A 125,096-nucleotide genomic window follows, 5' to 3' on the forward strand; every position below is an offset into this window, starting at 1 on the left:
TCAGGCCGTTGAACCGGCCAGGTGACGGCGTTCAGTTTTGTCCGCTCATTTACCGCCGTGGGCGCATGTCCCGCGTTTTACGTCACACTAATGCAACTCAGTGAGCCCAGCAAAATTAACTGAATGCTTCAATGCTTCGAAGTGGTCTAACTGCGCGCCAGGGAGAATTCAGAAGACACCATTAACCTCAATAAGAGACCAGTTTGGCCGGTGAAGCGTACCGCATGCTGAATCCTAATGGTGTCCCAGTGGTGCCGTTGAACTTGAGAGAGCTGGGGCTCTCCTGCAGGTCATGGTAGCTACGAGTGACCTCCGGATGTGCTAGCGTTGGACAGCGACCTTCTGGCTGGTTCACAGTGATCCACTGTTGGCTGTCAGTGAGCTCAAGGTGGCTCTCTTAGCAAAGAGCTTGAAATGTCTCCAAAACCAATCCGAACAGTGTCTAAAAAGTGTAACAAAATTAGTGTGTTCATGAACAAGTGTTCACTGTTGTCAGTTACTTTTTATCCGCCTCATTCATACCCATCGTTGCATTTTAAACCGTTATTAGTTGACATTAGTGATAAGTTTTCTTGCTTTCAATTGCTCATTTATTCACTCTTCGATTCCGTGATTTTTTCAGGCAATCCAGTTTTGCACAATACCGAACTGAATTTCGCAACCACCGTTTGCTTCATTTATCCACAGAGGTCTTTCTGTCCTGTTTATCCCGGCTACTGAAGAAGTCGGCGCTGTGCCAGTGACGGTCACACTCGGCGGGTTGTTCCGCTCAGTGACAAGGGCCCGCTCCGCCCCCGGGGCGTCACGGCAGGGAGGGGAGGGTGCCGCGGGCCGCCCACCGAGCCGGGCAGGGAGGGCCGAGGGGCGCCGCAGGAGAAAGAGAGAGCGAGAGAGAGAGAGAGAGAGAGAGAGAGGGAGGGAGGAGAGAGATAGAGAGAGAGAGAGAGAGAGGGAGAGAGGGAGAGAGAAAGAGATAAAGAGAAAGAGAGAGAGAGAGGGAGAGAGGGAGAGAGAAAGAGATAAAGAGAGAGAGAGAGTGAGAGAGAGAGAGGAGAGGAGAGAGAGAGAGAGAGAGAGAGAGAGAGAGAGAGAGAGAGAGAGAGAGAGAGAGAGAGAGAGAGAGAGAGAGAGAGAGAGAGAGAGAGAGAGAGAGAGAGAGAGAGAGAGAGAGAGAGAGAGAGAGAGAGAGAGAGAGAGAGAGAGAGAGAGAGAAGGCGAACGGCTGCAATAAACAGGCATTTAACAGCGTCTTTTAGGCCTTCCCGTTGTTCATAATTAGATTTGAAGTGCGTGTAATAGATACTTCTCCAAATGTGCCTAAGATTTTTTTTTATTGATTTAGCAAATAAATGGAATAAATTCAGCCATCTCGGCTCGCTTTTGCGTGTTGGCTAGATGGCTTATAATGAGACTTATTGCCAATTAATAATGTACTCGTCGTAGGTAATGACGATGTGCAAAATATCGATGCCATTTATAACATCTTTTTACGATCACCATGTATCGCGTTATATAAGTCGTTAATGGTGATTATAATTTTAAACAATATTTACGTTATATCAATATTTTACTCCTAAGTAAAGCTTGTCGTTGTGTAACTTTTTATCTTCGCGTCTGTGGTCTATTTATAATTGATATTGTTAACCTTGCAGTTGCTGCGGGACATTTCACCACCTTGATGTTGGGGTGGGGACATGAAACGAGACGCACGTGAGTGCATGGCCATGGTTAGGTAAAACAAATGCAATTAGAGCCTAGAGGTCCATCAGTCTGGGTTTTTAACTCGTCCCCCTCTGCACTTACTATTCAGCAAAAGGGCAATAACTGGAAGAGGTTAATTCCGCACACTGAAAAAGAAAAGAAAATAACAATCGAAAGCTCTAAAAAAAAAAATAATTCTATTGATTAAGCCATATATGTTTTACTTAGGAAGTTCACAAGTGAGGTTGTAGTCAAGTTAAAGGTAGAATTAATCTACGGGTTAACGCATCTGTTCAGTCTGTCTCTGCCTGCTACAGCAACTCCGGTTTATAATAAAATCCCTAAATCTTTCCGTTCAAAGCGCATAGACTTCTTCAGTGGAGAGATTCGGCTTTTACTTCGACACCACCTTGCTTTCTCTCCCCGGGAGTTGGTTTCTCAGCGCCGACTGGAGGTGGTGTTTGTCGCCTATACTCGCTGGTGACCCGGGTCGGGTCGGATTCCACTGTATTTAATGGTGCCGGCACGTCCGCGGGTCTCAGCTCGCCGTGCCGGGCTGGCTGCGGTTTCCCGCACTCCTGAGCCTGCATACGCTCGGTCGTGTGACCAGCGCCACTGAGCGGCTGAGTGAATTTCAAAAACAATTCTCACGTCTGAAGGACGTTTAAATTGATAGTAAACAAGCGCAATTCTAACGTTTGAAATGGAAATAGGAGTGTGACTGTAGCAGCATCAGGACTTCAAAAATTAGTCTCGCTATAGATATGAATGTAGGGTCCTGTGTAAGCAGAAGTTAGAGGATGCAACATGAAAAATATTTTTTTCGCTTAGCGCTTGCATAATAAAACGCCTTTTTTGACAATGCATTTCAGAAGTCGTATTTTTTTTTTTTGCTTTGGCTTAATTAAGAATACTCAATTTAATGAAACGATTTATTATCATTGCTGAAAGGTATAGTTAGACACTTGCAGTGTGCACGGATCCGAGAAAATGGATCTGGGATCTTATTGCACGGATCTTGATATTGGATCTAATGGAATCGTAGATCCAGCTCTCTGATTTGTCGAAAGGCCCATTGGGATCATCTGTAGATGTGGACTTATTTTCACAGGTTGCATATGATGGGATTAACGCGGATAATAGGCCCCTGTTTTTGGTTTGTCGTCAGATCCTATTAGATCAGATATAACCAGGTTCCAGAATATATTTTCTGCGTGGGATCCAATGGAATCATAGATCCTAGTTTGTCGCTTGCTTTGGGATCCACTGATATTATAAATCCCTCACTCGGATCCATGCAATGTCAGCTGAGAGGATAGGGATGGGCCTTCAATGTGGACTGTTTATCAGCACATTTAGTTATTGTAAGTCCTCACATGGTAACCAGATGGGCATGCGGATATGATACTAAACAGGACATTAGACATTCATGAGCTTGCCTGTCCGGTTGGGCACGTGTATCGAAGCTAAAGGAAGCACCATGGAGATGAAATATTTCTGTGCATGGGATAAACTTTCCGCACTACTTGCTCCACGCCCTTTACTCATTTGAATGTTCTTTAAATGGCGAAGCATTCGGCTAAAATCATAGTAAGGAATAAATAACACTTCACTTCTTTTGAAAACATTGCTGGATAAGGCTCAGGGATTGAATTTGACTATAATCTGAGTTTCCTCCGTTCTGCGTTAGGTGAGGGAACTGCCACCCCGTCGATGAAGTGCTCTCCTGCGAAGGGCTGCGGCCGTTGCCGAGCGAGCGACGACGACGGCCGGCGCGGACCGACGCGACGGTGGCGGCCGGCGGGGACCGACGGTGACGGCGACGGCGTCCTCCAGGCCGGCGCGGCGCGTGCCGGGCTGAAATCCGAGCACGCCGCGGCCAGGTGGCCAGATAAGAAATGGTCGGGCCGTGTGGTGCGCCGCGCCGGGACGACCCTCCGCGTGCCTGGCGCCCGCAGCGCCGTGCCCGGGGCGGGGGACGGGTGCGCGCAGGGGAGAGAGAGGAGGAAACGGGGAGGAGGCGAGAGAGCAGCCGGCGCGCATCCTGCGGAAACGCACCGCTGCCATCCTCCGGTGTGCCTACCGCCAGTCAGTCCCCCATCCACCGCCCTGCAGGGCGTGTCTCGCTTCTTCATGGAACCGCTCCCCTCACGTGTACCGCAGAGCGCTTCCGACTGAGAGCACCTGGAACCGGCACGCGCTGTTGCTGACGAGCCCAGGCGAACTATCTGAGTATGCGAGGCTGAGCCCTACGATATCCTAACAGGAATCTCGAGATATGATTCTTCACCGGCTGGGTTGCAGTCACAGATGAGTGGCTTTCCTTGATGGTCTTCGTCAATCGTCTATGACGGTAAAAAGCTGTTTGTCTTAGGACCATGTGCCTCGCGAGTTAAAGACCGGTTGTCAAACGTCATGCACACGCACGCTAACTGCAGCTTCCGTCCAATTTGCCTCTTTCACATTCAGTGATGTGCTGAACATTTATGCTTCGTGATGCCTGCCCCTTCATGTACGTTTTATTTAACGGTCACACATCCCAATGCACGAAGTCAACATGCTTTTCTCAGCTATAAGATGCTTGACAGGCTTTTGAGGCCCAAACATCAAAACTGTCATATCATGTCGATATGATTATCGATCGACTGGCAAATTTAACTTCTTTTCCTGTAAAGCAGCGGTCGGCAGGCCCTCCGGGGTTGTGCCCCCTTTTCGGGCGCGAGGCAGGGCCATTACCCCCACCCTACCAGACACCATTGCATACACAACCGAGCTCACTGAAATGTCATACCTTTCCGTGACTCTTTGGGTATTTCCGGTATTATTATGGAAAAACGTCGCATCACGACACAATTTTACCCTCGAGCCGATCATTTTTTTTTAACCGCCATAAAGCATGTCATACATTGACAGAAATAACTGTTGACTTGTTAGGCAGTTGTTTCTTGAGATCATGGAAGGTCATAAAATTTCAATTCTAGAAGGTACAGCGGGTGCTGATCAGATCTACTACACAATTGTCATTGACCCTTTGAAAGTCTTAAGTCACCCAATGGCCAAGGAAGTTAACCGTCACCCGTATTGGTGTTTTGCCAGCCGCTAATTTATGGGGGGAGAAATTCGTTGGACCCCTGGGGGTCCAACGAATGTTGGAGGCTAGGGTCCGACCGGCCCCTCCCCGTTTACGTTAGCTGTTATGAAAACGCCAATAGAGGGGCGACGGTTAGCGTTCGATCTTTGAACCCTGAGACCAAACAGGCGTGATGTCTGTCCCATCAAGGGAGACATTAATTCTAAGATAAGGCTTTCTCAGAGGCCCCCATTACCCCCCGCCGAGGGGCTCCATTACCCCCAAAGGGGGCATGCCCCACCATTTGCCGACCCCTGCTGTAAAGCGTTCTCCCAAGTTTTTGCTAAAAAAATTGGAACCCCTAACTTAAAATGTCTGTAAGTCCGAAAGTTTTCACTTTATTGACAAATTGCAATCATCATTAGAAAGAGCGTTCAATTCTCTATAAAACCAAGTTAATTGAACTTAACTATTACTATAAATATTACCCTAGTTATATGCCTATAAAATTTGTGTCACGAAACTCAGTGAAACGGTTTTCAACATTATCCGCAAATCAGTGATTTGCGGTTTGCTGTTCTGACTATGTCGCATGTCGGACGTTAATGAATAAAAATAGCTCATTCACGTGCTATTGTAATGAATTTAAATTTCAGCAGGAGCAAAAAAAAAATGTCATTCGGTGCTCCGTGCCACACGGCCCACTCAGTGGTCGAGTTTCAGGAACAGGCCTGCCCGGCCTTCATCGAGCCAGATGCCTGGCCACCGAAGAGTCCTGTCCTCAGCCCTTGTAACTTATTCGTGTGGAGCGAACTCGAGCGAATGGTGTACAGAGGTCAAGAGGATCAGCACCATCGAGGAGCTGAAGGAAAGGCTGACGGCCTGCTGGGACCAGTTGTCCCAGAGACTGCTGGCCCGCGCAGTTAAAGCCGTCCGTAAGCGACTGCAGGCCTGCGTGACGGCCCACGGAGCTCGGTTTGAGCACATACTGAGATGAACAGCGGGAGCTAGGATGCGTGTATCTGTTTTATTGTGTGCTTCTGCGTAAACTTTTATGTAATAAAATTGAATGTGGATGTGGTATTATTCCTAAAAAACAACAGATGGAGTGTTAACGGATTTCAGTGCATTGTTAACAATTGGCGATTTCGTTTCACTCAGTTTTCTGACGCTCATTCCGAAACCTTACAGTGTCAGTGGCGGATCCAGGGGGGGGGGGCTGCGGGGGCTGGCAGCCCCCACCCAAGGAAAACTGGCGCCACTGCGCCGATGGCGCCAATTTTCAATTCGCAACTCATCGGAGTGCCGCATACTAGGACTAGGATGCAAAAATCAGTCGAATAACGTCGTTTCAGTACGCTCCGCACCGATATTTCCAATCGTGTGGTGTCACTGTACATACTGATCCTGGGCGCCTCTTGTCAGGGCCACTGGGCGCCAATATTTCAGCGCCAATACGATGCGACTATGGCGCCCATCCGGGGCGTGGCGCCCAATTATGACCTGCAGCCCCTCCCCAGTGAAAATCCTGGATCCGCCACTGTACAGTGTGTCAATACTTTACAGGATACATGCACCAACTTGACATTATTTTATAGAGAATTTAATGCTCTTTCTAATGGTGTTTGCAATTTGTCAATAAAATGACTAGGGGAAAGTGGGGTAAGACGGGCACCTTAACTTTGGAGCCATTTTTCGGCCGGTTAGAAACATCATAGAAACGGGAAACTGGGTGAAAACCTTTTTCAGACATTTTACTTTCATTTGCCAGAAGATGAGACTTAGACCTGATTCAACAAATAAACTGCAGCTATTTTTGCAAAACCTTGCAAAAACCCGTCTTACCCCACCCCATGGGGTAAGACGGTCACATGGGTAGGGCAAGACGGCCAGCTTCTTTCACCGATCAGCGCAGCTCGCAACAAATGCCCGAGATTAGCCGCATTTATACAGTCGCTCGTTGGTCTCAAGTGCTTCGGAAATGGCAGTATACGAGATTCGTGCAGAAGGCGTATGCTCCTATATAGGCCCTAGTTCAGAAGCCATGTAGAACCGTTTTTCACATTCATTATTCGAGAATAAACTGTGCCGAAGGAATATTGCTAACATGTCTGTGAGTATCGGAATCGAACATATTCTTATTAGAAATGCTTCTTTTTTCCTACAGCAACAAAAATATTTTCACCATTACAGACCCATTGGGTTCATAGTTGCCCGTCTTACCCCAAACTCAATGTCAGAAGTTCAGCACGATTTTTCGCTGTGGACAATTTGATGCAGACAAAGCAAATCCGCCGTAAATGAACACTGTTGGCATATGAGTGTACCACAAGTGATTGCGAGTTTTTAACTCTATAGTGCTGTACACAAAAGCTTGCACAATACATTATGGATGTTTTCAATGAAATGAGTGTTTTAAAGAAATCAAAATAAAAGATTATCGACTGAACACAAATTCACCAGACTTGAATGGTGGTGTGTAGTGGGAAAGGCAATTCTGGTCCTAACTTTTCTTGCTCGTAGCGCTATTGGTTTGGTCTGCAGAAGGGGTGCCCGTCTTACCTACCCTGACCGTCTTACCCCACTTTCCCCTACTTTTGGACTTATAGACATTTTAACTTAGGGGTTCCAAATTTTTTGGATCACCCTGTATAAATAATTGAAATAATCATTTTTAATTGTGCGCAGTTTGCATGTTATAGGGGATGAAACTTTCAGATCCATACTCATGTCTTATTAGATTGTTGCTCTTTGCGCTTGGATGGGCCAATAGGCTGGCTCCGTTAGTTCACATGCACTTGAAAAATCGGCACCAGGAATTACATTGGATTTCAATGAACAGAGGTCGAACAAATGTCCAAGTTTCCCGTCTTGCTACCAGCTTTTCACTTCATAGCACAATTCAGCTTCTATTTTCGTACGTATAGGGAAATACGCACTCGAAACTCTACTCACCGCCCTCCGAGCAGCTGGAAGGTAAGTTATGCTCCTCTATTCTGGTAGAGGTTGCATGGGGTAAGATGCCGGTCAATGCATATTGCATACTCAGACCGTCTGAGTCAGACGGTGTCACGATCTCGGTCCACAAAAAAATGTAAAATGACTGGAAATGTCTAATTGAAGATGCAGGATACACTAATGGCAGCATGGTAGCTAGCTAGATTTCATGGAAGTCTTAGCTTATACCTGGCTAAGGATGACCATGTGCTCCTAATTATGTCAAGAGTTTCCAATATTTTGATGCGTTAAACATCGACAATGGCTCCTCAGATTCGATAGCTTGGCCTCCAGAGGGCATTTTCTTTTTTAAATAAATGTTTTGTGGTAAACGTTTTCTTTTTAGCTTTTGGCGCGAAGTTTGCGATGAATCAAGCTGTCAAGCATTTTATATAATCGTGTTTCTCTTGTGGATGCGCATGTCAAAGAACCGTATGGCCATCATTTGACTTCATAAGGTCAGCTTGAAATTTCTACCTTTGGTCAAGGTCATCACCTAGGCGAAGAGGGCCATGTTGACTAGCGATTAATCTGGATTCGTGCGTTCAGTACTCGACCTGAGTTAATATCAACATCAACCTATAAACGATATTGACAGAATCGACAGAGTTACGTAGGATGTCAGTCGGAGTCCGAATGCAACGTACTTTCGCATTAATCTGCTAATTTTTAACCAATTTCTAACGAAGAGATCACCAAATTGATCTGTGCTTAAGTCACCCGCATAGCAATATCGGCTCCGAGAAAACGTACGTCTCATACTTCTTGCCCACCCATATGCATCTTTGACGGGCGTACTGACCTTTTCTCTCTAAAAAATCCCAGTTAACAAAATTTCAAATTGCACACCGGAAAATCCCTTTAACAAGCGATCCAGTCTTTAAAACCCCAGTCGACCGATCAGGAAATGACAGGGGTACCCGCAGCGCACCCGGCGCCGCGCGGGCGTCGCTGTGGCGCCGCCGTCAGCCACCCCGTGGCGCCCCCCGCGCGGCGCCCACCGAGTCACCTCCCCGACGGCCGCCGCCGCCGCCGCCGTCGGAGCGGCGCGTCGAGACCGACGATCTGCGGGATGTGCGAACCCCCGTCTGCCGTCCCCGGCCTGGCGACGCTCCAGGTCGAGCGCCAGCTGCCCCCGGCGGTAGCGGCCGCTGGTTTTTGCCAGATGGGTGGAAGGGGGAGGGGGCGCTGTACCTGTGCAGGGGTCGGAGCCTCCCACGGCGAGACCACGCAGAAGGCGGCCGCCATCTTGGCTGTGGCCGGGGGAGGGGAGGGAAGGGGAGGGGAGGCTCCCCGCTGGCGGCACGCGCTGGAGGAGTCAGCGACAGACAGGTGCTGCGGGCTCGCGCCGGAGGGGATGGCAGATCCGCCCCTCAGACGACGAGCAGCTGCTGTCTGAGCCTCCTCTCCGGAGCCATTTAATGTTTAAATGCCCGCCTTAGGGAAGAGAGAGAGACAACCGGACGTGCCGACACACACACAAAGAGTGAACGCATGGACAAAAAAGGAAATTGGAACAAAGATGGATGCGTTAACTTACAGCGAATTTAATATGAAGTCAAACAAGTCAGGGAATGTTGTGTTTAACACTGCATTGAAACAACATTTCCCTGCTTTTTATTGCATAAAAAGGGATATTTTTATGGGGTTTCTACCGATTTCCAGGTGTGCTGCGTCAATTTGGTTTCATGATAAATTTAATAAGTGGCCATGCAAGGGCATGGCCACACCGCGTTTGAAACGTAATTTTGTCAAATTAATGCAAAAAGTAGACAGTGCAATTAATGATGGACATACCGACAACAGTGTGTGTGTGTGTGTTTTTTTTTTTTTGCCATCCCCAAAAACTAGTATGCAGCATAAACTTGTCTACAGTTTGAATAAAGATCCTTAATTTTATTCGTCCGACTTATTTCCTCTCGATCTGCTGAAACTTCTGCCTACGACAGCTACTGGCCGCCCCAAACTCCTATCTGCTGTAAATCCTGCCCGTTCAAACTCCTGCAACTCCTGGCTGCTGTAAATCCTACTCGTTGAAACTCCTGTAACTCCTGGCCCGGCGCTGGCGGACCGCTCGATACTGAACAGCAGCTCATGACGTCAGCCGCGCCGGCCCGGTGCCGCGGAGAGGTGGCCCCACGGCCCGCCCTGATTATCGTCTTCAATCGCACAGAAAATTACCATCCGGTCGTCTGATTACGCCGCCGGAGCATCCATTTTAATGTGGCTCCTCCGGCAGGTCTCTTTCACTCCTCCGCCCCTGACCACCAGCCGACGAGCTAATGGAACTTTCGATGGCCTCTTGCATGGGCTCATCCTACATAGGATCCTCAGCACATTAGGATCCTTTGTTCTCAATCAATGCAGGGTGAGGATATGTCATATCACATTGATATGACTGAAAACAAAAATAATTATTTAGAAAACAATGCATCGGGCGATGACATGTCGATAAGAAAACACTCCTAGCTATTTGTTTTCCCTCATTTCACCGTTTAATTTTGGAATTCGAAGCTGCCGCAAGTTAACCCACGAACACTCTCTAGGGGTGGGGTGGGGGTTCTGCCCTCGTGTCAAACTTGCGAATGAATGGTCGTTGAGAGACGGGGGAAAACGGCAATCGGAAGTTCTCAATAAGACGGACCTTTGAAACTTTTTTTTGCGTAACTACTAGGTCGCAGGTCTGATCAAGTCAGGTCAGATCAATTCAGGTAAAACGGGTTGACAGGTTGACCGGTCCCGTAGCTCAGTTGGTAGAGCATCGGACTCCCGGTAGTGAGAGCCCGGGTTCGAGACTCTCCGGCGCTCGATATTTGAGACTCCTGACGGGGATGGTCTGCGGTTGGTGGGAGCGGCCGCAGCCAGTTGAAGTCAGTTGAGTGGGACAGGCCGTGTCCGGCTTTGAAGGGCGCGTTAAACTTTGGCATCTAAATTCTCCCGTAACCCGGAATTGCGCGATCGGACGGTGGGGGCCGGGGTCTACGCAACAAGCTCTGCTTAGCGTGGGCTCCGGCTCTGTCAATCCGTCCATTCAAACATTCGAGCTAAATTAAAAAAAAAAAAAACGGAACGTCTCATCCTCACTGGCTTTGGAGCCCAGTAGGCGAAGGATGGACTATGAGATTGATCACTTAAAACGCATCCTTGGTACACCAAACATGATGCATTACATACAATTTCATACAAAGGTCAATGTCAAGGACAGGTCAGGTCGCCAAAGACGAACGGTAGAAAATGATGTGCACGACACATGTTACCTATATATAAGCTATTTTACGCAATATAGCTGAATGGGCTTACTCAATTGGTGACATTAGCCACAGTTGGATGAAGTTGGGGTCGAGTTCAGTTCAAGGCCAGGTATGGCCAGGTCAAGTGAGGTCATATTTTGAAGTCGGTTGTTGAGACCAAAGAAGGTACTATCTACCAATCTGATGCAGTTTTTATGGCGAAGCGAATGGCGCTATTTTTGTTCCTGTACAAGGCATATACATAACGCTCCCAATTAAAAATGTGCATTGTGACATCAGTAAAATATGAATGAATTTATATTTTTAACCGATTCTTCTAAAACATTGGAATGCAGGTGCATAGATCGTACTTATCTAACATACATTCCGTTTTTATGAACTCCAAATTTTGGATTTTATAACGGCTCCCCCAAAAAATATTATTTCAGAAACAAATAACGTGAGTGAAATACAATTTTACAAAACGGGAGATAGCCATTTTTAACCCTCGCCGGCACAGGGTTGATGCACCCCCCTAAGGGTTTTCGCGAATAACTCGCGAATAACTCGCGAATCACTCGCGTAAAAAGCGGCCGATCGCGACGAAACTTTCAGTACCCTCGCATTGATCAATTTTACACCTACCCTGAAAATTTCATGACCCTGACCCAAATGACCTCTGACCTGTTCTCTTTTCCGGGACCATGTTTGGCCGGAATCGCGATTCGGCGTATGTCGGCTCGCATTAGCCGCGCATTTGCAAGCTTTTCGTGGTTTCAAACGTCCAAACATGTGATTTGATGTTGTTCCCATGCATTAGGGTGGGTGTCAAGGTCACTTGAAGGTCAGGCTCAGGTCAGGTCATTGACCTTTGGTGACCTCGGTTCACTTTTTCGAGTTTTACATGTTTCTAGGCTAGTTTTTGGAGCTGAATTCGAGTTTAGCAGCCATTTGAACATTTACGAAGTAGATTTGGTGCCTTCGTAACATATTATGAAGCTGTCAGAGGTGGATTACAGGTACTACGAATACCCGTGACGACCCCTACCGGTTGACCTGACCTGACCTGACCCGACCTGGTCTAAACGCTTAACATCATCTGTGATCAAAACTAACACGATATTCGTGATCAGCACCCCTTTTCGCGAAGCTCTAGCTACATCAGGGGCCAAAAGCGAGGGGATTCGTACCAACCCCCCCCCCTTGTGCCATCGAAGGACTCAAAATGACCTGTGCCGGCGAGAGTTATGACAAAGTAATACCACGCACACTTTTTGTTACCTACGTCTTGGTTTAGGAAAAAAGCAATGTTAGAGGCATGTAAAGTTCTACAGTTTTTAAAGCGGGTATTGTGTTACATGGCGTCATTAAAACGTCAGTTTCTCAAAAATTTCCGACGGATTTCGTGGAGCATGTTAAATTGATGTATGCGGGTAAGATACTGAAAGTTTAACCTCGCTGGCTTAACACGTTTGTACTTAAGAGGCTTTTGGCGAAAAACGGGAGGAGGAAGATTTTGCCCCGGGGGGGGGGGGGGGGGGGGCGTGGATTAATTATTCTGCATGTCTGCACAGTGGGCAGACATTATAAGAGTGTCAGACATGTTAAAATGCATGCCTTCTATAATCATCAAGTGTCAAAAATTTTCAATGTCCGCGATGGGGCGCACATAACGTACGTAAAGGGGGGTTATAACATTGACCTCGATCACACACTAGCGGCCCCAGCCGGGGCTGAAACGGCAGTCCAAAGCCAATATTGATGATCGAGTGTGTATTGCTTTCCATGCGCTGTTCTGAGCGTAATGGATATTAGATAGACATTCCAGTCATTTATTTCCTACAGTAGATAGTATCGACTTGATTATAAGTTTTAGCCTTTCATATGCAATCAAAGGGACATCATATAAGATATTAAACATGCCTTCCACATGAGTGACTGATCAATCATCATTCGGAAAGATTTATCCCAACTGGGCTGTTTTTGTTTGTCGATGGCGGGCATCCATGATATGACACAACTGAGATTCACAGTTGAGTAATGGCTCCGTGATGTGGGTTTAGTAAATTGTAATCAAAGTGCAAAAGTGTCAACGAAATCAGTGTCCACAGACGGATCTGAGCTTGTCAGGAACGAATAGTCAAAATGGCTATATGTATATCATATAGGCATTGCGCTGCCGTTTATAATTCCTTCAGGCCTTCATTCATCACCTTTTAGAATGTCTCAAAATGGCAGACTTCATTGCTCTACCTCTACTTGACAACTATACGCCACATAGCCTATACAGAAAACAATTACCTCAGCTGAAGGTAGCAGTACCTAGCTGGAGAGACGGCTAGCACCTGTAAGTTGCGACGATTTGTAGCATTATCTCGAATGATCGAAAATACGGCACTCCAAGAGCCCGAAGAGGTCAATCAACTTCTTAGCTCATCTGTGGCTCGTTTTTTCTTTTCTTTGGCACCAAATTTTCATCATCACACCATGCAAATGCAACTCATTCATCCCTGGAGTACATGAGCAATACGCTAAGCTTTCGGAGAGTGAGAACAGGAATGTTGTTTGGTGAAGTAAGGGCAAATTTCGAGCATTTAGGTACGTTCTCACATTTATGTGTTTTCACCCAATCTTGACCCTCGGACAGCACAAGAGTCCCTGTTACAACATTTTGTGGCAAGCATCTTGGCTTGGAGGGGTCAAACTCACCACTGTCTTTCGCATTCCGGGGAACTCACGAGTGAACCATACCGGGTAATTAGGTATAGTTTTCTTGACATTTATCGCAGACCTGTGGCTGTTTCTGTGCTGGTATCAATGATTTTTTGCTAGCTCCTATGGTCTAGAAAGTGCCCATTTGGGCGCTCTCTTTGGGCTCTCGTGTCCAGCAGGGCCGTCTAAGAGTTGGGCAGCCTGTTATAGGACTGGTCGCCGAGTGCGCCCTCGGCTCTGCCCTGGACTGGCCTGACGTCAGCGCCGGTATATCGACCCAGCGGGCCGGGAGGCCGCTGCCCCGCCGCTGCAGCAGCCACCAAGGTCACCGGCCGACCCGACCCGACGCGGCGGGCTGAGCCGTCGGCGCCGACACCGGCCAGCCGCGCACACCTGAGGTCCGGAACCACGCGAATCGGTGCAGCCCTCCGACGAAGGGTTTAGACGGTCGGGGTTTAAATCGGTCGCAGTTTCCAGCCGATCAGGTGGCTTGGGATCAATCAGGATCATTGTACGAAACGTCTGGGAAACTTTACAGCTATTCTGAGACTCTGAACATCGAGCTGATGCCGGCTTCATATAATCGGTAAAGGCGTGAAAGAAAGGTTTTACGCGTCACCATATCAGTGCTTATTGCGTAGTTTTCAGAAGCACATCAATAATGGGAGTGGCAAGAGAAAACAGTTCAGCGTATTGAGATGAATAAACAAAAAACGCATCCTCCACGCGGTGACGCATCAATTTTTTTTTTCTTGACTTATCGCATTTGAGTTGCGAGGCTACGAGTTTTCCAAATGCTGGATTTTTTTTCTTTTAGGTTCCATATAAGTACATCTTTTTAAACTTGCTTGTCCTTTTTGCCATTCTTAGTTAACAACGTTTTATAACATAAATGTTTCGTATTTTGTTATACATATATGATTTCTAATTTTAAAGTCACACCGCGGCGTGACTTTAAAATTCGATTCGACCGCGGCGTGCGCTCGAACATCCCACCACCGTTCGCTGGCCGTCCCTCGGTCGGTAGTCGCGCAGCCGCGCCGCCGTACTCCACGCGCCGCCGTGCTGCCGGCCGTGCTCCACCGCCGTGCCCTGTCCCGCACAACGCTGAACCGATGCCCTCCGCCGCCGATCCGCGCAGTAATTATAGCGGCTTGTCGACGGCTCTAAATAAAACGGGCTCCCAGGGCGGCCACTACCGCACAGCCGCTGCCAAACATCCAGGCTATATTTCGACTTCCAGAGTATTTCGAGAGCAATGTTTGAATTTAACCCAAGAACTAAGAAAAGATGTGCGCTGGGGGCCTATTTTCGCGAGGCGGCCGAGGCTGAGGTGATGTTAGTCTGAGCGCGGCCGGTCCGCGGGCGGCAGGTGCGGTCCTTCGGGACTGTGAGCGGAGAACACCGGACCCGCGGACCGCCCTGATCGCGGCGGTCACTGTCATAATGACAGACGCTGTCCGACGAGCGTGACGTGACAGGTGACAGTGATTGGGGAAAGGGATTTATATGGGAAAATTTAACAGTGACAGTGACAGTGGCAAGGATTTATACGGATAAATGTGAACTGTGACAGCGACAGTGGCAAGGATTTGTATCCAAATAGTGAGCGGCAGTAGTGACAGTGGTAAGGGATTTATGTGGAAAGTATGAAAGGTGACCGTGGTAGTGCATGATGTTAAGTTGAGTGCGAGGATGATGGTGTTGGTAGTAGCCCCAGGGCTAGCAGGTTGTGACAGTAAATATCCCGGTGAGTGTGACAGTGAGTGTAATTAATGGTGTGACAGGAGTTATGACAGTGAATATCACGGAAAGTGCGCTGGTAAATGTAGTGTGATTGCAAATAACCCGGTGAATGTCCTGCTAAATATCCTGGTGAATATCTTGATGTGCCTGCTATCTCTCGGTGAGACGGTAGTGCTGGTAAGTGTGACAACAGATCGGACGGAGAGTGCCAGCGAATATCCCGGTGAGTTATTTACAGCTATCAGCAAATATCCCAGTGGGTTGACGCTAAGTGTGTTAGCGAGCCACACAATGATGAATGCGTCTTTGAACGTGACGGCGAATGTGACTGTGAGTGCATCAGGAGTTCGACGGTCATGGCTGTGACAGGGTGTGACGATGGGCTGTGGCTGTGAGCTGTGACGGTGGCTATGGGCCGGTGGTGACACTGAATGTGACGGTAAGTGCCCAATCAGTTGAAAGGTGGCTGTGACGTTGGGCTGTGACGGTGAACGCGTCAGAGAATATGACGGTGGCTGCCCGCACCTGCACTGAAAACAAAATGACACAAAAAACGACTAAAAACGCACAGGCAGAGCGTGTTAACTAGGCTTTCTTGTGTACCCTGCATCATGCATTTTTTGACCCGTCGCAGACGTGTCAATTTACAAATGTGTTAACCCAGTCGTGTTGTGTCCTTAAACACAATATCATTGTGTCTTCAACACATAAGGCTTGTGTGAATACATTTGCAGAATAAAAGGTAAATGTGTTACTAAATTTAACACAAATCGCAAGTGAAAGAAGGAAACACGTGGTGATTATGTAGTTTGTTGCCGGGGCGCAGTTGAAGGGACTTTGGCTTGGGCTGAACAGGCTGACTGCCAAAGCCGGGCCCCGAGTGGAATCCGTGGAATCGGACGCTCGGGTGCGGTCAGGGCTGAGCACGCGGCCGGCCGACCCATACACGAGCTGAAGTTGCGTCCGGTCGGCCACTTCAGAGCCGAAGGGTGAACGCGTCACGTGGACGGCTCAATCAGAGCGCCAAGTGACGATGCCCCAAATTGGAGGACTACTGTACAATAATGTTGTCCAGTCATCCGGGATAAAATTACGGCCACCGATTTTTCAAATATATCCTATATAGACTGAGGAGTTTCTTCCTCCAAGCAGACGTTAATTAGCTATGCTTCAGCTTGCCCTTGATGTAATCAGCGCATATTGCTCTAAACAATTTATCATGTATCGACTCCCTCGGCTGTATTGTGCATTTTGACCTTTTTCAAAACACTTTGGGAAATTTTTACAAAAACCCAGCATAAAAGTCGGTGCTCGAAAAACGCCCTCTATTATCCCCATCTGAAGTTAAGGTTCAGAGGTCGCTCACTGGTGGATGACACGGTGTATTTGTGCAAGGGTACACGTCTACCATCCCCGACAACACATGATTTCGATACACTGATGCATTACATTCGTCCAGCGTGCTTGGCACGAGAAAACTGTGTCATTTTTCTGTTTTATGTGTTATCAAACGTGTCGAAGGTCCCGCCAAGCGTGAAAATACTCAGCATTATTGTGTTTTGGGTGCGATTAACACATGACTGATGTGTTACCAGTACAGAACATGCCCTCACTGTGTCGATTTGTTTTCAGTGTGATAGCCATGCAGTCTGGTGGTAGTGTTCGCCATCCCTGACTGCCGTCGCTCATCACCCACCTGTAAATGTCAGTAGTCGTCTGAACTCCCCAGCTCACCGACCGGTCCCCATTGGCTTGGGGACGCCCGAGCAGCGCAGCAGACGCCAACAGAAGGCCACCAACAGGAGAGCAGCAACCTGTAGCGCGTGCCGCGTGGTGCGGGCGTCGGTTGGCCACCGCCACGCTGACCCGATCCGTACATACAGATAGTCCTGGGCACAGCTCTCAGACGTGACACAGGGTCTTTGTATAACTTTGCTTCTTTTTCATTTTATTAGGTATATGCATTTTTAACCAGTGATGGAATTGTTCGTGAGGAAGATGGGCTAAAATGCCGCGAGAAGAACTGAGACTGTGCTGCCTCTATTGTAGCTCTTGCATTGCGTAGATAGAAGTCTAGTCACATGACCTGATTTGAGCCAGCCTCGCTTGCCGAAAAGCTGGCCTCTCGTCACCTCACCTCAGACGTCACATGACCCCATTCACCATATTTGTGCTCCACCTTTGTGCTAATTCACATTGATGTCTAATAAAGGCCTTGCAACAACACGTTTCTCTCCAAGTAGTTTAGTGCCTATTCCTCGTAAGACGGGAAATTGCAATGTCTTCCATTGAACTTTATGGGAATTAGAAACGTTCACGTAAAATAGTCTGACCAGTGACCGACACCATGCATAACATACAAATAACATATCTATTATCTATTTTTTCGTTCGCCTAAAAAATAGCTCGACTGGCATAGACCTTTGTATGCCCGGTCTATGTCGGTCTGTCTCTATACTGACTATACGGTCTATACCGAGGTCTATGCTCGAGGATACTAACACACAGTAAATTGTAATGTCGCATAAATGTACAATAAAATACATTGTCTCTTAAATCCCAAATGAGTGCAAGTGACGTATCGTTGGAGATTATTATATTTTCGGTCTTCAGGCCATCTAGAGTGATATCGTCGGTCGGCCGATAGCTGTACTCCACCGATGTCTATGTAGCTATGTGCCCTCGGGAGGCAATGGCCAGCATTAAAGGGACCCTCCCACCTTAACATTAGTTTTGAGTTGAGATAGCCAAATTGGTGGCCATGACCTGCAAATACCGGTTTGGACACTCACAACATCGAAAAATGCTTTAATTCGAAGATATGGAATTTCAAACTTGCAGTTTTCGGATTCTAAGGGGCTAATCCATTGGAATGCCCCCTTAGAATTTGTGACGTCAGCGGAGATCTAACGATTTTTAAATCTTAGACTAAAACCATCGTTAACACGTGGTGGTATACGCTGCTTTGCGCGCAACGTCTGCCGTACTTTAGGGCTGCCAAATTATTGCTTCCTATTAGTCGCTAGTAACAGGGGAGATCCCAAAAAGTAAACAAAAGTAAAAGCCTAATATCTTGAAAACCAGTGAATATTTTTCGGTGAAATTTGGTAGATATTCGTTTTCGCTCTTTCTGAACCAAGGGACATCACTTTCATGCCAATTCATTAACTTTTTTGAAGGTGGGAGGGTCCCTTTAACGTCACTTCTACATATATCACCAAGGTGCGGTCAGCGGTGCACTAAGCGGTTGCTGTAATCAAGCCCTTGGGTCATCCGGACCAGCTATGCTTGTGTGATGTGCACCACTTTTGATAAGAAAATTATGGTTAGCTATGCATCACGGAACTACACATTTCACGGGACCGCAACATCTCCCTTGAGTTGGCCCCCGGGCGGCAGCTTTCCACAGCTCCCGGCCCCGAGCTCCGCCGCGGGTCCGACTGCGCCCTGGTGACGTCACCGGCCGAGGCCCGCCCCCTGGCGGCTGGCCCCGCCCGTCGCCAGCTCAGGTGGTGCCCGGCCGCACCATACAAGGCCGGCCCCGTCGGCGGCGCCAGGTAACACGATCCGTCCAACATGGCCGGCAGGAGGCGGCACGGCGGAGGCTGGAGTGGACAGACGATGTCGCACGGGTACCAGCCGCTCCTGGCAGGCGCCGCGGCACACCCCGCCCGACCTCCCCCAGCGACCAGGGGAGGGGGCAGGTGCCAGCGACAAACATCGTCCGCCTGATGTTCCTCAGATGTTCGTCTAATAGCTCCTTCATGTCCGTCCAATGAACACCAATTGGTAATGCAATGTCCACTCAAAGCCCGTCAAATGGCCGTCCAATGTGTCTCCTTGTCCTTGTAATGCTCATTTAGAGCCTGTCCAATGACCGTCCAAAGTGTCTCCAATGCCCGTCCAAAATCCGTCTAATACTCTGCCCAATGCCCATTCAATGCCCGTTCAATAGAAATGTTCAACGACTCCAAGTCTTCCGTCCAAGCTCTTTCCTATGGGCTGGCCACCTGATAAATCTTGAATGTTCGCTCAAAGGCTGCCCGATAGGTATCGTTATTCGTTTGATGATATGTAGGTACAACGTGTAATTTTAATGTTAGTTCAATAAACGCACAAACCCGTCCAATTTCCATTGTCAAGGCCTGCCCCATGTGGGAGCAATTGTGTCCACTGTCCAGTGTGGGTAAAATTTAATGAATCATTCATTTCCAATGTCTATAGATATCCATTGGAAACGTACTGGATATACCTATCCAATATTTATCCAATGAATATGCAATATTGCAAGTAAAAACTCCTTTCAAATATCCGTCCAGGGTCCCTAAAATGTCCACCCAATGTTCGTCCGTATAATTCATCTGCTTAAAAATGACCTCGAAAATATTTAACATGTCACGGTGGATCAAAAAGTTAAATCTGTCGTCACAGTGCATCGTGGATTTTAAAGCAAACTGCACTCTGCAGGCTGAGATGCATGCGCTCTCATTGGATCTCATATCAAAAATAGGTATCATGCAGCCAACATAGTCGATCCTTGAACAAATACTTGACAACTGATCTTAGGTTAAATGGCTGACCTTTGACTCTGGATTTAATGGTTGACCCAGAACGGTTGACCGTTGACCTTAAGGTCAGATCTTGAGACACCTAACGCAACAGCTAAAAAAAGCTAACATCTCCTAACTCTTAAAGAACTGATAGCGAGGGCTAGATCAAAACAACAATCACATAAGCTTCACGACAAAAACTAATGGCTGGTTACCTGATCTAGGTGGAGTCCACAATAAAATATGCGGCAGGCTTAGAAACACTGCAAAACAATTCTCATATGTTTCAAATCGATCGCATTTCAATAGAAGTGCTTCACATCTAAAGCTGTGCCCGCCCATCATAAGCCCAAGTTTAGGCCCAGTGTAACAGCAATAAGCATGAGGATTGTATGCTGTATAAAGTCAAGCATTTGCTTTTTGTTGCCATAGGTACTGCAGGCGGAAGTTCAATCAATACCGTTAAGATAATTTATAACAGTTGACACATATGAGTAACCGATTAAGATTACTATCTACCACACAAAGTTGCCAATGCTCCTAATAGTGATATGTAATAGTTTCGTTATCGACTGACTATTTGCTGGAACGGATGATGAAGCAACGGCAGAAAAAGAAAGCAATTTCAGAGGAAAGACCCTCTATAATTAATTATGATTAATAAATAAATTATAGGATTTTACCTACCTACTACGATCATTACTCTTCGGCTCTGATTTCCCATTGAATATGATACCGTCTTTCATTTTTGTCCGAAACGATCCTGATTCGTACCTAAGCCTGGCACGGTGTTCCCCGATTCTGCGTTGCGTCTTGCGCGGCTCTATGCCGTCATTATCTCGACCTGCCTGCTACATCGCTGATTCTGGGCAGCAAACGAATGGCGGGCGGCGGCTCCCTCAGACAAAGCGACACGCAATGAGACTATATCTGGTATCCTGTTGTCGCCGATTGCCTGCAGTCTAATCAGTCGGCAGATGAGGTATAGAAAGGTGCGCGTGTTTCTGGACGCTCCGCCGGCCGTCTGGACAGATGAACGGCTGCTCCCCGGAGAGGAGGCGGGCCGGTGTAACACTACCCCAACGGCAGGCTGATGAGGGGGTGTGTGATTATGTCGCGGGGCTGCCCACTGCGGCGGCCACAGTGGACCGTGGCTGGCTCAGGTCGATCGGCCGCCGGCCTCCGATGATCGCGGCGCACGCCATGCGGTTCAGACCGGGCGCTGTGACCGCGCAGTAGTAAAGCCGTTCAGTGCGTAAAGGGTTCGGTGCCACGAGTCAGCCGCATTACGCCGCCGCATTACGCATTGTTACCGGCTACCGCCAACAACTATTTAAGCTATTTATCTGCACAACTTTGGTTACTAGCATCTTTATTCTATTCCTTATCTATATTTCCCTATAATGCTCTTTAGCTCCGTCTGTTCTGATCTGACGGATAGAGTCGCTCGGGTGTCCGTCACCCGGGTAACGGGTGACGCTCGGGTTGCTTTTGTGAGATTTATATTTGCAGCTGTAGGCATTGACATTAAACATCTTAGGAGGATTTTGTTCACAATCTAAAAAAAAAAAATGATTAGGTATCTATTTGAAAGTACATCAATGGGACTGCCAGAATACCCAGCCTGTGAGGCGCCGTACACAAATATTATGAAATAACTGCTTGGTAGTTGGTATTTAGTATGCCTTTACACATGCCGCTTTAGTTTCTTTTTTTGTTGGACCTATAGTTATAGTTATTTTCATGATTTGCCCTCGCCTGACCTAAACTGCGCTTAGAGCTTTGCAGAAGAGTGGGCGTATGCATATTTACGAAATGCAGCATCTTGCTTCCGATTTTACATAAGGCATCGGGCCATTTGGTGACCTTTGAGGTGAGATCAAAGACCTGAGGGAAGGAGCTCTCAGCTCACTTTTTAAAACAATATCGTCAAAATTGTTGCAGAATCACATAGCATATTTGGCACCATCGTATTCTTAATCCTCGCCCGCACATGTCATTTTCCCATCCTAGAACGCACATGGGGGGGGGGGGGGGTGCCACCCCCACGCCATTTCGTGCCTGTTGGAGGTAGAGCTTTTCAGTAAAGACCAACTTTTTTTTGGAAGAGACGAATCCAATGGTACCCAATTTTACCTCATTAGATCAACCATTAACCTTCCAGGTCAGGTCAATCTAAAAAGCTGCTTTTTGCGGCTGCAGCGTTGGAATATCGTGCGGTGCCCATCATTTACCGATGGCGCTGCCGTTTGTGGTGCCAAGCTTACTAGAACAGCTCTTTGTCACACTATCCGACTAGGTTTTTACCGGCTGAGGTCATTTCAGGTCAAGCTAGGTCAAGGTCAATGATATGTGTTTGTATGCCTGTGTGTGTCCGTGTGTATACTGATGTGTGCACTGATTGGTTTGTGTGTCCCTATTACATGAGATCATGATATGAGAATTTATCAAAAATGCAGTCAAAAAAACTTCACGAAAAGTAAATTCAGCAAGCCTAAAATGCAATGTTTTTAGATGACTTAAGACAGGTTGACTTTGACCCTGACCCTGACATCTGCACATCGTCGAATAACATGTTCCATGATAGGTGGGATGTAAGCCTAGCAAAAACATACCGAAATCAAGGTGTCAAAAGCTCACAAGACCCATAGGCCATAGCCAACGCAAGATATTGAGTTTTGGTCATTTGGGTCATGACATGACCTGAAAAACAAGGTCCTATAAACCAAAACCAAAAACCACAGAAACTTGGAATTTGCAGTGGACGCTAAAAAGGATAGAGAAGCAGCTATACGAAAAATCAGGCTTCTAGCTTTGAAAATGTTTAGTGCAGAGCAGAAAAAAACTACCTGGGGGTTGCCCCTCCCCCCATGTGCGAGCGAGTGCTGTGCCGCGTTGAATGATAGGTATAGGTACTTTTTGACGGGAAATGTTATTTGGGCGTTAATACTTGTTTATCATTTGCACATACATAATGCAGCCATTATGCATGTACATATGCTAACAAACAAGTATGCAAATAAATAATAATCTTAACCCTCGCCCTGGCAGGGCATTTTTCATAACACGGCCTGGCAGGGGGGGGGGGTCGATGCGACCCCCCCCCTCGCGATTGGCTCCTATGGCACCTAGAAACACCAAATTTGGTAGGTAGGTGGGCCCCCCGGAGTTCTCGCCCCTGTGCAAATTTGGTTGCTCTAGGTCAATATTTAGGGGGGTTTTGGGGGGTATAAATGTAAAAATTTCGCTAAAAACAGGTCAAAAGTTTTTCGCTTATAACTTTTGATCTAATTAAGATAGAGCAAAAAGAAAAGCACCAGTGAACTCAGCACGTCAAGGCGCGTCGAATGATATACTTTTTAGCTTGCTTAAGTGTACTTAAAGTTTTTCTTAATTTTTAAGTAAACTTTAATTAATCAATTAAGTTCAAGTTAACCAAATTGCATCATATCGCATATCATTCGATTCGGCTGATCACCAGGAACACAATGACACCATTTTTTAAGCTCTAGCGTCATTATGTGCCAAGTTATTGGCAAAAACGTCATTTGACCTCAGTTGACCTCATTTGACCTGACCCATGGATAAGTACACCAAACAAAGAAGCACCAAGTGACCTGCTGTTAAGTACTGTGGTTTCAAAGCACAAAAGTGATAGAACGAAGCGGATATCTCCAGTATTTTCCGAATTTAGTATTTTCCCATAGGCTTAACATTACGACGTAATGACCTCTAACTGACCTCAGGTCAGTGACCTCAAAAAACCCGAACTATATGTTATACAACTCAGTGAACTTAGCACACCCTGAAAGTTTGAAGGAAATCAGTCCAAAACTGTGAGCTGGACAGGTGCAAAAAGAAAATTGAAAATTGACCATGACCTTGTACCGGTTTTTCTGACCTGGTTACCTGACCCAAGGTCACCCGGACCTGAAATTTTCAGGTCATATGTAAAAAGGTTGCCCCATAGGCTGTGCCAAATTTGGCGGCGCTGCGCGCCGCCGTTTTTACGCTATCTTCGAAAAACCTTAGGGGGGGGTCGCATCGACCCCCCCCCCTGCCAGGGCGAGGGTTAATTGCGCTGACGACTTGACTGGCCGGGCTGTCGACACCCGGCCCTATACCTACTGCTGCACGGCCCTGGCAGCTATGCTGTGCCGCAGGGCCACCGCTTCACTGACGTGTGAGCGGAGAAATAAAGCGAAGCACTACCATGATGTGCAGTCATAAGGGCGGCCGGCAGCTCCGGCTCCATGGGTTATTTCATGCCTCGGAGGAACATAAATATAACCGAGTGAACGTGAAAATGACCATTTATGACGTCAGTGAGACAAAGACCTAAAATCAGTAACAAAGCGAAGTCAATTTGAGAGATGGTAAAAAGGACTTCTTGCAGCTTGTTAGGATGAACCTGGTCACCTCTTAAACAGCTTTGGGAAATATTTTTATGTAATATCTGATTTCTTGTTGTGCTGTATGCTCCTATCTAAAGCAGTTAATGAGCTCACAGTCCAAGAATGCCAAGCTGTGGCTCACGTCCTTAGCTAGAAAACGTCAAAGCTCTAAAAATATGTCCTTTGTGGCTCCAGTGACTTTGATGCATTTTTCTTTTTTGTTTATATATCACCTCTTTGAAGAAACGGACCAAATGCCTGATTGCATTCTATTCCTTTTTATTGCGATGCACATTGAACGGGGCCAGGACCCATAACTTTCTCGCGGCGCGGTCCGGGAGGAGGCGAATCCCGGGCTCAGTCCCGGCCCTGGACCTATAATACTGCTGGCGGCACCGGCCGCAGCCAAGGAGGCGCGCACTCATGGAAGCTATTGATTTTAGCCGAGCAGCTGGGTGCGCAGGCCGGCCGGCCGGCGGGCGCCCGGGTCAGCTCGAGCCCCTGACATCGGTGCGCCGCCGGGTCCCAGCCAGCATAGCTTGGAACAGCACAGAGGGGAGTCACGGCTAGCGTTTAACCCTCGCCCGCACATGGGGGGGGGGGGGGGTGGTTGCCACCCCCCCCCCCCCAGGCAGTCTTTCTGCTCTGCACTCAACATTTTTAGAGCTAGAAGGCTGATTTTTCGTATAGCTGCTCGTCTATCCTTTCTTGATGTCCACTAAAAATTTCAAGTTTCTGTGATTTTTGGTTTCGGAGATATGACCTTGTTTTTCAGGTCATGTCATGACCCAAATGGCCAATTCTCAACATCTTGCGTTTGCCATGGGCCTTGTGAGCTTTTGACACCCTGATTTCGGCCTTTTTTGCCAGTCTTACCTCCCACCTATCATGGAACATGTTGTTCGACGATGTACAGGGGTCAAGGTCAGGGTCAAGGTCAACCTAGGTCATCTAAGATAATTGCGTTTTAGGCAAGCTGAATTTACTTTTTGTGAAGTTTTTTGACTGCATTTTTGGTAAAAGCTTCTCAGATCATGATTTCATGTGATATGGACCCAAAAACAATCGGTGCACACATCAGTATACACACAGACACACACAGACATACAAACACATATAATTGACCTTGACCTAACTTGACCTGAAATGACCTCAGCAGCAAAATTCTGGTCGGATAGTGTGACAAAGAGGTTCTAGCTGGCTTGGCACCAGAAAACAGCATCGTCATCGGTATTTGATAAGCAGCGCACTTGATATCCAACGGTGACCCAAAACAGCAACATTTTTTAGTTTGACCTGACCTGGAAGGTCAATGACTGACCTGAGAAGGTAAAACTGGGTATCATTGGATTCGTCTCTTCCCAAAGAATCTTTTTGGTCTTTACTGCTAAGCTCTATCTCCAACAGGAACGAAATGGCGCGGGGGGGGGGTGGCAACCAAGGGCTCCGCCACCGGGGGGGACGGGTGGGACATGTCCCCCCCAACCAAAATGTTGGGTGGGATATACTATCTTTTGTCCCCCCCAATAATCGGCTCTCCCGCTGGTAGATAAATCGACTCTTGTTCCTGGCACCGAATACAGAACATAGGTGCAAAAAATCTCCGAAGAAAAAACTGTCGTCGATAACTATATTGTCGCTGTGCTTTTAGTCTTTTTCTGTTATGGGGGCCACGGATTTCAGTTTTTTAGCAGACCATATCGACAGGCGTTTTCGCGTTAGGTATATCAACGTGAGTCTACTGACGAATGTTCGCAATCACACGTTCCATTCCGATGATGAATCCAGTAGGTATATCCAGCAGGTAATCCAGTAGGTATATCAGATAAGGATCTCTCAATCAATTAAACGCTCAATACGGAGATTATTCTTTCGGGTAAAAGCGTTCGTTCTTGAAACTTCCATCGGTCAAATAAGAATATCGCAGAACTGTAGGATGAGAGAAGCTGTTTGTTTCCAGTGTTTGACAGGTTAACCCTCGTTCTTGTGGTGGGTCGGATTGACCCACCCCTCAGTTCTTCGCAAGTAACTCGCGTAAAAAGTGGTTTATCGTCACGAAACTATTATATTTCCCGGGATTTTTACACATCCTCTGAAAATTTCGTGATCCTAACCCCCATGGACCATGACTTTTGGGCCTCTGGCCTATTTTTCCAGACCATGTCAGGCGGAAACACCGATTCGGTGTATGTTAGCGCACATTATCTATACGTTTCCAGACTTGTTATGTCATAAAACCGAGCCAACATGCGAAATGACGGTAGATACATGCATGATGGTACGTGTCAAGGTCACGTGAATATCAGGTCAAGGTCATTACCGTTAGATGACTTTGGTTCACTTTTTCGAGTTATGCATGTTATTCATTTATATTTATTTTGCACCAAACATTGGCAAATTACCGACAGCTGATAACAAACAATCATCAGAAATGACAAAACCGTCATGTGTCAGCAAGGAGCTTAGGTCACAGGGGTTACGGCCCCCGGTGGGACGTAGCAGGTCAGCAGTCGTAGTAGGCGACGCGAAGCTCGGCTGTTGTCCCTCATCAAGAAGCGGATGCTATCTGCCAGTCCGTCTGGGGCGCGCGATGGCGTCACCCTGTGACTGCACGACCGTCCGGCAGCTGCCTCGAGCACGGCAGAGAGGTCGTTTCCGCACATGCGGGACAGTTGGAGAAGAAGAGAGTTGCCAAGCAAATCGGGGCACATGGCCAACTTCGTCAGGCCCGAGAGGAATGCCTGCTGGAGACGGTGTTCGGACCGCAGAGCACCACTTGCCGCTCGGAAACATGCCGACCGAATTAGTTCATGTGCAGGGGCGATACCGGCAGCAGCGAGGAGCGCTGAGTGGTGGCCGCGGCGAGGCAGCCCCAGCGCCTCGCCGCGCCCACCGCCGAAACGCGCCCGCCGCGTTTCCTTTTATGGGTGCGTATTATTTAGGCCAGGGTTCATAATGTCCAGGGCATGATGTGTCCAGTGCTCGAAATGGCCAGTGCCTTGAATTGGCCAGTGCTCATATTGTCCAGGGATTACATGGTCCAAATGTGGCCAACTGGCTGCAGATAGGGTAAATTCAAAGAGACCAGGGTTCATAATGTCCAGGGCACGATGTGTCCAGTGCTCGAAATGGCCAGGGTTCATAATGTCCAGGGCACGATGTGTCCAGTGTTCGAAATGGCCAGGGTTCATAATGTCCAGGGCACGATATGTCCAGTGTTCAAAATGGCCAGTGCCTTGAATGGGCCAGAGTTCATAGTGTCCAGGGATTACATAGTCCACCCAACCCAACCAAACCTAACCTAACCTAACCTAATCTAACCTAACCTAACCTAACCTAACCTAACCTAACCTAAGGTAATGATGTTTGCCTACCGGGGATAAGGAAATAGTTTCTCGCATGAATAGATTGCAAGCAATAGTAAATCAAATATTTTTAGGTTAAGTGGTTATGCATCAGGCTTCAGGCCTTCGGCCTGAAGCCAGATACATAACCACTTAACCTAAAAATATTTGATTTACTATTGCCTGTAATCTCTCCTAAGGCATTGCCTTCGGCACTGCACTGCTTCGCATTGAGCTGGTTCCGTGTTTTTTACATAATGACGTCCCTTTCAGTGACTATGTAATCCCTGGACACTATGAACTCTGGCCTATTCAAGGCACTGGCCATTTTGAACACTGGACACATCGTGCCCTGGACATTATGAACTCTGGCCATTTTGAACACTGGACACATCGTGCCCTGGACATTATGAACCCTGGCCATTTCGAACACTGGACACATCGTGCCCTGGACATTATGAACCCTGGCCTCTTTGAATATACCCTATCTGCAGCCAGTTGGCCGCATTTGGACCATGCAATCCCTGGACATTATGAACTCTGGCCCATTTAAGGCACTGGCCATTTCGACACTGGGCATAACGTACCCTGGACATTATGAACCCTGGCCAGAATGAATGCTCCCCCCTTTTATAGGAAACTTTTTGGAAATGATGTCGAATTAAGCATACATTTGAACATTGAGAAGTAGTTTTGGTACCAATGCAACATGTTACGAAGCTGTCTGTGGTGGTTGACACCTTCTTTGAATAGCCGGCGGGACACGCACTTGTTGATCTCACCTAAACTGACCCGACCTTCGCCAAATGCTAAAAATGGATTCAGATTCAGCGCAAAACTATGAGCCAGATACCATTAAAAAATTGAAGTTTGTTTTTCAATTTTTTTTTCTGTCTGATGTGTCAATATCATAAAGGTGCAATCTAATATTGGGTAATATTGCATAGGTCAGATGGCCTATCATTTCTCTATTATTATTTTTTTTTTTTTAGTTAAAAATCATCGTATCAGGGCTATGACGAAAAACATGTGGCCTAAATCCGATGAGAAAACTGGATTTGGGGGTACCCTAGGTTTAGAGGAGACACTAGGGCGATGGGCGAAGAGCAGACCGTCCCCCCCAACCAAAAGTCCGTGGCGGAGCCCTTGGTGGCAACCACCCCCCCCCCCCCATGTGCGTTCTAGGATGGGAAAATGGCATGTGCGGGCGAGGGTTAATGAAACCCCTACGGCCTACATATATTCAGTTTGTGGCATAGGAGAGTTAACATTGCATGACAAAAACGGTTCACATCAGTGCCAGCCCATAATTGACACAATTTTCCAAGAATTGCTCCAACTTAAAGAAAATTAATGGGATAAATCATTTAATGAGATTCCCATCCAATATAGGTAAATAGTAATCTATAATATTTTGAAAAGTGTGCGACAAACCTCTGGAATAGTGCTATGGAAGGGAATGAAATTAAAGAGGGGGAGGGGGCCTAGAAACACAGCCTTTAGCTCGGCTCGTGGTTTACACATAGGACATGGGGCAAGCGACATCCGAAAGCTGTCAAGCACAAGGTACTTCGGCCACTTTTAGGTCAGGCCATGCCGGGTCAGATCATCAGAGATTATTGCATGTCAATTTTTCCCCATCTGAACGTTTATCGACAACGTGGCTCTTAAGTCATAACACATGACCTTACGGAGCATCGCAAAAAAGCTAATACCGGCTCTCACGTCAACTTCCAAGTCACCTAGCCTCAGAAGGTGTTATAATCCTCTCCATAGCCACACCGACTGCACGATCGCTCTGAAACATCCATGATCCAGCCATTGATAAGAGCAGCAATTTGCTTTAAAAAGCATGCCTCGATATTTCGATCTATGTGACGGAAGGTCAGGCTGCACCGTTTACCTTTCCGTTATAATAAGTCCATGGAAAAAATTGAACTGCGCTTTTTTTGGACGAAGTCATAATAGCCGTTTTCACGACGGGCGAATGCACCTAATTTGACCAAATCTGCACCTAATCTCTTTTACAGCAAACTTCGTCATTTTATGAATTTATTTCAGTGTTTAAATCGATGGTACTCTCTGATAATATGACAAAGCAGGCATATAAGCAATTAGTGCAACCCTAGCTGATAGCTGCTAAGAGACACACTGAACCTAATTTGACCAAATCTGCACATAATATGTACCAAATGTGCACCAGATGTGTACCAGATGGCCGTCGTGAAAATGGCTATTAAGCACTATCAAACATGCGCTTAACAGGTCACCATGACGCAATAAATGGGAGAAATTGCACCCGTGACTGGGCCCCTTTTACTCCCCTGAGGTCATCTCAGGACTCAGGCCATAAAAGATTTCCAACAGTTTTGTTGAACTTCAAATAGATGCACATTGCACACTAGAGATATGATAACACGTTAGCTCTGCTCAGCTAAACGACACAGGCCTAATGATAAGCTAGATGACTTTTTCCGGACAGAGCATGCAAAGAGCATGAACTTGACCTTAGGTAAGTTTTTTTCTAAATGATATTTTAAGATCAACTTATTGTTCATTTGACGCGTCTCGATGAGAGGAATACAATGCCATTAACATTAAAGGGACCCTCCCACCTTAACATTAGATTTGAGTTGAGATTGCCAAAATGGGGTCCCTGGCTCACAATTACCGGTTTCGGCACTCACAACATCGAGAAATGCCTTAAATCGGAAATATTGAATTTCAAAATTGCAGCATTTTGATTCAGAGGGCTAATGCATAGGAATACCCCTGTGAATGTGTGACGTCGGCGCAGATATCTGACGATTTTTAAATGTTTGACTAAAACGTTTTGTAGCACGCGGTGGTAGGTATATGCTGCTTTGCGCGCAACAAGTGCCACACTTTCAGCTGCCAAACTATTGCTTCCAAATAAAGTCGCTAGGAACAGCGGAGATCCCAAAAAGTAAACAAAAGTAAAAGTCTAATATCTTGAAAACCGGTGAAATTTGGTAGATATTCGTTTTCGCTCTTTCTGAACCGAGCGACATCACTTTTATGCCAATTCATAAACTTTTTTGAAGGTGGGAGGGTCCCTTTAATCAAAACGCGAGTCTAACGTTAACCCGCGCCCCGTAGGGGGCGGGGGCCGAAACGCCCCCCCCCCCCTGTCCTTTTCCGTCGATATCTCCTGAACGGCTGGAGATATCGCCACCAAACTTTCAGGACCCTCTCCGGACATCAATTTTACACATTGTCACCAATATTTCTTCCAGAGGCTATGATAGGTTGGCCACAAATGACGTCAGAATGACGTCATGTTCTGTCATTTTCGACCGAAAAAAGACCATCGCGAGAAGACCTGTCAGGCCTACAGCTTTGAAGATACAGAAAAATGATCAAGACATAAAAGATGTAGAATTGACAGGGCTACAAAACTGCTATCTCGGATTTTTGAAATTTTCGAGTTTTGACCCCCAAAATCCAAAAAAGCATTTTTGGATATATTAGCCAAAATATCAAAAAAGTTTTTTGAGTTTCGAAAAAACCGGAATATAAGTGATAGTACCCATAGAGATCTTATATACATGTATATAAGATCTCTATGATAGTACCTACCGTCTTCTATCTACATACCAAATTTCAGATCGATACCTCGTTTTTTGGCCAAGTTATAGCCAAAAAACTGCTCAAAAATGATGACGACAAATTTTCAAACTCAATTTTTGGCAATTATAGACCTCGTAGAGCAAAACAAAGACCACCATTAGACTCCCCGTGACAAGCTGCATCGAATCGATACCCATTTTATGCAAAACTATCAACTTTGAAATTTGACCTTGTTTGACCTGACCATGACCTGACCTTTACCAAAACGTGACCTAGGCTGTCCCCAAAGGCTGCCTAACCCACATAATCGCATTTTTCATGTAAAATGGACCATAAAACATGTATCTGCACGACACTTTCATATTGTGACCCCCGGTGATCTGACCTCGCTGTGACCTGACCTGGTATCAGTGACCTCAGATGGCGAAGTATGTGTGTGACGAACAATGTACCATCGATGGTTTTCAATAAGTTACCAATTTACTCGATTTCACAACACATTTCTTGAAATGCCTGTGAACGGTGAAAATCCGACCTTTGACCTGACCTGTGACGTCATCGGTTTGACCTAGGCCAATGAAATTTGGTCGCAAGGTATTTCCCGGATGGGGCTATCGAACGCCGTTTGAATTTTGAAAATCGGCCGGTAAATTCCCGAGATCTTAGGGGGGGGGGCCGAAACGGCCCCCCCCCTACGGGTGGTAGGGTCCGCCGGTAGCCCTACGGGGCGCGGGTTAAGGGGTGCGCCTTGCCCCGGTCTATACCCTATTTTATGCGCAGTATGAATTGGAGAAACACTGCAGAAAGTCCAAGAACTAAAAACGCTGATGACTATGTATGCTCTCCCAGAACAGAGACATAACTAGGTACATCACAGTATTATTTAACATCTTTTTATTATGTGTATAATTATCTTTCGTAAAATCCCGCTATATGCGTTAGGTATCTAATTATAAGATACAGAGGAAATACAATTCAATCTCCATCTCCTTTCATTCTTTCCTTTCTCTATGAATGGCTGACGGCTGTGTTTCATCTATCTAATTACCGAGAATATATCAGTTGTGTAATTCATAGAATATCTATAGTTCCTTCGAGGTACGGTGAACGATAATATTGCATGACCTTTAGCTCGGCTCGGTGCATTTCGGCGCGCTCCGGGCGGCGCGGCGCGGCAGCCCCCTCGGCGCGCCGCTCCAGGGGACGGCCCCCTCGACGGCGGCCTGCGTCGGAGCCGACGTATACGCGCCAGGTGTCGCCGTCTCAGGTGGCGCCGCCGCGCCGCGCCGCAGAGGGGCCTGGGGCCGAGAGCACGTGCCGCCGCCTGACCAGATGACGTACATCCGGCGCGTCGTCATGACGACGCCGGCAGACGAAGCAATCAATACGGCGGCGGCCGGCGCGCGGCCCGGCCGTCCATTGATAGCGCCGCTGGAGGGCCGGCAACAGGTCATGAGCGGACGGCCGCTCTCCAGAGTCCCCGCGCCGCTACCGACGCGGCCCCATCGGCCGGCGGGTCGCCAAACCCGGGCCGTGCGGGCGCTGAGATTGATGTTCAGATTCAGTGCTTGTAGGACCGGTATCTCTTCGTCCGTCAAAAAAGACAAACGACTAGCTATTTTTGGTGAAACTTTGATTTTATTCGTTGTGAATTATGGATTTTCATTGTGCTACCTGTGGCTTTGCTTACCTAACTAAATTCTCACCCCGTACATGTAGGTGAGAATGTAGATGTAGACTATAGGAAGACTTTTATAATCAATAATTGCCTGGTCATGCTTTAGAATGTTTAATGTGCACACGACGTCATGTTTGACTCCTATCTAGATGGAAATGGAAATATACCGCGCATTAGTGAGATGTTTTTAGTCTTCAGCGTTTTTATACCTATACGGCATAGCTGGCGATTCTACATGACAGCAACCATACTACCAATGTTGCATCAATGCAATGTCAATGTCACGTTCGGCAATGCGAAAGAGTCGGCTTCATAAGGATGATTTAATATCTCATCGTATTTTTATGATGTGTTCCGTAGGGGGGGGGGGGGGGGAAACGGCCCACCTGTCCCTTTCCGTCGATATCTCCTAAACGGCTGGAGATATCGCCACCAAACATTCAGGACCCCTCCGGGCATCAATTTTACACATTGTGACGATTTTTTTCCAGAGGCTATGATAGGTTGGCCACAAATGACGTCAGAATGACGTCATGTTCTGCCATTTTCGACCGAAAAAAAAGACCTTCGCGAGAAGAGCTGTCAAACCTACAGCTTTGAAGATACAGAAAAATGATCAGACATCAAAGGTGTAGATTTAACAGGGCTACAAAACTGTTATCTCGGATTTTTGAAATTTTTGAGTTTTGACCCCCAAAAATCAAAGAAGCATTTTTTATATATTAGCCAAAAAATCCAAAAAGTTTTTTGAGCTTCGAAAAAAAACGGAATATATATAATAGTACCAACCGTCTTAGATATCTACATACCAAATTTCAGATCGATATCTCGTTTTTTGGCCAAGTTATAGCGAAAAAAACTGTTCAAAAATGGTGACGTCAAAATTTCAAACTCAATTTTCGGCAATTCTAGACCACGTAGGGCAAAACAAAGACCACCATTAGACTCTCCGTGACGAGCTGCATCGAATCGATGCCCAATTTCCGCAAAATATCAACTTTGAAATTTGACCTAATTTGAACTGACCTTGACCTGACCTTCACCAAAACGTGACCTAAGCTGGCCCCAAAGGCTGCCTGACCCACATAATCGCAAATTTGTCATGTAAAATGGACCATAAACATGTATCACACGACACTTTCATATTGTGACCCCCCAGTGACCTGACCTCTGTGACCTGACCTGGTAGCAGTGACCTCAGATAGCAAAGTATGTGTTTGGCGAACAATGTACTATCGATGGTTTTCAATAACTTACCAATTTACTCGATTTCACAACACATTCCTTGAAATGCCTGTGAACGGTGAAAATCCGACCTTTGACCTGACCTTAGACGTCATCGGTTTGACCTAGGTCAATGAAATTTGGTCACAAGGTAGTTCCCCGGTGAGGCTATCGAACGCCGTTTGAATTTTGAAAATCAGCCGGTAAATTTCCGAGATCTTAGGGGGGGGACCGAAACGGCCCCCTTACGGGTGGTAGGGTCCGCCGATAGCCCTACGGGGCGCGGGTTAAGTGAAGGGTTTCTACATACTACTGTTAACGCCAGACCCCTTGAGACCCTAATTTTTCGCGATTACTTTTAAATGCGTGAAGGAATTTCAACCAAGCTCAGGACATGGCCGTTTCAAGACAGGCCGAAACTTTTACAATTTAGATATTTTATCGCCATTTCAATATTTCAGGCACTTGTCATTGACTCGTAATGTTAAATTTCGAGCAAGATTTTCATCCGGTGTGTAGAGGCTATCACCAGTCAGTCTGTGATACGTTATGACGTCACAGCTAAGCCCCGCCTCTGTGGTCTTGGCCTGCGGCGGTTTCGGGCCGGCGCGCGGTCACTCTCGCTGTGGCGGGGAGCGGGGACGGGCGACGGTCGAGCGGTGCCGAAAGCCGGCGGAGTTGTGCGTAGCGTCTTGGCTGACAGTGCCCAGAGAGCGACATGATGACTAAGGAGTCATAAATGCTCAATGCGCATTGCTTCTACAATGCTGATATGTTCGCTGATAATATATATTTTTTTTTATAAGCTGCTAATGACGGGCAGATGGCATATAACTGACATATGTAAGGTTAGGAAATATTCACCTGTATTTAAAGCCTATGGCGTTGCAGATAATGCGATAATGGGATGTCGGATGTCACCAAGTAGCTGCCGATTTGTACATCGCTATGCAACCATCGAACAACGCAATAATAAGTTAATTGCCTGAGCTTCACATCATACGGCTCGCTCGTATTTCAAACAGATACCCTACATCGAAAATCGTATTTGTTAGGAATCGTTAAAGTTTGTTCGAAGCACGACTGAGTAGTAGGTTGAGGAGTGATGGTCCTCTTGGTCCTATATACAAGAGTCAACAAGAGCCTAACATTTACTTGACCGTCTGCTGCAATTGACTCATAGCACGTGAAGCGTCAGCGAAATTCATAGTCCTTCACAGATGGCAGGGGTGTCGTTTGTACAGAGGTCGCTGATGGGCACGGGTCAATGCCGCAGTCGTGGGCGGAGCCTAATGTCATATGACGTAGAAAGCCTCTATCCAGGATGGAAAAACAGTTAACATTACGAGTCAATGACAAGTGCCTGAAATATTGAAATGGCGATAAAATATCTAAATTGTAAAAGTTTCGGTCTGTCTTGAAACGGCCATGTCCTGAGCTTGGTTGAAATTCCTCCACGCATTTAAAAATAATCGCGAAAAATTAGGGTCTTAAGGGGTCTGGCGTTAACAGTAGTAGATGTGAATGCAACGAATTCAAAGTTCCGCAAAGTAACTAAGTAACAAACATTTTACTTTGGCAGATAGCATATCCATTATCCACCCGACAGGCATGTAGGGGAGAGTGGGGTAATTTGGCCGGTGGTATAAATTGGCCGCCCCCACCTGTACGATGTCTAATAAAAGTGAGTGAAATAACGCTAGTCTCCATTCATTTGTCATGGGTAGAAATAACTGGAGGACAAATGTCAAAACTTTGCCCCTCGTACTTTTATTCAAAATTAATAAAACGTTAATTTCATTAGAAAATGGTAACTTTTACTTCTGTTTACAAAGTTGTATAACATGTAGTATTTGGGCTAAAAACGAATTCAGACATTATAGCGCCATTCTTGGAGGTGTTCAGCGGTTCCAAGAGCAATTTCATCTTGTTCCGTATAGCCGTGATGACTTTATACACAAAAATTTTCAGAATGGCAATATGGGGTAATTTGGCCGGGACTAGCGGGGCAACTTGGCCGGTGCGCTCATGGTCACTATGCTGGGACGGCCGAGTTTTCATGGTCAATTGTACCATAAATGACATGATTCATGACCAACTTTGACTACTTTGATGCCTTGCTTCCGATTGGTCAACTGTAAGAGCATGTGACGTCATCAAAGGTTACCAAACGTTTTTTGCTAATAAATCCTTACATAAAAAATGGTACAGCCGCACAAATGGTCTCATTCTGTTCAGCTCGCCAAAGCGCATCGAATGATATGCATGATGACCTTGAACTCACGTAACCTTGAGGTCAAGCGACCTGAGGTAACGTGACCTGAAGCCAAACTTGACTTTGACCTTGACCTTGACCTCTCGAGGTCAACACATACATGTTTCGATGCGGAATGACGAGAGAATTACGATGGTGTTTTTAGTTTTGACCTAGCTTGATTACTTCAAAAGTTATTCGTTAAAAACTGTCTTCGCATCTAGAGCCGCTAATTTGGCTATTTTGACCCCTGTGACCCCATTAGTCAACCTCCAAAATGTGGTAAATGCGTCATAGGACACACGTCATTGCTGAATCTGAAGCTGACTCGCAATATAACAGAAAATCCCGACCGCAAACTAACACCGGCCAAATTACCCCACACCCCCGGCCAAATAACCCTGCTAGTGGGGCAATTTGGCCGCCTTGCAGATCTTTGTAATACGTCACAATTTCAATATAAGTAATTACTCTATCATTTCAAGTTCACTGTCCAGTAAAGTAAAATGAATGCGACACCTGCCAGCGTTGAGAAAATGCAGAAATGTGTCGTCAATTTTAAGTTACATCGTTTTCTAAAAAAAGCGGCCAAATTACCCCACTCTCCCCTAGACGTTATTCCAAGTCCCAAAATAAATAAAAAACAAAACAAAACGCAACGCAATATTTAACAATTTGTTTCGATGCATGGAATCAACCCGCGCCCCAGTGGCGGTCTCAGCCAACTTCGCCTTGTAGTGGGGGGGGGGGGGGGCATATGTTACCACCCACCTCTAACTAAAAAACTATGAGGGCTAGAAAGACGTAGTAAAAAGCAGTCGATAGCTCTCAATGCGTACGCTTGAAAGTATACTGGTCATTTTTCATCATAGAGCAATATTGGGGTCACTGGAGGTCATCAAAGGTCAAAATTGGCCAAATGTCATTATATTTTTCAGAAAACATGCAGTTATCTCGGGAACTATGATAGCTAGAAAAACGCATGAAAAAGAGCCGATAGCTTTTGAACTCTTCTTTTGATAAGGCCATTATCAAAATTGACCTCAGGTCAACGGTTAAGCCTTCATAGGTCAGATATTGTCAAAATAGCTGTTATTGGATACCTACAACTTTTTCACGAATAACTTTTGAACCAGCAACGATGAAGAACTGGCAATGGCACTATCGCGTTTCCCTCCTTCAGCCGCTTCGAAATATATATTTTTTACCTGGAGAGGTCAAGGTCAAATTTGGACCTCAGGTCAAGGTCACGTGGTGACCCAAATAGGTCATGTTGCATGTCATTCGATGGGTCTCGACAAGACAAACACAATGAAGCCATCCCCAGCGTTCTATCTCTTTCCAACCGGGAGTTATTGGCAAAGATATGTTTGTAACCTCAAATGACCTCGGATGACCTTACTAGAGGCTATTAGCAAAAAAAAGACACCTTGGTCGTCACGGATGGTCCAAATCGTTGTCATTCTGAAATATTTGGACTGTTCCTATGCGTACACAGTACACACGGATCTAGAGGCATTTTTATTTTTCTCCATTGACTTAGGTATAGGTAATGGATAGGTTACGCCACTGTCCTGACCTTAGGTCACGGATATAAAAAATCCGAGATAAACAAATTATGGGTGCCCATAACATCATGCAATCCACCAAGTTTAAAACCTCTCTGACAAACACTGCAGGCTGGACATGATTGCAAACTTGTTTAGGCTTGGTCAGTTCACTTGACCTGGTGACCTGACCTGACATGACCTGGGGTAAAAATTTTCACACATTGTCCAAAATTTATGTACAGAAAGACACCCCAAGCGGCGCGGCGCTACGTGCCGCGGTGTTTTATTCACACGCAAAAAAAAAAACGCGACAGGGTGGTAACATATACCCCCTACCCCACTGCACAGTGGGGATTTTTCCGATCTAGCGCCTATTAATTCAAAAAATATTTTTTGGATTTTTGTTTATTTTTTGTGTCAGTAGGGCTAAGAAATGTCTGATTTTTTCATATATGGCATTGTTTTATCTGTATGTCCACAGCAAAACTAGGAAAAATGCGCCCAAAGTTCACACCCATGCGTGATTACTCAATGGGCTCAGCAAGGCCCGAAAGTATAGCTCAATTTCATTGTCCTGTCCTGTTGGTTTTAATCTTGCGAGGTCTTAAAGTTGCATATCGTCTGAAAGGCACCTTTATTAGGAATGGAATGGCAAACAGAAAGTATGCCACAACCTTACTAAGGTCACAAAAATGCCCTTTACAAAAAACCCTTACAGACACCATATTGAAGGAATGGTATTCTAAATAAATGTAGGAAATCAACAATGTTCTCCACACTTTTCCACTCCGAAATATATCCTATCGAATTCGCCACTTTCTTCTGGACAAGACAACGCCTAGTTTGGCTGCCGAAACTTGCCTGAACACGGAATATTCACATTAGAGTATCTTAACACCCCACTCGAGGAGCGCTAGGGCAAACAGCACGATATACATAGGTATGTTCCGGACATGGGCGAATAATTTTACTTCGTGATTTATATGATGCATATTTTCTGAGACACATTCATTAGGAATAGGATGACAAGCGTAAATTATACATACCGTAACCTTATTAACCATCGCACTTGTGGGGAGGGGGAGGGGGAAGGGGTCGGATAAAACCCCATGGTTTTCCACAAAGTACTCGCGCAAAAAGCGGCCGATCGCGCCGAAACTTTCGGTACCCTCGAGATCATCAATTTTACATCTAACCTAAAAATTTCATGACTTTGACCCAACTGACCTTTGACCTGTGGCATATTTTTCGAGACCATGTTTGACCGGAATCGCGATTCGGCGTATGCCAGCTCACATAATCCGCGGTTTCCAGTCTTTTTGTGGTTTTAAACGTTCAAATATGTGAAATGATGTTGGTGCCATGCATAATGGTGGGTGTCAAGGTCACGTGAAGGTCAAGTCAAGGTCATTGACCTTTTGATGACCTTGGTTCACTTTTTCGAGTTTTACTTGTTTCTAGGGTAGTTTTTGGTGCTGATTTCGATTTTAGCAGCCATTTGAATATTTGCGAAGTAGTTCTAGTGCCTTCGTTCCATGTTACGAAGCTATCAGTAGTAGGTGACACTTCTATGGATGGCCGGCAGGACGCCTACTAATTGATCTAACCTGACCTGACCCGACCTGGCCTAAATGCATAAAGATATCGTCTGTGATCAAAACTAACATGAAATTCGTGATCAGCACCCCAAAATACCCCGTAACACCCTAACTTTGCGAAGTTTCAAGAGGTCTCGATTTCCCAACTTTAGTTGGGTCATTAAACTGACTTGGAAAGTCAGCTTATGACCTTGGACTTTGAAATTGGATATATTCGGCCTAATTTCGTCATAGGCAGCACGCTTGACTTTTCCGCGAAGCTCTAGCTTGATCAGGGGCCAAACGGCTGAGCGGGGGGTCCAACTGAACCCCCTATACTATGTTGATTATGCACATTTACAGGTAAAATTCTCACCAGGACACACCAGCCAACATCTGTGCACAATCTGGCTACAATTCTACCTATGGTTTGCCCTCTACGAATAAATACGTGCTAGATCGGAAAAATCCCCACTGTGCACTGGGACGAAGGTTAACCCGCGCCCCGTTGGGGTCTGCCGAGCAACGCGCCCTGCTGGGGGGGGGGGGCAATTTGGCCCCCCTAAGATATCAAGAACCACGCAACATAGCGACAAGCGGCAAACGGAGATGGATAGCTCCATCAGGGAACTACCTTGTGACCCAATTTCATTGATCTAGGTCAAACCGATGACGTCACAGGTCAGGTCAAAGGTCGAATATTCACCGTTTACAGGCATTTCAAGAAATGCGTTGTAAAATCGAGTAAAATGCATTTCATTGAAAATCATCGATGGCGGGAAATGTTCGTCAAACACATATTTTGCTATTTAAGGTCACTGATACTAGGTCAGGTCACAGAGGTCAGGTCACTGAGGGTCACAATATGAAAATATCATGTGATGCATGTTTTATGGTCCATTTTATGTGCCAAATACGATTATGTGGGTCAGGCAGCCTTTTGGGCAGTTAAGATTATGTTCTGGTGAAGGTCAGGTCAAGGTCAGGTCAAGGTCAGGTCAAATAAGGTCAAATTTCAAAGTTGTTATTTTTGCATAAAATGGGTAGGTATCGATTCGATGCAGCTCGTCACGGGGAGTTCAATGGTGGTCTTTGTTTTGCGCTACGTGGTCTAGAATGGCTAAAAATTGAGTTCAAAAATTTGACGTCATCAATTTTGAACAGTTTTTTCGCTATAACTTGGCCAAAAGAAGAGGCATCGATGTGAAATTTGGTATGTGTATAGGAGAGCATACACTGAAAACAAATTGGCCGGGCTGTTGCGGGTTATCCTTTTATTAAGTGTAAGGTACGTCCGGGTTAATCGCTCAAGTGCGGGTAGAACCATGCGAGTAGATAGGGTACCTGCTTGCGATATCTGGAAACAACAGATAAATCCGCGCTGACAGGGGCTTGATACACTTTTTACGTGTAGTTGCTAGCCGACGGTGGCGGATAGCGGGGAAAATCCGGGACTGATAGGTATCGGTTACTCTCGCCAGGCGGATTCATTATATATGTATAGCGCTTATAAGTGTCACGCACTCCCTCACACCGGGTTCTCAAGTTTGCCTGGTGGATTCCTTTACCCGCCACCTGCGGATACACTTCCCTCGCATGCGCGTGCGCATGCGCGTTGCCGGCGGTGCACCTTCGGCAACGAATCTCGTGCGACGGGCCATCTTCCTGACTGTGTTGACGCCTGACGGTGCTGTGGTTTGGCTGCTGCTGTGGACTTCTGGCTGCTGAATTTCGCGGATAGAGGTAAGGAGTCAAGGACGCTCTTCAAAACTAACTTTTGAACCCGGAGAGATATACAGAGTGAGTGTACCCTTTCACTTAAGGGCAAAATGATTCTTGCAATGCATCTCGTGCAGATATACCCATTGGGTAACCACGTGGACTCGTAATAGTTTTTCTCTGTGGCCACAGGCCATATCGTGCGGTGAATCCAGTAAGGCGAAAGCTCAGATGAAATAGGTACACAATTCGGTTTTGTGTATGTGGGAAGGGTTTATGATACGGGCTATTTTTTCAGGCGTACAAATCGAAATGGGAGGTTTCGACCACTGAAAGCCAAGTGGAGAGACGGTGACAGACACAAAACGACCGGTGGAGGAGTGGTGTGGCGCAAGGCACCGGGGCCTTATGACCTTAACTCATATTTAACTCGTATAATTCATGTGTGTGGATATTGTTGTACGTCTAACTAAATAAATAGATAAGACCATATTTAAGTGCTTACGAATGTGACAGCAGCCGAATGCATGGGAAGGGGGAATTGGATGCTCAAAGTTAACGAAAATTATAGATTGCACCAATTAACCTGCAGTAAACGGGTAATAAGTAACAGTCAGTGGCGTATATTTGATACCCGGTGTAGGGTGGTCAAAAATGGTGGTGGATAGGGGTACCCTTCAGATGCGGATTTTACTCCGTATCAACGGATCGAGGTACCCGGCAGTGGCGGATATTTAGATTCGAGTAACCCTCCTTGATCGGGTAATCTATACGGATTAACCCGCTGTCAACGGATAAACAGTATCCGCGAGGCACGTATATTTCGTATCCGCTCCAGAGTGGTCAAAAATGGTGGTGGATAGGGGTATCCTTCAAATGCGGGTTTTACTCGCTGTCGCCGGATCAATTTGTTTTCAGTGTAGGGACTATCATATATATTCCGGTTTTTTCGCAATTCGGAAAAAGTTTGGGATTTTTTTGCGTTTTTCTACAAAATCAATTTTTTGAATTTTTGGTGGTCAAAAACCTAAAATTTTGAAAATCCGAGATAGCAGTTTTGTAGCGCCGCCTTTTGTCTACATGACCATATAAAGAACTTTGAAATTGCTCTGTAACTGTAGATTTTGTGAGCGTTTCAAGATTTCATGTTTTTGCTCATTTTTGCTCGAACATGACCTAAGTTTGACCTCAATAACTCCTGACCTAAGTTGACCTAAGGCTTGAAATTTTGTGTGATGGTGTCAAATTTATGCCCGGGAAGGTATTGAAAATTTGGCGCGCCGCCGTTTTATTGATTGCCATTCAGGAAAAACCGCAGAGGGGGCAAATTAGCCCCCCCAGCGGGGCAAGGGCTAAAGTCTGATGGCCAAGAGTTGCGAACGAAAATTATAATTAAAATCTAAATCTTTTTGTATTTCAGACGTTTCGACAACACTGTGTCATCGTCAGTAATCGACAACACTGTGATGACACAGTGTTGTCGAAACGTCTGAAATACAAAAAGATTTAGATTTTAATTATAATTTTCGTTCGCAACTCTTGGCCATCAGACTTTATAAACATGTCTTACAATACTGAACAAGGGCTAAAGGATTTTTTTTTTTAGAAAAATGCAGACACTTCGGCAGTAGCGGCGGAACACCTTCAATTAAGGGGGGCACTGCCGACTTTTGGTCCCATTTCCATGCAACGCCCATAGGGATAATGTTAAAATGCCAAAATCAAAGGGGGCACGGTGCCCCGTTGCCCTCCCCGTTCCGCCGCCTATACACTTGGTAACACCGCCCTCCTTTTCGCCTTTCTTGGGTAACACCGTCAGCGATACACGCTAGCCGCTTCTCCGCCGTCGCGTCGGTCACAGGTATGGAAGTATAACGCACTTACCTACCGGGAGGATAAGCGCCCCAGTTGGCCCTCCCTCCGGTCCCCATCGGGCCCAAGGTCAGTACCCTTTCCAGCAGGCCGGCGGGCCAGCGCTCGAGACGACCCTTCTTGCCCGCACTGGCCATCAGAGTCCCCGGGCATAATAACCAGCGTCCAGCACGCAACAAGGGCATACAGCTGCGACTGAAGATAACTAACCTGTTTACGTCTGTGAGGTATTTTTCAGGCAGTAGATTTTTGAAACTGTGTGAAAAGGGTACCGAGTAAACAGGCAGAGCCGCGCCGGTCAATGTCCTCTGGTGGGCACAGGCTGAGCTGGGGAAGGGTGCGTGCGTGCGTGGAAGGGTGCAAGTTCGAGGAGTGGGACGAATGATGCGGAAAGCGATGATCTCGTAGATCCACTCTTGAACAACCGCCAATCGGTGCCTGCAGTGCACCGAGTGAAGGTGGATGAATGGGAGGAAGGAGGGAGGGACGAAAGGGGAGAGAGAGGGAGAGGGAGGGAGAGAGAGAGAGAGAGAGAGAGAGAGAGAGAGAGAGAGAGAGAGAGAGAGAGAGAGAGAGAGAGAGAGAGAGAGAGAGAGAGAGAGAGAGAGAGAGAGAGAGAGGGGGGGGGAAAGAAAGGCACTGAGGGCTTGTTTTTTTTTTAAAGAAAATGGGTGGTAAAGCCCGTTAGAACTAATTACGAGCGAGCGCAGCGAGCGAGGCGAGTCTTTTCAATATAACGGAAAAATCTCAGTATGAGCGGCCCGGCCCGGCCCGGCCTGTAACGCTTTTGAGAGGCTTATATCTCAGCAACCGCTGAACCGATTGGCCTGCGGTCTTTTTTGCTGGGTAGCCCCATCCCTCTACCCCGTAATTGACTACTTTTGATACATCTCAGTGACCGTCGTGGCACGTGCCACGTGAAAAGTCAAGGGTGTTCAAGCTGTTTTGCAAAAGTAGTGATTTTGAGAGGCTCATATCTCAGCAGCCGCTTGGGCGATTGGCTTGCGGTAATTTTTATAGGGTAGCTGCATCCTTTCTACCAAAAATAGGATACTCTCGAGTCTCGATGCATGTGGGTCACCCCAGGCCCCAGTGCACGTGCAAAATACAACAATAAGAGGTGTCGAACTTGTTCCTATTTTAATAACTCGGTTATTACTGGGGCGATTTCGCTGAAACTTGGCATACAGGTAGGCACCCACCAGGCAATGCATTCTCATGTGTTGCGGTTAGGGTGCTACTGCACGTGCGCACGTGCAGGGGGCGTTTCCAGATCTCGAGAATGGCTGGGCCGATTGCGCTCAAATTTGGTACACGGTTGGAGACCGGTTAGTAGGGTGCCGTGCAAAAGTCAGTTTGGACCCCGTTTGCACGTGCGCACGTGCAGAATGCCGCTTCCAGATCTCAGGAACGGCTGGGCCGATTGCGTTCAAATTTGGTACACCGCTAGCGACCGGTTAGAAGGGTGCTTTGCGCAAGCCCGTTGGAAGTACCCTCTCGCCCTTCCGCACGTGCAGGGCTCACTATCTCGCTCGCTCGTTCTTCGCCCAAAAGGCGTTTTACTGGTTTGTATCCACTCTCTCTTACGAACGAGACCGTATTTCCGTATTACGAACGAATTGAAAGATACAGATTGCGTAACAACCGCCCTAGCTTACAAAGCAATCGCCCTCTAAACAGGTATATCGTCATTGAAGGTCACCTCAGTGAACCAGGGAGGCTCAAGTAGTGACACAGTTTGCTAAGCCGCAAACCCGTATTTGAGTTACAAACATTCGAGTAAGTATGCCGTGAAGACGGATGGTAAACGGTTAAGAGTGGTAAAGCGTCAAATGTCAAGTGTCAAATGTCAAATCAGTCAAAAATGTCATCCAGCTGTGGATTGTATCGTCAGATGCATGATGCCTGGCGTTACGCTTCTAACGTGTTTTGCCTGGCGTTTCATCGGCAGATGTCTGGAGCTGGGCGCTTTAACGGTAGACTATGATCCCGGGCGTCATAGTGTCCGGAGCCTGGTGTGAAGGGCTATAATGCTAGACTCGTAGTGTCAGGTTTTGCAGAGTGCGACGGCGACCAAGGCAGATTAATATAAAAACCGCGTTATACAAACCAATACCAAATTTATATTGCAATTCGTATGCAAACACTTTCATATATTTCACGCTCCGCCAGTACACATATTGTTAGGCATTGTATGGCATCTCATCTCAAAGCACAAGTGAAACAATCATTTGCAGTTGCATTGCAAATGGCAATAAATTAGTAACGTCATTCCCCCCACTGTGACCAGCATTTGGCATTCTTCCGATATGACCGCTTGAGCGATGCCATCACGCACACACTCATGCATTCGCGGTCCCTCGCTCACACGCACGCACATTATGCATGAAACTAATAGAGGCGCCACTTATGTACGACCAATCATTTGACTTCAAATAAGACACAGTAAGGCATGACAATTAGCAGCGACTCATGTGACACCGAGCCAGCAGCCAAAACGTAACCCCTCTCTCATCGGCGACAAGCGCCGGGCCAAACTGTTAGGTGGGTCGTCATGGGGTAGATGGCAGCACCAACAAGCAGTGTCCCAAAATTTGCCAGTTTGGGTGGGAAGTAACATCCAAATCAAAATAATTTTCCACTCGCCTCCAATTTTCCACAGCAATTTTTCACTCCCTAGTTTACCAATTAAGAGCATTTGCGTGCACCTTGTACCTCCCTGCGTATTCGATTCAATGATCTTTTAAGGTAGCTCCGTCATCCTCCAACTCTCACCAATTAATTGTTGATATCTGTTTCCTGCTCTTTTTTGTACTCTTCTAACTGGCAATTTTCCACTCTCAGCCCTCTTTATAGTGACGAATATTCCCCTCTGACACCCAAGCCAAAATATAATTTTGGGACACTGCCAACAAGAGTCTCAAGATGGCACGGACGTAACCAGAGCCGTCCCACGCAGCGGGGAGGGACGGGACGGATGTATCTGATGGCTGTCCCAAATTGTCCTCGGCTGACCGTCAAAAGCCCGCAGCCTGGCTGGGTGTCTTCAGGTGACCGTCATAGAGCAGCAGCAAGACTGACCAGCTCACGCTGTCTTCAGTTGACAATTCTATGGCCGCAGCGGTTCTGGCTGTCCTCAGTTGCCCGCGTTAGGCCCGCAGGCTGGCCGGCGCCTGTCTAAACGCCGCAGCAGGGCTACAATTGGCCGGTGCTGTCTTCTGGTCCAGCGGGATGACTTCTTGACTAGACCGACAGTATTGGCACAGCGAGAGCAGCGGTCCAGAACAAGAGTGCTGCTGAGGGCACCTGTGGTCCAAAGTGCCCTGCCACCGTAGGCCTAATGGCTAAGAGTCCCGCCTAGGTCCCGGCGGCACAGGTGCCTCCAAGACCCCAGTGACCCCGCGTACCGCCGGGACTGTGGTGTCAAAGCATCACCTCGGGCCGGCCCTAAACACTCTCCGGTCGCCGCCGCTTGAAGAAGCCCGCCTGTCGACAAAAAGTTCAATGATCAAAAACGGGAAACGTGCCATGTGCCATAGCAGGCCCAGCCGTCTGGTTCGATATTTTTTTTCTCAGCAGCTGACAATATTCGAAAGTCAGCCCTTGCCAAGAGAAATTCCCGAAGATAAAGTATTCAATAACGTCTTTTTAACACAGTACGGCAAGTCGAGCCAGGCTCTATACATACTGGAAGCAGTGGAAATACGACGAATTGTAAGAAAAGGTAAGCTACAGGGTCACATCTGAATTGCATCTGTAAAACAAAGGCCACCCCAAACACTTGACTACGGGTCAAGATCATGACATGACAAAATGTTCCAAAGTGAGCATCGGTGCGATCGTGAACGCATGTGCCGGTGCTGACCGTGAGTGTTTATGGCGGTCCCATTGCTCCGAATCTCCCTGGCCAGCCTTTTACACTGCAAGTCTGTAGGTGACGGCACTAACCTTGTACAGTCCGTAAGTGATGGCAGCGAGCAGCAGCAGCGACCCGATGACCGTCACCACGATGATCCACACGGGGAACGGCTGCAGGGAGGAGGGCAGCAGCACCGAGTGCACCTGGTACAGGTCGGGCCGGTCGTCCAGCGGCTGCAGACGGTACGGCACGGCGCCCACCTCAGCCAGGCCCACAGTCGAGATCACCAGACTGTCCCGCTCGCCCACGTACGGTTCTGTGGGTAAAGGGGGAGGAGAGGTCACTAAGGGGATCTCGGGGAGACATGATGACATCACGACACCGGAAAACAAGACAGAAAGACGGGCTAAAGAAAGAAGATGCAATAACCATGTAAGGTACCAGTAAGACGCCTTTTTGGGCGAGAAACGAGCGAGCGTTATTAATGGGGCAATTTATTTATTTGGGTTATTGTACTTTCTCGGTGAGGGTGTTTTTATCATATATAAATTGACTTTCTGTGGCTGTTAGTGGAAACACAATCCGCCGCGTGAAGGCCGCCACAATAGGATTGCACATCTCTTTTTTGATCACCCAGGAGGAGCCCCAGCCAGCAGTGAAAGTCGGGGACTAACTGGCCGAGCGAGGAACCTGGGATAGGCAAGGATGAAAAGGGCCTATGTACAGCGCAGTGATGTGCTGGAGTGGAGTAGGATGGAGATGCTCAAGTTGATTCTTGAAGACGCTGGAGGAGCCTGTCGACTTCCTTGCGCTTCTTTTGCCCGTTGCTGTTGTTGATGCGAACAAGGCGGCTCCACTGAGCAGCGGCTGGATCTGTTGGGTTCAAAATGAGCCCGCGCAGAGAAGTGGCGCGGCTCAGCGCTACGAAGGTGAGTCCAAGCGCAAATTCCTTGGGCCCGATGTCGACCCAGACGGCTGGTCTTGTCCAGCCCTGGCACTTGTGGATGGTGACTGCAAATGCCAGAGCCAGAGGAATCTGCGTTCGACTGTGGAGTCGCGCTCCTTCCATCCACTTGCTTGTAATGGCAGGCACCGGCACTACCTTGGGCTTCTCTGGGTTCCATGCTGGGCCCTGGTAACCGGGAAACTCCACGCAGACTGCAGCTGGCAGGGTGTCTGGGTCAGGCGCGTCTGGAGGGTACAGTAGCCCGGCCACGGTCCCCAGAGTGCCGTTCGTGAGACCGGCGCTCACCCACATATTTGATTTTAACATCACCTTGGCCCCTTCGGTCAGTTGGACTACCGGCTCCAGACCCCCGGCGTCTTGCGCTGACTTCTTCCTGGCTGTGGCGGGCTGGTGGACGGCCTTCAGGTTGAAGCAGGGCCGGCCGATGTTCCGCAGCTGACGGCGATTGATATCCTGCTCCACCTCGTGGCTAGCGACGAGCCGTGGTGCGTCAGCGAACTTGCGTCTCTCTTCGTCGGAAAGATGGGCCTCCAGACGGGTTGAGAGGAGCCTGTAATCATCAATGGTGATGTTTCCGTCTCTGACGTGGGAGAGTAGTCGTCGGAACTGCTCCTGTGCTGGTTCGCTGCCACGCACACGCTCCACCCGTCTCAGGACGACGGCCTTTTTGAAGGCTCGGAAGCTGGCGCGGCCGTCTTCACTGAGCCGCCCGCCGCCTGACGTCGAGTCGTACATAGGCCGATCCATCACGGGAGGAAGCTGTCCAAAGTCTCCCATGAGACATACGCTCACCGCGCCGAAGGGCTTGGCAGAGTGTCGTGGAAAGGCCTGGCGGAGGCGCAGGTCTACAGCGCGCAGAAGTTTTCTCCCCACCATCGACATTTCGTCGATGATGAGGAGCCGGAGTCCCTCCAGCCGTGTCTGAAGGGACTGCAGTTGCTCGCCGGTCAGCTCCGGCAGGTCATTCGTCAGCGGCACCGGCAGGGACAGACACCGATGTAGCGTCTCGCCCATGATGTTAAAGGCTGCCGTGCCGGTAGGCGCGCAGACGCGCAAAAGCTGCGCGGACTGCTCGCCGAACTCCTCCAGACACTGCCGCCTCAGACACATGATGAGGAAGCTCTTCCCAGAGCCAGCCGTGCCGCTGACGAGCAAATGGACTGGAGCGGCGTTTGGCTGGAACGACGCATGCAGCAGTTGGTAAGCCATCTGTTGCTCATCGTTCAAACGGTCGGCGTGCGCATTGTCCGGCGGCACGAATCGCACTTCGTTTTCGGTTTTCGAGCGTTGAATAAACATAGCAGCGTCTTCTGCCAGCCCCTCCACTTCTGTCCAGTAAGTATGCCAGTCGGGATGGTCGATGACGTCAGCTGTCTCTTCCGCAGGTAACTGCTCCGCACGTCCTGCCAGCATCCAGTCTTCTGGGGTTCCATCCGTGTCCATGACACCGTCTTCTTCATTTTCGGAGTCCTCATCAGTCTCCTCTGTGTCTTCAGTCTGTTGCTGGCAGCCATGCAGCACCTGGAGAACAGACTGTGGCACAGCACCGCCGTCGTCCACCCAGAGACGCAGTGCTTCGGCCCACGAGACGGTCGGGTCTGGTCGCAGTTCCTCGTCCGATCGGCAGGGTCGGTACACTCTCAGCTGATGATGGCACCACGCATCGAACTTCGGATCGTCTGGGCCTGATACTCGAAGTCGAGGAAAGATTCGTGGCACTGCAGGACGTCGCCGTGGTCTGTGGGTGTCTAGGTTATGACTTCGTATGTATTGAATGAAGCTCATGGCATCTGCTGTGTCAGTGGTTGGTCTTTCCTTGTACTTGTGCCACGGACTTCTCTGCACGACTCCGCCAGCGGTAACTTCCCTCTCATTGATGGTGGCGACGGTGAAGGTAGCGGATGTCAGCAGGGCGGGCAGCTGCAGAGAGTGGTGTGCTACCTCCTGAGCCGTGATGTCCCGACTGCCAACCGAGTTCATCAGCAGACGGTTATATGCTGCGGCGGCAGATGCCGGCTCGACGTCACGTAATAAATATGTAAGCTGAAATTGGGAGATGGAAGATGAGAGTACCATCTCTTGCTAACTTCTTCAACTTCTCATTTTTTGTATGTTTGTTTTGTTGGGTTAGGCCCTTTCGGTCTGATAAGAACATTTCAGAGCCGAGAGGATGATAGGAATTAGGGGGAGACATTAGCCTGGGCAGGCACCCTAGTAAGTCACCGGGGCTGAGCCCGTCCCAAAAGACAGGCCGACCAGCCCTAAAGTATGTACCGGCTACTGGTGTGCTCCTTGGGGAGCAGCAGTGCCGCTCCAAGAGAGCAGCACGCATGGGATAAAGTTGCCTATCCAGCCCGGAGTGGGGGTTGCGGCGTGGAGAAGAGTTTCAGCATCCTGAGGATGGAAACGACGGATGGGTGTGTTCTCAATTTTCATTCTGGTCGGTTAAATACCGATTTCTAAGACTCTGTTTGGTCAGCATCGCTCAGCCTCATTTTGATTCCGTATCGCTATCAACCACTCACCGAGCTCATGTATCTTGGCGCGCATGGAGAGCGTGACCACCACACTGGTGTCGGGCCGCGGGAACGCCACGGTGCCGCACTCGATCCAGGCACACGAGACGAACGGCTGCGTGCAGTTGAGCACGGTGGTGAGGTTGCCCTCGTGGCGGTACTCGGTGGGCGCCAGCAGGCGGCGCTGCTCGTCAGTCAGCTGGTACCGGCGGCGCCAGGTGCGCGCAGACTCCACGTAACTGTTGCCGTCCTGTCCACACAGAGCACGGTAGGTCAGCATAGAGAACACGCTTCGATTAAAGAAACGAAAAACAATTTGTGCGAGCATTGTGTAAGGGTGATATTCTTTCAGCTGATGACACTGCATTAGAAATCCTACCTTTTTTATAAATTTAGCTCGAATGTTTGAGCGGACAAATTGGCAATACCTGTGTACATTTACAACGTTGCAGTATTCCATGTTAGAGGGGCCCTAGCGTCACATCGTACCCATCACACATTCAGCTCTGATGGCCTGATCCTAAGTACCGAGGCATGTAGCATTGTGATGACCAATGACACCGGAGTAGGTAGCTGAGACCCGCCCACTCACCGAGGCCAAGAAGTAGCCCGTCTGACTGGTGCAGGCCAGCGGCCGGCCCTCCACAGACGCCACCGGCCGGTACACGTCCACCACGCGGATCTGCCTCCCCGCCGCGTCCGTCACGTTCACCGGCACCAGGAAGCTGACGTTGACCGCCTGCACGGGGGAGGGCAGGTAGCGCAGCACCTGGTACCGGTGCGAGACGATCACGTAGTTGGGATCGTTGCGCTCCGACTCGTCCCGGTCGGCCTTCTTGTCGTAGTAGAGCGGCGGCTCCTCCAGCGGCTGGCTGCACGGGTGGAGGGTGAACGGAGTCAGGGCCGACTGCAAGAATATGATTCTATGATTCTATGATTCTATGATTCAAGAATATGAAATAATTGAACAATTACACACAAGTTATCAACAGAGACACCAGTTCCAGTGACACAGTTGAAAACAATATCATCCTTTATCTAAAAAAGAAAGACAGGCCAAGTCAAGCGTGAAGAAAAACCGCTCTATTCTGTCCGACGCCAGCCGGTACTACCCACCCAGTCACGGCAATGTCCGCCTCGGTGCGCAGGTTCAGCCGGAAGTTCCGCACGTTATCGACGGCCGCCAGCTCCTCTCCTGCCGACGTGACGTTCAGCTGCACGGTGAGACTCTCGGTGCCCGGCGCCAGCTCCTGGACGTCCAGTGAGAGCCGTATCCGGCCCTCGGCACCGGCCGGGAACGGGTGCGGTCGGATATGACACGTGAGGACTACGTGCTCCGATGTCTCGCGTTCTGAACACAGCTGTGGTACGCGCACGAGGCGGATTGGCGGCGGCAGCTTCACCTGCGGACGGGGACGGAATGGCCGGTCATGCACTGATTCAGGAAGTCACAGCAAGTAGCGGGAGGGCCGGTCCCATACTGAATTACGGAGACACAGCGCGCAAGTCGTCAACAGCCAGGTTACAAATCGTCATACTGGTCTGAGGGCCGAACACAGGCCCATCGGAACACTGGACACAGGTCGGCTCACGTTACACTGGACACTACACTAAATGCCATTTTACCTGTACGCTGGATTCTGTAAGTACAGCAAATGCCGTCTCACCTGTACGCTGGGCAGCGAGGCCGGCTCGCCGGCGTTGGTCACGTTCACGTCCAGCTCGATGGTGGGCGAGGCGCCGATGACGAAGGCAGCTCCCTCGCGCAGCCCGCTGACGGCCGCGCTGACGCTCAGGTCCGACTGACAGACGGCGTCAGCACCGCATCCGATCGAGAACGGCACGCTGAGCCGCACCTGGGTCTGACCAGCGCCCAGACGGTTCACCACCGGGCAGGTGGCGCAAAACTCTGACAGGTCGCCCGTCATCAGAGACGAGGCTGCGCGGGCAGAGGGGTACACAGGGGGTCGGTGTCAATCGGTGGCTCTTACACATATACATAGATAATCGAGAAACAATGGACATGTCATGATTTGATTGCACACGGGTTGTTCCATTGCACCACGAAATCAACATATAAAAGACACATGTTGGGTAGATAAGGCTGAGCTGCGGCCATATGGATTTTTAAAAACTTAGTGAAAAAGGAATTGGCCGGTCAGCGTCATATCGGCTCGGCTCACGGCTGACGGTTTGCTGACAGCACGCCCTACTGACCCTGTCGTTTGCTGCGCTCCGCCCGTTTGGAGAGGTCTGTTCCGATGGTGACTGGTGTCGACGGGCGGGAGTGCTCCTCCACGGTGCCGTCCTCTGACGAGATGTTGTAGCTCATACTCAGCTGGATCGGCTGCGTGTAGTCGTGGATGTCCGACTGTCGGGGAGGCGGCGGCGTCACCACAGCGTCCGTCACTTACTTACCATTCACCAACAATCTCTCACTCTGGTTTCTCTTTCTGACCAGCTGTTCGTTAATTAGTCCCCAACCGAACGGTCTGCATGACATTTTATCTCATGCAGACCGTTCGTCTCTCACACCAAACCATCCTTGACCAACCGTACGTCATCCCGACCCCTCCCTGAGCAACGCAACAGCCGCCTATCACTTTCTTTCATCCATTGTCAACCCCATCGCGCCTCTCGATTTGACCAGCTGTCCCTCTCATCTTAGAATAAAACCTTTTCGGTACCCAGGCCAGCCTCATTACCTTGATCAGCACGGTGAAGTCGTCGCAGCTGTAGCTTTCGTAGGTCAGCATACGCGTGTAGGTAAAGTTGTCGCGTGATCCGCCGGACAGGTCGAACGCACACAACACGTGCCGCGATTCGATCTTCATGAGCACCTCAGTAGCTGTAGAGACACGGACCGGTTAGAGCAGACCGCATGAAGGAATGGGACATCAAGAGACATGAGCTTCTACCTCACACTCAGACCAGCCATTTTAGATCTGGTCAACCCGTCAAACCCTGGCCAGCCCCTCAAACCTGAACCATTCCCCCAGACCCTCCGTCAGACCCGGGCCATCAGTCACAACCAAACCACTACGTCACACATAGGGTGTTCCGTCAGCCATCTTGCAGAACAGAGCTCGTCCTTCTTCACGATGCATCGTCGCTTTCCTACCGCTCACTATAATTACTCTGGGGCCGTTTTTCAGTGCCTACTCACGCAGCTGTTCGGGCAGGTGTTTGCCGAAATACTTGATGCAGGCGGTGATGCGAAACTGCCGGTCGGTCGGCTGCAGCCGGTCGGTGCTCGACGAGAGGTGGGCGTGGAACCGGACCACCGGCTGGGCGCGCAGCAGCACCGCCTCGCCGCTCAGGTACGAGCCCACCGCCACGTCTGTAGGCAGACACCGGACCGGGGGTAAGTTATAGCCACACGTCTCTCATAATTGTAGGTTAACAGTCGATCGTATCAAATAGTCTGTACGTACAAAGAATCACAACCTCTGGGCCTCAGAAAAAGATGGTTGTGCCGCTTCTCCGGCGCTAGAGCTGTTATACATTTTCAGCAATTCAAAACAAAGACATGTAGCTGCTACCTACTGCTACAGCTCTCTTTGTAGAAGGACCCGGCTACCCCCCCCCCCCCCTAAGTGTCTGCGCGACTCACCAGAGTACCGGTTGTTGTCCATGTCCAGCCCGTGCGACAGACTGACGCCGAATCCCCTCAGCTCTCCGCTCAGCTCGGCGGCGCCGATACGCTGACTGTAGGTGGGCGACAGGCCGCCGGCGCCGCCCAGGTAGATGTAGATGGCGCCGCGCTGGTCGTCCTCGTACGGTGCACCGATGGCGATGTCTGAACGGGTAAAACACGAGTGTAAAGTTAAACTAGAAACCAACCGAGACTTAAGTTAAAACTGTGCGAAATGGGGCGTACTTGAGCAGTTAGTTATAGGTCTGTGGCTGGTAGTTTAGAGCGGTAAGCCAAACCCAATAAAACAAAACAAACGTTTCTTAGAGCACATGGGCGAGCTAGGGCGTCGATGAAACCATCTCTGTCGTCCACTGACCGTTGTATCCGTCCTGATCCAGATCTCCGACGCTGGCGACAGCCGATCCGAAGCGGGCGCGCGGCGCGCGGCTGCCGGCCAGCACCAGCGGCTGTTCGCTGAGCTGACCGCGGCCCAGGTTCTGATAGAGGCACACCCTGCCCTCCTCGAGACCGGCCGGCGCCCCGGCGCCGCTGCCCTGCGAGTGCAGGGGAGCGCCGACCAGCAGCTCGGGCCGGCCGTCCCCGGACACGTCCAGACCGAGCACCGCAGCGCCGAAATAGGAGCCCACCTGGGAGCCGACGCGCTCCAGCACCACGCCGATACCCTCCAGCTCGTTCGGAGGGAAGTCAAACACAAATACCTGAGGGCCACAAAGGCAAGAACGTCAGCTAACGATACCGATGATTAGCACTCAAACAATAGCAATAACTCAACAGCACCCGTGTTGCTTGCCAGCTAAACTGTCTGTGTCGATGCTATTGGCTAAATTGTGTCAATTCGCCGCGAGACTGTGCTTCCTAATGACCTTTCGCTACGCTGTTCGCCGAATTTCAACTGTGGCTGCCGGGGGGCGAGCCTCACCTTTCCATTGCCGAGAGCGGCGCGGGGGGCTCCCGCCACGTAGTACGTTTGCCCGTCTCCCAGAAACTCTCCAGAGCTGACCGAATACCCTGCGGCAGGAGCGACAAACACGTCAGACAGGTTTTTACTGTTTACCAGAATATCTTAACTTAAATGTCATCTGTCATGGTCATGGAATATCTCAATGTGCTCAGGAATGCAGAGCTTATGAAGCATGCTGTCCTGTTATGCCACGGGCGATCAATTCTCGGGCTTTCCCGATCCCGCTCGCCTCTTACCGAAGTAGTCGTTCTCGTGCACGGCGGCAGTCAGGTACGGGTTGGGCACGCGGTACACGCTGAGGTCGAGCGGCGGCTCGACGGCGCGCCGGCGGCGCACGTTCGGACTGGGACTGAAACCCTCCGAGTCGGCCAGACGCACCACGGAGCCCTTCCAGTTGTAGATGCCCGGAGCGCCCATCAGCAGCTCGGAGCCGTTCTGCCGGGAGAGAGTTAGATAATAGAGGTCAGAGAATGGCGAGCAGAGAGCAGTGGTCAGAGAACGACAGTTAGAGAACAGAGGTCAAAGAACAGCAGTCAGCGCTCAGAGAACATTGGTCAGAGAACAGCTGTCAGCGGTCAGAGAGCTGCAGTGGTCAGAGATGGCGATAAAATAGTGGTTAGAGTGTGGCATCCAGCGACCAGAGAACAGCGGTCAGAGGACATTGTTCAGCGGAGCAGTCAGCGGTCAGAGAACATTGGTCAGCGGGGCAGTCAGCGGACAGCCGGCGACAATCCTCCGCGCTGGCACCGGTCACCGGAGCGGAACAAAGTGCCAGCTGGCACCACCGACCCGTGCGTTACCGGGACAGAGGGATGTCACCTCGCTGATCGACCACCACTAAAAACGTTCCACCTTCATTACGGGAAAATAAACTGACGTGGAAACTTTACCCGCTGCTTTAGTTTGGAAGTTAGACCACGCAACAACACAATAATTTTATCAGCCACTAGCCAGAAGCCAATGGAACAAAATTATCCAGTTACGCCGCAAAAGTTGGATTGTTTGTACCGCTGGATAAAAATACGATCAACAAAGCAGGAATCAAACGAACTTGTCGATGAAAAAGTCGTTACACAGTGGCGTGGTTCTAAGCTCTTAAATAGCTGTTCGTTATATATAATCCATTCATAGAAGTTGTGCTCATCCTTTCTCGCGCTCCCACGTTCTACATTCCATATCAATCCACTTTCCAATTGGACCACGAACACATCATGCAATATGCGGATGTTTATCAGTAACTAGCCCTGTTTGCTGAAAATTCACTGAAAGCGACACCTTATTTGGCTATCCATGCATACTTGTGGCTTAACGTAAGTGGCTTTACAGTGGTGGGTGACCGCAAAATCGTCCGTGCGGTGTGAACGCATGGGCAGGAGCGCCAGGCTTTGAACTGTCCGCGAGCGTTACTTTCCTGCGATATGTTCTGGGTTCACTAACCTTGGCGAAGTGGACGGAGATGCCGGCCTGTCCATAGGCGTAGAGGAAGCTCTCCTTGTCCCGCTCCTTCAGAGTCTGCATCCCTGGGGTAGAAAAATAATCGGCAGTCAGCGGCCAGTAACCATAAACCGATCGGCAAACCTCCATTGAGATATAAATGAACTACCTCGTCTTAGGGACAATGCCCAGCGGATATACACAAAATCAAGCGTTTAAGCACACTCACAAGTGACAGCAGTACCTATGACAAAGGCCAGCACCATTCTACCAATCCGAGAGCAGTGTGCAGCATATACGGCTCCAATAAGTCAGAATGACAAGGAACTAAAAAAGCATAAGGATGTGGCAGATACAGGACATATCAAGCCCCGGAACTGGCTGCTACCAGCGCGGAGGGTCGCCCTAGTCTCGCCCGTCTCACTAGATGTCTCACTAGATTATGTTTTAGGGCCTTGTCTCACCGTTCGAAATCAGCGGCAGGACTTTGTGCGACAGATAGTCGGGAACGTCACTCTCCATCCAGTAGCAGACTCCGTTACCGAAATGGTTCTTGGTTCGGTATTGGTTAATCCAGCGATGGCCACATACCTGAAACGCACACAGAGAGAGACAAGTGACAGCTGACGGCAGATTTGTCACCGCTTAACCAAGCTGTTGTTACAGAACAGGAGTGTCGCGAGGTCGGTAATAAAGGTTTCACAATGACGAGTGACGACTCTCTCCCTCTCTCTCTCTCTCTCTCTCTCTCTCTCTCTCTCTCTCTCTCTCTCTCTCTCTCTCTCTCTCTCTTCCTCCCTCCCTCTCTCTCTCTCTCTATCTCTCTCTCTCTCTCTCTCTCTCTCTCTCTCTCTCTCTCTCTCTCTCTCTCTCTCTCTCTCTCTCTCTCTCTCTCTCTCTCTCTCTCTCTCTCTCTCTCTCCCGCCCTCTCTGCTATCTCTCATTACATCTCCATATCTCCCCTCTCTCACCCCTCTTTCTCTCTTCACCATCAGAGACACTCCCACAGCCGAACACGAGTCGTGAGACCGAAGACACGAATCGCCGGGCCAGAGAGGAGAAAACACAAAAACGACATCGGCGGCCTTTCCGTCGGGGCACTTCGTAAACACAATACGACCATTCGATAAGCGGTCGGCCACGAGTCAGATCAGGCCATCGGAGGTCATCAGGTCACGCTGGGTCGTGGTCAATTATCGACCGGCGCATAGCGACGCCCGATAGTCACGGGGCCGACCGTACTGATCGGGCACGTAAAATGCCGACCAGACTGCCGTCTGGAGCCAGCCGGACGGGTAATGAGTTCAACAGATGCTAATAATGGCCTTCAAACTTCCAAGCACATGCAGGCTGAACTTATGGAGTGCCTTCATATTGCTAGAATATAGCCAGCTATAAATTCAATATTGATCCCTATTATTTCATGCTGAAGTTTCCCGAGACCAGCGATTAGCTCGAAATAAAAAATAGTTGTATTTTATTCACGTCATCTCCCGACGAAAAATATGCATGTTTTTCACCTCCTAAATTGCCGAGAAAAAGTTCTGGCTGCCTTCCTAACGTTGATAAGATTTGATATCACTCACAGAACCCTCGCCACCTGCCCGACCTGTGACACCACCAATCATCACCAGACCCTGGTGAATTGTGTCTGTGATGACAGCCACACCAGCGATACACCACCGGCGGGCGTCACCACACCCCAGTGCGTTCCGATACGGCAGCGATACGCGGGGCGGCTCCATCAGCGCCCATTGAGCTGCTCCGCCACCGGCCGGGATATGACAGGCGCCGTTCGAAGCGTTCCGCGGGCCGGGCGGTGACCCGACAGACCCGGCCATTGGAGGGCTGATGGATGAACCGACCGGCCCGGTCGACGCTGAATGAGACGCGATTGCCGGTGGCGCGTGGCGCCGTTACTGGCCATCAGCCACCGCCCACCGCCGGAGAGAGAGCGGAGAGACGGCAGAGGTAGGGAGGAGAGCGGCGGGAAGCCGTCAGCACGGGATTAGATCAAAACAAGGCGGCGGGAGTGGCGGAGTAGCCCAATCAGTGATCGGAACTCATCAGCGATTACCGGCTCCAGTGTGGTAGTCACGCATGGGCGAGGATCGATAACAAGGAGTCTTAGGTAGCACCCCGGGACAAAGAGACCCGGTGATAGATAGATCAACAGGCAGGTCTGGTCCACGCGCGGATTGTCAGGAGAGACTCGTCTGTGCCTTAGCTTAGCCACGTACGTACGAGTTTCCAAGCACCGAATCTGTGGGAAAATCTGTCGCCATTGCCTTACTCATGTCCGTATCACTTTATTTCCTTTCATTCTAGGTAATGCGTGGTATATAAGACGGAAAAAGCGCACTCGGCGATGCGTCTTTGAGTGCCTGAGGGCCCCGACAAACGTACGTAATCGACCAGGCAAACCAACAGGTGTTCTGTAACAACGACAATATTCTTCCACCAGAACGTTTCCACGCCGAGGCAATAGCCAATTTTCCACCAAACTTTGTCACCCTTGTGTAACGTCAAAACAGTGCGGAGGGTTACTCGAATTTCCCCTCTGTTGCCATGACAACCATCCCACACCACCGAACACCCCTCTGAAGGTCACTCACAGCCCGGCCGTCCACTGAGTCAACAATACCGGACGTTCAGACGGCCACAGGGCACAGGCAGGCGCTCCGCCCCGGCGTGCTTCGTAACATGTAATCATTGAAAACTTCCCCTCAGAACTTCGCGAGCCATCGAGCTGAACAAGTGGGGGACGCTGACACATCATCCGCCCGCTCCCCTGCCCTGACGGGTTCGATGGGGCCGGTGGGACGTCTAGTGGGAGAGGCAGCTGGACGCGCAGCCTCCCTCCCTCCCTCTCTCCCTCCCGCTCTCTATCCGCCCAGTACTCACCGCCACTTTGTCACCAGCAGATGGGTTGGCGTCCATGGCGCCGCCGATCCATGCGCCCTGCTTGTAGTCTCGGTAGCTGTTCGGAGGCTGACGGGTCACCTCGTCACCTGGGAGAGGGGACAGACGATGAGGGGAGAGCGAGATACAGGCAGCAGTGAAGGATGGAGTGATGACTGAAAGTTTATGAGAGCTGATATAGTGAGCTCTATCACAAGCATTTTCATCTCTTTCCAGGTCAGCAACATTCCCACGGAAGCAGACGCTGCTGAAAGGTAGACGTTGGTCTAGCCGCGTCGACCGTCAGCCCTCAGCCATCAGATGGAAGCCAGGCCCGCAAGGGATGTCCGACCGACGTCATACTTTCACAGAGAACACAGCTAATTACCGTGCCTTACAGGGACAGGGAATTTAGAGACTCGTACAGCGGCAGGGCCCAGAAAGCGCAGAACGTGGTGTAGGATTTTCTCCCGTGCTTCTCCTTGACATGACGGTGATAAACGTTGTTGTGAATCTGATTCTCCAGTGGCGATGGCATAAAAAACAACAATATCACAGAAGCGTCTTACTTAGACGTTAGGGCCTTTAAACCTTAACCGAGAGGCTAAGTGACTATGTCAAGGTTCACAATGCACAAACCCACGCCGAGTCAGCTTATCTAGGACAGGTCACTGGCGCCGGCTTTGTACCCCGGCCGCCTTGTCGTGCAGAGAACACGGCAAGAAGCGGGACAAAAACCGACCGTGAGCGACCAGGCCCGGCGCAGCGCGGCGGCGGCCGGGGGCGGCGGGGGCTGAAGGGCGCACTGATGTGCCGTCCCTAATCACAGGATTTCAGTGGCAATGAACCGACCGACCTTCAGCAGAAGAGCAGGCTCCGGCCAGCGATCGGCCGGGCACCAGACGCACAGCGCGGCAGCGCACTGGTCCTTCTCAATGTAATTGTGTATTGGCACATAGTTTCCATTTTTATTATCTTGTTTCAATCCTAGCATAAACTAAAAGGCTTTGTGAAGGCGTAGGAGGTAAATGCCCTCATTATGGACGAGAAGAGTGTTTTCGGTGCGCGTTTATAGTTATGCGAGAGCGTTGTCGCCCGCGTGCACTTTGGAGCGAAGTGCCCATTGGCCTCGGTACGGCCGCGGGAGGCGTTATCTCGTCCATCGAGACGGGTGCGCGGCCGACGCGGCGGCCAGTCCAACCGGCAGGGTCGGCCGCTTACCGCCCAAACAACCTGCAGAGCCTGCTGGCTGGAACCCACCGGAACCCACCTGTGGTGTCTGTGATGACTTCCTCACACTTGCCCTCGACCAGGCTGCATTTGTACATGGCGCCCGTACTGGGGATGTCGTGCAGACCCAGAGTCGAGTTCGCCCGCGGCGCCCCGACCAGCACCCTGCCGGAGAGGAAACATTACGGAGTCAGCAGTCAGCCCGAGGCAGGAGCACACGTCAGCATATCAGTCCGAGGTAGCAGCTCACTGCCCAGGTCAGCTTATCAGCAGAGCCTTCAGCAAAGGTCAGTACATTACCATACACCAGAAATCAGCGCCATAGTTCAGTATACAGCAAAAGAGCTCATCACGCAATCGCTACAGGATGTCCGGGGTTACTATCAAAATATATTCCACCGATTTTCTTGACGTTTGTTTAACGTTTTAAACGCTTTCCAGCGAATTACTGAAAGGAGCTAGCCCCATGGCTTCCTTGGCAATTGGCAAATATCCTAAAGCAATAAGTGTATCATCAGTCATCGTGAATCTTGCGGTGCTCTCCGTGACATGACATACGCTGACAAAAGAACTTCCAATCAAATGATAAGTCGGCCGGAAATGACGTAGGTAAGTATGAAGTCATGCTCTGACGTTTCAGGACAAAAACAGTTTGCGAGATGAACTGCCACTGAGTCACTTCGCGGTCAGAGAAACGTCCTACATTCATGGAACTCAAGGGAATGCCCTCGTCTCGCCATGGAGGCCACAAGTACAGACATACATACACTGCACTGCTGGCACTCTATTGCAGCGCAAGTCGGCTTCTCTCCCCCAGCGGGGAGCGGAACTAACAGTTGCACTGAAGGGAGAGTGAGCGCAAAAACCATGTTCTGTCGGTCGGACTAACGAGACACTGCGTCACGCAGCAGGTCGGTTCGGGGCGGTCAGGTCAGGGCGGGAGAGGCAGGTGCGGGATAGCTACAGGGCAGGTAGGTTCGGGGCGGTCAGGTCAGGACGGCAGAGGCAGGATCGGGACAGGTCAGGACGAAAGAGGCAGGTACGGTATGGGACAGCTACAGGTCAGGTCGGTTCGAGACGGTCAGGTCAGGACGGGAGAGGCAGGTATGGATCAGGTACGGGTAAGGACGGTAAAGCAGAGAAGTACGGGTTGGGATGACACAGACACGACATGGCTGGCACTCGTGACGGGAAAGGAACAGACTGGACGTGATTGGTACTGGTCGAGGTGTGACAAGCCAGCGCGGGACGAGACAGTCGGCTTGGTACAAACCTAAGAGAACTAGGTACAAATGAAGCACGAAAGGTCCAATTTAGCAATATCCAAATAAGGGTTGCCCGTTGCGGATCTCCGAGCCCACACTCTACAAGTCCACAAATGACTAAATTCGGTAAGCCTTGTCCGACAAAAACGGGCCGATGAGCTTAATGGAGTCCCGAGGTTCTTATCTGGTTTAATCGAACCCTGAGAAGAGCTTAGCCTGGAGACACGGACCATTGCCTGGCGTCTCTGATGAGACACGGTCCCGGGCTGTCGCGGCTCGCGAGACAGTCTCAGGAGATACGGGCGCTGGCGCCGACGCGGCCGCTGCTGCTGAAAAGGCTGCCGTTTTTGTCTCAGGTCTGCTGCGAGGGCGAGCAACCCACTCGTCCCGAGAAGCCATCGGCCCGACACCCAGGTTGCACGGCGTTATAAATACTCGGGAGTCGCAGGCGTAGAAATTGAGGGCAATCAAAAAGTGAAAATTTGATTGATGAGCTAAAAAATGAGCACCTACGCTGGTCTAAACCACACGGGAATCAGCCATATGCTGATGAAATAGGCATTTGGAAGCCATGAAGGACATACTAAAACCTACAACGGCGGAGAATCCACAGTGCCGTATCGGTCGAAATAATTTTAGTTAATTGGGTGCTATCAATGAATTATTATATTAAATAGGAATAATACAGAAAGTCGCATATGATCCACGACCGTTACGACCAAGGTTACTTTGGTTACGACTGCAGTCCACACCATATAAAAATATCGTAACCTCAGCTACTGAGTGCGACGAAGGCCCCACCGAGATCCCACGAAAAGAGGATGAGCTATAGGCGCATCAGGAAGTTGGCGAGCCTCATGGTTCCTGCCGAGAAGAAAAGACGGATTCGCCGAGATGTCAGACGGCGACAAATCTCCGAGTGGCGGCGTGTGCCACTTGGAGTGCGGCCCGGAGCCCACCGACCCACGCAGGACCGCCCTGCCGCGACAGGACCGCCCGCGACACTGGCGACCTCCACGGACAATGGGCATGGGCGGCAGCCGAGGACACTGGCGGTCGTCCACGGACAATGGGCATGAGCGGCAGCGGACGGCACTGGCGACCGTCCACGGATAATGGTCGGTAGCTAGCGGTACGGCTGCCTCGAATTCAAGACTCCGAAACAGTGGATTCGCCAGGCCACCTAACCACCTCAGACGCCAGACCATCGAGCAATTCCACGGCGCGGAGTCAGACCACCTCATCGACTCTAATGGCCGAGTCTGACCACCTCACAACCTCAAACGCCATACCACCTCAGAAGGCGGCACCAGACCACCTCAGACGGACGAGTCAGACAACCTCAATACCCCACCCAGACGCCAGACCACCGAGCGACTCCACGGCTAAAACAGACCACCTCGGCGGCGCCGGGCCACCACAGAGGCTCAGGCTCAGCTGCCACTCAGCACCGGGCTTATTCTAAGCAGTGACGGCATCTGACTCAGCTCAGCACCCAGCTGATCGACTGGAGTCGAACAAAGGGCGGCGCTCTGCCTCACCGAGCTCCCGGCGATACGGCCGTCTGCAGAGGAAATTAGCGCATCGGGATAAAACAGAGCGCCGACTGTTCAAAAGATTAGCCGACAGACTCTGCAGGCACTTCAAAGCGCGTGACATTCGTTAAAACGAAAACAAGAACCTGTCCCGCCGTCATCTAAGCAGCATTTAGGAGGTAGAATCATTAATCAGACAAGATAACAGTTCAGACATCAGATGGGTATTGAGTTACCATTACTAACAACGGTTGCTAACAGTCAGCCGATCCGGTATATTGGCCGTCTTTCAGTGGGGTGCCGTTAATTGATGTGGGCGGGCGGTCCCCCGAGCCGCTCCGTTTGTATACTACCGGGCGCCTGTATATATTACCAGCGCCGTGGCGCAATATTTATCCAGTCGACATAACACGGCCGGGACCGTCTCGTTGGTTGTATGTTTGTTCTGGTTACAAAGGCGATGAGTGGCCTGCCGCCCGATGGGAGCCGTTACCACCGCCCTCGGCAGTCGGGACACAGGTTAGCCTGGGGAGGCTGCAGCCAGCCGCCCTCCCCTCCCAACAACTGGGAGAGCGGGATAGGCCTCCAACAACCGGGGGAGAGGACAGCAACTCGAGCAACCAGAGCGGCCTTTCCCTCCAACAGTCTGCATGGCCAGCGGCACATTCCTCCAATAGACAGGAGAATTGACACCAGACCGGACCTCAAACGGATCTTCAGTGGCTCTTCTCTAGGCCTCCGACAGACTGTAAGAGATAGGTGTGACTCAAAAATGATGACTCGCTTGTCTATTCTGCTAGTTCGACAGTGAACCCCTCAGCTCTTGTCTCGGCGGCTAGGGTCAGCTACACAAATGTTTACGTCTGCCTCTCTATCCAGCATTCCCGACCGCTGTGACCATAGGCTGACTCTCAGTGGCAACACCAGTGCCGGCTAGTGCCCTCAGAGAATGCAGACAGAAGCCTCGGCAGAGGTCCGTGGGCCGGTCCAACGCCTGTTGACTGAGTCACTCAGCACGTGTCTCCCAGCTCTGCCACGCGCTCTCGGCGCTGCAACTCGCTGAGCCCGGCGCGTCACAGTGTACGTAACTTTGACAGACGGCGGCGGCCGTGGCACAGACCGACAAAAACAGCCCCCCTCCAGTTGGCCACGTGCGTCAGAGCCGTCGGCGCCGGCGCCGCTGTCAGGCGGAGAGCGCTCGGCTGCAGAGGAGTGCCGCCGTCTCCGTCACTGGTGCTGAGCGGCCGGTCGGGCCCGCAGCCACGCCCCAGGGCAGATGTGGGGTGATAACGGATGAAACGGCATACAGGGCCTTGGAAATGGCATCCTCACACGGCTATACACCAGCTCTCCTCGCGCTGATGAATGTCGGACGCAGACCGATTCCAGCGCCCGTTCAAGCGTCACCGTTTGAACGGGAACGGCGCAATGGCGACTGCAAGGGTCGACTGGGTATACACTTCACGCATGATTTGGAGTCTGCAAGATCGTTCGACGGCCGGGGTGGCAGAGAGGTGATAGGCGTCGTCTTCTTTATCCCCACTGCTACGTGCGATCATAGGCGAAGGCACGTCACATTCCATTGCGTCATTCTACAAAGGTGACACCGTTCCGTTCAGCCATCTCACAAACAGAATGTCACAGTGCTCGAAGGGTGCAAATTCAGTGTGCATGCCTAGTTGATGGCCGAGAGGAGTTAGCCGGTCCCTTGGGAGCTCACACCGTTGGTTGAAGGACATGGACTGGACGTAAATTGCACCAGATAGCACGCTGCTACTGACAGTAAAGCCGCCCCTCACCGATCCTGCAGGCCGCAGGTCCATCGCTCCACTCCCGGCCCTATTACAAACGACAGCCGAGTGGGCAACATCTGGTCTTTATGTCGCACATTATTTATAATGTGCACCTCAGGCACGGGGCCTCCAGTTGCCCTCCAGTCGTCTCAGTGATCTCAATTCGTCCCAGTAGATACCCATCCTCCACTCCCCAGCGTTGCCCTCAGCAGTTTCTTGTTGCCAAAGCATTGTCAGAAAACTAAAATATGTCACTCGTTAATGAGCCAGTTACAGTATAAATGTCGCTTTATATAAACGTGACGTAATTCCTCAAAGGAGAGTACCCAATTCTATTCTAAGCACTACACATAAATCTTCTTGGTTAATTGCGACAGCTTAACAGTAATTGCTGCCTTGCGAATCAGCCTTATTTCTAATTAGCATGTTCTGATTTCCGACCGGTATAAAGACCGGGTGCCACGGCAGAGGACGAGCAAAAGAGGGACGACAGTATCACGAGCGACACGAGCCACCTGACCCGGCCTGACCCGTCCGAGCGACCTGGCGACCCGGGCCGGCCGAGTCCGCCCCTGCTCGGCCCGTCGTGCTGCGGGCTCTGATTAGCCATTACCGGGAACGGCGCCGGCGGGCGTCGGTCAGTCACGGCCCGGCGCCAATGGTGCAGAGCGCCGTGCAGCGAGCGGCGGCCGCGTCTGCACGGCGGCGAGGGTCGGCGGCCGGGTCCGAGTGCCGACCGCGAGCTCAGGGCGCCGCGGCGCCGCGGTTCGCCGGCTACTGACCGCTACACGGGCCGGGCGGTCAGAGGGCGGCTCCGAGCGGCGGGGTGTTATAAAATACATCACCTCAAATAGAGTGAGAACCATTGACGCATATATGGCCACCATAACCTCAGGCACACCAATGACTGAGGAAGTTATGAGACTGCATGAAATGACGGGCTGTATTTTTACGCGGGTTTTCCGTCTGCATACGGACGTTCAAACCACAGCGCGGCGCCGATTGCCTAACAGAACGTTCAGCCGCGGACGTGCCTGAAGTCATCGCCGCCTCCTGCCAATTAAACGAACAGAGAGAGGCAGGAAACGACAGAACAACGGCCACCTCTCCATCTGCTGCGGTGAGCCCTGTGGCCGGTCGGACAGCGTCGACTGACCGTCAGGGTCGTGCAGTTCCATTCGTCAGCACTCAGCAATCAGCAGTCAGAGGTCGGTCCCGTGCGGTCAGCAAACAGCCGTAAGTCAGTCCGTGCTGTCAGTCAATCAGCAGTAGGTGTCCGTGTAGCCGTAACGTCAGCAGTCAAGGATGCTAGCATGGCGGTGCACCGTTAGCGAGGCTAGTCCAGCGCCTGCTACGCCAGAAGTCAGCTTTGCCCGTGCTTCAGTGCCGTAATACTGCCGCATACTGAAGCATGCGGCCTGTGCTTCGCCCCGAACCACGCCGTACCATAGTGATGACATTCAGCGCTTGAATGAAGCATTGAGCCATGCTCTTTGTATTAGAGATCGGACCTCATGAAATAATAAAGCTATAGTCATAATGAGTCATACGCGGGTCAGTCCTAAATGACAAGTCATGCAGGGAGTAGTGATGTATGTATTGCTGTATCGTTATCACTACGGCGGTCGCTGCTCCCCGGTGCAGAGCGGAATACGAAGATAAATAAATACATATATCACCTTTGTGACATGCAGTGATAATATAGACGTGCGTGCAACATGTCAAGCATGAGTTATCGCGACGGGTGTTGCCCCTCCCCTCCCTGTCTCCCTCCTCTCTCTCTCTCTCTCTCTCTCTCTCTCTCTCTCTCTCTCTCTCTCTCTCTCTCTCTCTCTCTCTACCCTTCCCCTCCCTCTCCCCGCTCTACCTACCATGAGCCCGCGTTGGGGGCGGTGGTGAGGCCGACCGAGTAGCCAAAGTACGACTGGCCCCTGTCCACTCCGCCGCCGGCGATCGGTCCCAGTAGGATCACCGGGTGTTTCGTATCCAGGTTGAACCCCCCACAGCCGACAGCAGCGGCCAGCAGGGCAATCAGAGTGGCTCTGTGTCGCGTCTTCATGTCACTTAGAGGGCGCCGCGCTGGTGGCAGCCCGTCAGATTGGGTCGCCGGCCGACCGCAGGCCACTCGTCGGCGGGGGGTGACTCACTGGCGGCTCCGGTCCCTGGAACGGCGGCGACGGAGAGTCAGCGGGCAGCCCGGTGACACGGGCGGGACCTCGCGGTGACACAGGGGCGGGAACTCTTGGTGTCAGGGGCGAGGCAGTTCTGTGGCACGGGGCGGGACAGTTCTGAGTTCTGACATACTCGTATAGCGGGACCACACGGTGTCAGAAGCGGGATCTCTCGGTGTCAGGGGCGGGGCCACACGTGTCAGGGGCGGTCAGTTCTGTGACATATAGTGAGACCACACGGTCTCATGGGGGGGGGGGGGGTGGACAGTTCTGTGACATGAGGACTACGTGGTGTCAGGAGCGGGACCACACGGTGCTGGGGGCGGGACAGTTCTGTAATATGGAACGGGACCACACAATGACACAAGGCACCGGGCTGGTGACATGGGGCGGCACCGCCCAACATGACACCGACTGTAACCCTGGAAGCTCGGTGACACGGGGGAGCTCACCGCCCACAGACATTCCCCGCGCCAACTGCTGACCCCAGTGATATCTTCTAGTGGCACAAACAGCCGGACTGTACCCACGGAGTCAGAACTTTTCGGCGACACGGGTCAGGACCGCCCAGTGTCGCAGCCCACAGGACACCCACGTACTCCCCCATCCCCCGAGCCCTCCAACGTCATAGGTCACCCCCGCCCGTACCCCGGATCGCCCGGTGACACAAGGCGCCAACGCGCGCTGCTGGGCGTCGCCACTCGCCAGCGAGGCGTCACGGCACTGCCAGACAGAGGACAGATGACTCATCGGTGACCGACCGGAGCGACGTACCGGCCGGCCCCTGCCCCGGCCCGGGCGACCGCGGACCGGCCCCGCCCCGGGCGGTCGACGCTTGCCCCTCCCTAGGCGCAACAGCGGCGATACGGTCGAATCGACCACGATAAACTGAAACGGCTACGTTTTCATATGTTCTGTTTTTCGGTAAGACGAAAACACACTTCGTCCTCCATGACAACCATGCAATAACAACCAAAAACCTACGGGTAATGGTCAATGAACATTCAACATGCTTTTGTCTTGTTTCGCTAGCGTTAACACCTGCCCATAGTTATTGATTCACACATCTCAATGATGTTGACTTAGTACGCGCAATGTACGATTTTGATTTACGGATGCACTCGCAGGCGGAAGCTGAAAAGTGTTGAAATTTGCGAAGCATTGCGTACGCAGATACATTAGCGGATGAGTAAACCACGATCAGTACTCAGTAGATCTCGACACGCGCTCTGAAGCGGCGAATCGAATCGGCCGGCCGACCGGCGGCCGTCCCCCACCGCGCACGCAATCGCTCGTCGTTGGCCAACCAGTAATCCCGAGTGGCTCTCTGCCGGCGCCACGCCGCCACTGATCCGGTCTAATTGTGGTCCAGCGCTCGGGGGAGAGCGGCCGCCTCCCGCGGCGGCGGCAGCCCGGTACCGCTGTACGCGCCGGGGGTCCGCGCTGCCCCTCCCTCCGCGGCGACCACACCCGCTCGGGGTCGGTTGTTTGGACCGCGGTCACGGCGCGGCGGCAGCCGGCTGTGGCAGCAGGGAGCCCGGGGCCGGCCGGTCGGCCGGACCGAGCGCCGCCCGGGGCCGCTGACGTCACCCGGCGCCGAACCGGTCCGCGGGATGGCCGCTTCCGTCCGCAGCGAGCTGCACCGACCCCGGTATCTTCCCGTGGCACTGCGTCTTCCTGCCGGCTCACCTCCGCGGTGACTAACAGCGAGAGCCGTCAGCGAGGCCGGACGTTACACCACCACCCAGCTCCCAACCTATTTACTACGGGCGCCGGCCCCTTCCAGACCGGAGTTTTCTCGGAGGGAGACAGCCGTCAGATTGATTCATATCTTGTCATGCACTGTCTACTGGAGGGTAGCGGACGGCACGTTGGGGACCCATTCATACTACTCCAGTGACACTGATGCTCGGATCAGATCGTATCTGAGCACGATCGAGCCTGGTCGAGGAGACGGGCTGAGGGACCACGGGGCGATCACTACTGTCGGAGCCGTCACCGGCAGACTGACCCATCCCCACCGCACCGCTGCGCCGGGAGGCCTCAGTAGCCCGCAGTAACGGCTGACCTGTGCCGCTACTCGAGCGGATCAGCGGAGACACCACGCGCCGGCCGTGTCCGTCTTTGTCCGCACGGCTCCGCCACCAGCCAGCGGCAGGGATGGCGCTACACCCGGCTGCCGGGGCGCGAGGGCAGGGTTACACATCAGGTCCGTCCCGGGCCAACTCACCGTTCACTGTCGCTCGATCCGTGTCGTCTGGATGAATCGCTCACTAACGCCCCACCGTCCACACGGGCTTCACACGACGACTGGCGCGGGCCGCGGCCGGACCCGAGCGGCGACTGGCCGTCAGCCGTCAGCTGTCCTCTGACGTCACAGGGCGGCCGAGCGCTGCCGCCGCGGCCGACGGCCGGCCGCCGTCGGCGCGCTGCTATTTCCCGAGAGAAATCACAAACAAACTTCAGCTGGAAAAGGAAACACTCATAGATTACTAGCAAAACTAACACGGAAGTTGAGATTAATATATATGTAATAGTGCAGATGTGATAATTCATCGCTGAAGAGTGATCCAGATCGGATCCCCCCAACCGCAGCAGGTCGAGCGGTAGAGCCCGAAAAGGACAGCCCACAACAAATTGTGTAATTTTCTTCCGATCACCACCGTTAGTCCAACATTCGCTAAATTTAAATTTATTGAAGCAGCCGCTTCAATATGCAGAAATGATACCCACGACGAGGACGGAAATTTCTTTGCCCACTTCTCCCTTACATTCGTGCGGCAGCCGGCATGTAACCGAGCTACAATGCTATCGCACTTTATCGCGGTAAAAAGGAACGTTCTGATTGAACATTTGACAACCAAGTTATACATAGGTAACAGCTATGAGCGATTCACATATAAAGCCATCGAGTGCGTTTGACAAATCGCACACAAATGGCACTGTATGTACACATCATAAGTCAACGGACCGCATATTTTATTCACGAACACAAGCTAGACCACGGCACGAAACAAAAACAGCAACAGCGTCTTCATTGTCTTATGCCTTTGAGCAGGATCAGATCCTTCGTTGAAAATTGCAGTTGGTGACCCGTATTCAGAATACCAATGTCCACCGTTTCACTAATCCAACATTCGCACCATCCATATCAGTCACAGACAAACGTAAACCATCCACATTTCACGTATACAGTCACCGCGGCCGGCCCGTCGGCCGCTGTCGGGCTAGTTACTGAGCAGGTAATTCAGATCACAAGGGTACGCGGCGCGGCACGCCAACCAGCGCGCCCGCGCCAGCCTATCACAAATGCAGGACGGCACTAACTAACCATCGTACGCCCCGGCCGCCATGCTACGCATCAGTCGTATCGCCAACTCGTAGAAGGTAAAGTGGAGTCCGGTGGTGGCCATTGCCTTGACCGAGGAGGGCAGCAGGCCCTTGTAGATGCCGCGCACGCCCTCTCGCCGCGCCGTGCTCCACAGGCAGTCCAAGAGGCCGCTGTACACCCGGCTCTGGCGCAGTGAACAACGGGCCGCGTCAGACAACAGGACAGGAACGCTGGACGAACAAACCAACGCATAGGCCGGGGCTTACAGTGGCTGGTAAGGTGTGCCAAACCACACGATAAGAGTGCATCAAAATTCATTATAAAAGTGCTTAAAACTTAAACACGTTTTAATCCACAGACAAATGGACTGCCAAAAAACCTGTCACGTCAGCTGTCACCCCATACTCCTTTGACATTACGGCGCCACGTTAGGGAATGCTGTGACCTATTCATGACGTTCACCGGCATTTCGCGTGTGCGTTTCGGACGAAGATATTATTGAGGCGGTAAGGCGTGGCAGTCTGACAGATATATCGAGGAGACTGGAAGCTTGGCTGGAAGGAGGGTAGAAGCAGAGCATACTGCATTGCCTGACCGCTGATCGCCAAAGAACGGGGCAGCACCAACATTAAAATGTGTACGCAACTCTTCTCGTATCTGTCCAGTGGCCTCCACCGGTTGTCTGGTGGAGTAAGCGTCAGTCCGAACAAGGAAATGGGTTGGTTCAGAGGTAGATAGGACGGAAGTTTGTGCTGTCGCTGCGGTTGCACAAGTCAACCGCAGCCATCCGGTATGGAGGAAGCGACACTAGCGACACCATACGGTCCTGGTTAAAACCATATATAGATAGATCTCCCGAAGCTCGTCACAAAGTCCATGGTACGACTAAAACAAAAAAAAAAAAAAAATCAAAAAGACATAGTACGACTAAAACCAAACGCCATATCTATAATGTCACAGCTGACAGCGCTGCACAACAAACAAACGCAACCTGCATTGCAAGATACAATCTCACTGCTCATAACTAAGCAACGGAAATAAGTTGAAAACAATTTAAATCGTCGTTTCAGTGTCGCCTGAGTTTTTAATGAATGCTAAAAACCGACGCATTTTTTAATCAGACAACACGTTGTTAGTTTCACCCAGAGCCAGTCTGACAGCACTACTGTCGGTGACTGGCGGCTGGATGGCCGCGAATACGAGTACATGGCGTTTGACGCGTAGCACGTTTCCTCGACAATCTGCAATGGCCCCTCCCGTCGCCCCGCCGGCCAGTGGACCCACCTCGCCAAAGCCAGAGCGCTGGAAGCCCTGGATCTGTAGTCGCTTTTTCACCACGTCCAGAGGGTAGACGGCCGTCTTGGCGACCAGGCCGGCCGCCACGCCGGACAGCATGGCGCGGGTGGAGGGGCGGTCTTCCACTGCCGGGGATAAGGGTTAGGTCAGGTCAGCCGCCACGGGACAGGGTGGCTTGAAATGTGATGGCAATGCTACAATTTATTAGCTTCTACCTGGCATATACAGTCTGTCCCAAACGAAATCTACCATTCTTTCTAAAATAGCCTTTCTTTATATTTGTTTCCTACACTCAACGAAACTAGTTATTTCAACACGTTCACTTTGCCACATATGTCCACCAGGGCAACTTTGCTAATATCTCCATATCGCTCCAGCCCACCCAGTGCTCACGGATGTGCCAGGAGCCCGCCAGCCGGCTGACCACCTCGAAGGCGCCGAACTGCAGCGAGGTGTACGGCGCCGTCTGCAGCATGGTGGGCACCAGGCCCTTGGCGAAGGCGGTCGGTCCCTCGTGGCGCAGCATGTGCCAGGCGGCGTGCGACATACCGCGGTAGAACTGCGAGCACGGAATGTCGTCACGTCAGAAGGGGAAGGACATTGTTATTGCTTAATGTGTCGATGAATCATATCAATTCAAAAATTCTAATCAATGATGCTCCCCGTTTAATTTTTGAAACGCGGAATTCGGACAATTGCCGATGCCCGATACCCCGGCGGTGAGACCGTTCACAAACACGTACCTATGGCTAACATCGTTCACCCCCGGCTTTGCCTGTTTCATAAAACCAACGTTACTGTGACCCGCCTTACATGTATTATAACAAACAACGCAATACAGCGTACATGCCAGGCTCTCCGCTGCCCGGACGCTCCACAGATCCCGTCACCTCAACATTTGCATCAACCTTCGACCGACATTAGCCAGCAACCAACCACGGCAAGGGCGAGCACGCACTGCTGGGGCGGGTCAGACTGACCCGCCACCAGCTCCAGTAGCGGCGGGTCACGTAACTACGGTGACCGTATACATATCTCAGGTGCGATTGTTGCGACCGTTCACCCTCGGGTGTGAGTTAGACTAACCTTGGGCTCGCCCTGTGCGACCAGTCTCGTCCGGACCACGTCCAGGGGCAGGGTGGTGATCGTGGCGGCCACACCAGCTAGCGCGCCGCACACAAAGTGCAGCTTCACACCCGGTTCACTAGATGGCTCTGACGTCAGGTGGTGCATCTCGCGGCTCAGAATCTCGAACGATGCAAACTGTCAACAGACGACAACATCAGTAGGTGGCAAGGTAACTAACATCCGTCGATTAGTGCTACATCCGAAACCAGAAGAAAACAAATGAAGGAGATCGGCGTCTAGAAGGCAGCAGAGCAAAGGGCCGGGAACTATGGGGTCCAAACGAAGGACAGGTCAAAGAGGTGACCGATCGTAAGAAGATGGACTGATTATTAGGGCCAATAATGGGCCATTACTCATGGCTTAAAATGTTGTAGATGTCAGGAACGCTCGTTACATCGGAAATATGATACCAAGCTGACAGAGGATTGAGGAGCCACTCCAATGAATCAGGCAAAAAAGTCAAACATCGATCGACAATCTATCCCTTTTTACATCCAAAACCATACAATAACCGTACATGACCACACCTACGAGACCGGATCGCTACCCGTGTATGAACATCACAGCGAACGTCGTCCGACTGACCTGGACTGTACCGTAGAGTACCGAGAGCAGCTGGGCCGGCACGTGGCCCTTCCACAGCGCCAGGACACCCTCCTCTCTGACGATCGCAGACACCGCCTGCCACATGCCGTAGTACTTGCTGCCGGCCGCGCGCGTCACCGGCTCATGCTGCAGCTGTGGAACAGAACAGCAGACATGAGAAATATGGGAAACATGCAATGTTGCAGCACCAGCCGTGTCACAGAATAGACCTCTGTATACCACACCGTCTATGACCGACGACCGTCTACGATTGTCGATTGTCGTTTGAAGTTAAGCGTTTGAATGAGTCCCCTCATTCCGTCTGTTTCCGGGGATCCATTGGACCCTGGTCGCTTCCCCGGGATCGCTCAGCCATCCCACTCCAGGCTCTCGTAGTTCGGAAACCCGCAGCTCGGTGTCGGTCTCAGAGAACCACGCAATGGTGTGTGTGAGGAGAAAGGGGGGGGGGGGGCTATGGTCATCCGGCCTATCCTAAAAACTATGAGAGATAGAAATACCCGTACCTAAGCGCAAGCAAACTTTAAATGTGGCGTGGAGGGTAAGCAAACACATCGTGCTTCTCAAGCCAAGACGTAACGGAAGTTGAAAAATGTAAAAATTACTTTTAAATTATACTGTATAAGCAAGTGCTCCATGGTTACGATCAGGAAGAGTTGATAATCTGATGTCCCAGTCAAAGTGCCCTCACGAACCCATTCTGAAGTTTAACCCGCGCCCTGGTGGGGTCTGTTTATAACGCGACCTGGTGGGGGGGGGGGGCTATTTTTTGCCCCCCCTCGTATCTCCGAAACTACTGGACGGATCCGAAAAATTCAAACGGCGTTCGAAAGGCCTGTCAAATTTGTCGAGGGAAACCAAATTTTATTGACCTCGGGGTCACCGATGACGTCACAGGTCAGGTCAAAGATGAAATGTTTCACCGTTCACGGGTCTTCTAGGGAATGCGCTATAACACCGAGGAAAACGCATTTTGTCGGGAATCAGCGATAGGGCGTCAGTTGCCTAGTAGATATGTTGCTGTTAGAGGTCACTGGTCATACCAGGTCAGGTCACAGGTCAGGTCGCCAAAGGTCACCAAGGGTCACCACCAGGGGCGGATCCAGAAAATCTCCAAGGGAGGGGCCATTAGAAACCAGGAGGCCCCCCCCATAATCCCACCTGTTGGAGGCCCCATCTTCCCACTTGTTGGGCCCCCCAAAAAAACTGCGTCTATTGAGCTTATCTAGCTGTTCAGGCAACATCTCAACATCTGTGCAGGCTTGGAGGCCCTCTGTGCAGGTTAGGAGGCCCTGTAAAAGTGGTCATCTCTTTGAGTATAAGAGACCTCCAAGTTATGAAAAGCTTTACCAATCTTCTAACAAAGAAGTCTTCTCAGCTAGTCTTCTAAGAAATAACTAAGTGGGTAGGTTAAAAAAAAAAAACTCATCGGATTTCGGCCACTTTATTTTCAGGAGGCCCCCTTTTCAGCTTTTTAACTTTTTAACTTTTTATTTTATTTTTGAAAAAAATCGGCCAAGGGGGGGCTACAAGGGGGGCCCCCATGGCCCCCCCTTGTATCCGCGCCTGGTCACCACATGAACCCAACTTTACTAAGGTTATGCGATGCATGTTTTATGGCCAGTTTTTCATTTCCAACTCAATGGTGCTGGTTATAAGACCATCAGGTACGGTTTAGGTCACTTTCTGGTGGAGGTCAGGTCAAGGTCAGGTAAAAAAAGGTCAAATTTCAAAGTTGATATTTTTGCATAAAATGGATATTGATTCGATGCAGCTCGTCACGGGGAGTCTAATGGTGGTCTTTGTTTTGCGCTACGAGGTCTAGAATTGCTGAAAATTGAGTTTGAAAATTTGACGTCATCAATTTTGAACAGTTTTTTCGCTATAACTTGGCCAAAAAAAGAGGTATCGATCTCAAATTTGGTATGTAGATAGAAGGCGGTAAGGACTATCACATATATTCCGGTTTTTTCGAAATTCAAAATTTTTTTGGATTTTTTGGCTATTATATTCAAAAAATCTATTTTTTGATTTTTGGGGGTCAAAATCCAAAAATTTCAAAAATCTGAGATAGCAGTTTTGTAGCCCTGTCCATTCTACAGCTTTTATGTCTGTATCATTTTTCTGTATTTGCAAAGCTATAGGCCTGACAGCTCTTCCCGCGAAACCCTTTTTTGGGTCGAAAACGGCAGAACATGACGTCACTCTGACGTCATTTCCGGCCAACCTATCATAGCCTTTGGAGAAATTTTTGGTCACAATGTGTAAAATTGATGTCCGGGAGGGTACTGAAAGTTTGGTGACGATCGGCGCAGTGGTTCTGGAGATATATCGAAAAGTCTGGAGGGGGGCAAAAAATAGCCCCCCCCCCACCAGGTCGCGGGTTAAACAAAAGACGCCTCTTTATCGAAATAGGTATCACGATCGCGGCGGATGGTCCACTGTATGAGACAATCACTTATTACATAGGTAGGTAGGTTTGAAGCAAAAGGTACGATACTCAAGGTACAATATTTATTTCACCACACACCACACAAAACAGCTCTTCAAAAGTAAACAATTAAGAAACGAGACCGTCAAACGTGAGGCGGATGCAGCTAGCTACCTATATCTGCTAAATATGCAGGCCGACGCTTAGCCTATTATTAGGCAGTATGCATATCCATACCCAAGGTCTATGAAAATTACCAGCAACAACACAGCATAAACTAAAAAGGGGCTACATCATTACGACACCGATTAAAATGCAGTAAGCACCATATAAACATTGTTTTGCATGTCTATTGGTTGAATAACTTTCACCCTAGGCAGCTCTGAAAACATCATTTAAGATGGCGCTGCTTCCATTGGTCTTCGAACCGATCCGGATCAACCACATAGGACTCATGGGTCAGCTTGCCATGCCAGGTGACGCTTGACTCAGCGGAAGGAAGTGCGCTCGCAGTGGACAGCTTCAGGCGCGTGCTCGAACGAGCCGTAGTCGTCCACCCTCTGCGCCAGAGTGCTGACTCTGGTCCACGCCCGGGCCCGAGAGCGGAGCAGGACGGTGCCGAGCATGGCCACGGAGCAGGCAGCGACCAGCGCCAGCAGCGTGAGGGCCACCGTCGGCAGGCCGCTGGGACCCTGCTCAGTGGAGTCGGACCCTGCCGGCGCACCGAACAGACCCTGCGTCGACACGCCGTAACCGAAGCCCGCCGGGGCTCCCTTGCCGCCAGGCGTCCCGCCTGTGATCTGCGAGATGGTCACCGTGGTCATGTCTTTGCCCATCGAGACGTTCATCTTGAACATGCCGCTGGAGTTGAACTTGACGACGCCGACAGGCATGTTGGCGACGGAGGAGTCGTTGATGAGCACGGACGTTGCACCACCTTTGGTAAGCTTGAGGAGTGTGCCATGACCTCGTCCCACTTCGTCTTTTTCCTCTTCCTCCTCTTTGTTATTTTCTGTATCATTCTCATCCTCATCTTCATCTTCATCTTTATCTTTATCTTCATCTTCATCTTCATCTTCATCTTCATCTTCATCTTCATCCTCATCTTCATCCTCATCCTCATCCTCGTATTTAGAATCGTCAGCTTTATCGCCTTCATGCTTCTCGTCTCCGTGCCGGGATTCGCTGACAGACGGAGCGCGCATCGCCAGCAGAAGACCGCCCTTCCCGCCGTCAGCAGCGTTAGAGACCGGGACAGCGCTGTCCGTCGCAGCCTTCTCATCGCTGGTACCATTCCGGGTGTCATTCTGGCGAACCATCACCACGTCCACCGACTTGTTGGTGCGGTGGATGACGATCTCGAAGGCGCCGCCGAAGGAGAACACGTGGATGTTGTCGCTCAACCGGCTGCGGTTGGCGAACACGGCGTCAAACGTCGTGATGTCTGGGATCGCCACCGAGTACTCGGGCGCCGGGGACTTCGCAGGCGCCTCCGGAGACCCAGCAGCCTCCAGGGACTTCGGGTCTTGCGGCGGCTCCGCCGCAGGAGAATTGGCATTTCCATTCGCTCCCGGCAGGTCTCCGTCCTTCCCGGGGCTTCCACTGTTGGGTCCGGTTCCGTTTTGCGGCGGCTGCTGTACAGGTATATGAATCTTGATGATTTTGATATCACCGATGAATGGGATGTTTCCGGCGAACTTCGAAATGTTGAACTCCGGAAGTGGCACCGAAATTTCGGTTGTCACGGTGATGTTGGACGAAATGGGGAAGCGAATATTGTATACGGTCTTCTTCTTCCCACCAGCTAGGGCAGCTGGTGACGCCACACACACCACCAGAGCCGCCACCAACAGCGAGGTCTTCATCCTGGCTGCGTTCGGTCACAAATGCCGTCCGCCGGGTCGTTTCTCCTTCTCTCCCAGGTAGGGTCGTCCGGCGATTCTACCTTTTCGTGACGTCAGCTCGTGACGTCATTTGGAGTCAAGTCTCGAAGCCCCGTTCAATCTCCATGTAAATGAGCAATTTTCGAAGCACTGTAGAATGAAGTCTGCACAAGATATATCAAACCTAAGTATCTTATCTGAAAGAGCAGACAATTTTCTGCAAGTTATCTATTACGTGTTTTTCGCTAAATCTTTTGCTTTTTTCACAAAAGCGTAAAATGTCCCCCCATGTCTCCGCAGCCTCCCTGCCGCCGGCCGCCGCGCGGTCGCGGTAGTGTAGTGGTTAGCGTGCCCGCGCAGTATTCCAAAGGTCCCGAGTTCGAATCTATGCGGTGCGGAACTTTAATTGCAATTCCAAGCTGAATATACGCACATCCATAATAAATTATTATTCGTATAGCTAAACTGTCACCAAGCTATCCATATAAATTGACTTCACCCAAAATATCGGCAAGATTCTATTAAAATATAAATTCAAATATGGCGGCTTGGACTGCCGCGTGCGTTAGGCTCCGCCCATAGCTCCGCCCACATGCGTGACGTCATTCGTGTTAGTGGACACGCAGAGAGATAGGGGACGACATGGGCCTGTTTCTACCTATCTTTTGTGTTCGGCTATGTCGCTCTCGTATCTGGAGCTTCTCAGATGATAACGCACCCGCCCGCTGCTGCTCGAGTGCCTCTCGTTAGCTGATCAGTAAACAGTAAACACAGAGCGTGGGCAAAGATGGAAACTGGGACAGACAAAGGCCTGAGGTGGATAACCGCCCGACTGCAGAGCCAAACGAGGAAGGAAGAAATTGGCCGATGGTAGGGCGAAGGAGGTGAAAGCAATAGCTTTGGATTATCATGTGTTCCTATTACCAGAAACATATATTACACTGCAGGCCAAAGCCTTTACGTTGAAACGCATATTCCTTGGTCATTCGCCTGACCAGCAAATGGTTGTTAACTTTCGAATTTTATTGCGGAAATGCTTCTAGGCATAACAGAAAGATATTCAATACCGCCAACCCACTAACGAGTACCGTGTGTAGAGCCGTCTCGGGCAGCTGTCCCACTCTTTTATCTATGGCTCATTCTATCTGCCCTGATGTCGCTGACCAAGGCAGGGCCTTAACCTGGTCACTGTTCAGGAAACGGCAAAATTCCGGAGACTCGCAGCGCCACATCTCGGCTTCTGTTCCAGTATCAAACTAGTGGTCAGGATGAGTGACGTTCATGTGACCTCCTTATTATAAGTCAATAGGGAAAACTGAATTCGCTTGGACTAGCGCAGCGCAGGTCAAAAGGCTGATCTCAACCACCCGATAAAATTACACGAAAAACTGAGACGTTGGTAAGAAGATAAGTAATCATAGCAAAGCTTATTCAGGTACACACTAATGCAATACCGCAGCCGTGCCTAGAGAAGTGACGAGACTGACTGACCTGAAACCGGATCTTGAGGACGTCCAGCGGCTGGCAGCAGAGCCGGGTGAGGAAGCTGGAGACGGCGCCGGCCTGCGCGTGCTGCCAGCTGCTGAGCTGCACCATCGACGGGTCATAGCCCACCATCCTGTGAGACAGAAGACAAAGGCGTCGCGTCATTGTGGCTGGACCGACTACCGACGGGTGATAGCCCACCATCCTGTGAGACAGAAGACAAAAGCGTCAGGGTGGCCGCACCACCGATGAGTCGTAGCCCACCAACCTGTAAAACAGGCAACACAGGGCGTCATAGTGGCTGGACCGACTACCGACGGGTCATAGCCCACCATTCTGTGAGACAGAAGACAAGGGCGTCAGAGTGGAGTCAAATTTGCCAAATGAGGGTCTACACTCTATTTTGTATTTACACGCCCATGCCTCAAAAAGTTTCCAGCCGGTTACTTCTAATTTCTTTCACAAAACGACGGCACATCATTTTTGAGAATATAATAATGGCAATTATAATTCTGCTTATAGTAAGATGTCTTCAGGTTGAGGCGGGAAGCAGCCGACGCGGGAAGCATTTCAGTCATAATTTTGTATTTACACACTCGTAACTCAAAATGTTATCCGGCTGATTTCGTAATTCTTTCACCATAACATTGCCTGAACATTTCTGTCTAAACAGATGATTTCTTTACACGAGTCACGAATCAATCATTAGCAGCGGTAGCCGGTAGCGCAATGCAAAGACAGAACCTCTCGGCACTTGCAGCGAGAATCGCCCGGCGCCACGCCGCCGCTCCCGCCGTTTTTTTATGATTTTACACCCCTGTTATAAAAAAGTTGTGGACCGATTTAACCCGCGCGGGGCTGGGGTCTCCAGCCGAACGCGCGGGGCTGGGGGGGGGTAAATTTTACCCCCCCTGTTATCTCCCGAACTAATGGTCCGATTTGGAAAATTCAAACGCCAATCGAAAGCTCTCATCACGAACTACTAAAAACATGTACTTAATTTAAAGTTTGAGGTCAAGGTCAAGGTCAGGTCAAGGGTACAAATTGCAAGTTTCTACAGTATCGGCCTTGCACCGTAGTTGCCGAAGAATGGAGTCATGGACTGAGACTGATCGCCCAAAACGTGTTCTTAGGCTACCAAGACAATATTAGTTGCATACAATATCATTCAGAGGTCAAGGTCAAGGTCAGGTCAGGTCAGGTCAGGTCACCAAAAAACAAAATATAGAAAAGGGCATGTGCGACACATGTTTTATGGGTCATTTTACTCATAGAATTCAATAGGCACACTCAATAAGTGATATGGACCACCTCTGGATGAATTTCAGGTCGAGGTCAGGTCAAGGTCAGGTCAAGTGAGGTCAAATTTTGAAGTTGGTTGTTAAGGCCTAAAAAGGTGTCTATCTGATGCAGTTTTTCACGGCGAATCGAATGGTGCTATTTTTGTTTCCGTACGAGGTCTAGAACTTCCAAAAAAGTCATTTTTCAAAAATTTTGTGTGTCGTGACGTCATAAAATTTTGAATAACTCCCACATTTTTGAACCGATTCTTCTAAAATTTGGTATGTAGGTGCGCATAGACCACTTCTCTGACATATATTCCGGTTTTTTCGATAGACTCAAAATTTTGGATTTTATAATGATTTTCCCAAAAAAATCAGTTTTTTGAAAAAATTTAGGCCAAAATCCAAAATTTTCAAAAAACCGAGATAGCCATTTGATAGACAAAGTAAAATTACGTATAACCTTTTTTGTTACGTCTTGATTCCTTTAAAAATGAAGATGTTAGCGGCGTTTGAACTTTTGCCGTTTTTGAGGCGAAAATGGCGAACATGACGTCACTAAAACGTCAATTTCTCAAAAATTTTCCGACGGATTTCGCTCAAATTTTCAGGGAAGGTGTCAAATTGATGTAACAAAAGGTACTGAAAGTTTGGCGGCGCTGCGCGCCGCCGTTTTTGAGATATCGCAAAAATTCGCGAGGGGGGGGTAAAATTTACCCCCCCCCAGCCCCGCGCGGGTTAATTACTTGTTGCTTTCACGGCAAGATGCGCAACTCAAGGCTAGGTAGGTACTGACAATTTGACTAATAGAATGATAACGACGCGAGATATTTGCGAAAAACAGGAGGGGTGGGCGAAATTTGCCCCTCGTGTCATTGACAACGTCGACCAAAGAGGTCAGTATCGACTGTCAAACGACCTTCGTCAAATCATAGTTTTCTTTTACCATAGATAACATGAATCATGTTATCTATGCTTTTGCATTTAGCGTGCAGGCTTGCCTACACAATACAAAGCAAATAAATTCTGCAACATGTAAATCTTTGCGTGGAAAGCCTATTTGACCTAACCGAACAAAACATTCATTTAGGAACAATGGACAGGACATGATTGATGGTCTTTAATTCGTTTTGCCATTCGACAAAGCAGATTCGCGTTCGTAAGCCGATGAAGCCTTTAGCCATTAAAACGAACGTCTCATATTCCTTTAGTTACATACCCAATAAATCAATAATCATAAGTCCCTTTGGCATTCACTCAAATGTCCCCCTGTTAATGTCCGCATGCTAAATAGCATTTGGATTTTCATCTTAAATAAAATACCTCGGCAAATATTTATGCAAGGAGGATAAACATGCTAACGTTTGCACAACATTGCAAGGTACGTGCCAGCTCGTATGCCAGTCATCAGTCTTAATGGCGATATTTGCTCACCAGTCACCGTTACAGGGAGGGCCGGAAATGAACGAGTGATGATGCAAACATTTTGTTGAACCGACAACATGCAGGTCGGGTACAAATATTGAGCAAGGCTTTTATTACGACAAACACAATTGCAGTTTAAGTTTTTTTTCTTCTAAGCTATGTTGATAGCCAGACTTTGAAAAAAAAAACTGTATTTTGTTATGTTTCGTACGAATTCCTGCCAAACCAGCCTTAGGCCAGCCGAGTTCAGTAACATATCAACCAGCAGTAATGAGCCTTGCCGGCGACCGTAGATCTCCACAGATGGACTACAAAATGTGCAGCTTCCCGGGCAGGCAGGTAGGGATCTGCTGGCCTTCAGAATACGGAAGCTGCGCTAAACACGCGGATCATGTGGTCGCACATAACCCATGAACATGACTCCGCCAACGAGAAAAGGGGGAAGCGTCTCCCGGCTCGTTGGTTTTCATTTTTACCCGAGCAGCCGTCGAGCGTTACATAGAAAGAATAAGTTTCAAACGGTCTCCGTTCCCTTCAATCGCTGATCCGTGAACGCGACAACGAGACAACCATCTTGTCAGGACTGAGACTGGGAAACAGAAAGACATGGAGACACAGGGACATGACAGTTGGGACAGGAGACAATGTCCTCCATGTTACGTAAGCCAGATACTTATCTCCCCGGGTGCCCAAAAATAGATTACCGAGGAATTCTGGTACCGAGCCGCGCTGACGAGTGACAAATAACAAGTGCTCGAGATGTGGTACATTGGTTTTAGATAAGGGTCTCTTCAACCACCGGGAGAAGACGCCGTACCTACCTGAGATCTAACGATTTCCATTCCTCCCAGTCGCCCAAATGTTCGGACTACGGAGACTTCACGCCTACACGGGTGTAGTTTAATAACACAGCTTTAAACAGTTCATCTTTTTAAATAAATTAAACGGCAGAACTCAGGAATGCTGTGTCTTCACTGGTGGTCGTGCGCACCATTATCATAGTGCTGCATAAAGCATAAAGCACGCGCATCGCATACTGCATCCCTAACGACTAACGTAAATTTCAGAACAATGCAGCTCGTATGAGGATTGATGCATCGAGTTGAATAAGACATCGAATTGAAAACAAATTGCTGAGCATGATAAGGTTTTCATGTGACCATGAACGTCTTCATGACATCAGGTGAAATGAATAAATGAAAAGAACACGCAACATTATATGAAATAGGTATAGTGATGGAAAGCAGATTTACATGTCAATGAACTGAGTGCGTTATCGCCATGACAAAACATCATTTCCGTTTGTTTGATTTAACAGCTAGCAATGGGGCATTTAAAAAGAGCACACATTATTGAAAGTTTCCCGATATAATACAAAAATATCGCAGCGTATTAACCCTCGCCCCGCTGGGGGGGGGGGGGCAATTTGGCCCCCTCCCCCTGTGGTTTTTCCTGAATAGCAAGAAAACGGCGGCGCGCAGCGGCGCAAATTTTCAGTACCTTCCCGGGCGTCAATTTGACACCTTCACACAAAATTTCAAGTCTTAGGTCACCTCGAGGTCAAACTGAGGTCATGTTCGAGCAAAAATGAGCAAAAAACATGAAATCTTGAAACACTCATAAAAGCTACAGTTACTAAGCAATTTCAAAGTTCTTTATAAGGTCATGTAGACAAAAGGCGGCGCTACAAAACTGCCATCTCGGATTTTCAAAATTTTGGGATATTGACCCCCAAAAATTAAAAAAAATGATTTTTTTTTCTAGAAAAACGCAAAATAAATCCCAAAAGTTTTCCGATTTAAAAACCGGAATACAAGAATTTAGATCGATGCCTCCTTTTTTGGCCAAGTTTTAGCGAAAAAAAACTGTTCAAAATTGATGACATCAAATTTTTGAACTCAATTTTTAGCAATTCTAGACCACGTAGCGCAAAACAAAGACCACCATTGAACTCCCCGTGATGAGCTGCATCGAATCGATAACCATTTTATGCAAAAATATCAACTTTGAAATTTGAAGTAATTTGACCTGACCTTGACCTGACCTTCACCAAAACATAATCTAAACTGACCCCAAAGACTGCCTGACCCACATAATTGCATTTGGCATATAAAATGGACCATAAAACATGCATCACATGATATTTTCATATTGTGACCTCCAGTGACCTGACCTCTGTGACCTGACCTGGTAGCAGTGACCTCAAACAGCAAAATATGTGTTTGACGAACATTTCTCCATCGATTATTTTCAATGAAATGCATTTTAATCGATTTTACAACGCATTTGTTGAAATGCCTGGAAACGGTGAAAATTCGACATTTGACCTGACCTGTGACGTCATTGGTTTGACCTAGGTCAATGAAATTGGGTCACAAGGTAGTTCCCTGTTGGGTCTATCCAACACCGTTTGCCAATGAAATTGGGTCACAAGGTAGTTCCCTGTTGGGTCTATCCAACACCGTTTGCCGCTTGTCGCTATGTTGCGTGGTTCTCGAGATCTGGCAAATTCCCCCCCCCCCCCAACAGGGCGCGTTGCTCGGCAGACCCCAACGGGGCGCGGGTTAATTAAAGGGACCCTCCCACCTTCAAAAAAGTTAATGAATTGGCACGAAAGTGATGTCGCTCGGTTCAGAAAGAGCGAAAACGAATATCTACCAAATTTCATCGAAAAATATTCACCGGTTTTCAAGATATTTGACTTTTACTTTTGTTTACTTTTTGGGATCTCCGCTGTTCCTAGCGATTTTATTTGAAAGTGTGGCATTTGTTGCGCGCAAAGCAGCATATACCACCGCGTGCTACCAAACGTTTTAGTAAAAGATTTAAAAATCGTTAGATCTCCACTGACGTCACAAATTCTAAGGGGGCATACCAATGCACTAGCCCCTTAGAATCCGAAAACTGCAAGTTTGAAATTCCATATCTCCGAATTAAAGCATTTGTCGATGTTGTGAGTGCCCAAACCGGTATTTGCAGGCCATGGCCACCAATTTGGCTATCTCAACTCAAAACTAATGTTAAGGTGGGAGTGTCCCTTTAAGTTATGCAGCATTATAGGTACTCACTTTTACATTGCATTCTATCGTAATTTATCAATTATTCATTGCCTTCCCTTTTGCAACCCTTCCACTTATCTCCCAAAACATGTTTTGTTATTGCCTACTCTTGACGTTAATTCATAAAAAGGTGATGCGTTCCTGTTCACCTTGTCAATTATGTACAGTACAGTGCAGTGTTCGATAAGGTCTCAGGGCGGCCGCGCTGGGGACCGACTGGTCGCGGCTCGTCAGGCCGCAGGGCGCCGGACCGGCTGCCGCCGCGGAGGAACGCGCGCCGCTGCCGTGCGCCAGTCTTGGGCCGGGAGGTGGGCAGATAGGGCAGCCGGTGGTCGCGCCGCGCCGACCAGACCAGCGGGCCAGCGCACCAGACCAGCGGACCAGCGGACCAGACCAGCGCACCACCGTACCAGCCGCGACCGGGCCCACTCCGAGACCAGGTCAGTGCCGCCCCGCGCGCCATCACACACCCCGCGCCCCTGTCGCTTTTTGTCAAAAGCACTCATCCTAACACTGCTCCACTCTCTAACTCCACTACCGATCAGGAGCCCATCACAGAGCCATCCAGGAGCTCCTCTTATCGACGTCATGACGACCAAGGTCGATGAATGCGATACAACTCTCACTGGGCTGGCCCCACTGGGACTCGGCTGCGGAGAGGTCCCGTATGCACGACGACACGTTGACGGAGATAAATCAGCAGCAGCCCTCCACCCAGTTGGTGGCTGGACGCGTGCCAAGCCGCCCAGCCGAGCCGTCTTCAGCTTCTACAACTGGTCCTCGGGAGTAGTGCTGGTCCTCTGTTTCGGTAAAAGTAACCATTAATGCATGATTGTCGACAGTCGACTCAAAAGTCACTTTCATGGCCAAGTGATCAAACTCAACCAGGTAAGCGCATATGTAGGTACATTTCCCATTAGGTGTGAGGAACGAATGCTGGCGCGTCTGAGCTGACCTGTGAAGTTGCCATTTGATTCATGACTTCAAAACTGGCTATTAATAGCTTCCTCGTAAAGAAACAGCAAGCTGGTTTTCATGGCGATGAAGCCTGGCCTCATCAGGGTCCAGAATCGAGGCATCTATTCTCACTAGGCCTTCACTGTTGATGCCGGTTGCAATTTCGATCGGTTAGTCAGTCTCGGTCTTCAGCTCTGCCCTATCACAGCTAACAAGTGCTTCTAATGAGACAAGACGTTTTAACTAACTCGGCCTGTCCCATGAATTGATAGCTCGACGTTCCGATGAGGTCCGCATATTCCGCGACACAATGCAGTTTCGCCAGCCGTATGACCTCAGCTCAGGCGCCGCTCAGAAGGCCCCCGCTCAGCTTAGCAGTGTCCGTGAGCTGGCTCACTGTTCCAGCGACCTCAGCTTAGCTGCCACTCCAGTAACCGCAGCTCAACAGTTCAGTGACCTTAGCTGAGCAGTGCAGTGACCACAACTTAGGTCTCTACACATCCAGACCCAAATGACCTAAGAATCTCCTCGACAGTCCAGTGACCTTAAGTCAGCATTTCAGTGACCTTAGCTAAGCAAAACTATGCGGTGTCATGGCCGCAACCCATCAGTGCAGTGACTGCAGCTCGGTTACCAATCCAGTAACTACGACGAACAGTTGGATACGAGCGATTGATATATGTCTGACAGATGACAGGCCATTTTAACATTCAACCTTGATCTGAAAGAAAAACTCCCCAGCAATGTGAAAAACTTAGTCACCGGTACTCATAGGCATAAATCTTAGGAGTTTGAGCTTCACAATGCTGAACTGGATCGGTAACAAGAACAAGAGTGAATGCAGCAAAAACCATGAACAAGGGTGGATGCATTAAAAAGACATGAACAGGAATGAATGAACCAAACGCTATTCCTTTCTTGATACCCAGCTATACATAGTACACCATTTTAGGAGACTTACTTAAAAACGAAAAAAAAAACTTGCAAGAAAGGAGCTTTAACAATCAATTAAGAGCAGAGCGCCTGGTGACTTTTTATCTTGCGATTGATAATTTAGCAGTTTTATACATAAATAATACTTGTGACTTAAGCGTTCCAGGAAGCAAGTATGCCATTAGTACTCGCTTCGGTTTTCATAATGAGTCTCATGGCCAAAAAAAAACTGCAATAAAGCATATATAGATGCAGAGTCTGGACCATGGATCAATCCAGCTTCGACAGCTAGATGTCCTCAACTCAGAGTTTGGGCCCTGTCACGCGATCCACCGACCTCTGCCAGCTGCGCGATCCAATGAACTCCTGCCTCTCGATCCAGTGGACTCCCGCCTCGCGATCCAGTGGACTCCCACCACGTGATCCAGTGGACTCCTGCTGCGCGATCCAGAAAACTCCTGCCGCGCGATCCAGTGAACTCCTGTCACCTGGGCTGACTCAGCAGTGGTAGCTCGGCACGGGTCGGTCGGCGCGGGCCGGTCGGCGCGGCCAGGGGCAGGGCAGCTGCAGGCTGACCTGGTATACTGATCTGCCGCCAACCGGTCTGGTGCGCCGCTCCGTGCCGACGGCCCAGGACGACGCGCCATGTCCGTTAGTGGGCCGATCGCGGCTCCGACCGACCCGGGCCGGCCTCAGCGGACGGCGGCCGCCACACCGGGCCACCCGGGAGGCGCCGACACAGCGGACCGCCTCCGCAAACAGCCGGCCGGGCCACCTCACCGTATAATATACCATTTTAGATACCATTTGCTACCCGGCCCACGGGCCTGAGAGGAGCGTCCCGTGCCCATATCGGGGCACGGTGTTGGTGTTACGAGCCCAGCTCGCACCGCTCGCACCTCGGAGCGGTCCAGCCGGCCCGTTTCCGGGTCAGCCGGCTCGCTGACGGACAGGTGTGGTAATCGCTCAGCTGGTGACAGCCCAATCCAGCCGATTTTACATGAATGTAGACAAGCTAGATCGCTGGGTTATCCACAAAGGAGACACGGCGCCTCTGCGCTCCGTTTCACGCGTCACGCCCAGGCCGCCCACGGGGTGCCGCGACCGTTTGGCCACCCGCTGGCCACGCGCCACGGGCCGCCCTCACTGCGGCGACCGTTTTGCCCACCCGCTGACCGCTCGACCGTCCGCCTCCGTTTAATCACATACAGATTAGAGCGGATGACGTGCATCTACATAAATACATCTACACTGTCTGAGGTACCCGAGTAACAAAAGACAGTGATCGCAAAACAACGGGTCAGGTTACCAGCTTAAGATCTTAACTCTACGGACGATTAGACTATGTAATTAGGCAATCGTGCATACTGGGCATATTCGATTATCAGCTGTCGTTGCTTAGCTAGGATTAGCACAAATCCGAGCGCAGAAATGTTTTATCCATGTAACAATGTCGCTTATTCACGAAAAACAACACGCCAATCGCATATGGAGAAAGCAATGCGATTATCCTCCCCTCTCAGCAAATGAGGTTTGAAATAACCTCGGCACCTATTCCAGGCCACCCTTCGCCTGGCTGGAAGCGCGACTCGATAATCAAGTGGACCTTGGATAGCTCGCTGACAGCAGTTCTGAGCTAGGAGGGAAATGATAGGTAATTTGTATGTCCGTTTGTTCACCAAAGGTTACCCAACAAACAAGGAGGGACCACTCAGGTAAGCTGTTTCAACATATCTCGACGACGTGTTCAGTGTTCAATCTTCAGATACCTACATATTGCATCCAACACAACAAGGATTGCTACATGTTACGGTTTACACCGCAAATACAGGCGCTAGGATATGGAAATCAGCACCCCGCATGCAACCAATAACTATTAACCATTAAACATAGTTTACTCAATAGCATATTCAACCACTGACATATGCAACAACTGTGGCGTAATAACCACAAACATATTTGCCAACATAATAACCACTAATACACTTTACTCCATAGCACTTAAATACGCATGCCACGAAATTTCGGGTTTGTCAAAAACCTCGGAAATTTCCTGCTTCTCACAATGCCATCGATTTAAAATTTTCAAACATATTTGATACGGACCTAGAACTAGCAGCCTTGCCCACATACAAAATACAATTTAGGTACAGAACTATGAAAATGGGATACAAAGGTTTGATCCCCATAATTGAGAATGCAATGAAACGCCAGGAGTTCCCTAACGCCAGGTATTAACCTTCCAGGCGGTGGGGGGGGCATTTTTTTGCCCCCCCCCCTTTAGTTTTTTCGATATATCTCGAGAACCGCTGCGCCGATCGTCACCAAACTTTCGGTACCCTCCCGGGAGCAGCTAGCGCACATGGTGACCAAAAATTTTTCCATAGGCTATGATAGGTTGGCCGCTAATGACGTCAGAGTGACGTCATTTTTGCCATTTTCGACCCAAAAAAAAAGTTTCGCGGGAAGAGCTGTCAGGCCTACAGCTTTAGAGATATAGAAAAATGTTTCAGACATAAAAGGTGTAGAATTAGAAGGGCTACAAAACTGCTATTTCGGTTTTTCGAATTTTTTGGATTTTGACCCCCAAAAATCAAAAAATAGATTTTTTGAATATAATTGCCAAAAAATCCAAAAAGTTTTTTGAATTTCGAAAAAACCGGAATATATGTGATAGCCCCTACCGCCTTCTACCTACATACCAAATTTGAAATCGATACCTCTTTTTTGGCCAAGTTATAGCGAAAAAACTGTTCAAAATTGATAACGTCAAATTTTCAAACTCAATTTTTAGCAATTCTAGACCTCGTAGCGCAAAACAAAGACCACCATTAGACTCCCCGTGACGAGCTGCATCGAATCGATACCCATTTTATGCAAAAATATCAACTTTGGAATTTGACCTTTTTTGACCTGACCTTGACCTGACCTCCACCAGAAAGTGACCTAAACCGTACCTGATGGTCTTATAACCAACACCATTGAGTTGGAAATGAAAAACTGGCCATAAAACATGCATCGCATAACCTTAGTAAAGTTGGGCTCATGTGGTGACCCTTGGTGACCTTTGGTGACCTGACCTGTGACCTGACCTGGTATGACCAGTGACCTCTAATAGCAACATATATACTAGACAACTGACGCCTTATCGCTGATTTTCGACAAAATGCGTTTTACTCGGTGTTATAGCGCTTTCCCTAGAAGCCCCGTGAACGGTGAAACATTTTATCTTTGACCTGACCTGTGACGTCATCGGTGACCCCGAGGTCAATGAAATTTGGTTTCCCTCGACAAATTTGACAGGGCTATCGAACGCCGTTTGAATTTTCCGGATCCGTTCAGTAGTTTCGGAGATACGGGGGGGGGCAAAAAAGTGCCCCCCCCCCCACCGCGTGGAAGGTGGCTGGTAGGCCCACCGCCTGCCGGGTTAAGCGACTAAAAAACGACCACTTCCACGAAAACGTCCTGACAGGAAAAAAACGACGATATTCCACGGTTCTCTCCTGCGCGACATGAGCATAACCTAATTGTGATGTCCTGTTAATGAATCACATTAATAAAGATAGGTGCTTGAGCTGTGGGAAAAGTTAAAGATGATTGGATCAGACGATAAAAAGTTAAAGAGATAATCGCTGAAAACGGTACTCTGACCTCTGAAATTCGCCACAGCAAACATTCCAGCCATCAGATGCCTTTTGTGGCGACAGCCTCTCACATAACACGCCTTTCACATAATGTCACTCCCGTCGCGCAGGCACTCGGGGCCTTTCAGCAGCCGTGTGGCGGCCGGGTGAGGCACCTGCACCTCTGTATGATTGATGTGCTCGTCGAGTCCGATCACCCGTCCCCGGCCGCGATAGAGACGGCTGGGTAAATCTCAGCGGCCGTGACCCCTGACTGGAGGGTGAGATCATCTGCTCAGCATCACCTGGGCCTCAGCGACCTGAGCAACAAAAACGGACTGCGCCGGGCCGGCGCGGCGGCCAACTCATCATCGCAGCACACTGACGACACAGAGAGAGCGAGCCCTCCCAGCCGGACCTTTAACAACACTCGAATCACGCTAGAAAACACGGATGAAAGCGCCATCCTTAACTCAATGGCTCGGACGAAACGAGACCAAACGAATGCGGTTTCGTGCCGGTCTATCACGCCAGCGCCGGCGGCCGGGCGCTCGATTTAACACGGAGCATAATTAGCCCAGGTTAAACACCGGCAGTACACTAACTGCCATTTGAGCGGGCCGTTAGCGAGTGATGTGAATACCAACGAGGCCGGCAATTCCGGCTGACCACAGCTGCCGCCGCCCGGGGTCAAACGGCCGGCGGTCGTCTGATCGCAATGTGCCTGCCGGCTGTGAGAGATACCGATCGGAGCGTCGGCCACTCCTTGGGAGAGAACGTTCTGCGCCGGAGATCAGTGCAGCGGCTGCCACGTCACCACCTGATGAGGCGGTGAGGCACTGGTAGACACCCAGCCGGTCTCAGCAGCCGGCGGAACAGTCTGTGGTCTGTGTGACATGACAGCGGTCAGCGCGACGACCCCTCCTGGCCCTCCATCCTGGAGTCTTCCAGCGCTCCAGGGCGCTGCCTGATCCTCAGTGATCGTGACGGATCCGTCACCGCCACCTCGACCCTCTCGCTGGGACGGCCGGGCTGCTACCGGCGGCCAGTTTGACGACTCATAGCCCACACAGTGGTCTGAGGGACAGGCCGCACCAGATAAAAAGTAGATGATGTTATCTCTGACTTGGTAGTTGTCAAGAATTCGTGGATGTCCCAACCGGAAAATAACGTTCAAGAAGTGACTCCGATAGTGCATCAAAGAAGACCAGGGTCAAGAGCTGGCAAAAAAGAAAAGAATTAAAGGAAGAAAAAATGAGAAGTCGAAACAGGGGGAGAGAGAAAGAGAGAAAAAGAGAGAGAGAGAGAGAGAAGAGAGAGAGAGAGAGAGAGAGAGAGAGAGAGAGAGAGAGAGAGAGAGAGAGAGAGAGAGAGAGAGAGAGAGAGAGAGAGAGAGAGAGAGAGAGAGGAGCAGAGAGATTCACGCTGGTTCATCAGCCGGTGTGGGCGGAAGAGCCAGACGCCGGCCGGATCGCTGTGTCGCGGTAACACGCCAGCAATGCTCGAGGTCAGCTGTGAATTGTGATCCTCCCTCCGCCCCGGCCCGGTCCGGCTGCCGGTACAGTCGAACGGGCACGATCTGATGCGGCGGCCAAGGCCCGTCGGCAGTGCCGTCACTACGCCGGCGTCCTTCGCGGCCGGGCCGGCTCGGCTGGCAGCGTAAATCTGTCGCCGGTAGGCTGCCGGCGGTGCCGAGCGAAGGCCACTCGGTCGGAACGGGAGGCGGCGTCTCCATAGGGCTGCTGGCACAGCGCGGAGCGGCGGCCGACCCGGCGCGTCAGCCACGGGACGGGGGTGGGCACTGGGCAGCACAGCCTGCTGCTGATACCCGGGCCGAGATTACGGCCCAAATGGGAGCAATGACCGAAGGCCGGTTCATGTCGGTCCCCGGTGGCCCGATCTTGGTGGAGTTAAAAAAGAAACTACCCCTTGTTAATCCATGGCTATCGTATCCATAAAGTACCCTCGTAAATCAGCCAAATCCAAAACACTCCTTGTCTGGACTGCCTTTAGGATTCTGCGCTTTTGAAGTCTCTCCCTATAACTACAGATCCCATCACAGCAACAGAAATAGATCACAACCAATGCGATCCAATTATGCCAAAATTACATTGATGTGTATGATACCTATCCGGCGCAATTACCATCTGCCCTCTCAACACGGCTGTTCACCCAGTGGTCGCCAGCTCTCACGACTGGGTTAGTGGGTCCCAATAAACCCTAACGGTATCGTCAAGTCAGCTTTTCTTTAAACATACAGGGGATTTCTGAGACAGGTGCGGCCTTGAAGCCAGAGGACAGGCAGCCGACTGCTGCAATCACAGTGATCTCATCGATCGATTCTCCAAGGCCGCTGCAAACCGACCCGATGAGATCGTGGCATTGCTTGGTGGGTGAGACCGGGCTGAACACAGGCAGTAGTGTCCCACGCGACGGATAATACTGTCATTATTGCTAATTTTTCTCGACCATCGCATCTCGCACGGTTTCTGACTCACAGTTTGGCATGGCTTCCGCGCTACACCCTGGTGTGTGTGTGGGGGGGGGAGGGGGAAGTCATTTTGACCACTCTCCACTTTTTTGCGTGCTTTTGCATATTGTGGGAGACAGCGGAGCAAAGCACCGCACGTTTCGGCATTAACGACCGTATTATCATGTCCAATGAGGAGGTGAAAGCACGTAAATTGATCCCCTTACTATGTTCTCCCAGACCGTGTAGTGATCCTCTGCAGTACAAGGCGTGGCAGACGTAAACTTCAGCGACAATGCTCATAGCGGTTCAGGCAAAAAGCCTGGTAGGTACTTATATTCAAAAACCAAAATCACTAGCACTTACAACCACCCCGACCTTGGCGTGGTTCATAAATAGGTATCATTATTTCATATCATTATATACCCTCATTCTATCATATACATGTAGGGTAAGGGCGGGTAAGAGTACGCGGGCGATAAGAGTACGCATCAGCTGTTTCGGTTGCTTAGCAACGCGGGTTTGTCGAGTTCATGAAGTGACATGAAGCCGCCAGTGCGTGCTTGTCACCAACGGAACGTGGGCGTTAAGCGGCGACGCTGTTGAGTTTAAGGCGATGAATATTATTTTCGAGCGTTATGATATTATTATGGTATGGTACAATAATTTTGATACTTGGCAGTTGAGATAAGGTACATTTCCGTGATTGTTGTGGGAAACTTGTGAGGTTATCTGGGGAAATACTGTGCAGTGCAATATTCTGTTTGCGAAGTTTTGCACAACGTTTCGGGGTTGTTTTGTGCGCGAATTGCATGTACGGTAAGAGGACGCACTGTTCAGGAGGGTAAGAGTACGCAGAATTATACATTAAATCGAATATACAGAAATATAAAATTATTAATCTATCGCTCAATGACGTTTGTTTTGTAGGTATATCATCAATGGAGCACTGTGATGCAGATGCATACCCGAAATTCTTCCAAATACCTACGAGTTATTCTCCCTTTTTATTGTGCTTTTTTTTAAGAAACACGACATGATTATTTCCTGATTTATAGACTTGAAAGATTTATTTTATGTTTTTCTTTTTGGATACTAGAATTAACTTAATGCCTTCTGAGTTTGAAGTTAAGCATTTGGACAGTACAAGCTGCATAGGTGTGTGTTCATATGCTTGCGTACTCCACCCGCCTGGCGTGCGTACTCTTACACACCCCATATGGTAAGAGTACGCAACTGCAGCGGTTCAGAAAATGTCAGTTTTAGACCACTTCCATTTACGCTGAAGGATCGTTGTCCCATGGGTATCTGGCTAATTCAATGAACTTTAATATTCCCTATTTGCGATTTCTTTCTTTCAAATATTAAACAAATGAGAGCAAGAAATCTACTAAGTGCGTACTCTTATACGACTTCACCCTACGACTACACATCTCATATTAATAGGTACTTTAACACTACAAGCTATAATATATATGATTGCATTATCGTTCATAAAAACTATTCGTAAAAAGATTGGCCACATTCCATCACCATAGAATCACAGTTGCTACAGCGCCGTCCCAGCGCGCTCTAAATGCCATGCTTAGTGCCAAGGCGTCACCTCACATTCGCCGGACTGATAAACCAGCCTCTCAGAGGTCCTGCAGTATCATATCGGCCCCCTTCTCGGCTATCATCACCGTGGGCGCGTTCGTGTTTCCCGATGTGACGAACGGCATCACGGACGCGTCCACCACGCGCAGTCGCTGGACCCCGTGCACCCTCAGCCGGTGGTCCACCACGCCACCCACGTGGCGCGGTGCCATGCGACACGTGCTCGTCGGGTGGTACACGTGCCACGTGAAGTGACGCGCCAGACACTCCAGCTGCTGGTCACCGCTGAAGGGGCGACACGCGGGGATGACCACAGGTCGCAGCAGCAGCTCACTGTAAGGAGGCATGGAGGCTAGCCGTGCCATCGTGCGCATTCCCTCGAGCAGGACCTCCATGTCCTCGCGGCGCTCCAGGAAGTTGGGCTGGATACGGGGCGGCGAAGTGGGGTCCGCTGACGATAAACGCACTGTGCCACGACTGCGAGGTCTTAGCACCTGCGCCAGCAGTGAGACACCGTGAGTCGTTTCATTCATTTCCGCCAGCATTTCGTCGAAGAGATCCGGCGAGAGATTGAAGTCTGGCTGGGACCCGGCGCCCATTATCCAGGGGTGGATCAGACAGTGGAATATCTGAATGTCTGGGTAGTCGGGCGACTCGGATAAGGAACTAGTCATGAACAGGCCGCTGCTGCACACGTTAGACGCCATATGTCCCGTGCCATTGGCGAACAACTCCCAGAGGGAGGCCAGGATGTTGGACGGCTGTGGCAGCGGGCTCGTGGGACGGTTCGTGAGGTAAATAAGAGGTGCCCCAACATGTGCGTTAAGACTTTCGCCGACCGGGGCATCCAAGAGAACCGGTATTCCCAGTTCCCTGAGATGATCTGCCGGCCCCACCCCCGACCTCATGAGGACGGTAGGCGTGTTCACCGCCCCAGCCGAGAGGATCACCTCCCACCGCGCTCGCACCGTCAACCGCTCGCCAAACTTGGTGAACGTGACGCCGACAGCCCGCAGAGGATCGCGCTCCAGTTCTACCTTTTCCACGAGCGCATTGGTCACCACATGCAGGTTGGACCGGTCGTGCAGAAAGGCGTCGCTCAGAGCATGTCGCCAGATGCCGGCGCGGTTTGAGTCTGTATAGTACAGACCGGGGCCAGACAAGCTGTTGTAGTCGATCGGCTCGTAGCCAAGCTGACGTCCGCTGGCGATAAACTGGTGGTCCGTTTCGGTAACACCGGCGCCGAGGGCGATCTGCCACGGTCCTGCTGAGCCCAGGTGACTCTTATCACCGTGATAGGATATACTCCGCTCAAAGTAGGGCACCACCTCCTCGTAGGACCAGCCTGGGTTCTCTTCTGCCCAGCGGTCGTAGTCCCGGCGCTGTCCACGAACGTACATCATGAAGTTGAGCTGGGAGGAGCCCCCGAGCAGGCGGCCCATGGGCCAGAAGGAGCGCCGCTGTTGGAGACCGCGGCAGCCGTGCTCCTGCGGCTCCGTCTGGTAGCCCCAGTCGTAGGCGCTGTTGAACTGCAGCGGTCCCAGCGGCACGAACCGGTGCAGCGGCGTCGGCGCCGGCCCCGCCTCCAGCAGCAGCACGCTGAACGTGCCGTTCTCCGAGAGCCGCCCGGCGGCCACCGAGCCGCCAGAGCCGCCGCCCACCACAATGTAATCGTACTCGGCGACGGCCACCTCGCCGCGCTGGATCAGCGTCCACCAGACGAAGTCAAACGCTACACTGACGTAGAAGAGGACAACCACCAGCGCGTGGGTGGCGCCCCGCAGCGTGAGCAAAGACATCGCGGCCGACGGAGGGCCAGCTCTGAAACAACGAGAAGAGACTTTATTGTTGTCTCCTTCGAATTTATTGCTCAAACGTGACTCGAATACCGAAGCGACGCTCAATTCATTAGTTGAACAACAAAATAAATCTATCTATCTATCTATAAAATATTTTGAAGTGAGAGGTGGACATGGAAAGAGATCTAAGCCAACAAGAATGCCAAAGAAGGATAAGGAACAATTAAAAAAAAAAATGAAAAGGAATGAACGCCAATGAATATCTAGATGAAAATGCTGTTGAACCCAGGTTGAACCCATCCATCCGTCAGTGTATCCAAAATGTCACCACGCCATGCCGAAGCGAATGAACAAACCCGACCGCAGTGGCACCGTTCGACGTAGCCATTCCGCTGGAATATCGACGATAGCGGTCCCGGTGTCGATACCCGACGAGTGCTGCCAGTTTTTCGACCGTCAACGAAATGAAGACACGCCGCATATCGTGGCATTGACACTGATTGGCGCATTTCCACAAACTGGATTACTTTCAGCCCGAAATTCACATCCATTTAAACCAGACACCATCGGTTTAATTGTTTTGTGCTTTCGTTTCTAATGAATAAGAAATATTTTGATGAGCATTTATCGGAAAACAGGTAGACGCCTTTCCAGCAATGATAAACTACTATTATCCGATGAAATATCAAACTGAAACTGCATTCGATTAAACGTTTACGAATGCATCTTAAAGAACGTCTCATAATAAGATTCATAATTAAGAAATCTAATGCCATTGAAAACCACGATGAACCCAATGAACTACTAAAGGATACAATCCAAGAGAGATATTTTACGAAGCATAGATTCCCGCAAATTAGCAACATGAACAGAGTATAAAACTTAGCCCCGTGATGATAAAGACAAGACCCGGGGAAGAAGGAAGTAGGAACTTCGTAACTTGGTTAACACCTTATTAGGATATGAGACATCGTTTAATATCAAGAGATTCACGCCACAGGCCTCTGAACACTTTTTTATTCGCAACGCAACGTTTCATTTTACAGGCGAGCCATCCAAGCAATGCCCACCATTGTGACTGACCTTTGGACGGTAAGGAGACAGTGATTCTCCGTGTAGCAGACCGGGTTCCTGTCTTGGCGCTGATCCGCCCAGTAACGGTGCAATTAGCACCAGCAGAGAACCGCTAGCAACAGAGAACACGTGTTCTGTCAACTGTCATTGTCACATTGCTAGTATACGGTTCACCCGACGTAAGAACGCAAAGCTTTTTTATAGGTATAAAATGATATTGGACAATGTTGAAAACACTGATAGGTGACAAGTCAAATTCCCACGCTCCATCGAAACTTAGAGCGCGACATTATTACACTTTGCGATTTTCCATGGTCATCGGTCCTCCATCCATTCTAAGATCATCAATTTCTCTGTCACTCCGATAATCTCGCCTCAGTCGTCAGGCTTATTTTTCACTGTCAGACGGTACGAGCACCATCTGTCAGCCTATGCACACAGATCGTTTTTCTAATCCCCCAGTATAAATGTCTCACCGGGACCCCTGCTGCGCTTCTCCTGTGCCGCAAGAAATCCTGACATTGCACCCTTGACGCGTCAGTTCACCCAGCAAATCAGTGCTGTGTAGTCAGTACGATCGTAAAACCCATAAAGGCCGCCGGGATCGCAAAATAAATCCCGTGACCACCCTCGCCGCCCCGTGATGTTTATGCATGGCAGATCCGTCTTCTTGCAAGGCCAAGATGCATGTTTTACTACGCTGTCATCAGTCTCAACAGCCCCATCAATGGCAAGAAAGCTGGCGTCAGTCCACACCGTGACAATCCCAGTGCCACTCGCCGCCCCATGACTAGTCTGATCTTGATACAAAAACGTCGAGAACGTTTAAACTCAGAATGACTGTGCTATATTGGCAGGGCTGCATTGGCGGAACAAGAAACGGACTGTTTACAATATAGGCTGACCCAGGTCGGGTCAGGCGACAGTCGGATGTTTGGGTAGACATGTGGACAATGGGTCGTTAGATAATAAGGTGCAGTTTCTGCACCCAGTAAGCCCTGCACAAAGCACAGGGCCCAGCATTCAGCAAACCCATTTGAGCATGCCACGGAGCCTCCGAATCAATTTTTCACAGGCCCATCCACAGATCTTCCCACGAGCCCCTACATCCCATCAGATTCCAGAAAAGTGCGACGGCGACGCAGTCGCACTGTGACAGGGTAGCAGTGTCACGTCAAGCAGTGAAAAGAACTCTCCTAGTTAGCCCAGCGATTTCCGAACTAAAAAGGTACCTATTGATATCACGACATCCGATCGTGCTCCTTCTTCAAGGGCATCCCAGGCAGGCCAAGCAGCAGCCAACGAGGGAGCAGTCAGTAGAATCAGCGTCATGTTCCTTAGCGCACGGTTTATGCCAAACAGCCCGTTAGTTCTATAATTGCTTCCTGGCTCTCACGCGAAGCTGACAGACCATATTTTAGACTGAAAAGTAATATTGTCCCCTGCTTCGATTTCCACGCTTTTTTAACGCACACTAACTAAAAAAAAAACACACCCGACAAGTGATACAGTGGCTCAGCTCCTGGCAAACCATTACCGGTGAGCCCCGCCCTTTATCGGCTGTTAACCGCTGAGCAAAATAACTATTTTTCACGGTATCTACGTACCAGGTAACCCTTGAAATCAAACTTTGAAGATTAGTATCCAGGGGCCCGGGAACGATTTTCAAGTTGGGGAGGCGAGCCTAAAATACCTGACATGATGCATATGAAGCAGTGGCGTAGCTAGTGGTCTAAGGGGACACGTACCCCCCCCCCCCCATCGGGTTCAAAGGGACCCTCGGGTCCGAGAGGCCCTGCGGCGCCATTTGACCGCTGAGGGTTAACGATGGCCATATTTCGACTCAGAAGGGCCCCATGGGGCTCGTTAGAGCACCTCATGGGCCCTAAATAACCGCACTAAGATCTCCATAAGGGCCCACGCCGGCTTCTGAGGGCCTTTTGCAGACTTTAAGGGCCCCTCGGTGGTCTCCAAAGCCCCGTTACTGGCCTCTGAGAGTTCTTATCGGCCTATGAGGGGCCAGGTCTAGGGGCATTTTCCCGCCTGTGATGGTCACACACTTATTTTTCTGAGGGCCCCATAACGGCAACTGTGGGGGCCCTCATCGGCGCCTATGACGGCCCACACCGGTGCCTCTGAGCGTTTCACACACCCAACTCTGAGTGTCTACACCAGTGCCTATTAAAGCCCTATATCGGCGGCTCTGAGGACCCAACAGTCAACACCTGCGCATCTAAAGGCCACCCACTGGTGACTTTTGAGGGCCCCACACCGGTGACTCTGAGCCCTGAGGGCCCCACCGGCGTCTGACAGTACCATGCCGGTGTCTAAGGACCCCACAAGACTTCTTCTGCCGGCCTAAGGGCCTCTTGCCGGTCACTGAGAACCCCCTGCCGGCTTGTAGAGGGTTCGCGTCAGCAGCTCAAAAGACCCCACACCCGTCTGTAACGGCTCCACACAAGCGTCTATGAGGGCCCACAGCAACGCCTGTAAGGACCCTCACCGGCGCCTCTGAGAGAATCACACTAGCACCTCTGAGCGCCCACACCGGCACCTGCATGGCGGCCCCACACCAGTGCCTCTAAAGGTCCCTTACCGGCGGCTCTGAGGGCCCTTCGCCGGTGATTCCGAGGGTGTTATCGATAACCGAAGGCACCACACAAGCCCTTATGTGTCGCTGAGCTTTAATCCCATACCGGCCTTCCGAGGGCGCTACGTCAGTGCACTCATTGTCCCACATCCCTCCCTCACACCCGGAGCGAGTAATTGTGTTATACCTACATACAGCAACGATTTTACCACCGTTGTACGTTATGTATTTATCAAAGTTGACTCAAAATGGTCCAGTATAAAATTTGGCATGCTAAACTTATGGCCAAGGCCAGGCCCAAACCAAAGCGAGATGACAATAGCAGGTGTTGTCAAATCGATACTGTATCAGCAGAAACCATTCAGATGGCTAGGAAAAGGCCGTGTGTTGATGTTTAGATGTAGGTATACCTAAAGGAAACAAGAAGGAAATAAGTCCGGAAAAGGGAGGAAAGATCCTTTCACGCTGCCTCAATGTTGAGGGGGCGCCGCCCCCTCGGCTCTCAAGTTGGGGGGGGGGGGGGGCAAGCGCCCCCGCTGCCCCCCTGTTTCCGGGTCTATGTTAGTATCTAATATGCCGCTGTCAAAACGCCCAGGGACAAGGCAGCAATGCCTGGGGACTGGGGGGTAGGAGAAAGTCCTCTCCAAAGCTTTTCTGATCCCAAACGACGTCTCCAAAGGCGCTGCATCGACGGCCTTGAGACCTCAATGATCAGTGGGCAGATATTCCCTTTGCGCGCGGTTCTGGCATTTATCGAGGTAAACATCCGTCCCTTTATGAGCAAAAGACCCACCGCTTACCGTGGACTGACCAACACGCATTTGTTCCCTGTCTCTACAAAACAAAGGCAAAAATAACCGTTCGTTAGGTATGTACGGCCCACTGCCCAGTTATCAAAACAACGACATCACGAGTCACGACAGATACCATCTAAAAGAATATCCAGACCCTTGCGGAGACCTTCGCGATCGCTAATAATGATACGGCGTTGCCATCCGTCGGCAGAATGCCTGATATTTCCGCTCCACAGCCACTTCATGTTTTGACCGCGACCCACTCCCGGAAACATCCTGACCCTGGCCAGGGCCAAAAGTTTCTGCCCGATGATGCCCCCAAGAGCTGTACCGCAACAGAAGCGGTAGGTACGTACAACTCACTATCAAAGCGGAGCGGCGGCGACAAGCGCCAAGGTGCAACACGACCGCGCCCTGCCCCGGGTTCAACCACTAATCCAGACACACGTAGCCAGCAGCACTTAATCAGATGCAGCAGCGTGTGCACATAAGCCTGCATTATCAAACATGCATCTTCAGCATGGTATGGGTGGTGTCTTCTAGCCAAATCACCCGTTCTAACACATCCACATTGACAACCTCATTTAACTCAACCCCAATTATCAATGTGCTGAGACTGACGGCACAAGCAAATGACTGAGACTTCCCAGATCACCAATGTCTTCCAGTGATTTCGTTAACAGTGCAATTCATAAGATGCCCCAGCAAGCAAAACACAAAACTGTAGAAAAAAAAATAGAGGAAAGTAGTACATTTCCTTCAAGCTCCACAACTTATTCAATTAAACATTAGCAGTCATCATGGATTCCAGGATTTGAAGGTTGTTGGATATAATTTCACCCAGACCCCATTGCTACTGGCAATGTGGTACTAGAGTGTAGAGTTTAAAATCAGCTAATCTTGTCATGTGCCAAAATTGCTTAAGTTGTCCATTTGTGCTAAAATTTATTCATCCACCTGTGTGGCAAGATTTCAGAGCATGGAGTTACGCTGGTCGCTGCATCAAAGTTTAAGTGCAGTGAGTCCACCCGCCATGCGTAACATGGCGAATCTAACATGGATTTTTTCAGTCTGGATATAGGGCTTACATAGAATCAACAAACTCACATGCTCCGATAGGTGGGCAGGAACCCACTGCTATTGCTTGACGACGCTTGGCGACGTTCAACAAGGTTTTCCACACCTATCTCTACGCAGAAGGTTGAGGCCTCACCTGGGGCCCTGGGCGGCCGTTCCTCCGCTGAGTAGACTCAGGGCGGCTCGCCAGTTCGAGACGGCGACAACCGGGGCGGGGACATCTCGACCCGCAACCTCTCCAGAGCCGCCCGCGGGGCGAATCTGCTGCTAGATTGACCAGCGTACCGCATAAATTCGGTGACAGTCTTTCGCCAAAAAAATATGTGACCACCCTGCGCCGAAAAATTCGTCCCCCGCCATACCCTGAATTCGGCGCATGCGAAGTTACGCCAGACGTGCGCTGAAATTTTCGGCGTAATCCTGCCACTACGCCGGACGTATTTGGCATAACATGTATTTTTTCCAGTCTGGGCATCAAGTAGTGTCATGCACTAAGACGGGGCCCAAGTTAATACATTTTGGCCATCTTGGTCAATAATATGAGGAAGAACATATAAAACCTGCTAGCAGATCATTAAGTTTATGATATACCCAGCCAGCAATTTTGCTCCGGGCCCAAGCAGGCTCAAGTGCGGATTGCCCGAGATTTTTAGTCGGGCTAAAGTCGGCTCGGGCTTGGGCTAAAGTCGGCGTATGACACAAAAACGCCGACTAAAGCCCATGCTCTGCCGGAGGTATGCCCGCTCTGCGAGCTCCGGACAGCCGTAGTTTAGCCCTAGTTGAGCGACGATTGGCGTTAGCCCGATTTAAGCCCGAGCAGTGAATCCATTTATATAATGGAGATTACTCTGGGCCCGAGCGGGCTGAACTCCGGCAAGCCCACTCTGTGTGCCCTGTCTATCCCGACTTAAGCCATAGAAGTGAATGGGGTTTATACATTGCAAACTGCTGTGGCTTTGCTCAGGTTCGGCTCGAGTGACGGCTCCTGTTTTCTCAAGTCTCGACTTGACTTCATCTTGCTTTTGCTTCACACTGGATCAAGTAGCAAGGAGCAGCCAATGCACTTTCAGCAGGTTGTGCGGTTTCAATGCATATTTAAAATTGTTACGGTCGCTCATATGCTCTGTTAACCGGTCATCGAGCATTGCGAAAGGAAAGTAGTGGTTGACTTTGATAGTGAATGTATATTATAAACGACTACAGACACTCAAATGAAACACAAATACATGAAACAGTGGAGTGCAAACTGCAGCAATAATATGACATAAGTCATGAAAAAGCGCCATCAAAACTAGGCATAAAACAATCAAAGGCCCGCTAGCCTCCTTCCCCGTTCATAATAATTGGTTGAACACTCAACCGAAAGCATAAAGTAAGGACAGCAAGTAATCGCTCATAAGACATAAAGCAATTAGCAAACAATCGTTTATAAGGAATTTCACTCTGGTGAATGGGAGCTTTGCAGGCGTCTGGCTCCTCCACACATATACACATCTGCAGTAGGTGGTAGGCCAGCTTTCGGCGCAGTTTCAGTATAATGTAGGTATACCTACCTACTTAATTATAAGCAGGCAGTTTCCGCTAAACCACTTGGCGAGGGCGACTGCGGCGTCCACCCGGTCCTGGTTTGTATAACTATTCCATTTTTTTGGAACCATTTGCTCTAATGGTACGTACCTGAAAAAGAGATTAATTGGTTTAATTTACATTGCATGTTTGCTTGAAAAATAACTTATTGTTGCATTAATACTGTAAAAGCACTTCTCATTGATCCGTATAAAATGATCATTCGATTTTCAACGCGGACAGAGAATGAGCGTGCTCGGTGATAAGTAGATAAATATTTGTGTTTTGTATTTCATTTTCCTGGTTCAGAAGTGCTGGTATTTCACAAAGATATGAAGGCACGGAATGCGGCTTTTCTGAGCGAGGGTATAAATCGCCAGGCTGAACAGCTATTCAGCTTCATGTTTGATGGCGTGAAACTCAGTCAAAATCATGACGTTTACATACGATCAAGCGCACCATTCAATACACTTACCTACCGTAAAACTCCATGCCAGTCCACGTGATAAGAGCAGTGAGCACTATCCCTTCTTCGCGCTGTCACACGCGCCCAAACATCAACCACCAAATGCCCCAACAACGGTGTGTCGTTTCGTCGCACAGCGCACAGACTGTCACAAACGCTGCACATGATTGGCGCAGAGCTGCGCATGCGCGAACAGCCGAACAAGTATGGCTAGGCTCCGGCTTTACTCCAGTTAGCCGAAGGACACAGCCAGCTTGATCAGCCCGCGCTCCACCCAAGTTAAGCCTGTTTTGGATGCGCGGGCAGATGTCGGGCTGAGCTACTGCTATCCGCACTTGGGCATAGCTGCGGCATGCCCCAGCTCAGCCCTAGTAAAAATGCATTGGTTTTGATCAAAGTGGGCAAACCCAAGCTAAGCCCAAGCTGCCCAACGTTTGCCACAGTTCAGCCCAAGCGAATTGCTGGCTGGGAGGTATACCGGTATACCTACGTACCTACTCACTTTACTTGAAGTTCTCAACATTTGCATATGATCATGCAACCGCATCACTAAGAACCACTGATGACTTAACACAGATCAGTATTTCATCTACTTAAGTGACATTCATTAAGATATTACCAAAAGCATGTGCAAATAAAAGGGTCAATACTGAACTACTGACAGTAGGGTAACTGTGGGGAAAACGCACCCCTGGGTTAAACGCCTCCCCTAAAAAAAATCGTATTTCTTATCGACGGGTAGGTGTTTTATCCTGTCTTTCAGAACAGTCAGCTGCTTGTTTACGTAGGTCTCTATTTCCGGTTCTGCGTCTTGAGGAGCAGCGTGGGTAGGTGCTGATGTTGGTTTTGGGTGTTGTTTTTGTTGTTTTTACAGAAGATTCCTAAGATTTTGATGCCCTCTTTATATCACAAAACTTGCTATTGTGCACGTCACTCAAAACTGCGTTTTATTGTCATTCTGTTGAATGTATTATGCTGCGGCGTTAGTGGCGCGTTTTTTGTCAATATTTTGTTGACCGGAAATGGAGTGGATGGGGCAAGACGCCTACTCGATGCATGGGGCAAGACGCCCCCAGTTTTCTGAAAGGGGGGCGTTTTGCACGGTGGCGAGAGTGCAGGGTAGCGCCCTATAGGTCGGGGCCGAAAAGGCCTCTCCCTGTCCTTTTTTGCTGATATATCCTAAACGACTGCAGATATCGTCACCAAACTTTCAGGACTCCTCCGGGCATCCATTTTACACATTGCAACAAAATTTTATTCCAAAGGCTATGATAGGTTGACCACAAATGACGTCAGAATGGCGTCAAGTTCTGCCATGTTCATCATTTTCTGTTGATGGATGGGGTGGGGGCGCTTTGCACATGGGTGTGGGCGTATTACCCAGGGTATGGGGCAAAACGCCCTTTTGTAAGGGTATGCGAAAACCTTTTTGGGGGGTTAAATACCACACGCAGGTGTCTTTTCTTGGTCTCAAAGCGTAGTAAAAAGAATGAGCTACATGATGGTGCCCAAAGGTTAAAGTAATATGTGTTGGGTCGAGTGTCAGAAGGTTTTGCGCTTAAGGGGGGCGTTTTTGACCTATTCACCCTAAGTTGGCCAGTGAGGTGTTCTTCCCAATTTTTAATATTTCATTGAAAATTAGAGCTAATGTCCTCTGGTTTACACTGTCACATGAAGAAATGCATGCAGAACTAGAAACATAGCGAAAATCTCCATTTCCAAACTTACCTTGAGCCTATTCAGATAAAATTAATATAAGAAAACATACCAAGAAACATACCACGCACAGCAATCTCGAAAACTCGAAAACAATTACAACACACTGGAAAATTGGGAAATGTCTGAAACCTGTTTGCACTTCGCTAGCTGCAAGCCAATCTCGGCATTTCATTGGTGGAGTGAGCGCTGGGTGCGCGATTCACCAATGAAAAGCCAAGAGTCGCCGGCAGTTTGCTTCCATATATGGAAAACTAGCAGCATGAAGCATGAACGAACAGCACTAAGCCAAGGCCACTAAGCAAAAGACGAACTGGCGCTTTAGATACAAAATAAAATTGCTAGACAGCTGAGAAGTGACACACGTTAGCTAATTTCTTCGCTTTGTAGCTAAGGTATATTTGATATGCCAGTTACAGTGTCGCTTAGGTTTAAAATTTGGTTGAGCATCATTTTACCTTTGAAATAAATATTTACCGTCAATTATGAGATGACTGCTGGCCGGTCTCAGCCTCTATCTACTTCTTTGCAGCGGAGGCACCACCCGGCGCCTTACCAGCCCTCGCCCCTGTATGTCGCCAGATGGCGGTGTTGGCGCTGCTGGGGGCGCTGCTGCTGCTGCTGGCCGGCGCTCGGCCCAGGTCCGTCACCCAGGAGGACGTCGACCGGCTGCTGCGCGACCTGGAGGACTCGTACCGCACACAGCTGGAGAAGGACCGACACAATTCGCCGGACTTCCGCAATGCTCTCAGTCAGTATCATCAATCAGTGCCGGAGATGCTCGGTTGGTTATGCGGAATGCTAGCGTTCCTTAGGGCTTTTCTGGGAGCCTGGGTCGTTTCTGGCAGTTTTTTTCTCGAAATAGCTGGACCGAATTTCCAAATTTAAAACACCATCAATATTCCCATCGAAGATCTACCAAGTGGCAAAAGGTCACTGATCTCGGTGCTCCCCATAACGTTACTCATCAATTGAACCGTAAAAACATTTTTCACCGTCTGCGATAATTAACCCTCGCTGAACCTATTAGTTTTCTACGTATTGGCCGAGGGAGAGGATTGGTGGAGCCCATCTCGCCGTTTCACCTCTAACTGAGCTAGAGTATCTAAAAAAAAACGAGCGTGTGCGCCGTTGCGAGACCCATCGAATGGTATCCGATTTTTAAAGTCTCGGGTCAACCAGTGACCTGTTAGATCAGGTTAACCCGCGCACCGACGGGGGGGCGGATATCCGCCCCCCCCCCTGAGGTTTTTCGCGAATAGCGGGAAAACCGCGGCGCGTAGCGCCGCGAAATTTGGTATGACTATTCCCTTATCAATTTTACACATGGTGTGCAAGTTTGAGCCTCCTACCTTTCAAGGTCAGGTCACCAGGTCACTTTGAATGACCCAACCTCAAGTCACTTTTTTGCAACTTTGTCACCGTGCCAGAGCTACAGTAGATGTCGGAGGCCTTTGAAAGTCGCAGGATGTTATTAGGTCATTAGTAGCTACAATTTGTATATCTCGGAATTTTGATATCGGTGACCTAAGGTCAGGTCAATTTCGCGACCTCCCATTATAAGTCAATGGGGGAAAAATCAACTCCCTGTTTTTACCACTAAAACGGGTCGGAATGGCCCCATATACCATACATGACTTCATATACGATCAACCTTCACTACCTTGAGGTCTGTTTTGCTGTTGGGCAGCTGTGAGGTCATGTGACGTCATCAAAGGTCACCAAAGGTTTTTGGCCAATAACTCCGTACAGGAACAAGATACAGACGCGTGGATGGTCTCATTGTGTTCAGCTCGTCAAGACGCATCGAATGATATACATGATGACCTCGAGGTCACGTGACCTAAGGTCAACCTTTGACCTTGACCGTCAACATATATATCATTCGATGCGTATTGACGAGAGGATCACGATGATGCCCTTAGTTTGTTTCTATCTTGACTAATTCGAAAGTTATTCGAGAAAAACTCTCTCCATATTTAGCGCCGCCATTTTGACTTTTTCGACCCCTGTGACGTCATCTTTGACCTGACCTGAAAATGACCTTTGTATAAATTGTAGATCTTTACCGTGCGTATCCGATGCCGTTTACCGCTTGTCGCTATTTTGCTTCGTTCTCGAGATCTGAGGGGGGGGAGGTCATCCGCCCCCCCCCCCCGTCGGTACTAAGTTGGCGCAGACCCCCGTCGGTGCGCGGGTTAAGTGTTCCAAGATTGGACCTTGGGCCAAACATGGTCGCAGGGCTACCGGTTCGGTTGAGGATCATTGTGTTCGCCATGTTCAGGCGCGTCGAATGACGAGGGTTTGCGTGTTCCAGCTGGGGAGCTGGAGAGCCCGTTCGACCGTCTGGCGGAGGAGCTGGAGGATGCAGACTCAGAGGTCAGCGCCGGCCTCTACGAGGGCGACATCGCCGGCGCGCCCTTCCAGGTGGGCTGTCTCACACACTGTCACAGGGTCATAGTTTCACGGTGTCACATTGTCACAGTATCACAGCGATACAGTGTCACAGTGTCACAGCGTCATATTGTCACAGCGCCACAGTGTCACAGTGTCGATTTCACCGTGCCACAGTGATACAGTGTCACAGTGTCGGTATCACAGTGTCAGACCGCACTGCTGACCCACCGACAACTGGAGACTGCAACTATTAGAAAGAAAATAACACCAGGGGCTTCCCGCTTCATTGAAATAAACGTATGCGCTGTAAAAAAAACGTTTTAAATCTCACTTTTCACTTCACCGAAACAGAGCATGCAGGAGTAACTATTATCTAATTATTGCAAATATCAAAATTATATTTTCGTTATTCAAAAGAAATGTACCTACATCATTTAAATCTCCTTTCCATGTGAATTGAAACAATGTTCCGTTGAAGTGTGTCACCAGGTATCCCTCTCACACAACCTCCTATTGTCACTCCGGAAGCTCGTGGTGGTGTTACCGAGTGATGACGGCAGCTGTTCGGCGGCCTGGTGCGGTGACAGTGACGCCCTGTGTTTTCAGCTGTCTCAGTTCAGGGTGGCACTCAACCCGGACGAGTTCCCGACACGCCGCTGGGACACCGGCGTTGTGCCCTACGTCATCAGTCCCAAATATAGTGAGTGACGACAGCCGTGTGCACCAGTTACAGGGTTCAGTTTGTTCGGCTATGCCGAGCATTTGTGATACGGTTTAGATGTCTTTCGATAATTATGTTGTTCAGGTAGATACTTTTATCCTTGAAGACGTCACATAGCCTGAAATGAGCCTTCGTTTCGGAGCAACGGAAACGCCGTTCGATCTTTCAAATAGAACTCAAGGGTATGAAATACATTAACCCGCGCCCTGCTGGGGGGGGGTGTTTGAACACCCCCCCCTTGTGGTTTTACGCGAATATCTCAAAAACGGCGGCGCGGAGCGCCGCCGTTTTTGGTACACCTTATCATACATCAATTCTACACATGTTGTGAAAATTTCAGACCAAGGTCATTCAAGGTCAGGTCACCAGGTCACTTGAAGTGACCTCACCTCATAAAAAGTTTCAATGTCTGTCATAGCTACACCGAGTGACCGATCGCTTTGAAACTTTCAGCGATTGCTAAGGGCAATAGCATGTACAAAATGTATATCTCAGAATTTTGATATCGATGACCTAAGGTCAGGTCAATTTTGCGACCTCCCCATTATAAGTCAATGGGAGAAAATTGAAATGCGCCTCTTTTGGACAAAAGACATTATAAACACTCCCAAACATCGAATTACAAGTGGTTTAGGCACACTGAACATGAAAATGGTGTCCGTGACCCTTGTTTATGCCCTGAGGTCATCTTAGGTCACGAATGGTATCTAACAGTTTTTCGCAAATAACTTTTGATAGAGGCATGCTAGAGCGATGAAAACGCCTTAGATGTGTTCAGCTCGACGATACGGATCGACTGATATGCAACATGACCCTCTCCGGTCAGGTCATGACCTTGACCTGAGGTCAAATTTTCAAGTTGACCTTTCAAGGTCAAGTTATAGTTCATTCGATGCGTCTTGACGAGAGGAACACGATGCCGGTAAAAGTAACCTCGTACAAGGCTTGAGTCGACAGTTACTGCAGAAAAACTGTTTCCGAAAAAATCGGCTATTTTTGCAGTTTTTGCCCCCTGCAGGCAAAACCGTTGACGTTAGGTCAAATCTGAGAGAATTACTCAGAAAGGGCTTTAATAGGGCTATCGAATGCGCTTTTCCGCGGCGCTGTAGCTCTATTGGTTCTCGGGTTATGCGTTGGCTTCTTGGAAATTTTCGACATTTGACCTGGAAATCGGCGAAATTTTACCTTCAATGACCTCTGGTGCCCTGACCTTTGACCTGACCAAAAAATTGACCGAAGTGATTTCGTCATTATTTTTGACGCTCTTTCGAACGCCGCCTTCCGCGTATCGCTACGTGGCCCAGGAGCCGAGTTACAAGGGGGGGGGTGTTCAAACACCCCCCCCCCCCCAGCAGGGCGTGGAAATCCAGGACCCCCAGCCGGGCGCGGGTTAAAGAACTAAAATAAATGAATAGTTGGAGGTGTGAAGATTGGTTGGGTGTGGATAGTGTAGATGTGCGTTTGGAAAACAGCATGAGTACTTGATAGATGGGCTGATCGATTGACTGAATGGCTTTCATTTCAGAGATGAAGGAAAAGTTATTTATAGAAGACGCCATAAGAATACTGAACTTCATGACAGTGCATCAAATTCGTTCCTTGGGATGGCGAGGCAAAGGACTATCTGGTTATATGGCCCGTCAAAAAGCCAGCCGGGTAAGACGTTTTACAACATTGTTATATCGAAATAATAAAAGTAAATAATGCGAAAGGACAATTCAATGTAAAATAATAATGGCAATTGTGAAACATATTATACCAATGATTAATGAATTCAGCATTGTATTTTTATTGACATAATCTTTCTATTCTCAGGTGCTGGTCGTTTATTGGTAAACTGGGCGGTGCCCAGATCGTCTCGCTTCAGCCGCCCGACAAAAGGTCCAAACGGTGCTTTGTCGCCATTGGGAAACCCGTGCACGAAATAATACACGCGCTCGGTTTCTTCCACGAGCAGTCGCGCTTCGACCGTGACCAGCACGTGTTCATCATAAAGAAAAACATCATACCGCGTACGTAAAAACATGGCAATGAGCCCCAGCTGCCAAACGGTAATTTTGCGCCAGTGGGTGAATTTTAACCACGATTTTAATCCTATCATATTTTTCTCAGCGAAGAAGCTACAATGTATGCGTATCAACCATGTCATAATGAGCTTAATTAGTTGGATGTCATCGATGAATTTGAGTTTTATTTATTTCTTTATTCATTTATTCATTTATTTATTTATCTACCTATTTATCTATTTATTTATTTATTAATTAATTTATTTATTTATTTATTTATTTATTTATTTGTTTATTTATTTATTTATTTGTTCAATTTTACCTACAGGTAGGCAGAGTAGGTATTTTCAATAAATTAGGTACGTATCATCGTTTAAATTACCGACTACAGTTAACTGATATGAGCCAATTCAAGGATATGGAAAAGGATACAGGCAAACTTAACACTATTTAGTTCAGTTGTTGCATTCACATTTATGATCACAGCACTAGCTATTCGCCGTTTGACAGCCTTTTGTCTACCGTGAGACATGGATGGCTTTTGTCCCTGCTGTGCAATAGCTCTGGCCGATCTGGCTGTGCCTGTTGGGTGACAGCGATGGATGTCTGCTCTGTCCCGGGTGCTGACGGGCTGGGACCGTATAGGCTGCGCCCCGGCTCTCAGTGATATCCGATGTCGGTCGGCCCCTGTGCACCTGTCCGCGCCCGAGTGGAGGGCTACCCACACAATGGAGCGCCGTGCTGACCAGGCGCGGTCCAACCCCCGCGCCCTGCAGTCGTGTCACGTGCCGGAGGTCGCCCCGCAATGGCCGATCACTCAGAGATCCATAGCCGCTGCTTGCGTCAGAACAAAACACCCTATATTGCATTGCAACACTCCATTGCATTGTCATTTCCATAAGCGATGTTTAAACGTCTCACATTGCGTGAATGTTTAAGTCCACTACGAGAAACAAATGATTTCATGTATTTAGTCATCATTCACCATGCCACTGAAACACTCCCTAGTGCGTATTTTCGGAGGTGTGCACAATGCACATTGCACCACACAATATAAGCAGTTAAGCATTTTAAGCATAAACAATTTAAGCATGAGTATTTTATATAAAAAAGTAGAACAATGCCTATTAGATGACTCTACAGAAATGTTTCCGTAGAATAAATGATGAAGGTGTGCAAGTAATAAATATTATATAAGAACGCTGTTAATAATCAGATGCCAAGCATCCCACCGGTTATTATCCGACATTTTATTCTATTTTCAGGATTCCTAAACAACTTTGAAAAGCACGCAGCCGTTAACACCACCATCGAGTACGCCTACGATCACACAAGCGTGATGCACTACGGAGCCAAATTCTTCAGGTGAGTAGATATATAGATCGACACTGCATATATCTAATACCTACAGCATGCCGGCAACAGCCTTGGTTTGGTAGGTCTCCAAGCGCTTAGCCTGGTAAGTTTCGAGTCCGGTAACATTGTAACCTGTTTTGCATTACAACATGGATTTGGACTTGTCACCGTGCATTGTATGTTAATCACCGGTGTTTAGCTTTAACGTTAACCCGCGCACCGACGGGGGTCTGCGCCAACTTAGTACCGACGGGGGGGGGGGGGCGGATGACCGCCCCCCCCTGAGATCTCGAGAACGAAGCAAGATAGCGACAAGCGGTAAACGGCATCGGATACGCACGGTCAAGATTTACAATTTTTACTAAGGTCATTTTCAGGTCAGGTCAAAGATGACGTCACAGGGGTCGAAAAAGCCAAAATGGCGGCGCTAAATATGGAGAGAGTTTTTCTCGAATAACTTTCGAATTAGTCAAGATAGGAACAAACTAAGGGCATCATCGTGATCCTCTCGTCAATCCGCATCGAATGATATATATGTTGACCTCGAAAGGTCAAGGTCAAAGGTTGACCTCAGGTCACGTGACCTCGAGGTCATCATGTATATCATTCGATGCGTCTTGACGAGCTGAACACAATGAGACCATCCACGCGTCTGTATCTTGTTCCTGTACGGAGTTATTGGCCAAAAACCTTTGGTGACCTTTGATGACGTCACATGACCTCACAGCTGGCCAACAGCAAAACAGACCTCAAGGTAGTGAAGGTTGATCGTATATGAAGTCATGTATGGTATATGGGGCCATTCCGACCCGTTTTAGTGGTCAAAACAGGGAGTTGATTTTTCCCCCATTGACTTATAATGGGGAGGTCGCGAAATTGACCTGACCTTAGGTCACCGATATCAAAATTCCGAGATATACAAATTGTAGCTACTAATGACCTAATAACATCCTGCGACTTTCAAAGGCCTCCGACATCTACTGTAGCTCTGGCACGGTGACAAAGTTGCAAAAAAGTGACTTGAGGTTGGGTCATTCAAAGTGACCTGGTGACCTGACCTTGAAAGGTAGGAGGTTCAAACTTGCACACCATGTGTAAAATTGATAAGGGAATAGTCATACCAAATTTCGCGGCGCGTAGCGCCGCGGTTTTCCCGCTATTCGCGAAAAACCTCAGGGGGGGCGGATATCCGCCCCCCTCCCCCGTCGGTGCGCGGGTTAAATATCAACTTCGAGCAACAACAAAAGAAGTACACGAACGGACTAGGCACCGTAATGGGCACATGTTCACAAAAACAGTCAGCACCACTGTCCACTGATCACCGGGTCTGACTTCGCATACGATTGGCTGCCCTATCTTACCTTCATCATCTGCCATCAGTATCGACCGTCGATCACCGACCATGGTGCCCCTGAGGAACAACACCATCATCGGCCAGCGGAACGGCATGTCGGTGCTCGACTGCTTCAAGGTGAACTCGTACTACGGCTGCCTGAACCGGTCGCCGTACGAGCGGCTCAAGTACAGCAGCATCTGTCAACTGATGGGAGTCAGAAACAACGAGGCCTCGTTCAACGGCTTCTAGGAAACAGACCTGAGCGGCCGCGCGTGCGTCGGTCGCTCCTGTCGGGTGCTTCTCTCGTCATTCTTCGCTCCCGTCGAGTGCTTTTCTCACCATCCCCCGCTCGCTCTCGTGAGATGCTATTCTCTCACCTATTTCCCGCGTGTTCCTGTGAGGTGCTCCTCTTATCCGTCCAATGTTCGACGTGGTTCCTTATAGAAGCTCGCCAATGGACTCGAACAATCGCCATCGTGTGCCTGATTGAAGTCGTAGTACGTGTATGATGTATGCACTTACTATTTTCATACGCCGGCATGCATTTCCGACAATCACATATTCAGAAGAGAAAGAGAGAGAGAGAGAGAGAGAGAGAGAGAGAGAGAGAGAGAGAGAGAGAGAGAGAGAGAGAGAGAGAGAGAGAGAGAGAGAGGAGAGAGAGAGAGAGAGAGAGAGAGAGAGAGAGAGAGAGAGGAGAGAGAGAGAGAGAGAGAGAGAGAGAGAGAGAGAGAGACGAATACAGCTGCCAGGCGGGTGTCATGCATAGATTGTGCAGTTTTCTGCCGTACCGCAGTGGTGCCGGGCTGCCGGGCTGCAGTGGTGCGCGTTTAGACATTGCCATAATTACACATACGAGTATGTATTTACTATGTTCCGAGGAGGGATGCCACTGCCCGTAAGCCATTCAGCAATCAGCCTAACTAGCTGGACTGCTGGCTGAGAGCTGGCACGATTGGTGCGTTTTATGTCAGGCGCATTGAAGCACTACACTGAGGCATTGAGGCACTTCTCGAATATAGGCACTGCACTCTGCACTATTCACTACACAAAAATGTCTAGCGACTTGAAATGCATTTCTATTCTATCAATATGTGCGAGTGACGCCCCGAGGGCATTTGCTTAATCGTACTGTTTTATGTGTTCTTATCTTTATTCACATGCACACAGACTTCTCTATATATGGACTGTGCGCTGATTTGGGAAATCAGCATTGGAAGCCCAAATTTCTGAAGCCGTAATATGAACCCATATGTTGTAACACAATACCCTTTTATTGTTTCCTGTCGACAGGCTGAATTTTATGTAATATATTTTGTTTTTGTACTATCTATTGCTCGTAGCTCAGAATAAGAAAGGCTTCTGGTCGATATGAATATGTATTGGAACAACATTTCACGTTCATCGACACCCATTGATGTCCTCATGTCAAGTTCATCTCACATTGCACCAGTGGGCTTGAAAATGGCGTTAGTCCATTTTCACCGCGGGATCCAGCGAGAAAGGGTGATTATCATCCCTTTCTTCTTCCCCCGTGTGCTGGATTGTTCACATCTCTGACATGGCTGGCTACAAACTCGCGCGACAGTGCACCGACCGCGCTGTGGTAAAGGTTGGCGGTAATGCCGATGGGGGACTTTACGGGAAAATGTGTGTCTGCTGCAACGGTGTCTTCACTGTTCCTCTCTGCTACCCACTTTTTCGCACCACGCATCTACACATAGTCGCACTTTCACACATTCGCACATGCGCATCACCAATTGCAACGTATCCCTCCGTCTGCTCGTTTTCCACTCGCTGCTGAATGATAAGGCGATAGCTCTTGTGACGGTCGTTCCCATCACGTTGTCATGCTGTAGCTATTGTTGCTTTTATTGTGTCCCTTCGTCCCATGGAGACGTAGCCGAGCAGCTCTGAAGGGACCTGTGGGCGGCCCCCAGGGCCACCACGATGCTGCCGCTCCGCACCTCCTCCATGTTGGGGTTGATGGTCGCCATCAGGCGATGTCGGGTGCCCATCAGAGCCGGGCACCGCAGGAGGACATGCTTGGGCTGTCCGCCTCCTCTCAGCAGACGGGTAGAGTGCGGCTCTGCATTGTCGGTCGTCGCACTGGTTGCACCCCGACAGCCAGGAGGGCGCCAACCCGACTCTGTGGCGCCATTGGGAGGAGCTTGTCCAGTGGCCGGCGCGGAGCTGGTGGATGTCCACCGCCGCTGGCCGGTCGCCGCCGGCAACGGTAGGCGGGAGTCGATCCCCGTCAGCTGGTGGAACCAGCCGGTTGGCCAGGCCCCGACGGTGCGAGCCCTCGCCACTCTGGCGGCGGCCCAGTGGGCCTTCTGGACGTCTATAAGGATTTGTTTTTAGTCGAGTATGTTTGCCTTCTTGGCGATGGTGTCGGCCCTCTCGTTGCCTTCCAACCTGCATTGTGAGGGCACCCACTGTAGGTAGACCAACAGGCCTCCAGCTGTCCGTCCCCAGAGGGCTCTCCAGATGTCCACTCCGAGCGAGGAGTGCTGGGCGGCCCAGCCACCTCGGATGGCGGCGAGGGCGGACTGCGAGTCGGTGCAGGTTACGATGGTGTCTTCGGCGTGCGGCGGGTTTTCCAGCAGCTAGGAGAGAGCAGCTCGGAGGGCGACCATCTCAGCTCGGAAGCTGGAGCACAGGTAACCTGCCGGGGCGCGGATCGAGTGCTCTTCCCCGTTCGGCCAAACGATTAGTGCCCCCGGCGCCTCCATCATATTCTGTAGCTCGTTAGTTACAGTATGCTCTTCGCCCTTGGCACATTTCTTGGCTTCTCCATCAAAATGTCCACAGCTGGCCTAGAAATGGTAACCTGCCAGTTTCCTGAGATATCCAAAGTAGAAGTTCCTGTAATAACAGGCCACCACCGGCACAGATGTTTGTCCCAGCTACTTATACTCCAATCAGCCCTATGCATCTTGTTCTGCTCCACCGCTATTTTTCCGTCCGTTCTTCGCAGACTGGCGTATTCTTGAGCTTCCCGATCCCGATGCAAGTTTTGCGGTAACATTTAAGAGCGGCAACCTTCGTCGTTTAACATTGATGCGAAGGGTACGAATTCCATCATTTCATCGAGCATTCTTCCGAGATGATTTGATCCAGACCATAATGAACTACAACCCCATACGACACACTGGATAAACTTCATTGTTTGATTGAATAAGCTTACTTCTTTTGGATGTAGTGGCGTATCACTGCCATGGGTATGGCATTATTTAGCGCGGCGTAGCTTCGAACTGCGATGGCGAGTTGTTCTTTTCACATTAACTGCTGGTCAAGTTAAGTCTTTGTAGCTCCTTTCAGTGAGTCTTTTTTTCTCCAGAATAAAATAAGGCACTAGCCACTAGGCATTATAGGAAGTATGCTGAGACTGGCGCCGTCGATAGCGTCCTGTTTTTCTTCTTGCTGTGTGAGTCTCACAGGAGTCAGTGTTTGCAAAAGTAAACTTGCAAATCTGATTGTCCTCAGCGTTATCTCTTATCTCGATTGATGGTTTCGTCTGTGAACATTTTTTCCTTTTAGTTATACGGGAGGCTAAAAAGTTGCCTTTTTGCTAGAAATTATGTTTTGTTTCACATTTTCTTGCCCTGACTCTGGCTTGATACCCGGAATGACATCTTCGCACCACACGTTTTCTGATCCGGTCGTGATGAGGTAGTGATCGATAATATTCTTTCCTTTTTTGACCATTTTTTTCGAGCTATTTCTTACTTATTTTTACTGCTTCTTGTGGCCCTATAAATGTATCGTTATTTCTCAAAACCCTTTTCAAAACCAACGTAAATGACTAGTTCCGACAAATTAGCAACGACAACCAACAATGCAACCAACATTCAAAAGCAAGAAAATGCGCGCAAAGTACGGCTGCATTTGTGAAGTATATACCTCCAGCGTGAACAAATGGCTAACTGAACGAGAAAACATGTTCTCATTTATATGCATTTATTTCTTATTTATTTTGAATTCAACAAAAAATGTAATCCGACAGGTAGATAAAAGTATGGGCTATCCTATATCGAAATTTGTAAATATTCTGACACCCTTTTCATTGTAAAAAGATGGATAAAAGTGCACTTATTTTTGGGCCTCCAATGCTGATTTCCTCGGATCAGCGCACAGTCCATATATAGAGAAGTCTGTGACATGCATTATCATATTCGGAGTGTAGTTAGCGACCTGCTATGCATCCTGTTTGAAAATCGTCAGTGCGAATGTTACGCAGGCGTGTCGCTGTGAGATGCTTTTTTCTGTCTATCGACGTCATTGGAATGAGCAAACGAACAAGACGTAAATAAACAACCTCAACATTCAACAGTCATGTGTATTTTACCGTGGGAGGGGGGAGGGGAGGGGCAGGGGCTCAGCTACCACCGGAATCCGATGGAAACATGCATATGTCATAAGGAATTGGTAGCAAAGTCAGCTGACATTTCACGCAACGATTTCAACATAAAAGCAGGAATGTAAGAATAGGATCGACAATTTCATGATGTACAGTTGCCAAGCAACAGACTCAATCCATCTGTATCGACTGTCAACTTCAATCATATTGTGCGGCGGACTGAATTAGATGAATGCTGCTGAGCGTTCATAACGTGCGTAAATACATTGCACCCTGTGGGTAGGTACTAGGTACAGGTTAATGACTAGAGATGTCAATCGGATACCAACTTTTTGGTATACCGATACCAAACCGATACCAACTCGGTATTTGGTATTTTCATCCTAATGTGTTTGGCATTTTGTTGGTATCATGACCCCTCGCTAATGTTTAAGAGGCTAAGAAATCGGTAAAAAGTTGGTATTTCCCTCATGTTCCCAAGTTGGTTTGGTTTCGGTATTTCTCCACGGTTTTGGTTGGTATTTGGTTTGGTATCGGTATTCCGATTTTCCGTAATTGACATCACTAATAGGGACTTTTTATTCGCCGTTCGGGCCTCGGCACTGGCAGCCGCCGCCTGGTACGGTACTGGTAGACTGTGCCGCATGATTTGAAAGTCAAGCGGGTCGGCCTAACTGTACGCTGTTTGACAGTTGACACTGTCCCGTGTCGCCGGATTCATTGCATTGCCTGATAACACCTCTTCAGCCTTAGGTCTGATCGGCTTTTTTCTCCAGGCAAGACATCAACGACACCCATAACAGTCGTCCCAGCTCAGTGGAATAATGGTGGGCTCCTGACGCTGCCGGTAGTGACAACCCGGTTCGAGCCGCAGTGGGCACAAATGATTTGTTCTTCGTTGGGTTGGATTGAGATGAGTTGATTGTTATTGGCGGCTGCGAGCCAATTATGTTGGCGTCCCGCTTATATTTTTCATGTTTATAAGCATTATCATAAATAGCATGCAAGTGGTCAAAGGACAAAGGCAAAGGGGCTCGAGCCTATTTGTTGAGCAACACAATCAGACAATGCGACAATGGACCGCACTCGCCCAGTCCCGGGCCCACGGACGCGCCCCACATCATCCTCCGGCCAACGTCAGCCGCCGAGTCGCGCTAAGTCAACAGGCTCTACCCCCCTCCCACCGCTGGTCTGACGCAAGGGCCAGTCCACAAAGCGTTCCATCCAGCGGCCCAGGACGATGTCAAATAGCGTATAGTTAGGCTGACCCGCTTAACTTCCAAGTCATGCGGCACAGTCTACCAGTACCAGGCGGCTGCTGTCAGTGCTGAAGCCCGGGTCAACAGCGAATAAAGAGTCCCTGTCGGTTAACCTGTACCCGACTGGACTAATCATCCAAAAAGGTGGTATGAATGGAAGTGACGGGAAGTTATCCTTCGTGATCCCCTGCCTTTTCCGGTGATGTCATTCACCTACATAGTTAGCTGAGTCGTGTGCCCTGGTGAGACAGTGCAGTGGACGGCCGGATCTTTCCGTCGGTCACATGACGCCTGGTCCACTCAGCAGCGGGTCGAACGAAACATCACCGGTCAGCAGGGACGGATGACCGGGGCCCGCCCCCCGGGTACGCTGTGTCGGTCGGCGCGGCGGCCCCCGCAGTGTCCGCCGGCGGCGCAGCTAGCCAGCAGGTCCCTCCGGTGTCTGTCCACGCTGCAGGGACTGCTCCTCACCAGCGACATCACACTCACAGAGGGACGTCCCGTGGTACTGATCGGTCCGGCTTACAGGTGAGATAGCTGTCGTCTGACTCACGGTGATAACACAGTGGTTGGAGGAATGATCAGTGCCCAGTGCCCACTGCTCATTGTGCCCGTGACGATGGCCCGATTGTAACACATCACACCGGTGCCATGTTCATCTATACGCCGTTGGAAACCACAAGCATGCACAATTGCCAAATAGGATATGCATGACATTTTTTTGTATTTTGATTGTAATTGATAATGTTGACTTAGCTCGACTACCTAAATGAAGGGATTGGCATAGCTGGACGCTTAGCACTGCCTTAGCGTAGGCCCCAAACCCTACCATCCGATTGGGTAATTCGGTAATCGGAAGGATTTCGGTACCAAAGTTTGCTACCAATTCAGTTGTAAGAGTGTCTTATAGTGAGTGAGATCTATAGGCATGCAGCAACCTCGCTATCCGACCAAAGATAAATCCGGGAAGCGAAAGAACCTCTGAGAAAATTCCTCTGAGATCAGCTAAATACTCCTTCTTGAACTTCGCATGTCTCATCCAGGAAGTGCGTGTTATATTGGCACGTGAGAATCACAAGTTTTCTAGCTTAGCTTCTTATTCTCTTTAGCTAATGTCAGGGTAGGTACGTGCAAGGGGTACGTGGAAATATACACAAAATGCGCCTACTCGTATTATGCAGTATATAAACCCTGGTATATAATATCAAAGCACAGCCGTGGTAGGTCGCAAGGAGCATTCCAGTAATAAATACCCAGCCGCAAAATCTAGTTCGGATAAATTTGAGTTTGCCCAGAAGCAGCACTGCAATGCGGGCAAGTTCTTGCCCACTACTAATGAGCAAATAACTCGACTGTGTTGCAACGCTACGAAGCGTCTGAATATCACAGATATGCCTTACATACATAAAGCACTTTGCTTTCGTTGAGATGTTCGCAGCCATAACTAGCAATAAGTAAGATAAAACTTAAAGCTAGATTTTCCCAATTGATGGTGGTTTGGTGGACCTTCTGGCCCCGTCTCAGATTGACTTCGCTGGTTTTAGGTACTATTTTTAGATATGTCTATTAGGCTTAACCATTGATCTCATTCCAATTGCCTGTAATTCTCCGTAACAGCTTTATTTTGTGTTTCCTTTCAGTTCAGCGCACCATGTGGTTCCTCTTGGTTCTAATTTCGGCTTCAAGCCTGATGCAAGTACACGGAAGACCGCAAACCCCGGACCTCTCCAAATTACCGCCAAGTAAGCGCATTATTTACCATTTACTACCTGCATGGCTATTGACTAAAACAGATTTATTTTGAGGATTTACTTGTATATATTTCTTACATGCATAATAAAAATACTTTTGAACCAAACCGATGAAATGACTCATTCTATATCGTCACTTCGTCGGTTCAACATAAATATCATGACGGCATTATACGTCCACGCCTCACGACATACATTATGTTAGCATAATCATGTTATCCATAATAGCCGTTTTAACGACGGCCATCTGGTACACACATGGTGCAGATTTGGTCAAATAAAGTTCAGCGCGTTTCTGAAAAGTCATCTATTTGGGCTGCATAGATACTTATATGCCTCCTTTTTCAAATTATTAGACCTTATTTTCGATTAAAACACTGAGATAAGTTAATGATACCAAGATTTTATAATATGAGATTCGGTGCAGATTTGGTGAAATTAAGTGCACTCGCCAGATAGCCCGTCGTAAAAACGGCTAGTGACGATTGTGTTGGCCACGTAATACGACGATTGTGCAGATAAATTGGATTTAGATACCTTTTGAGTCATACTTTTTTAATTGGTACTTCGTACTTTATCTTCAAGTTAAAAGCAAAATTACGGTCAACAAATATTAAATGCTGCCTTACATTGAATTGAACTGGGAGTAGGAAGAGCAAATAGTTTGCGAGACGATTAAAACGTTAATTTGATTCCGAGCAAAGTTAGTGTTTTTCATGAACTCACGCGCAGCGTTCGAAAGTTATAAAGTGTCATGCAACTGATGTGTTTAACAGCAATTGAACGTTCAATAGATTGATAAGCTTCTTGAAATAAAGTGTTTCTCCCATATTGAAAATGTGGATAAGGTCTATTGTGGTCAATGAAAATTTTACTTTCTATTCGACCGGAATAGCAAGAACGATTATTTTGGAGACGGTTCAAGTCTTATCCCACACCGATAGCGCTGTTTTTTTTTATCATGAACCCCTGAACGATGCATGAATTGATTATAGTTCGTTTACTGTTAACATCTCTTTGAACACAGCATGAGAATTGGTAGCTGAATTACTGAGAAAACTCGTTGGCGCACAATGATTTCGCAGACGATCAATTGTATCAAAATTATTTCTACCTGGCTTCTTTTTCCCAGACTCGCAGCTCGGTTTTTGCAGCCCCACAAGGATCGAGGACTTGTCAGGAAGTATAAGCGAACTAATTAATAAATCGCACGGCGTTTAACTTAACAGTATATCATCGGTGTTAGAAACTTTTATTGGAGATATGAAAAATATTAATTCATATCTCCAATACAAAGTGCGCTAACCAGTTTCTTCAGTAATTCAGCTAGCAATTCTCGTGCTGTTTCCAAAAAGATGTTTACAGTGAGGGTCGAACTTAAAAAAAAACGAATTATAAGTCTCGTGTAGCTAATTGATGTGAGGCGGCTGCTATATGTAGACGTTTAACATTTCGCTAAACGTTTTAAATCAGATTTTTAAGACTGTCTAAGCGCAGCGCACCTGAATCCTCAACACCAGTAGCATTGGCCAGCTGAGAATATCTTCTGATTTCACGTTTTGGCTCTTCTATTAGTTCTATTCATACCTATTGCTCGTCTCGTGCCGTATTTATTTGTGCACTAAAAGCGAACCGACAGATTTGAAAAAAGTAGACCACAACACGTGCACCAGTTGCGCTTTAAATCCGTCCTTTCCTCAGATTGCCAGCCACCAGGCCTTAGTTACATAGAATCCCGTAAGATCGTGGACTTTGCTTATATTTCATTTTCAGGTGCGAATCCAAAGGAATACAATCTTACACTTATAATGAGAAGTGCTCACTTTGTGGAATAATGCTTCCCAAAATACGTAGAGAAAATCGGTACCTACGTTAGACTTCCCAAACGGACAGAGCTTTCCTTTTACGCTGTTTGCTGTTTTTAATCCCCCATAGTGCTTTTTTGCTGAGGATGATTCCATTTCTATGTTTATTGTAAAGAGTACGAGACTCATTGAATGATTTGTAGTTTATACTTTTTAAGTTTATGAGTTTATATATTGTATAAGTTTAGGTATATATAATAGCATTGATTTTTAAAGCTCATACTATTATACAGTTAATGCTTTTTTATACTTTTAAGGTTTTTATACTTGATGCAGATATTCTTTTTTTTTTGTTTAATGTTTAATGTTTTGTTGGGTTAGGCCCTTTCGGTCCATTAAGACCATTTCAGAGCCGGAAGGATGATAGGATATAGGGGGAGACATCGGTCTGGGCAGGCACCCTAGTGAGTCGCCGGGGCTGAGCCCGTCCAGAGGACAGGCCACCCAGCCCCAAGGCACTCACTGCACCCGGCTACGGGGTGCGCTCCCTCGGGAGCAGCGGTGCAGCTCCAAGGGAGCAGCCCGCATGAGATAAAGTTGCCTGTCCAGCCCGGAAGGGGGTTGCGGCGTGGCGGAGAAGGATTTCAGTATCCTGAGGATAGAAGCACGGAACGGTGATATTCTTTTTTTGCAGATATTTTTTCATTCTTGATGACCTTCCAAGTGTTTTGTCAGTTCGCCGTACAAGGCCAGTTATGAAGTGACCCGTATTGTCTACGTAATTTTCAAATGTTCGAACTTTTCGATAAAAATTGGCGATTTTTCAAAATTATAAAGGGAGACGCCATTGCTATGGTAACGTACTAATTGTAGATAGTGTAAGGTTGACAGGGCTTATCTAGCTTCCGGACAACAAGGCTTCATTTTCCGTCCGCAGTGCTGCGCCGAAAGCTTGTTGCGCGGTCCGACCTAGCTCAGCTCGATAGGCGGTGTCTGACGGGGGGCTGGCTGCCGGCCCACCTCTGTACACCGCCCACCACAGCGGCGGCCACAGCGAGCACCCGGCCGCCACGGAACCTAACCGTGCCGGCGAGTACCCGGCCGCCACGGAACCGAACCGTACCGGCGACCTCCGAGCCGAGCACAGCTCCTGCGCCAACGGCGTCACCAGTCACCAATCCACCCCCTCCAGTCGCCGTTCCATTTCTGACTCAAGTCACCGATCCCTCTACCTCTACCGTCACCGATCCCTCTCCATCTACCGTGGCCGATCCCTCTACCACTATCATCACCGATCCCTCTCCCTCTACCGTCGCCGACCCGTTTCCCTCTACCGTCACCTCTCCCTCTACAACTACCGTCACCGACCCGTCTCCCTCTACCATCACTGAACCCTCTCCCTCTACCATCATCGATCCCTCTACCACTACCGTCACCGATCCCTCTCTGGCTACTGGCCCCATGCGACCGTCTACCTCTCTGTTCCCAACCACCGCTCCCGTGAAATCAGTCCTCTCCGGCAGATTCCTCCAGTCTCGATCTCTCCTCAATGGAGGTCTGTCCGGGAACACGATCCTGACACTCATAGGCAGGTATGCCAGCAGCTTCTACTACTACGCTGTTAGTAACTCAAATCTGCCTGCGAGTAATCTGCATCCGATCGACTAATCCCTATCACAGACGGTTATGTATGGGGAATGCCAAGAAACTGCGCATGCAAAGGGTAAAACATGCGTTTTAGGACGACTTCATTTTAGACTTCTAGCAACAGTATTGTTAGCACTTAGCTTACGTTTCCTTTCTGGATATATTTTTTTCTACATGTTCAGAGCGCTTTGAATGAACGAATTGACGAAACCAAGGTCCGCAATAAGCTCTAGGCACTGGTCAGTAGGTCTAGGTACTCGTTACATAAACTGTGACATCCATCGTCCGCTTAGCAAATTTCAGTTGTCGAGACAATTTAGATGCCAACGTTTAACGTGTCGTCAAAATCCGGACACGGTCGTACCACTTAA

General features: G+C 49.4%; 5 protein-coding genes and 1 long non-coding RNA gene across 8 annotated transcripts; 2 read left to right on the plus strand and 4 right to left on the minus strand.

Annotated features, from left to right (window-relative positions):
- Positions 1 to 15,062: 15,062 nt before the first annotated feature.
- LOC122366850 lies at positions 15,063 to 17,680 on the plus strand. Its single transcript, XR_006253959.1, has 2 exons — positions 15,063 to 15,337; positions 17,089 to 17,680. It is a non-coding gene; the product is annotated as an uncharacterized LOC122366850 (long non-coding RNA).
- Positions 17,681 to 45,312: 27,632 nt separating this feature from the next.
- Positions 45,313 to 47,662, minus strand: LOC122366851 (integrin alpha-IIb-like). Its single transcript, XM_043339479.1, has 2 exons — positions 47,158 to 47,662; positions 45,313 to 46,695 (listed from the first exon to the last, which is right to left on the minus strand). The coding sequence occupies exons 1-2, from the start codon at positions 47,440 to 47,442 to the stop codon at positions 46,657 to 46,659; spliced, it is 324 nt and encodes a 107-aa protein (XP_043195414.1). The 5' UTR covers positions 47,443 to 47,662; the 3' UTR covers positions 45,313 to 46,656.
- A 169-nt stretch (positions 47,663 to 47,831) lies between these two features.
- Positions 47,832 to 49,145, minus strand: LOC122366839 (ATP-dependent DNA helicase PIF1-like). Its single transcript, XM_043339453.1, has one exon. It carries the CDS (start codon positions 49,143 to 49,145, stop codon positions 47,832 to 47,834), a length of 1,314 nt encoding a protein of 437 aa, XP_043195388.1.
- Positions 49,146 to 50,312: 1,167 nt separating this feature from the next.
- On the minus strand, positions 50,313 to 69,854 carry LOC122366846 (integrin alpha-PS3-like). Its single transcript, XM_043339475.1, has 18 exons — positions 69,730 to 69,854; positions 67,200 to 67,490; positions 60,776 to 60,900; positions 59,509 to 59,615; positions 57,069 to 57,195; positions 56,608 to 56,690; positions 55,407 to 55,605; positions 55,129 to 55,217; positions 54,565 to 54,907; positions 54,165 to 54,350; positions 53,718 to 53,891; positions 53,257 to 53,399; positions 52,769 to 52,922; positions 52,219 to 52,490; positions 51,668 to 51,954; positions 51,144 to 51,423; positions 50,561 to 50,801; positions 50,313 to 50,380 (listed from the first exon to the last, which is right to left on the minus strand). The coding sequence occupies exons 2-18, from the start codon at positions 67,385 to 67,387 to the stop codon at positions 50,313 to 50,315; spliced, it is 3,066 nt and encodes a 1,021-aa protein (XP_043195410.1). The 5' UTR covers positions 67,388 to 67,490; positions 69,730 to 69,854.
- Positions 69,855 to 70,461: 607 nt separating this feature from the next.
- LOC122366844 (mitochondrial thiamine pyrophosphate carrier-like) lies at positions 70,462 to 106,316 on the minus strand. 3 transcript variants are annotated; one of them, XM_043339473.1, is made up of 8 exons: positions 106,097 to 106,315; positions 97,885 to 97,987; positions 79,663 to 79,789; positions 73,840 to 73,992; positions 73,213 to 73,389; positions 72,520 to 72,685; positions 72,115 to 72,251; positions 70,462 to 71,014 (listed from the first exon to the last, which is right to left on the minus strand). In XM_043339473.1, the coding sequence occupies exons 3-8, from the start codon at positions 79,786 to 79,788 to the stop codon at positions 70,826 to 70,828; spliced, it is 948 nt and encodes a 315-aa protein (XP_043195408.1). In that variant the 5' UTR covers position 79,789; positions 97,885 to 97,987; positions 106,097 to 106,315; the 3' UTR covers positions 70,462 to 70,825. The 3 variants fall into 3 exon arrangements, with proteins under 3 accessions (XP_043195408.1, XP_043195407.1, XP_043195406.1); XM_043339472.1 differs by lacking the exon at positions 97,885 to 97,987 and having other exon boundaries at positions 106,097 to 106,316; XM_043339471.1 differs by lacking the exons at positions 70,462 to 71,014; positions 72,115 to 72,251; positions 72,520 to 72,685; ... (1 more) ...; positions 73,840 to 73,992; positions 79,663 to 79,789 and adding an exon at positions 94,923 to 96,823 and having other exon boundaries at positions 106,097 to 106,175.
- On the plus strand, positions 85,709 to 115,060 carry LOC122366845 (hatching enzyme 1.2-like). The gene is given in 9 exon segments (XM_043339474.1): positions 85,709 to 85,863; positions 106,667 to 106,835; positions 108,402 to 108,511; positions 109,088 to 109,181; positions 110,728 to 110,783; positions 110,785 to 110,858; positions 111,018 to 111,214; positions 112,474 to 112,573; positions 113,945 to 115,060. Coding segments are annotated over 8 exon segments (1,005 nt in total). The 5' UTR covers positions 85,709 to 85,863; the 3' UTR covers positions 114,150 to 115,060.
- The last annotated feature ends 10,036 nt before the right edge of the window (positions 115,061 to 125,096 follow it).

Source organism: Amphibalanus amphitrite, unplaced genomic scaffold (genome assembly GCF_019059575.1).
Source record: "Amphibalanus amphitrite isolate SeventyFive unplaced genomic scaffold, NRLGWU_Aamphi_draft 000834F_arrow, whole genome shotgun sequence".
In the NCBI taxonomy this organism is placed as follows: domain Eukaryota; kingdom Metazoa; phylum Arthropoda; class Thecostraca; order Balanomorpha; family Balanidae; genus Amphibalanus; species Amphibalanus amphitrite.

Bases quoted from the DNA above. Each gene is read 5' to 3' on its own strand.
- LOC122366851 (XM_043339479.1), bottom strand. From the start codon at position 47,442: ATGTCATCATGTCTCCCCGAGATCCCCTTAGTGACCTCTCCTCCCCCT. The intron at 46,696-47,157 runs GTTAGTGCCGTC...TTTTGTCGACAG, and splicing joins TCACTTACGGACTGTACAAG to GCGGGCTTCTTCAAGCGGCG.
- LOC122366839 (XM_043339453.1), bottom strand. From the start codon at position 49,145: ATGTGTCTGAGGCGGCAGTGTCTGGAGGAGTTCGGCGAGCAGTCCGCG.
- LOC122366846 (XM_043339475.1), bottom strand. From the start codon at position 67,387: ATGAAGACGCGACACAGAGCCACTCTGATTGCCCTGCTGGCCGCTGCT. The intron at 55,218-55,406 runs GTAAGAGGCGAG...CTCCTGCCGCAG, and splicing joins GCACGAGAACGACTACTTCG to GGTATTCGGTCAGCTCTGGA. The intron at 53,892-54,164 runs GTGAGTCGCGCA...GTCTGCCTACAG, and splicing joins GGACAACAACCGGTACTCTG to ACGTGGCGGTGGGCTCGTAC.
- LOC122366844 (XM_043339471.1), bottom strand. From the start codon at position 96,801: ATGTCTTTGCTCACGCTGCGGGGCGCCACCCACGCGCTGGTGGTTGTC.